This window comes from Dermacentor silvarum, chromosome 8 (genome assembly GCF_013339745.2).
Source record: "Dermacentor silvarum isolate Dsil-2018 chromosome 8, BIME_Dsil_1.4, whole genome shotgun sequence".
NCBI lineage: Eukaryota > Metazoa > Arthropoda > Arachnida > Ixodida > Ixodidae > Dermacentor > Dermacentor silvarum.
In genome coordinates this window covers 73,702,022-73,846,200 of record NC_051161.1, presented here as the reverse complement: position 1 = coordinate 73,846,200, position 144,179 = coordinate 73,702,022, and the positions used below count along the sequence as shown (strand labels likewise).

Sequence of the window (144,179 nt, the reverse complement as noted above, 5' to 3'; positions counted from 1 at the left end):
CAGCGTCTCTCTCTCTAAGCCCATATGTGGAAGGACTTTCCTAATTAACCAAAACGTGATTCTTCTGTTCGTGGGTCATCTTCATTTAATTAGCGTGCTGATCCACGACAGCCGCGAGGCAAATAAACAAGCTAACACTGGAACAATTTACTTTTCCTTACACGAGCACACAGTGGCAAGGCCTGTGTGCTGCTGTAGCCCCGAACCGCTCGGTTTGTTGGGCTCTGTAATTACTCACGGTGCAATATCTTGGCGTAACTGTTTACCCGCAGTTCTGATTCGCTGCACGAACTAAAGCACTAATAAGGTCTTCCTATTCAAGTTGTTGGGCCGAGTGCATGCCTCAGCAGAGCAAACGGTTTGCAGTTGATGTCACATACGATATACGAGACATGTGACCAAGCTGTGGTATTTTCTGCTGTTCCACAAAAGCCTCCGTCCTATATAATAATTTCTTTAGCATTCGTAGGCTGCAAGGTTATTTGTTGCCTTAATATCAGCCCTTATCCTCCTACAGAGTTTCACATTAAACCTATTGGTAAGGAGCTACGTTTGCTTCTGTTTGTTCCGACTCGGGAATTCTTTTTTCCTGAATAATTCTTGTTGTTTATTAGATTTTAATTCGATGCTCAGAGTTTTCAGCGATATTGTAGTTCGGTGTGTATTGGTAAGTAAGATAACAGAATAAAGCTGATCACCGGTGCGTTCTTCATTGCCTTTTCACTTGGGTCGTTTCGGGCTGTACGTTTACAAGCATGAGTTGACAAGGTTGTTTTATTGCCAGTGTGTAAGCGGTGGCCTCTGTGTGCCACAAACATGCCACGGCTCTTTTAAAATAGTAATTTTAAACATGTAACAAATATATGCCTCATTTACGAAGAGAACCTCAGTTCTCTTCATAAACGAGGCAATCATTTGTTAGAGGTACAATATTCTGTCATTAGAAGAAGACCAACATTAAGCAAAAACACAATTTTAAAACTAAGCACGTGTACTGTGAAGGCGTACAGGGAGCGCCACTCAATTTCTCTGCAAGCCCTGTCCGTGCGCAAAGCGCGACGCTCATGTACCAATAGAGCTTCCTAAAATAATTACTAGAGGAAATTCTCGCGCTGCGATTGTTCGTCTGTTACGAGAAGGAGCCCTAGAGCTTGTGATATAAAGCGTTCTCGTGACGCTGGTTATTATGCTTTATCTTACTAAATGTTTAAGCACTCGTAGTTTTCTTAACAAAGAGAGGTTACTTGTCACTACGCGCGCGCGTAATAATTACGAACTGTTGTAGTTGTGTGTTCTTGGAAATGATAAACTTGCTAAATCACAAAGCCGTTCAAAACCATAAGGACAACGTTTAGACAAATTTACGTACCACCCGTAATTCTCATGCCAGCTGACTCCCCCCCGCACTTCTTTCGCAGACACCATAGTGACAGAGTTCCCTGTATTAATTTTTCTTGGAAGCTCTGAAACTCCATCATGCCCTCCGAGATCGAACAGCGCGATTTCGGGGGCCATGATTATACCCAGTTAGGCGGCACCCATTTTAAGACGACCTATAGAAACCGAGGGTTCTCAGTCACCTGCGGATCATTCCATACGAGCGTCCGTGCGTGTGGCCGGTCTGCAGTTAGTACAATTCATGTCAGAAAAGCTATTCACATTCTTTATTCAGAGAAAAGCTGTCGCTTCGGTCTCGAACAGAGAAGCAAAGTCTCAAAAACGGGAACATCTGATCATGCGCTTGAACTTCTACCACGAGTTCTTTTCACTCTGAAGCCGTACAGTCACTAAACCGCAGCCCCGACGCTTGTGCGCGTATTGAGCACGATGAAATGCAGTGGGACTCCAAATGAACTGCGTCTTGGCCTTGTTTGTATTTGCTGAAATTAATATTTGGCCCGCAGAGGACACAGCCGCTCGTGTCGTCGTCAGTGTGTCTTTACTTCTGTGTTTGTCCTCTTTGGGACAAATATGTCTTTAAGCAGTGGGACTGCTTTAGCTTTGCAGTAAGTTCACTGTTCTCAGTAATGTTAGTTAAGGGCCTCTCACCTTAACTGAGAACGTGTTAAACCAGAATCTACTGAGTGACAAAAAAAAAGATGTAGGTACTCGCCCATAGTCCGCCATTTGTTTTGGAAAGGTCGGCGCCACTTTCCTTCCAGTGTTTCCTTACGTGTCATCAAAAAACAGCAACCCGGACGGATATGAACACCGTTTGTGAACGCCCCTTTTCCAAGTGTCGAGGTGCTTGAACAGTGGTTTACCTGATCCGAAGCGCCTACTTAACCATCTTAGATTTCATCTTTCTTTGCACCACAGATTGGCAACCACCAAGAGAATAATCCGTATCCGCTTGTACTACATCGAACATTATAATTATCATCCACAGCTGCGAGCTATGCTCCCCTGCACGCCATCTTGTCATTGAAAAAGACAGGAGCAGGAGCTTGATGTGGGCGAGTTGGTGCAACATCCTTGAAGAAAAAAACAGAGCGAGAAGGCAAATATATGCAGGAAGGAAGGTCAAACCACATACGCACGACCGCTGGTCTGCCATATACACACAGGGGAAATGGGTTAAAGGATAAAAAGGAAGAAAGGAGAGAAAACATTGCGTGTTCATCCCGAATGTACGGGTATTTCGGAACGCTTGGAATGCCTCATCTGCACGTGCACGTCGAAACTCTGAAGTCTTTTACTGAAACCTGACGACTTCATGAACTGCACTAATGAACGTTTCGCTTTCTGTGGTTGCGACGCATTTGGTTTGAGTAAGGACGTCCATATGCTGTGTTTCAAGTTATCTGCGTCCGAGAAAGAATTAACATCAAGCAGCATAAATTCTGTCCACAGCCACGTTTGGAAATATCTCTACCTATTAGGGAAGCTGGCACAAGGTGCATAATCTGCCACTGAACCAACCATCGCTGGGGCCCGAAAGAAAACTCCGCATATACAGCCCACATGCTGGAATCTGAGAAGCGAAGTTCTCGTGAAGCGGTTAAATAAATCCCGTGCCACTGATTATATTATGCACAGCAATCATAGCGATTACCTGCCTGCCAGTGAATTAAGCGAGACGCGTTAACCTCCTTTCACGTGACCCACGTGACCACGCATTATGCTGTCTCAAGGATTGGCCCCAGTTTCAGTGACACTGTATCCGGGGTCGGCACGCCCACTAGAGCCGGCCAATCCTGGAGATAGTGCAACAGTAAACTGCACTTTACTCGGCCAAAGACCGACCAAGCAAAGGCGCCATGCAACCTCAAATCCTACAAAAGTAGGGGTAGAAAGGTCTGCTTTGTGAAAGTGATTGTGCTCTTGGTGACATATATATGTTGAGATAGAATATTTAGGCGTCATTGCTTCTATCACGACGTAATTCCGTGGAAAACAAGGCCAGCAGCCAGGACACCTGTAAAGGTAGTAAACACGGTAGGGCTTTCCTGCATGTGAGCTGTTGGGGACAGTGCTGCCAACCCTAGTGATAATTGACTAGGTCTAGTAATTTAGGCCTTGTTTATGAAAACCTTTTTTATCTAGGGAAAATTTGTTAAGGAAATAAAAACTGTTGTACTGCAAAAACTTGCATTGAAACATGACATAAGCTTGAGCGCATCGACTTCATTAGTGAAATTTATAAAAACAAGCATGGCAATAAATTTAAACTACACTTTAGCAGTCTATCGGCATAACAAACAAGTTTATCTCTGTGAAAATATATTCGAAAAGTAAGACACCGTAGCCTAAAGAAGCAGAGAAATCTAGGGAATATTTTTATCCAATTTAGGGGAGACCTGGCGTCAGAGGTTGACAGCACTGATTCGGGAAGACATAGGGGACATAAGGTTTGTGCTGGGCAATAGAAATAAAATAAAATAATGAAAGTAACAAACTAAGCCCTGCCAGCTGCACCTAAGTATTGGAGGCAGCATGCCTAATCGGAAAAATAAATAAAAATGACCGTAGTCAAAAAATTACACCATCTTCCCGTAGGGGAACCCTGAGTAGTATGCGAAGCAGCCATGGGGTCGCCTCAAGGCAGTTTTATCAGCTGTATAAACTTGGACATGCAGCAGCACCAGCAACGCGCAGAACTGTTGTCGACGCCGTCGGCGTTTTGCCCGCGTTCGCACCGGACGCGTGCGGCGTTGGTGACTGTTGCCGGTGCCTCTGGGGCGCCTACCGTCGCGCCTCTAACCTAAGCTGCTTCGCATTATCGCGTGCGGAGCCGCAGGTGTTGCCATTCGTTGCGCAATCCGGAGAGGAGAGGAGCGTCGAAGAGGAGAGGAGGAATGCTGAGAGGAGAGGAGGGAGAGGAGAATGCGCATGCGCAGTAGGGGTGTGGACGCACGGCGGTTGGATGGATGGAGGGAGGTAGGGAGGGAGGGAGTGACATAGCCCCGAGCATAAGATGCTTCGCATCTAATAATTTTGTATGTTGCAAAAAAGGGGGGTTGGGAGAACCATCATCGGCGAAACCAAAGCCGGGAGAACAGGTGGCTGCGGGATTTATTGAAGGATTATATATAAAAATTAGAATATTACATAATATGACGATGCTGTCTTGACGTACAGGTTTTGGTCTCTTAGTTTCATAGAAAGATATACAATGGCTGTGGTGTTAAATTCTAACTTTTCTTGACGTACATTATCTTCGGTTTTGCTGTTGACGTCTTCTGCTATCTTGTCTTTGGTCTTCTGATGTCTCTGTCTTGTGCTGTTGTCTTCTGCTGTGCGTGGTGATGCCTTCTTTCTTCGAGAATATGCAATTCTATATTTTTTTTTTTTTTATTTATTTTTTTTTGCTTGGGGAAGACAGCAGCACCCAGCCGCTGTCAGGAAAGCCCGCCAGAGATCGCAATGAAAGCTTCGCTTTCAAAACAACAAACGAAACGAAGGTGGCATCCAACAAGGATTTGTATGGGGAATGACGTGTCTATTTCTCGGGGCCAGTTTACAAGGCTTATGAAATACCTTATTGGAGACGTTAGGGTGTCTGTTGACGTAGTAAGACTTCGTCAACTCTCACACATGTCGGATCATTTTTTGCGAGCAAACGTGAGCCCGTCAGCGAGTGGTAGCAGGCACACGTCTATCCGCTCGTCCTGGTGCAGTTTCTTGTTAAACGCCCGCAGTGACGTCACTTCCGTTGAATTGTCGTTAGCGTCGTACACCAGGCCGCGCCACAGCACCTATCAAAATGCAGATGACCACTGTTCAAACACACCGGTTTTTCGCAGGCGCCGGCTAACCGGACGCAAGAACACATACGCAATGACGAGGCTGATAACCACAGTAATCGCGTGGTTTCAGCGACATCGTACATCATAAGCAAACATGTTTTAAATGCGACGTATTCTTTGCGAACTTCATGTACAGTCAACCACAAAAGTTTACGGACCACGGGATCTCAGAAAACGTTCAATTTCCGAGCAGCCTGTAACAGTAGTCAGTAAAATCGAACGTCGCAATGTTGACCACATATACTGGTGGAGGCTGTAAATGAGAATATAAATGAGAATATAATGAGAATATAATACTAGGCTGTGTTGTGAGGCTGCGCAGATATTCAGCTGTTTCTCAAATCTCGTGTTCCGTACAATTTAGTGGTTGACTGTACCTTGAGTGTATATATATATATATATATATATATATATCCTCCTACGCCGCAAGGCTGGCGGTGCCTACCCAGCTGGGTGGCTGGGTACATGCTTGTGGTCGCGTAGCCGGCGTGGTCGCGGCATAGTCGCCATTCGAGCTCCAACATCCGGCAGCGATTCAAGCCCAAGTTTCCCACGCCGTGCACGCTAACCGGCTGCTGACGTTCCCAAAGAAGCTCTGGGAAAAACGCAACTTCGTCGAGAGTTGCTGTCACCTCGTACATCTTTCTGGCCCTCAGCATGTCTGCACAATGAGCACCTGCTCGAAGTCATCGAGACAGTCAAAGAGCCGGTCGAGGCACGCCGCGTAAGGGTCGACGTCACGGCCAACTACGTGCGAAATGCTTCGCATAACTTTGATTCCCACAGTACGTGGGGTCTGCGTAATTTTTATTTTATACGATCCAACAAAAACCTGATTTTGGCACGTCATCTCATTCGATACAGGAGTTATAGGGCAGCTTAGGCGCGTAAAATATTCCTTCATTAGTTCCGGTTTAAAAGGTCGATTGTCGCTCGTAAAAATAAAGATTTTACTTTGAATTTCGCGGTAACCCAAGCGCCGTTTTGCCAGTGCTTACGTCACGAATTTCAAAGTATATTTGTCGTGTTTCAGCCATTTTTGGCCAGGAAAAACTTCTCGAGACCTGACGAATTGAGTGTATAGTTTCTTTATAACGCAGTGTAGTCCTCCGTTGCCGATAATCAACTAGACGCGAGAAGGCGCTGTCAAAATCCAGGACGTCACGATGAACTGTCGCTGAAATTGCGGGGCATCGTCGTCACCCGTCTTCCGTATTTGCCTCCTTTTCTGTCTTAGCAAACCTTCTCTGGCAGAACGAGTGGCCGTTTTTCTATTGAAGAAGAGCAATTTAGTATATAATACATCCTAACTAAAAATATTATTCCCAATTGGTGTCCCTTTAATGAATAACTTATCTCGTTCTGGTCCCTGTATTCTTGTCGGAGACTGCAGCTTGATTCTCCGTTATCGCTGCTTAAAAAGCGGCCTTTCTCAGTTTTCTTCGAAACAATAAGCGGCGCATCATTGCTTGTTGTCCCCTTTAACAATTACTACGTGAACGCGAGGTCCACAGATTTAATGGAGAGACGTTCGATAATCTAGACTGAAGTCTTTTTACTCCAACAGCAGCGTTGAAACGAACAAAGCAAACGTGAGAAACAAAAAGCTTCAAGCCGTTTCATGACGTCATGTGTTTCATGACGTCAGTAACGAACCTGAGCCGAAAGCACAGCGTGCTGCCCTGTCGCGGGGTCCCTGCCACGTGACCGTGTGAAAGTTTTTATCACTCAACTTTTTTTCTTGCTGAAATGAAAATAAAAGATTTGGTCACCTTATAACAGTGATGGCTACTTCTGGTCACTTATTACTAGTCAAAATATTATAATAAACCTCGCAACGTCATAAGAACAAGGGCACAGAAAGTCAAGGACTTTCAAACGAGGTCCCGACATAGAATAGACCTAGTCGCTGTCGTGATATGTTGTCTATATATCACGGCATCGTGTGCCTGTCACTCACCCATTTCCTTCGTAAGATTAACTGCACACACTTCGCAATTACCCACCGGCAATAGTTGTCGACGTATTAGTACAGGCAATATTAGTGTTCGTTCAAGTGTAATTGAAAAGAAAAAATTTATCTTTTCTAACCTGTCCCCATGATTCCTCTTATCTAAGCTTCATACTTTGGTGCTCTGTGTGATTTGGGTAGCTTCATGAGCGACGTTCTCAAAGTACAAAGTATAGATATGCGTGAGGGATCCACGCGACCCTAGAATTGCCGCTAGTAGACTCCTTTCTCGACACTTCGTGCGCCCTTCTTGCCCATATTTAGTTCCTGGGTATAAATGTGACATAAGCCTCTCCCCTACCTGCCGACCCAGATTTGGGTATTAAAAGCCAATAAAGTTCATCACAACCCCTCTCTTTCTCTCTCTCGTCCATTCATGGCTATTCACTTGCGTTTCAGGGGGGAATCATTCTAATTAAAAGGGAAAAAAAAGAAACTAATTCCCTGGACTCAGTATTGTTTTCAGTGACGTGATCGCGCGCTGTACCGAAATTTCCGGTGACAGAACTTCTCGTGGTAGTTTGCAATCCTCGGTATGGCGAATGCTTCCCTGTATTGTTAGGGGTACTACTATAAGCCGGTGGACTCACATTGTCGATGGCGATGAGACCGTTCTTCCTGACCAGCTGCAGGGACCTCTCGTAGTAGTTGTCGTAGTTTTCCTTGTCAGCGTCGATGAACACGAAGTCGAACGTTCCCGCCTGGCCCTCACGCAGCAGGGCGTCTGTAGCGTCACGAAATGGGTGGCGGGAAAATCACCAGACGTTATCAATTCGTTGCGCTTTAAAACTCGTTCGCTGCCACAGCGAACTTCCACGATTCATCACAACTCCCACAGTTTTGTGCAAAGCTCCTGCAATCTGGTCTCAAGTCCTGTAACTGTAAGTAATGACGAGATAGCGACGGCGGCGATCACGTGACGACGGGGACGGCACCTCATTGGTTGAAATCTGCAATTCGCTGTTTTGCTAGAGGGATACTGAGCACCAAAGCACCGAAGATTACCTGAAATGTTTTGCAATATGAATGCTCACTCTTGAACTGTTGCCTTGGTAACGTGTTTCATTTCGTCGAAGAGCCAAACGTTAACGAGAAAACGAACATGGAGTTGTTCATACAGAAGCGCTACGCATGTCTGTCTTCTGCGTTTACAATATTATGCGTACTGCCGTACAAAACAAAGTATGACAAACGAACTTACTGCTTTTTGATTATGTACCGGTTTATTGAGTTCTGTGGTATTCTAAGCTGGTTTTTCGTGTTTTATCTTTTAAGATACTTAAACGTCAATGTATACCGTGCTCCGCTGAGAGACCTGTGAGATATCAGGAAGCTGTTATACTTTTAGCCACTCGATCTATAGAAGCTCTGTGACGAAATTTGGCGTCTCGGATAACTATGTGTGAGCCTTAGCGCTAAATTTCTTTTTTTTAACCACTAAGGAAATAGCGGGAGGGAGAGTGTAGAAGGACTGACGATAAGGGCGTCAGTGAACACACACCGTTGACTCGTCACAGCAACAGCTGTCGCCAGCATGTGGGCACTGCACCTGCTGTACCTACCGCGATTGCAGAGTTTCCTAGAAATTACTAGAAAACAACCTTGTACTGCAATGATTCAACTCGCAGGGGGGCATTGTGACTGTACTTTTTTATGACTTGGCGCTTGGTTTTGTTGATTACTCATACTGTTGCTAGGGCGATGGACCCCTGGCAGCCTAGCCCCGGGCACCAACAGCCATAACCGTTGGACAAATAAAGTTTATTCCTATCCTATCCATACTGTTGTTGTTCTCTAAAATCCAGGCGTATCCCCCTGCTTGCCTTGCATGGTACGTTCACAGAGGTCGCGTGCCAAGCCTCTCACATCTACTAAAGAAATGTGTGCAATAATTTTGAGTGCATGAATAAATAAAGACCATTTATTAATCTGTTGCCGCTAAAGCTAGATCTTATTCGGGTAGCGCTTTCAGGAACTAGGACAACAGGAGACGCCCCTTCTACGCACGTCTCTGGTTAATGTCAGAAGCGCCTCTCTCAGAAACTTACCTAAGGATTCAACTGCGGGCCCAAACCTCAGCTCAATCTTGTTCTCCACACCGGCCTGGGGAAAATAAATAAAAGTGCCACCGCGTGAGGCACTGCTGGTAAATACATCAGGGGTCCCTTTAGGAACAGCATGGCGCGAAGATGAACTGCCTATCATCAAGCGGTTTGTGTGCATGAAAGTAATACATTACATCAATAATCAATTTACTCGTCGAGTATTTAGGGTGAAACTGTGACATTTTTTTAGCTATTAAACGAATGTTCGCTGCAATCTATAAGCCTAGAGAACTACGAACCTTACTTCCTGCAACTGACTAATATTTTTCTATCGCTATCAATACTTCGCCTTTCGGGAGAAGCCGTAACATTTTATTATTATTATTATTATTATTATTATTATTATTATTATTATTATTATTATTATTATTATTATTATTATTATTATTATTATTATTATTATTATTATTATTATTATTATTATTATTGACATGGTAGAAGGATATATTGGCACACAGATATGGGCGCCGGCTACTCCTAGGCTCTTGAACAGATGTTGTGCTTACACATGTCGATTTGTACACTTATGCACATAGTTCGTGTAGAAGATGAGTATATAAGAACATTTAAAGCACAAAGAACGACATTCCGACTTGACAGTCAAACCAACACAGAGTCATTCGAAAAAAAAATTCCAAAGCAACAATGCAAACAAAAACGACAATATTCGATAACGAACAGAGCCACCGTGCCTCCATAACATTTAAAAATATTTCTGGAGGTCTGTGTCATTTTTTGGTGTCATTAATGAACGTAGAAGGCGTTTGTTCATAAGAGTACCCGTTATTTGTCCGTCTGCCCGTAACAGCAGCCAGTTCAAAAAGAGCGCTGCGCCGGTGCCTACGATGCACAGGTGGCCACTGCTGATACAGAGTACCGAATTGTAGATTGCTTGCACATTCCTAGCTCATATTATTAATTCGTCCGCCGGTCCGGCTAACCTACGCCAACACAACCGCACAAAAGTATCAAAACTGAGCCACATATCCTGAATGGCAGTGATTTTCGCCAGACTCTGCTGGCATGTCAGTTTTATTCGAGTGGTTGGAGGATTAATTGGTTCCGGCCTTTCATATAAATAATTCCCAACTCGGCGAACGCCGACACCGGATGTGTATCGCATCGTTGAATTTCACGTACGCCAGCAGTAAAAGTTACGAACTTGACACGTTACGAAACGAACAGCTCAATAGAGCGAGGCCCACATACAAAAGTTTACGTCTAAATTGCGAAGGGGCACTGAGATGCAGTTTGTACAGAGTAAACAGCGGTTTCGTGGTAGTCACTCTTGTAAGTAGCACCCCGTTTTCAGTTGCACTGTAGCGCAGAACACTCAGAAGTTGGTAAACGTGGGGTCGCCTTACGAGGGATGCCTTTGAATCAAGTAAACGGACACAAAAGAAAAAAATTATGTGATCTGTATTAATAAGTTAGCCGTTTACAATACTGAAAAATCCACTCTTACAGTGACAAGAGGCTTGATAAACCAGAAATGAAACAATAAATAAAGACCAGTTGCGACAGCGCCTTGAAATTCCCAAACCAGCTCCCGTGACGTCCCGAATTCGGCGGCGTCTGCTCAATCGTAGTTCTTTTTTTTTTCTTTATCCGAATAGCTCCCTTGCGTTGTATTGCAAAAGTTCCAAAGACTGAAATTAGCTAGTTTAAAGAACCTTTACTGGTCTACACTAAAAACACTTTGAAATTCATATCGTCGCACTGACACACCCGCGCCGGTGTTTCGGCGCGCACTTCGACGAATCGGTCTTTGACGGTCATTATCACTTCCAGCAATCAACCTACTACCGCGAAATTTACGAAAATGAAGCTTTGAAACAATACTTTATCTGTCGAAACTCATTTACTGTTTTTGTCGTGCGCCCCTTTATTACTCGTGGTACCACCATTGTCGACTTGTTCAAGTTCATTTTTAATACGACAGCATTAGAAGCTTAAATGGGCATTAAACAGAAACACTAAATCCGTTTAGACTAATGAAGTGTTGTTTCGAACCCCAATTTCCTTTAAATAAGCGGTAATACGGTGCTTATTACAAAAGAACGTGAAGGTAAAAATTTGATTTTTTTTTATTATTTCGCACCGGAACCCTGGTGCCGGCACGTCAGTGTGACGTCACAGATTCCAAGGTATTCTTCTCGTATTGTGCCGTTGGGGCTCCGTGGAAATTTTTGGAACTTGCTAAAATCAGCCGTTGGCTCGTTTAGAATACAATGCAGCTCTTCTCAACCAATAAAAACTTAGCTATAGGCCGGAGAAGGCGTCGTCAAAATCTACGACATCACGGCGACCAAGTTCTCAAATTTCCATGCGGCGTCGCCACTGGTCTTTAGTTTTTGCGGTTTCTCTTGCTTATATATCGAGCCTTTCCTCATGGTAAGAGCGACATGTTTTGGTTTTACAGAGGGTTAGTTTACTAGTACAACAGAAAATACATCTCTCTTTAGGGTTGCGTTAAAATCTCAAAACTACATGGGGTGTGTGCGTCGTTTCCGTTACGTCATCGTCATTACCGTGTCGTCATACCAACGTGTCATCCTCAGCTTCATCCTCACCGTATGGCGAATGAAAAAGAATAAAGCTTTAACCATGAACGCGCCTCGAACTCATGCCTGTGCGGAAATGTGTATCTGGCAACCCTGCGGCATGCAGGCCAACACTTTTCTGTTGTTTGCTGGTATCTGCTACAATTAGGAAAAATTGTGTGCGTACAAGAACTATATACAGTATCACGAGCACCAGATGGTCAGATCACATGAATAGAAAGCGAGTAGTGCAGCGCGTAGACAAATAACATACAAAGGAACCATTCGTAGCACTAGAAGCTATGGAAAGGAGGGAAAGATAAACATCTAATCAAAAGTGGATAGTGATCCGGCTTACTAGAATCGTGATCATCTCTTTTATTTCGCGTACTTAAAAGGTCCTTTTAAGGCAATGCATAGAGGGTTGAAAAAAAAGGCAATGACTAACATTATACGTAGCGCCGCAAGTAAAAAGAAAGAAAACATTCCCTCAAAACACATGTGCTGATAAAATAGAAGAACATAGCCGGACAAGAAAAATTGAGTACAGTAAAAAATGCATTTTTAACGTGAAATAGGTGATAAAAAATACACATCCTCATAACCATATTAGGTATCAGTGTGCATACAACACTTCAATTTATCAACCAAAATGCCGTGATTGATCTCGGATGTGGTTTCAGCTCACAGTTTATTCAAATGGTAGAATGAAAGCCATAGTGGTGACTGATGCATAACTTTAGTACAGACGAACTTTGGCTGTACATTAAAGGGGTGATCTAATCACTGCAGGAAAAGAGGCGAAATGCAGGTTTGATATGGGCTTCTGTGAATGTCGAAGAATCGTGAAGAAATCGTTGAGAGTGAGATAGCAGTGTCACAAGCCTTCGTTTTTCGAGCGAGCATAAATTTAGAGATAAATTATTGTCAAAAATTTGACCTAAATGTCTTTCAGATGCCTAATCACCTAACTGAAATGTACCTCCGGGGAAATTATCGTTTCTGCATTTCGGTCTCGTTTACGAGCTTTCCACAAGGTATGTAGCTCTATAGGTGAAGCCATATCAAATGGTACGTCATCACACGGTGCAAATACAGCACGTCGAATGTTGCGAAAATTGAAATAAATTCTTCGGCGATGTTAGCCAGAGAAATATGCGCTGTCGCGAAGCTTCGGAGCTTGGTATGTGCTTTCCCCATTTGGGCAAACGCGAAACTGCCGCCAGCGGCAATCACCCTGCTTTACCCCCCCCCCTCCTCCCTGGTATCGTGTTACAATAAGCCGAAAGTACTGTCAAACCCTACGAACTATTTGACACAGTGCCCCATATGCAGCAGCTCCACCCCTGTTTAGCTTCCGCTTCAATGCCACAAAAAGTTGTATGACAGCATTCTAATTTCACGGAAGTGCCTTTGTCGTTGCCACTGGCCTATAAGATCAGCGCGACAGCGTCACACAAACATGGTAGCGTTACGGCGCTAATCAAAACGCTTTCAGCATGGCAACACGTATCCACTCAAAGGTAAACACACATACTTCCTTCCAATGTGGCCTGCCAACGTTGACCAGGCCCTCGTGTAGGTCCAGCGCCACCACCTTTCCATCCGGAGGCAGCGCCAGCGCGGCGGCCACGGCGCTGCATCCCGTGAATGTGCCTGCACAGAACGAACACATGCGCGCTCGAAGTTTGTAGCAGTTTCCAACAATAATTACTTGGCACTACGATTGTTCAGCTGCCATGCTAGTGATGTATATAGTACATGGATTTGTCTATTCTTCGTGCTTTTGGCTTCAGACGCATGTCCTCGTATCGCTATTTATTACCCTTTATTTTTTTTCTAAATTTCCAAGCACTCGTGGTCTCTCTGCACACGTGCGTAATTAATGCAGATTGTTGCGCTTATAACGCCACGTTTTGTTGGAAGTGATCGACTTGCGAAGTCACAAAACCGTTTGAAAATCAAAAGGACGAAGGACAGACGGCAGCAAGCCGTGTAAGCATTTAAAAATGCAGGACAACGTTAACGACTTCGAAAACCAATGTCGGCGAACTAATGCATTAATTTACAGTATACCGGACAAAGAACAAAATGAATCGTGGGAAGCTTCCGAAAGACTTGCAGTAAATGTTTGTACTAACCACCTGGAAGGATCAGTTTTCTGTGTTTTCAGGGCACATCGGAAGGCTCATTTTGCACCGGAAAAAGTGATGATGTCCACAATAGCTAAATATTTCAATGACGAAGAAGTAGAATCCATGCCATCGTTTTAAATAAAAAAAAACAGAAATGTTGGCTTCTTGAGTGATTACTGGGAAGCAGTACGGCATAAACGCCGAAAGCTGTGGCAGTTTTCGAAAACGACAAATAAAAATATTGAGCGTGTTTGCCCAGTTTTACAGCGAAGCTGTTAAAGGCTAGGTTCCCCAGGATCGTGTCCGCGTGTAGAAAAAAACTGTCATCGTCAGCATTGGCTTTGGCTCCATGTGCGTGGAGCTCTGGCTCCATGTGCAGGGTGATTTTCAGCCAGTTGTGCCTTAGCACACGTGTCCAAATGGATGATGGAAGGCCCATTGTTATACCTCTCGCCACCACCGATGCCTCTTTCACAAGTGTCGCGATACTCGGCGGCGGCACGTCCCACCAATCGTTGTGCCCCTTTGTCTCGTGACGTAGAGATCGCGCTATCGCTGTTATCGGCACTTGCCCTTTGGACTCGCTATGGGACGGGCGCTCGTTTAACGAAATCCTCCAAGATCCTGACGTCAGGATCCTGAAGAAGCCGTGCAGTGTGCCACGGCTACGAACCCTGTGGCTCATACGCTAACCTATGACGATGGGGTGGACTTGGTGCAGCAAAAGCACTGTTTGCCCATCGCGGTGGGCGTAAACAAAACGCCGGTGTCTTTGCTCTTTCACGAAAATGCCGAAGACGCTCAATATAGTCAATAATGATGATATATAATTTCACTATAATAATATTCACTACAGCAGACCCATCATAGTCACAGCTTCGCTGACTTGCTTCTTCATTATAGTGGAATGGCTCTGAATTTTTTAACAAGCTCTTAGTCAAGGGCGACAAACATCTTTGGGACACCGAAGCAAACTGTGCAGTGGGGCATAAATATATTTAGGCCCCACTGCACAGTTTGCTTCCACTGCCTACATCGCTGCCAGAATAAAGGTTATGTCAGGTTGAGAATAGAGCCCCGTTCTCAACCTGACATAACCCTTATTCTGGCAGCGATGTAGTTACTGAGTTACAGTTTGCACAGTGCCTAAATGACGCCTTTTGTTCAGTTTTCCGCGCGAAGACGTCATTACATGCCCTAACTTACCCACGCGATCCGACATCAGCAAGTCTGAAATTGTTATTAGTCAGTCGAGAATTCCTTCCTTGCTAAACAGACTAAAAATTTCATGTGCATTGGATCCCAAAGAATTTAATAAGCTATTCAAGAATATGTCACAGAATATGTCAAATTGATTACTGTCAGCAACATTTATGCAATCACTATCCACTGGTTGCATTTCATTGTTTAAATCCGTCGAAGGTTCCTCGCCGCCTAACTACCGACCACTGTCATTAACCAGCCCCATTTGAAACTTGCTGAACACATTATTCATTCGCAAGCCACTAACTATCTCGAAGATCATATTTCATTATTTAAATAACAGCACGGCTATAGAAAGGGCTACTCCTGTCGCACACAGCTCGCTGGATTTGTTAATAATTTGTACACATCTATTGACGCTAAATTCCTAGACTTCTCCAATGCTTCCGATCGTGTGCCTCATTACAGATGCCTGGCCAAACTTTCAGACCTTAAGATGCACGTGTTTTAGGTTAGATGACTGATTTATTGGCATCTAGATAGCAGTACACCTCTGCTAAGAACTCGAACTCTCACTTTAGTCACGTCTCCTCCGGTATACCTCAGGGGAGGGTGCTTTTGCGGTTACTTTTCCTTGTATGACTAACTTAACTGTGTTTCGACCCGCATTAGGATTTTTGCCGATCATTGCGCACTTTATCCTCAACATTTCTTGCGGGGAGAATCATGTAGCTCTCCAAAATAATTTAGACCCAGTTAACACATGATGGAAGTCCCTCAAACTCATTAAAACTAAATTTATGTCTTTTACCAAACCAGCCACCCGAGTCTTCCTTTCGTATCATTTAGAAAGTAATAGTGTGGAACTCGTCGCAACCGTTTGGAATCTAGGCGTTCATTTTCCTTACGCCTTCACGTGGAACTGTCAAATTTTCTCCACCCTTTCAGCTGCTAATAGTTCCCTTGGCATCATGAAACCTAACCTAAAGCTGGTACCTGTTAGCATACATAAACTTGCTGATGTATGCATAAACACTGATCCGCTCGAAGCATCAATAAGTATTGGCAATTTGGAATCCAGGTCAGCCATATAACATCGACGACATTGAATCAGCGCCAAACCAGGTAGCTTGCTTCATATTTTCCAATTAATCATCTTGTACCAGTGCTTCATCATTAAAATCACGTGCCGATTAACAAGCGCTATCCCTTCGCCACAAATCAGCACGTATTTGCCTGCTTCACAAACTATCATGATACTTATCTTCATGACAATTTCTTTCAGTCACCGCCTGCCGCCTTTCCACACCATCCTAATGCCAAGCGCATACCGGGCCACAAGTTACAATATGCACGATCGCTTATACCGAGCAATATATCCCTGAGTGGAACAGCTTGCCGTCTGATATTGTCACTGAACTTGACCATATAAAAATTCACATGTTAAATAGTTTCACTAGTTATTGATTTGTTTGTTGTCAGTTGTTAATAAACACTTCAATCAATACCGTAGTTAATGTGAACTTCAATATTTTCGCGATGCGATTGGACTCGGCGTGTTCCTCTTTTTGTTTCTTACAAGCTGAAACCCTGTTGGCATACTTTTGTACCGTACTTCGTCCTGTTGTTTCCCACAACTAGTTTGTAAGCACTTTAGTATTTGTATTGGCCACTTTATGCAATACCGGCCCTCAACTGCATGATGACCTTTGAAAGGACTGTGAATAAAATTTGAAAATATTTTTTTTGTTTCCCTTTCTTTCATAATTTGTTGCTCATGTTGCTCATTTTTCTGGTTTATGTTATCAAAATATGTTATAAATGTATTTATTTTTATTTCCTGTGTCTTTGTAGCCTGTATGTCGTATTTCCAGCTGTTTATCCACCCTGCACAGTTCTCAGCGACAAGATCGCAATATTCATAGGGGGAAAAAAATCGGCCGAGGACACCTGAGACACAGCTAAGACTGGGCGCGTAGTCGCTAAGCGAAAATCATTCAAACATACGCCTAAGATTTTCCTGCGGAAGATTGATTTTCACGCCACCTCGTTCCTGTCTCGTGGTATCGCAAATATTGCGGAATGACCAACACATCGCGACAAGAGTCGTTAAACTGCTGCATTCTTCTCTCACTGCGAACAAATGCTTTCTTTATATTGAGCCTAAAACCCAAAGCGGCTACAAACAGCCCCCCCCACCCTGCCCACCCCCGCATGGTGCCTTGAGCGCGATCGAAGACGGCACTCTTTATCTCTTTACGAGATCGAGCCACTGTCCTCGGCTCACCCTCGCCCGCTTTCACTCGCGGCCACAGCATACTGTGCGTGGCCGTGATATTATCACGCTTCTACTGTATACGGAATATCACGGTGACGACGACGACGACGACGACGACGGACATGCGCCTGTAGTGTGCATATGATTGCTATCACAATAAAATGGCACATAGCACGTAAACTGCCGCTTGGTACGTGACTCACCTATTTCGAGGTACTTTTTAGCCGACATTGTTTTGAGCAGGATCTGGAAGAACTGCAGCTGGCAGCTGTCCCCCAACATGGAGCCGTACACGTGACTTTTGGTGATCTGCAACAAGCGACGCGCCGCAGGACGCTGTAAGTTGTGGGCCTATAGTTTTCCTTGACTAGTGAGTAAAAATATCATTACGCAGGAAAGAAAACGTACAGTCAAAGGAAAACTAAATAAATTCTACATAACAACTGTACACCAAGTACTATTATGTTCACGAAGAAGTAAAAAGGTCAATCGTACTCACTATAATGCCCATTATTGTTAAATTGGAGGGATGTGGTGGTTTGATGTGGGGGTGCTTACATATGTATGTAGATGTATGCGCCAGTGCATCTGTATAAGTTTTTCAGACTTGAGTGAAACTGTCTTGGACATTTCGTCGTAATATGGAATAAGCATTGCGAATGCTTGATATAAACCTTCCCCAAGACAGCAAATGGCTGTCGCACTCAGCTGCGCATGTTGTGCGTACTATGGGGATGTGCATATCACATTTGCAATTAGCACTTTCAGAAGCTTTAATTGCATACTAAGCTGGCAGGCATGCCAAAGCAGCTGACGGAATTCAGCACAGATCGCTGGCTCCAAAAACAGAGCCTCGTTGCCTTCCAGTATGGTGACGCCATCTGCCCGCAAAGCGACGAATATACCGAACGCCAAAGGCCTTCGAATGGTGGCAATGATCGCGGGCGCGTGTTTCGAGCATTTGCTTCAAGTGGTCGTCCTTATTGTACTTCTTAGATAAAGCAGAATCAGTGAAGAAAGCCACTGTGTTGGTACACATATAAGGATCACGTTAAACAAAACACAACGTAACCGGCAAGCGCGCCTACCTGTTGCGCAACGATATATACTGCTTTGTACGTTAGTGAAATTAATCTGCGGGTGCGCGCACACTGACTCTTCTCCTTCCTCCTGATCTTTCCTTCCCCCTTCTCCTATCCCCTTTCCCGTTGTAAGGTTGCCAACTGGGCTAAATGTTACCTTGGACGAAATTTTTTTTTTTCGAGCAAGCTGAAAGCTACACCGGCATTTGAAATAACTGAAAATCATCAAATAATAAAAGTAAAATAGTAATATGGATAGTGAGAGTTACAGCACAGCGTCGACGACGGCGAAAACGCACCTCGGATGTCCTTATAATTGCTGTCGCAATATAATGAGAAATGAACATGCGTATGTGCAGTGCCACAGCGCGTGAAATCTTTGCTGAGCTTACCATAAACGCCACTCTCGTCTGAAGTGGTATATTATTAACCAATACAGAATTTCCTTATCATACCTACTGATGGTTATATGTCTGATATATCTCACCTCCATGAGTTTCTTTTGTACTGGATGCAGCCGTAACGTATGGTCTTCGGCATACTTGGCAGCCTCTGGGCACACCAGGTCTTTCTTTGATGGAACCCTCAGCTCTTCCTGAAAAGTCCCAAGCAGAAATTATATATATATATATATATATATATATATATATATATATATATATATATATATATATATATATATGATAGAAGTGTGATATATATATGATAGATATAATGATAGAAGTGTGAGCACTTCTATCATTATATCATTATATATATATAATGATTATCTGTTGGCTTTATGTGGTTATGATTAACAAAATCGAGCTCCTCGGTTCCCTTTCTTCTTTCGTTTATATATATCATGGCATCTGTAATGATACGGCTTCAGGGCTGCCATATATATATATAATGAAGCCGAGGAATGCATCGGGGTAATTAAGTGTGGTTGAGATTGGAATGAAGAAAATAATGAAGAAAAGGGAAATGAAAGTGCACGAACGTGCCGATAACTTGCCGCCGGCGGGAGCCGAACCCGCAACCTTTGCGTTTCGCGTGCGTTGCACTACCAGTTGTGCTACGGCGACGGCCATCAATCCTTGCACTAACTTGGGTATTTATGTTTTACTAGATCTAGCCCTAGGTGTGTTAGCCAGTGCCACTCAGAACCATGGTGGGTGGATGTGGAACATCCTTTTTAGCCCGATCGTAAAATTCTGTAAGAGCAGGCAGGTGGCTAATAAGCCCTCTCATGCTACCTAATGACATCAAGGCTGCCAGATTCGAGACCCTCGCAATGAATAAACGAAAGAAGAAAGGGAACCGAGGGGCTCGATTTTGTTAATCACAACCACAGTGAAGCCAAGGAAAGCATCGGGGAATATAAGTGTGGTTGAAATTGGAATGTAGAAAATAATGAACAAAAGGAAAATGAAAGTGCACGAAAAGATAACTTGGCGCCGGCGGCATCCGCACCCGCAACCTCTGTATTGCGTGTGCGTTGCACTCCAGCCACGCCCCGGCAAGTGTGGAGGCGCAGTTTGGCCGTAACGTCACCGGGGAGATAAAGGTCGGAGCCACCGCGACGGCGGTAGAACTCTCGTTTACTCTGTGGCAAGTACATGCACCCTTGACATGGGACGACCAAAGAAGATCCGGACACCGGAAGAAGAATCCGCTCATCTTGAAGCGCGTCGCGCGGCCAAGCGAGAATCTGCGCGTCGGCGGCGAGCCGATTCGGAATACCGTGCCTAGCAGCACTTAGCATTTCCTAGCAAAACTTAGCCAAGCCTAGTAAAACCTGGAAGAAGCTCGGTCGATCACTAGCTCTGCTGCTTAGTCCAGCCTTGCACCACTAGTTCAAACTGTCCAAATTTTTTTCACGTACTCTGATAACAAAAAATAAAGGAATATATCTAGCAACACGCTTTGAAACTGGCCTCTTTCTTCGGTAGCACCTACGTCTCTGAGCAGTCGCTCTTTCTTGTGTTCCTGAAAAAGACCCTTTTTCTGTCTTCGATGACCGAAGTGACATAACAAAACGCGCTGAGCACAGAAACGAGTGCGATCACTCCATACATAAACTGCCTTTCCGAAAACAAAATGTGCAACATTTTTTTTTTTCTTTACGTTCGGCCCGTATGTCTCCCAAAATAAGTTGGCTTAGGCGCTCCGTAGTTTTGAGCTGTGCAGCCGTAGCCTAAGCATTACTGTTTTAAACCACTTTCCGGTGATTCTGCCTACAGCTACGTTTAACATGAAACCAAATGTTTTTTACACTATTTCACCGTCCGATGATCGGAATTCAGGTGAAGGGAGTACGTCGTCTCCCACGCACTTCTGTCATAGAAACAATATTTCCATGTGATGTACTTAAGGCAAAATTCTGTGAGAATGGTAACATACGAACTCTAAGACTGTAGCCCCTATGTTCGTGAGACAGCAAATCGCTATGGTCTCAAGTTGGTGGATATGGTAAACTTACATTCATCATCATCATGAGCCTATATTTATGTCCACTGCAGGACGAAGGCCTCTCCCTGCGATCTCCAATTACCCCTGTCTTGCGCTAGCTGATTCCAACGTGCGTCTCCAAATTTCCTAACTTCATCACCCACCTAGTTTTCTGTCGTCCTCGACTGCGCTTCCCTTCTCTTGGTATCCATTCTGTAAGTCTAATGGTCCACCGGTTATATATCCTGCGCATTAGGATGGATAACCGGTGGACCATTAGACTTACATTACTGGAGCCTATATTTAGACACCCCGCGATAGTCCATGTGCACGCCGAAATACATGATAATCTTAAATAGTTAGTGCTGCCGACTATGTTTCAGTACAAATGAACAAAACAGTTTCAAATCTCGTTCTGTGGAAAATTCCATGCAAGACAGCAAATTCATTTAGCATGCAAGAAATTGTGAGCGGCCTTCATAAGTACACGCAATATAAAAAATAATGTGACCAAATAGGCAGGAATCAAACTACTGGCCAAACCGCTTTGCCTAACCTGCACAGCAAGTGAAAATTGATGCAGCACCCCTGGCTTAGGAGCCGTGGCTTACTGCAGGAAATGCGTAGAGCGCGCGACGGGTTGTTTTACTGACCGGATCTCATTGGCTAGTTTAAAAAAATAACGTGCACCCGCAGCCGTTTATCGTACCCAAAGGTAATGCCAGTGTCACTACGTATACGCAGAGATCCCAATCTGCTTTGCTTTTTTTTTTTTTTACTATTATAACGCCAGAGCATGGTGCGGGAAGGCTTTCAGGTCACCAGAGCTAATCTGTCGCCGAAAAGCTTTATCTGACCCCGCGATGAGCGGAAAAAATGTGGGAACGCACACCGGAATGCTCGAGAGGGGAGATTGTGAGGATACATAGTGAGGAAGAGATTATGATGATGATTTCTCCAGGCATACTCCTAGAAACGGGGCGGCGACGAATAGTCACCTAGCATGCTTGGGCTAATCGAGTTTCGTTTACTCTATTGCATTGTGTCTATCTCTCCTTTATCTTATCTCTCTTCGTTAAAGCCTTTAGCTCTATATTGTACAGTCACCTATGTCTATAACAATCCCGGTTCTTATGATCTCTTCCCTATACCTTTCTTCCACCAGCACTCTAAATGTCTCATGCTTATCTCGACCTCCTGACCAGTTAATGCTTCCACCCGCGATGAATCCCAGCACTTCTATAGAAGCTTCCCTAAGGTAAAATTTAGCCGGTATTGATACCCTAGCCTACATACTTAAATATGAGCGAATACATAAGATTGGTACTGAAAGTACGTCTCTGAAATGTCGCATTTATCTTGTCACTGGCCTACGACGAGGAGTACCTCGTCCGTCAGCTGCGCGTATCCGCATACACAGCGAGTTGACAGCACTTTCTAGACTGTATAGCCTCAGTGATCTGGTAGAGCATTCTTAGAGCTGCTCTCTCAGTTTCAGCGCCGCCTTACCATTTCGGAACGTTGAGTGGTGAAACGCGCTGCTTTGAAGTTCTAGATGCAGCAGATTCCAGAGTTCACTCCACTAGCTCTCCTGTTCCTCGCGCGCTTCTGTCCCGAGTTTGTTTTATTGTGCCAGGTGCTCTCTGCCAGCTTCATGTATCCATTTTTTTTTTTACCCCTCAACCAATCCACCTGCTCGGTGCCGTTCCCTTTCCAGAGCACGTCAAACAACAGAGTTGCGCCGAACGGGAGGACAAAACGGAAGGGCTGTGCGCGTTTCCAGATAAAGCCATCAGACACGTGCGCGAATTTGCTTTATATGTAATTTGATTTCCGTATTCATTGCTCTCGCTTCCATGCAAAAATGTTTTAGGCAGAGCAATTCTATGTTGTTCGCGTGCACCCATCGATTGATTAACGGATGCTCGGAGAAGATCATCATCATCAGCAGCCAATATTTATGTTCACTGCAGGACGAAGGCCTCTCCCTGCGATCTCCAATTACATCTGTCTTGCGCTAGCTGATTCCAACTTGCGCCTGCAGATTTCCTAGCTTCATCACCCCACCTAGTTTTCTGCCGTCCTCGACTGCGCTTCCCTTTGTTGTTAACCTCCAAGTTTCTATCCCATATGTTAGCACCGGTAGAATGTAATGATTGTACACTTTCTTTCAACGTCAGTGGTGAGCTCCTAGTCAGGATTTCACTTAGAACGACAGAAAGCTGTGCTAGTTGGTAAGGATTCATATTGCAGAAAAGGTGAGGTGTGCAGACACGGACACCAGAGAAGAGAAGTGGACAACACGAACGCCGACTATCAACGGAAGAAAGCACTGAGGCGAAAAAAGAAAGAAGACACAAAACTAATCTGCGCATGCTCTGGAATGGTAGCACCACGTGTCAATCGGGTACACGTGCCGGTACATGTGAGATATAACTGTTGAGGCATTTGATCTCCTCCTTATGTAAGGTAATCGAAGGCTTCAAGGCCGACACCTTCAAGGCCTGCGCCCAAAAATTTGACGTCACACTGCCAACGCCGGCGTTGGTAGTGCTTTGCCGGCGGCTGCGATCTAAACATAGCTGTCGCGGTCAACGCAATCGTTTGCCATCGCGGTTTGTGCGCGTTTTATTCGTTATTGTATCTGTGAACAATGGTAGCACGTTTTTGTGGACGTTAAATTGTTCTGCCGTCCCTGTGCGTGTTCCCGAACACATGAAGATTGCTGTCTTCAACGACGTCACGTGCTGTTCATCGATGGTCGTCAGGGACGAGGATTCCACTGAAGGACCAGCCACTTGCCCTTACGAGCAGAAATATCTACGCATGGTCAGCAAGTCTTTGTCTTCACGTGAACGGGACACTTTAGTACAATTGATAGCCCAGTATGCTTCCGTGTTCGACTTCTCTGAAGATGAGCACAGTACAACTATCCCATCCTCGCGTGCTCGTCATCGCAGTGACACAGGATCGGCACATCCTCTTCGGCAAAAGCCCTACCGAGTGTCTTGATCAGAGCGCAAGATTATTGCGGACCAGGTACAAGAGATGCTGAGGAAAAATGTCATTCAAGAATCATCAAGCCCGTGGGCCGCACCTGTCATCCTGTAAAGAAAAAAGATGGCTCGTGGAGATTTTGTGTTGATTATAGGCGAATAAATGCAATTACCAAGAAGGATGTGTACCCACTCCCGCGAATTGACGACGTAATAGACTTCCTACATTCTGCCTCCTACTTTTCGTCCCTCGATCTGCGTTCAGGCTATTGGCAGATACCTGTGGATCCCGTCGACAAATAGAAGACCGCCTTTGTTACGCCGGACAGTTTATTCGAATTTAACGTTATGCCGTTCGGGCTCTGCAATGCGCCCGCAACGTTCGAGAGATTCATGGACACAATTCTCCGGGGTCTAAAGTGGGAAATATGTCTTTGCTACCTGGATGATGTTGTTATTTTCGGCCGCACTTTTGAGGAGCATAACGAGCGCCTTAGCCTGGTTCTGAAATGCATGGAGAAAGCAGATTTGATTCCGTAGTGCTGTGCTACATGCCATGCATGATGATCCAACATCAGGTCATCTTGGATTCGCCCGTACGCTACAGCGTGTGCAAGAGCGATTTTACTGGCCTCGCATGCGTCAAACAACAAAGCAATATGTGGCTAGTTGTGACCAATGCCAACGGCGGAAACGACCTTCAACCGCCCCACCAGGTCTTCTGCAGCCGTTGATTCCCCCTCACGCACCTTTTGAGCAAGTTGGCGTGGACCTCCTGGGCCCATTCCCACGGTCATCGAATAACAATCGATGGATCGTCCTTTGTGTAGACCACCTTACACGCTACACAGAGACCGCAGCAGTGCCGTCATCTACCGCTGTTTGCGTCGCTGCTTTCTTGTTGCATTATGTTGTCCTACGCTATGGCCCACCTCGCGTGATCATAAGTGATCGCGGCCGTCAATTCGTGGCCGACGCTGTTGAAGAGCTGCTTCGGCTATGTGGAACACAATTTCGTCACTCAACACCGTACCGTCCGCAAACCAACGGTCTTGTTGAACGCACGAATCGAACTTTGACGAACATGCTATCCATGTATGCGTCCTCTAACCACAAGAACTGGGATGATGTGTTGCCATTCATAACATACGCCTACAACAATGAGAAGCATGAGACAACGAATTACAGCCCTTTCTATCTGCTTTATGCTCCATCGCCGCGGAGCTTCCTCGACACGATTCTGCCGTTTTCTCTGGACGCTGAGGATTCCGTCGCCAAAACACTTTGCCTCGCCGAGGAAGCCCGCCGAATAGCCCGCGTCCGCACATTGGCATCGCAAAACCGCTCGAAGGATCGGTACGACAGATCCCATCAAGCCATTTATTTTGAAAAAAAAAGTGGCCTAGTGCTGCTATGGACCCCACAACGCAAGCGTGGCTTGTGTAGCAAGTTCTTGTCACATTATGTGGGCCCGTTCGTTGTTTTAGATCGCCTGAGCTACCTTACTTAAGTAGTTGCACAGGATTTGTCTACAGATAGGCGTTCCAAGAAAACCCAGCTAGCTCATGTTGCACGCCTTAAGCGCTACTACCCCGCCGAAGAACAGTGACTCTCCCAGTGGGCTTCGTCTGCGAAAGGGGGATTGTAACGTGGCAAAGAGGAGATAGAAGAGGAGGAGAACGAAGAACTCAGCAGCAGCGGCCACGGCTATATTTCGGTGGCGACATCGTGGCGACCTCTCATCCATCCTGGTCTTCATCTGTGAATAAACATCGATCATCCGTAACAATATTTGCATGCCTCGACCATGACAAACCGCGGTCAATGATAATGCCTAAGAATCTGTGGTGGGATACGTAAGGTATTATAACGCCATTAATGGAGATCGGATATCGGCAGACGGATTTGCGCGTGAATGCAACCACGGCACATTTTTCAGCAGCTAAGAACAAACCCTGACGCCGTATGTATCGTGAAGTAGATGACACAGCACGTTGGAATCTCGCACGTAGTTGTGGGCGTGTTGTACCAGAAGCTCAGATGCAGATGTCATCTGCATATGCACCAATGTGGACAGGCGCGGATCCAGGGGGGATGTCCGGATGTCGTGACCCCCCTCAGATTTCTGCATCGCCCCCTCGCTGACAGGGGGATGGCCCTGTCGCAAAAAAAAATATGGCCACCAGCATTCTTCAAAAGTATTTTTCGCGAGTACCAGTGGTATCAGCATGTAGAAGTAAAGCTAGCTCGCTCACAAGCTTAGTTGTATTCCGTAGGAGTGTGGTGTCGCGAAGTTGCCGTAGTTATTTTTTCTCATGAACACCTCGGACCTCCTTACGCCTGCCGTGCCTTACTCGTCCCGTCGGTGGCGTCGAATGAACGAGGGGACATCCCTTTTGCCAGACACGCCGAGGTCCGCTCGAGCGCCTTCGTGCCTGATTAACTTAGTTTCCCCTTGGGGTGTCAACGGTTGCCTCATTGGCTGTCATCGGTTCCGCGACCAACCTGCTTAATGAAAGAGATCTCTTGCTGAAGTGTTCATATATAAATAATAACAACTAACAGCTAAACTAAGGACTACGCATAGGCAACTTTTTTTTACTGTAGCACTCATTGTGATCACAGTTACACGTTGACAATATCCAGTACGAGCACAGTACCGTTCGTACGCTACAAGTTTTTCATTGTAACTTCGCAGTTTTATTGTCGTACATTAAGCATAGGAGGCTCGAGCCCACCGGATCCGTTTACCTGAGTCGGCGTTCTCGCGGAGCGGGGCGAAGCCTCGAGCCGCGGCTGCGAAGTGGGGGAGCATGACGTCAGCGGCCAACGCCAGCGCGTGGGCCTAGGATGGCGTCGCGTGGTTAGAGAAACGGGAGCAGATGCGCGCCTTGTGTAAAAGGATGACGTCGCGTGGGAAACAAAACATGAAGACGCTGGCTCACGCTGTCGCCTACTACGCCACATCGTTATTCTTGTAGGTGGCGTCGTGAGTCTTCATACGCGGTGATTCGCATATCGTAAACAACCAGCGCAGTGGTTGCTGCGTTAGAGCGGACCGTTACGCCCGTATTCAAGAACGTCCCTCTAGTCAACACACCACCACGACTCAAGAGAGATGGCACCGCCATCCCTCCACAGAAGTGGTCACTGAGCTTCATGATCATTCACGGGAATTCATGAGAATTGTCGCGTCTTTATTCTCGATTATTCTGCGCAATACGACAATTGAAATTTGGAGTCTGATATGACACACTAGAATAATTCTTCCGACTGATACTGTGTAGAAACTCGACTGTCTCTAAGTTTTCAATACAAACATACCCACTTACTGCAGTCAACAAAAAATAATTGTTCAATTTTAGTTAATTGGACTGCTCACACCGATAATTATCATCTCACTTTGTGCCCCCTTAGCCACATAACTTATTTGCACAGGTGGTCTTCGCATGCCTCCCAGTGCCTAACTTTAAGAAAACCATAAAGCTTAGTTTTGAACACCCTGTATTATCAGGCGCAGCCGCCAAGCACATGGCTGTATTGGGTAACGTCCTTTTCCTATAATCTCGGAGAAACCGATACCTGGCTTCGCTACAGGTCTTCTTCCTCTTTCTGGGGTTTTACGTGCCAAAACCAGTTCTGATTATGAGGCACGCCGTAGTGGAAGGCTCCGGATTAATTTTGACCACCTGGGGTTCTTTAACCTGCACTACAACGCAAGAACACGGGCGTTTTTGCATTTCGCCTCCATCGAAATGCGGCCGCCGCGGCCGGTATTTGATCCCGTGATCTCGTGCTCAACGCCTGAGCTGACTGAGCCACCACGGAGGGCTACAGGTGTTGCTTTAAACGCGGTTTTATCGTGAGGAAAAACGGTAAATTTCGGTAAATAAGAAATACTACTATCATCATCATCATCATCATCATCATCATCATCATCATCATCATCATCATCATCATCATTGACAGAAGCTGACCCCCCCCCCCTCAGAAAAAACCTGGATCCGCCCCTGAATGTGGATGTGAGCTGGAAGTTCGCTCACCAGGCCAATCAGTGCCACATTAACTATAATAATACGAATCGAATGCCAAAGACTCTTCAATTTGTATCCTAAAGCTAAATAATTCACCCAGTATGCCCCGGCCCATTCTCTCCGAAATAAATAGCTTTGCTCATAATTTCATTCGCCTAGCAACGCGGCCACAGACAGGCTTCTGAACCCATTAATCTGGCTCCAGCAAGCCCCACTACAGTACAGTTTCCGGAGTCTGGAGGTTCCCGGGTATAGGGCCAATGGCACGTGTACGACCCATTCTCCCGTCGACAGGATGTTGCAGCCTATAGCACGGGCCCGCGAGTCTGGAATAACAGCAACTTCCTGCCGCCGTAGGGTGACTACTTTCAAAAGTGGAAGCAGAAATTGTTATTTTCGACTGACTGCATTCATCATGAAAAGCTGTCACAGAGAGAGAAGAGCGAGAGAGAGAAAGAGAGTGCACGTCGTGGCACCCAAGAACAAGATCGTTACTGTATAAATGATAAATGGGCAGTGATCATTCACTACTGGAGACGCGTCTTGGATTTCTGATGTGCTGCGGTGACTACTCTGCCTATTCTTGAACTACCGCGCATTCAAGGCTAGGTCGTCAACAACATGCTCTATTCTCGTCCGGTTAGGCAAAGTTTGACTGAGAACTGGAAGTTTAAAACATTGCACGTTACAGTAAGCATATAAAAGCGGGGCCAAAGCTCACGGTACGCGTGATCTGAGAAGACGCAGAATATTTTCTGAGATGACACCCTGGATTTCGAATGAGCTACCTGTACGAGTGTACATGCGACAAACATAGCGCTGTAAGTACTGTTTCCAGTTCATTTCATTTCATTCGGACATTTTAAGAAATCTCCACCAATAGAGAGCAGGCTATATGCGTCCTAACGGGGACAAGGGCTGCAAATTACAAGATGAAGCAAAACAACATTCGACGTACAGAGAAGATTAGGTACGTCAGTAGAAGAAACACGCGCAGAGAGACGCGCAATTATTCTTTAGTCAGACCTTTTTCTATGCGTCATGTGCGTCAAACAATGGGTAACACATGTACATAAGAGCAAGCAATCAGTAAAATATGACAAAATAGTCGCGAATTTGGCCACGGGAATTTGTATTATTATAATATATCTACAAAGATTCCACAGCTACCTTGCTTCTCCACAAGAAAAGTTTAAAATCGGTTATCAAGAAAGGAGTCACGCAATGGGACACAATCTCTCCAATGCTACTCAATGCAGGCTCAGATGGAGTATTCAAACTATTATACCGGGAAGGCCTAGGAGTGAAGATGAACGGCGAATATCTCGACAACCTTCGGTTTGCAGATGACATTGTCCTCTTCAGCAACACTGGGGATGAATTGCAACACATGATTGATGACCTTAACCCAGAAAATGTAACAGTGGGGCTGAAGATTATTATGCAGAAGACTAAGATAATGTTAAATAGCCTCACAAATGAACGATAATTCGTGGTCGCCAGTCAGCCAATAGAGTCCGTACAGGAGTCATTTATCTAGGTCAATTACTCACAGTGGACCTGATCATGCGAAGAAATTTTACAGAAGAGCCGGTAGTTTAGCCCGAAAGCGAAGCATCGATTGCGATAGCAAATTAGTAGACAGCTATACGAAGCAAGGATAGTAGTTTCATCGGCCCTATAAACTTGGAAATATTCGCTTGCAAACTAAGTTAACAAGCATGGCGTCAACGCGCACAGGGAAACATGGACACATCAGCACTCGATCACCCCGGACACTCGCTGTCAAAACGCTGGCGTCAGGAAGCGCGGCGGCCGCAGCGAGCGAAGTGACCTTCCTGCTGTGTATTGCTTCAGCGCAAACTGAGCGACGAGAACACCGCACGTATAAAGGTATGAGCCGCTTGCAGACTGCTTTCAAGATAGGCGCGCGACCGCACGCGGCCGTCCTTGCAAAGTACGCACTTGGCATCGTCCCTCCCTCCAGCGCTGCCTCCCCCCCCCCCCCCTTGCGCGCGCGAGATGGAGCCGCGATCGGCGATTCCGCATGCGCGCGGTCGCGAAATGCGCAGTTGCTGTCGGATAACAACAACGCCCCCTCCCTCCCATCACCCCACGGACTTTCGCACGACGGAAGACGGGGCGTTTCCTCTCATCTTCCCTCTTGCGTGGTCGAGATTGGGCCGCGATCGCCGGCTCACCCTCGCACGTTTTGAATCGCGCATACAGCATACGGCGCGCGGCGGCGATTTTATCGCCATTCGACCTTATGCGAAACCTCACGGCGACGCCGACGGCAGAAATGGGCCTTGTTGTGTCCATATAATTGCTATCGAAATAATAAAAATGAGTACGAGTGCATAGAGCAAGCCTTACCAAATCATGACTGGGAGCAATTACCATTGTGGTTGAATAGGATTAGGCAAAAACACTTAAGAGTGCTTACATGTGGGAATGCGAAAAGACTATACCGTTTGTAGTCATCGGAACGTCATGAACGCACTCATTTTATACACTCATGACGTGGCGCCACCTCCTCCCCAGTGTCTCCTCCATCACATGTCCAAAGACGCACACACTAGGGCCGGTATTTTGTAGCGATGCCTTATGACTTATTCTATACTAGTCTTATCATCCACCGCTCACGGCCGGCTGATCCCGTTGATAACGCGAGCGGACCGTCGCTCTGACCACATGACAAAGCGCGATAAGCGCGAAAAGGCATTAGCACCGGAAAGGCATCGCTACAAAATACCGGCCTAGGCCACACCTTTAGTGTCAGCCCGATGGCTGTGACGTGATGTGTGCGATCACGCACGCACTAGGCACACCTATAGTAAGCCTCAACCATGGAGCCGCCGTTGCGTCGGGGAAGTGTGCTCGTCTCGCACCCCGGAGACCTGGGTTCGATTGCCGCCCAGACCGAAATGTACAAAGTTTTCTTTTTCAAAGCCATTAATTTACTTTGTTTACAAGAACCTCCCTGAGAAAGCATACGTCAATCGGAGCACTTTTTGGCGTGTTTTTACTCGTTGCATGCGACTTCGGCCATTTCTGGTACCATCTTTAGGTCACGCCGACGGATTTTCGAATAATGGGACATATAACGCTTTCGCATTAAAGGTGTACAATCATTACATTAAACCGGTGCTAACATATGGGGCAGAAACTTCGAGGTTAACAAAGAAGATCGAGAACAAGTTAAGGGCCGTGCAAAGAGCGACGGAAAGAAAAATGCCAGGCGTAATGTTAAGAGACAGGATGAGAGCTGTGTGGATCAGAGAAGAAACGGGGATAGCCGATATTATAGTTGACAATAAGAGAGAAAAATTATACGGATCCCACGCATTGTGGAAATCGATGTAAGCGAAACTTGCTGTGCTGCTTGATTTGATTGACGACAATTAGCGGTGATGTTGACGGGGAATGTTTCATTTCTTCAACATTTAGTCCAACGCGAGAGTGTTGAGTTGATGTTAAACGTTACCTTGCGTGCACCACTGCTGTTTGCGTGCAATGCCTCGAGCCTCGAGCAATGCCGTAGCCGCAACGCTACCGCGGTGGGCACAGAAGTGTTGATTTGACGTGCGACCACTTCAGTAGTGTGGCCTATACCCTACGGCGCGCTTTAATGCGGCTTTGCTTCTGCACGCCCTGCGTAAGTTGTCCGCTTGACAAATTTGCATGGTGCTTATATTTTTCAGAAATAGTAGAAACGTACCGTACCGCGTACCTTGAACTTGAATTTATACAGTTTGCCCGCAACCGCTATCGTGTCTATAGTAGTAGCGTTTCCTTGTCTTCTAACGTCACGTCGTCGTGGTAGTTGGTGTCTTAAGTCAGTGAAAATGGAGGCCGAACTCAGGCTTTCGGGATAGCCCGGGCCCGTACAATGCTTTAAGACAGGCAGCCTCCAATCCACTTGACCATCTTGTTTCTGACATAGGCTTCACTGTCAGGTTGCTCGTGTAGAGTATTCCACCGATCAGCATGCCGAATTGTCGATGAACATGCAGATTTCCAGCTTCGTCGTCTGATTCTCGTCATACCGCCGTCGTCATACAGTCGTCGTCACGCTGTCATCGCTATATTATCGTCATCACTTTAGAATTGTCATCCCATTGTTGTCATGCCGTCGTAGTCATACCACCTTCGTCGTTCCATCTACGTCACTCCTTCTTCGTAATCCCATCGTCGTCACTGCATGCGCCGTCGGCATACAGTCGTCGCCTTGCCGTCATAGTCATAAACTACCCTGGTGAGCGAAGGTCATAGCAAAGCAGGCCGATCAAGGAGATAGTGTATGTCGCATACAGCCGAAGCACTTGAAATAAATCAGAAAGACCTACACACTCTAAATGTAGGCACCTTCGGTAATACGGTGGGTCGCTACGTGGTCGCTACATTGCTTGAATGCTTGTCGCATTAACTTTGATAGTCGTTTAAAGATGAGTTATGCCGGAATTCTTTAACCATCGCGACACTAAAAAAAAAAAAAAAAACTCTGGTCAACATTGTCTGCATCACGCGATGTACGCTGATGACATCACGCTCTGGACCAGAGCTGAGAACACTGGAAGGCAAGAAAGCGCCCTACAAGAAGCCGTAAACACCATCGAAAGCTATTTCCAAAACTGTGGCCTCCGCTGCGCCCCCGAGAAATCTGAGCATCTCGTCCTGAAAGCAAGAACGAGAGGCAGGCCAACCAGCTACGGAGAGCCCGACCCCTGCGTCACCCTCAATGGGATCACAATCTCGAAAGTCGATACGCTACGAATACTGGGACTCCTTAATCACAAGGACGGATCCGGAGCGGCCAGCCTACCAAGACTACAACGCACCCTTTCGCAACTCACGCACCTCGTCAAGAGGATCTCAAGCCAACGTGGCCTCAAGGAACAAGACACTCTAAGAATAATACAAGCACTGCTCACCAGCCGCATCACATACGGCATGCCGTACCTGGCTTTAAAGAACGCAGAGATAGAAAAGATCAACATCATTATAAGGAAGGCAATCAAAGTCGCCCTGGGACTCCCCCCCATGGCTTCTACTACACGTCTGCTTAAGATGGGCGTCCACAACACGTGGTAAGAGCTCGCTGAAGCACACAAGAACAGCCAACTGGAACGACTCAAGCTTACACCCAGCGGGAGATCAGTACTCCGACACCTGAGCTACAGCGAGACGTACGTCGCAGACACGGACAAGAAAGAACGAATCCCATCGGACGTTCGAGAGTCCCTCTGCATTGCACCCATCCCGCGCAACATGCATCCCATATACCACAAGAGTAGAAGGCAAGCTAGAGCCAACGCCATCAAACGAAGATTCAAGCAAGACCCAGACGCCCGCTACACCGACGCGGCGAAGTATCCGCATCGAAACGCGTACGCTCTCAGCGCCGTAGACTCCCGAGGCCGCGAGTTAGCATCGGCAACCGTCACGGCACGCAACCCGGAAACGGCGGAAGAAGCGGCAATCGCTCTCGCCACCACCACATGCACAGACGCAGAAGTCATTTTGGCCGACTCTCAGGCCGCCTGTAGAAATTTCTCGAGGGGCCGCATCTCGGCTGATGCACTCAAGGTACTACAACGACGTAGCACTCTGCTCCCGTACACCTGCGTAACGTGGGTACCGGGACACGAGGGACTAGAGGGGAACGAAGCGGCCCACACCGCTGCCCGCGAGCACGTCAGCCGGGCTCCCCTCGCCCACACGCCTTCCGACACACGGCAGAAGAGGTGGAAGCCGTACCCAACAACTATTCGGCGGTATTGCAACACTACAGGCTCGAGCGCCGCGTGTACCCTCCACCACACCCAAACCTCGGCAAAAAAGAAAGCGTGGTCCTCAGACGCCTACAAAGCAATACTTACACTCACGGAACTATAATGCACCGCCTCTACCCGACACTCCACAGCTACCTCTGCCCACTCTGCAACGTTCCCGACACCCTAGCGCACTTGCTCTTGGCATGCCCGTGGCATGAAGACAGCGAAATGCAGCCGGAAATGGACGCTAACCGAGCACCACAAGCAAACGAAGACTACCTATTCGAAACGTGGGAGGCCAAGCTCGCCCTCGGGGACCTGGAAGACCAACGACAACTCGTCGCCAGGGCCAAGAGGGCAGCCGAAGCCAGAGGGTTCCTGGATTAAGGAACCTTCCCACCTCAGGGTGATACCGCGCCTCGCTCGGGACACTGTTTCAACAATGAACGTTTCTTTCTCTCTCTCTCTCTCTCTCTCTCTCAACATTGTTGTCGGGTTATTAAGACCTCGGATTCCTAGAGGTGATCCTGTTCAGGCGAGAGACGGACGACCCAGCGTTCAAGTGGAGGTGGGGCTGTGAGTTTGACAGCGGCCCCGTTTTTCAAAAAGGAGAAGCGCATTATAGGGGTTGGGAGTGGCGGCGAAGGACGAATTTCAATAGTGGCGAGGCATCACACAGATCAAAAATGACGAAGATTTAGAAAAATATTTGCATTGCAATGCCGATTAAGAGATTGAAAACTGTTTGAATGGTGCAAGATTCGCTGGAAACTGAAAATTTTCTAGACTCTCTTTATTTGCCTAAAGTAACTTTCGTATAGTAGCCACAAGAGCAATCAATGAAAGGAGTTTCGGGAAAACTGGTGAAATTTGTCATAAGCCGAAGACATTCCCAAAGGCAGAGACGTTTACGATATTTTGTTGGTGCACAAAAATATGTAGAATTTCGGCACCAGTCATTGATGGGCTGCTTTGCACTGCCTCGCGCGTGATCATTTGAATGAAAAAATCAAAAGCAAAAATGAAATAAATCTTAAACAAGTTCCTAGAGTATTGAAACAAAGAGGTAGCAAATTAATTCTAGAATATTCATTCACAAATTTCTGTGTAAGGCGTAGAGCCAACTCGTTACTGGTTTCTCTTATTTTTCTTCACTATTTTTTCAAGCGAGTTGACAATTCTGCGGTAGTTTATTGTATAATTCGTCCAACTAATTTACGCGTTCAAGCGCCCATTGTTCTTAGATAAACACATTAAGCTTACGCGGCTACTGCAAAATTTTGCAACATTGGTAAAAGAGATTTCTAAAAGAATGCAGAACGCCGAGAACTTAATTATTTCAGTGTGCGTTTTTGTAATGATATTTTCAGACGTTAAATGGTACAACCCTCTTGTTCCCAGCCTTGTATGTGTTTTCCTAGTACTAAGTGGGTTCCCTGCGAATTAGCGTGAACGAACAAGCATATCCTAATAAAATTTCACGAGGGAAAAAAACTACGTTTTCTACGCTGTACATGCACTGTGCTTTTTAACACCCTACGTGATGTAACAATGGTAGACAGAGTCTAAATTTGCCTATACTTTGAAGCAAGGATACCGATATTGTCGAATAAAATATTGACCACATTAAAATACCACTGAATACAGCAAAATAAAATGGCATGTTCCATGTGACAATATGATGGCACATGAGCGTTACCCTTGCGGGTCAGCAATTTCTATGCATAAATAGACGGTCATTAGCGGTAGGTACCGCTAGTTACCGTGTATCATGGTATTCCCGAAAGCCAATAGACCAGAGTATATATATTTTCATTCGCGCCAAGTTTACTGACTCGAGTTTCCTTACTGTACATCGCAATGATAATATGATATTTAAAAGTCAGATGAAATGGCTAGCCGTGTGTGCGATGATGTTCACCTATGCCTTCGCTGCACAACTATTTGGAAAGTGTGGTAGGGTACTTCAAATCCCACTTCAACGCACGACCATGGTGAACAAAAGATGTACTCTCTTTATTTCTTTTTTTTTTTAGCGGCAGCTCTAGCGGAAAGCCTGACCGACTGATATTTGCCTCTTGCAAATAATCTTAAACTTCTTTTTCTATATCCTCCTTCCTAAAGGTGCCCGTTGATGACTTGACAGTATCGTCACTATAACCGAAAACCCGACCATGCTTCGTATACATATGCTCAACGGCTAATGGGTCCAACCAAACCGAGCTGGGTCGGGCAGGCTGGGCCAGGAAGGACAGAGGAAGGAGTGTAAGGGAGGCAGAAACGAAGGTCGGGCATGATTGTGGGGTTGTTATTTTTTAATTGAAATGATAAATAGGAGAGGTTGGCGCCTTTACGGCGGCACCAGCTACTCCTTGTCACTTTGCCAAGGAAACATATATGCGCGACAAGAGAGAATAATGTAAAAAATATGGCACTCAGTAGAACACCAGATGTGCGCGTATAAATACAATGCAGTCCAACAGTACGTGAATTACAAATTTTTGTGCATGAGTTCAGTACACATGTGCATATGTAAAGTCAAATATTTTGAATGGCCAAAACACAGAACACCAGTAATTACAAATAGCGTAAAAAACACGATCACAACATACATCAGTTTTGAACACAGAACATTTATATCACTCATTTAGCTTATTAGGCTAAACTGAAAATTAATATTTCCCAAAAATTTTTGTGTCTTCGAAAAACTTTGCAAAGCAAGAAGTGCCCTTTTCTGTAGTCCTACTGTTGGCCATGGACCAAGTATTTTCTTTTTTTTTTTTTTTTTGAAGTGAATGGTCTTCTATCCTAAATGCAACAAATTTGCCTGCAATACCCGTCGTGGTAAATCATATTTTGTGCACTCGAGGAGGAGATGGTGTACATCTTCGTCTGGATGACCACCAAAACACTGCGAACTAGAGGCACGTTTTATCCTGTATAAAAAGTGTTACGTAAATGCAGTACCAAGTGGCAGGCGGTGCACTAATGTTTCGAATTTTCTGTTTTCCCTCAGATTTGACGGACTTGATACATTTGTGCAAGGGTCTATGAGGTAAAAGTCCGAGTTCTTAGATTGGAGATCAAACCAGGTAGTTTGGCTGAGACGACAGGATATCTGTGTCAGGAGCAGACGGATTTCACTGCGCGAAAGAGGAAGATTGATCGCCTCTGCAGGTAATGGGCGCCCGATTCGCAACTGCATCCGCTGCAGTGTTCACGATGTGTACTGGGTGACGTTTCGCCGATGCCGGCTGCATGTTTGCTTTATCACAAAAACTGCAGTACGTCGAGCCAGAAAGGTGCCTTACATATTCCACCTGCAAGGCCGCACGCAGAGCAGGACACAAGTGTTTCGTTGCGGCAAAGGATGTGTGGATGAATAGAACCTCTATTTGTAAAAAGGGACAAGGTCTGATTAGAGTACGGCTCCGGTTGGGCGACGTAGGCGAAGGTTGCGGGGTTAATGGATGCGGTTGTACTATAGTTACTCAGGTGCCTTCAGAAAAATCCGAGGACGTCGGTCTCTGTGCAAAACTCCTATAGTGATAGTAGGCGACGTTTCTGTGCCACCACATGGGTCGTTGTGGGTCGATCCACCCCTCGTATCTTGTATCACCATTCACTCTCTGGTATCTTGCTTCCTTTGCGGGCCGAGCACTGGGCTATACATTGGAGTTATTGGAGTGTACAAATTAGCGCGCCTCTCGGAGATGTATGCGTAGACCCTCCCCCACCGATGTCGCTGACAGGTATCCACTTTAGTTTACAAAGTTTACTGAGATTCCAGCATACGAAGTGGTTACCCATTTTGGGTTCCAGCTGTCTTTTATCAACCATTACGGGTACTTTGGACAGGAGGTTTCGAACATGCCTGCGCCCAGAGCTGTCTTCGACCAGACAACTAATGATTTTGGATGTTCGTTTGCGTGGTCCGCAGCGTGCTTATTGTTTCTGAAGCACTTCGCCACCTCCTCTACATAGCTGTCATGGTCACGCCATCCTCATTACTCCAGCTTCGTCATCCGACGCTCGTGTAGCTTCGTCATTGCGCCATTGTCATCACGCACTTGTCGTCACCCCGTTGTCCTCATACAGCTGTCATGCCATCGGCGTCATTGAGTCATCGTAAGACAATCGCTATAATGCATTCTTCTGTTTCGACGTTATCTAGTGGCGTGACCTGCAGTGACCGGCCCTACTGTGTGTGACCTGTACGGTGTGTGTTCTGCTTAATTCTTAGAAATTCGTCCTCTTTCCCTTTCTTTCCTTTTCCTTCCCTTTCTTCCTATCTGCCATTTCAATGTTGCTGTCTCTTCCTTTCTGAAGAGTAGGCAGGCGTTGCGCCCCTTCCACTGGAAGTGGCCAGCCTGCTCCTCGCTTTCCCTTTCCTGTCTAGTCTATCATCATCATCATCATCATCATCATCATCAGCCTATATTTATGTCCACTACAGGACGAATGCCTCTCCTTGCGATCTCCAAGTACCCTGTCTTGCACTAGCTAATTCCAATTTCCACCCGCAAATTTCCTAATTTAATCACCCCATCTAGTTTTCTGCCATCCTCAACTGCGCTTCCCTTCTCTTGGCACCCATTTTGTAACTCTAATGGTACACCGGTTATCTACCCTACGCATTACATGGCTTGCCCAGGTCCATTTCTTTCTCTTATTGCCAACTAGAATATCCGCAATCCCGGTTTGCTCACTGATCCACACTGCTCTCTTCCTGTCTCTTAACGTTAGGCCTAACATTTTTCGTTCCATCGCTCTTTGTGCGCTCCTTAACTTCGTCTCGCGATGCTTTGGTAACCTCCAATTTTGTGCCCCATATGTTAGCACCAGTAGAATGCAATGATTGTACACTTTTCTTTTCAACGACAGTGGTAAGCTCCCAGTCAGTATTTGGTAATGCCTGCCGTATGCACTCCAACCCATTTTTATTCTTCGGTAAGTTTCCTTTTCGTGATCAGGGTCCCCTGTGAGTAATTGACCAAGATAAACGTCCTCCCGTACAGACTCTAGTGTATATATGTTTTCAAAACAAACACTGTCCTCATGTCGTAGTCGTCACGCTGTTGTCATTATACCTTGGCCATCAGACAAGAATCATCGCCTCGTTGCCATTGCCATTGTCATCATACCGCCTTTGTCGTTCCTTCGACGTCATTACATCGCCGTCATAGCCTCGACGTCGTACAGTCGTCGTCAGGCCACCATGCTCATGGGCGACCTTTGCAAGCTAGTGCCGTAGCAAAGTTGGATGAGACCGGAGTTTATCACATATAGCCGAAGCAACGAAAGTCTGAGGATGACCACTAGAGACGTTAAATAAACTTGACTTCAGAAATAGGTCGCGACTTTGCTCGAATACTAATCGCATTACCATCGACCGTCATCGTGCGTTGAGTTCCGCTATAATTTTTTATCTATCTGTGGTCTCTGTTTTCCCGGCTACCTGGGTCACTGGGTACTTGGTCGAATGGTGAGGGAACAGGGCTCCAAATTAACCGTCGGACCAACTTGGGTCACTGAGTATGTGGCAATGAGTACATATGTGCAGCTCTTCTACGAGCCTCTTTCACGCCGACATGGGTTACTGTAGGCAGGGACTGGGTCGGTACCGCTGTTCAAGTAAACTGTTTTGACGCCGACAAGGAGCACTGGGTATCTGCTTATGGGTCTGGGCTAGTCTTCAATGAACCTCACTGATGCCACCTTGAGACTAGGTATGTCTTTGATCCAAACTTGGGTAACTAGGTGTGTTCCAATGTGAATGTGCCACTCTAATTTTATCCGATTCTGGGCTGACCCTAACCCACATAACAACGGTTCCTGAAGGACAGCAACCCGGCGCTTTAGCAGGCTGCGCAACAAATGTACGGGGTACGTGCCGCTTTTCAATGAACATCTTTCACTGTAAAAATGGGGCATTCATTCATAAATGTATAAATTTGGAAAGGGTCAAACAGGAGTGCAAGGAACATTTATGGCTAAACTGGAAAGTGGCAAGGGAGCAGACACTCCTTGGCTTTGTATGCCTGTGGGCAAGAGAAAATGCCAAAGAAGAAAACAACAAAATGGTAGAATGCATAGCATGTGCCATTAATGAGATAGAAGGAGGTTGCGCTATAATTATACTAGGAGACATGAATGCGCTCATAGAAGATATGGACAGGTACACAAACTCAACAGGCAACATGCTGCTGGATTTGTGTGAAAGGCATGACTTAGTTGTATGTAACAGTACTGAGAAGTGTGAATGGATTGCATCGTTAGGGTTCTGAAAAGTTTTTGGAGCTATCACTTTAGGGCGATCCACAAGATTCCACACAAAGCCTGTGTGACTCATGGATTTACGCGCGAAGAACCGACGCTGTTGTACCGCGTCAGAACCGACTCTGCGTACACCCCAGCTTGGTTATTCAAGACTGGGCGCTGCGCTTCCCCGCTCTGTGCCTTCTGTGGTGACATTGGCGACATCGAACATTTCATTTGGATATGATCGCGGTTTGACACAGAAAGAAAAGCGATGGTCGACAGCCTGCAAAACAGCGGTCTTACGCACAGAACCTTTGAAGACTTCGTTTTCCCCGGTGGGCCCGAAGCAATTAGGAAGAGAGTGCAACTACTGCTGATTCCCTTCCTGCGAGACACGGGGCTCATCGACACCTGGTGATACACCCCTCATCTCAACTGAAAGGAGGATCAGGCGGAACAATTGCGGCTGTGTATGCCAGGCTAACCCCGCCTGCTTCAACATCATCCCCACCACCACCACCCCCATCAAAGTGTGAATAGCACATAAAATGTGAGGTATGGAGCCTGCAGTCGACGATAGATTATGCACTTATGTCACATAGGATGTATGATAGGCTAGAAGTAACGAACAGAGATGAATATGGCTCCAGAAGTCTAGGTAGTGATTACAAACGTATCAAGCGGAGTTTTAGAAGAGAAACGAAAGTAGGAAGGAGGCAACATGAAAAGCCAGATGGGATTTTTTACTCGGAAAAGCAACTGTAAATAGCAACCAAACAAATTGAGGAAGTAATTTACGAGGATACTAAAACAGAGGGGACATGCAAAAATTTAACAAGACTATTTGAGCTAGAGCTTGCTAAGGTACGAGTCAGGCCCAATTGGAAAATAAGACGCAAACCCAAGAGCTGGTGGGATGAAGAGGTAAAGAAGATCATAGAAAAACGTCAGGAAGCCTCCATGGAACACAGATATTCTGAACAGAGGGGTGAACCAGAAGCTGGTGAGACAGAAAATAGAATAACTTCTTAACTCTAGATGGGAATCATCCCATTTGATCAATGAGAAGATTAGAATAAAGGGGACCCAATGGATGTCAGAAATAAACAAATAGGATAGAAAAGCAGCAAAGAAATTTTGGAAACATCTGATCTCCTTGTGTAATAAGACTAGCCTAGAGCAGAAGTTTATAGTTACAGCTCAAGGTATTTGACTAGAAGGGTACGAGGCAATGGAGCATATAAGAACTATGATGACAGAAAAGTTTGAAGAACAAAAAAGTTGCATGTACTTTGTCAAACGAGGATAGACCGGTTAGTGCAGTGGCTCCACTTGAACAACGAGAGTGGGAAAGGGCAGAGAAGAGGGTTCCTAGTAGCACGGCAACAGGCCCAGATAGCATCTCAATTAGGTTAATTAAGACATTGGGCCCAACATGTAAGGAAATATTAACAGAGGTAGTGAGCAAAACGATAATTGACGGTAACGCTCGGGATGGGTAGATAGTAAGCAGGATGAGCATGATATATAAAGGAAAGGGGGACAAAGCTGACCTAAACAACTACTGTGCCAGAACAGTGACGTCAGTGGTTTACAGGGTGAGAGGCAGATAATAAAGGACAGACTCATCGAAGAATCATCGGTTAAGCAAAAGTCACAGGCCTGCGCGGCGCACGCAGCACAGTCACAGCATAAGCTGGAGGAGCGGCTCAATAGTAGCTCCAATTTGGGCACCACGCACAACAGGGTCTTCGCGGCAGTCTGTTCGCCTCGTTTTGACGAGAACGATCTGAACTGTCCGCCCGGCGTCGACGACGAGCTGCGTCTTGTAATGCTCTCTGCACAGCAGTATGCTGAGCCCGATCAAGCCTTACAACTGCAACTTACATTTCGGGCACACGTTGCACTGTTGGGCTTCTTGGTATAACATGATGGAGGCAAAAGGCGTAGCGCATCAGAAACAGGACACAAGAGGAAGAACCCAGACAACACACACGTTTGGCGCTAAGAACACAGACAACACACGCGTTTGGCGCTAAACGTGTGTGTTGTCTGTGTTCTTCCTCTTGTGTTCTGTTTCTGATGCGCTATGCCTTTTGCCTCCATCATGTCGGGCACGCTGCGTTTGCAGGCATCTTCACTAGATGGCGCTACCATACTGGCGGAGTCTGGGGATCGTGCTTTATTTTTAATTGCACGCCTCGTCTTGAATGGCATCGCGTCGTCTGCGCCTGCGCACGATGCGTTTGCAGGCGCCTTAACTAGATGGCGCCACCATACTGGCGGAGGCTCGAATCGTCTGCACCTGCTTTAAAGGGCATATTTCCGGCGCCCCATAGCAAGCGCTTGCGTGGCTCAGTAGTAGAGTATCTGGCGCCCACGCAACGCGCGCGGGTTCGATCCCGGCGGGAACCGGGTACTTTTTTTGCATTTCCAGCCATAGCGGTTACGTTCGCCGGACGCCGTCGGCGGCGGCAGCAGCGGCGACCATCGCGAACCGAAATGGCTATTGGAATTAGCCCATAACAGCTTACGCTGTAAAAAAGGTTAAAGAAACAGAGCGGGGTCTGTGGAAAATAGGGATGCAGACGAAATCAGCACTGGAAACATAGACAACTTTGAAAACAAGTAAGTGCCAAATAAAATATCTACAAACTCTAGGGGAAGCTTTTTCGTGTTTAAAGCGAGGAGGGAGTATTGCGGACTAAGACATATCGAGTGAAGTACCAGGGGATAGAAACATTATGCGGTGCGTGTGGAAAGGAAGAGGAAATTGCTGAACACCTGGTATTTTTTCTGTAAAGGGCTTCGCCCTGCAGTTCAAAGCAACGTGGTCGGCTTTTTTCAGAGAATTGGGATTTAGGGACAGTGGAGGCAAAATAGACTTTAAGCGGGTAGAAATAACAAAATGGGGGTTATCAGATTGGGGGCTAAAATCAAGGCAAGAGTGAAATTTCACCCTCGAATGTGTACAAAATATATTACTAGTCACGGCTAGGTAGCATGAGCTGCTGCCAGATTTAAAGGATCCAGCCTTATCCATCCATCCATCCGAAGCGCAATAGTCCGGTTGCCAGATGACGCGTTTCTCGGCGTTCGGTGGCCACGCGCAGGCTTCGCGGTGGTGCCACTAGACGGGGCCGGGTATTCTTAGGGTACAAGGTAGAAGCTTTAAGGAAGAGAAACGAAATTAAGAAGGGAAAGAAATATTAGAGAGATTTATACAAAATGCTAGAATGAAATGCATATATAGCATACCTGATTAAACCGAGCAGGCTAGGTCACTATGCGTCACCGCCCCGTTTCAAAGGGAACGCCAATAAATCAAAACCATCATCATCATCGAAGCGCGAAAGAGGAGTCCCGCTGCAATACACGATTCATACATATATCTTTTCGACAGTGAGGATAGATTGTGTCTCTATGTTAATTCAATGGTAAACGCCTTACCACCGACCGTCATCGTAAAATGGGTGCTACCGATTTTTTTTTTTTTTTTTTTGCTATTTAGGGACACCAACATGGCAAAGAACACGATGGTCTAGAATGCGCACAGGCGGGAGCTTTACAAGCATTGAGGTCCCATATTACCCGATTTAAAGCGCAGATAACCATTTCACAGGTAATCTACCCTCGCTCCCCACATCGGTAACAACAAAGACGGTAGGCATGGATGAAACATTTTCATCATCTTCCTCAGCTTCGAATTTATGTGCTAGGACAAAATGGAGAGAGAACAACAGGAGGGTTCACTATATACGCACGATCATATGCAGGGGATCAGATATAAAAAGAAAGTAGTGAGAAAATTGAGGGTTCATCGCGCATGTTTCGGAACACTTCGGATGCTCATCCGCAGCTGCACTTCGTAACTGTAAAACCAGGTTCTGACGCTTCTCGACTTTAGGAACTGCATGTATCGTTCGCTTGCGACGCATGTAGTAGCAGTAGGAACGTGTCTTAAGTTCTCTACATCGGGATGAGCATCAAACTATCTCAGCGCAATCCACAGTTATGTTTGGAAATATCTCAACCAATTAGAAATGCCAACACGAGGAATATAATCTGCCATTGAACCAATCATCTCTACGGTCAGAAAAAAAGCCGCAGTATGACCCGAAAGGCGAAGCATCGATTACGATAGCAAATTAGTAGGCAGCTATACAAAGTAGCGATAGAATTTTATCTACGTATAAGCTCGTAATTACACGTTCGCTTACTAACTAAATTAACAAGCACGGTGTCACGCTCGCGCAGAAAAACATAAACACGTCTCAATCGATGAGTGCGGACACCCGCTGTCGAAACGCTGGCGTGAGCAAGAGCGGCAGCCACAGCGAGCGAACTGACCTTCGTGCTGCCTGTCTATTCAACGCGAGCTGAGCGGCGAGACCACCGTGCATTTGAAGCTAACAGCCCACGGCGCACCTAGACTCTGTATTCATCACAGATCGCTTTCTAGATAGGGACCTCGCGGCCCCGCTCACCCACTCTATACGCAGCCGCCGCAGGAGTATAACGCCCCCTCCCGGTGTTTTGCGCGCGGGGGAAGACGGCGTGCTTCTACCGCACCTTCCTCCCTTGGGCGCGAAATCAAGCCACCATATTCCGCTGATCCTTACACGCTTTCACTCGCACCTACAGCACAAGGCGCGCGGCCACGGTGTTATTACACTTGCGCTTTATACAGAATATCACGGCGACGGCGACACCGGAAATGCGTCTGGAGTGTCCATATAGTCGGTATCGCAATAAAAAAAAAGTCAGGAGAAAACAAGTTGGAAACGCACGGGGACTTGCATAGTGAATGATGTGTCTATTTTTTTAGGGGAAAGTTCACTACGCCAATATAATATTTTATTGAAAGCGTTCAGCTATGTGTCTGTTGACTTCAGACTCTGTAACACTGGAGCATGTTCCATCATCTCTGTCGGGCAAACGTGAGCCCGTCAGCGATGGGCAGCAGGCAGACGTCAATCCGCTGGTCCTCGTGCAGTTTCTTGTTGAAGGGCCGCAGTGCCGTCCCTTCTGATGAATTGTTGTCGGTGTCGTAGACCAGGCCGCGCACAGCAGCTGCCAAAATGATGGCCACTGGTCATACACACCTACGTTTCGCAGGTACCAGCTAAAAACAGATGTGCAGGAAACATCAGCAATGATTGTTCAGTGCAAGCAAATAGCTCGAACGAACGACCGGACGAGAGCGAGAGCGCGAGCAAGAAGGCTAGCGAGAGAGAAAGAGAGAGGCGAGGGAACGAACATTTTGCTATATTCCAGAAGCGTAATTTATAATATTACGTACAGCCTAACTTAATTATTATTCCCCATTGGCGTCCCTTTAATGAATAGTTAACCTCGTTGTAGCCCCTGTATTCTTGTCGGATAATTCAGCTTGCGGTGCTCCAACTGGCGCTTAAGTAAATGACGAATGCAGAGTGCACAATTCAATACGTACAGTGTGTGTCGCTAAGTAGGGCTAGTTTTTATAGCGAAGCTGTATACCTCTCGTTGGTCGGAAATCGTGGCGTAAACACAAAACGCCAGGGGAACAATTGAAGGCAAACGGCATATCTGTCTTTACAATCAGGCATACATCATATATATATATATATATATATATATATATATATATATATATATATACGACACACTTAGTGACGCGTCACCACGTTTTCATATATAACAGGGAGACCCGTCTAGCAACTCATTCACTTCATTCTGTTCAAGCTGCCATGGGTAGACCACAGAATTTAAAGACACCAGAAGAACAGCGTGAATACAATGCTCGACCATGTGTGGTGTTTGATACAGCTTCGCTGGACATTCACGTTCGCAGGGCGGGATGGCGGTCAATTTTTTTTTTTTATGTAAACGAACATTCGAGTGTTTCGAATACATTATAGAACCGAATACGAATAGGATACGAAGGACTCTTCAAGTTGTATTCGAAATCTAAATAATTCGCCCAGTACTTTTTTTATCAACGCCGCATTATTATAACCAGTTAGTTAGGCCACGACCCATTTTCTCCTAAAGAAAGCTGTTTGTTCATTGTTTAATTCTCATAGCAACGCGGCCACCAACAGGCTTCTGGGCCCATTAATCTCGCTCCAGCTGGCGCCGCTACAGTACAGTTTCCGGAGTCTGGAGGTTCCAGGGTCTAGTACATATGACACGTGTACGAGCCCATTCTCCCGTCGACAGGATGTTGCAGCCTATAGCACGGGCCCGCGAGTCTGGAATAACAGCAACGTCCTGCCGCCGTAGGGTGACTACTTTCAAAAGTGGGAGCAGAAATTGTTATTTTCGACGGACTGCCTTCACACGAACTGCTGTCACAGAGAGAGAGAGAGAAAGAGAGAAGAGAGAGCCCATCATGGCGCGCACGAACGAGATCATTGTTGTATAAATGATAAATGGGGCAGTGATACTTCACTACCAGACCCACATCTCTCATTACCGGTGTACTACGTTGAATAATCTGCCTATTCTCGGACTACCGCACATTCAAGGCTAGGTCGCCACGCGCTCTATTCTCGTCCGGGTAGGCAAAGTTTGACTGAGAACTGGAAATTTAAAACATTGCACGTTACAGTAGTATATACAGGCGGGGTCCTGGGAGCTCACGGTATGCGCGAGTGAGATGGCAGCCTAGACTTCGAATTAGCTACGTGTACGACTGTATACGCCACCAACATAGCGTTCTACGTGCTGCTTTCATTTCATTTCGAAAATTCGGACATTCTGAGAAATGCCCATTAAAATAAAGTAGGATATCTGTCTTCTGACTGGGACAAGTGCCACAAATATGAACATGAACCATAACAACATAGTATATACAGAGGAGATTAGGTACAGCACGCGCCACGTGAAGGTCTCGCCCGCATTATCTGGGCATGCCCCGTATCACCACACACCATCAAACACAGCACAAATCCTAGATTCATAATCACCACGCCCCAGCAGTGGGAGGCCAGGAGGACCAACTCTGAGTAGTCCGGCTGGCCGATGACGCCGCCAAGACTCAAGGTCTGGCCGCCGCCTGAGGAAGGGGGGTTCCGGTAGCGCTAGGTCCCGCCCCCCCCCCCCCCCCTTTCCCGTTGACCACAGCAAGGACTTCCAATTAAGTTTTCTCTTTCTCTCTCTCTCTGTATCTCTCAGTAGAAGAAACACACACACACAGACAGGGGCAATTTCTTTTTTTACGTCAGGCTTCTTACTATACCTCATGTGCGTTAAACCATGAATCACGAATGTACACGTTTACACATTACCCCTGTCTTGCACTAGCTGATTCCAGCTTAGGCCAGCAAATTTCCTAACTTCATCACCCCACCTAGTCTTCTGCCGTCCTCGACTGCGCTTCCCTTCTCTTGACACTCATTCTGTAACTCTAATAGCCCACCGGTTATCTACCCTGCGCATTACACGGCCTGTCCAGCTCCATTTATTTCTCTTAATGTCAATTAGAATATCGGTTATCCCCGTTTGTTCTTTGATCCACACCGCTCTCTTTCGGTCTCTTAACATTAGGCCTAACATTTTCCGTTCTGTCGCTCTTTGTGCGGTCCTTAACTTGGTATGAGCTTCTTTGTTAACCTCCAAGTTTCTGCCCCATATGTTAGCACCGGTAGAATGCAACCATTGTACACTTTTCTTTTCAACGACAGTGGTAAGCTCTCAGTCAAGATTTGGCAATGCCTGCCGTATGCACTCCAACCCAATTTTCTTCTTCTGTAAATTTTTGTGTCATGACCACGGTCCCCTGTGAGTAATTGAACTAGATAAACGTACTCCTTTACAGACTCTAGAGGCTGACTGGCGATCCTGAATTCTTGTTTCCTTGCCAGGCTATTGAGCATTATCTTTGTCTTCTGTATGTTAATATTCAACCCCACTCTTACACTTTCTCGGTTAAGGTCCTCAATCATTTGCTGTTTTTCGTCCCCATAGTTGCTGAATAGGACAATGTCATCCGCAAACCGAAGGTTGCTGAGATATTCGCCGTTGATTCTCACTCCTAAGCCTTCCCAGTCTAAGAGCTTGAATACTTCTAAGCATGGAGTGAATAGCATAGGAGAGATTGTGTCTCCTTGCCTGACCCCTTTCTTGATAGGGAACTATCTACTTTTCTTGTGGAGAACCAATGTAGCTGCGGAACCTTTGTAGATATTTCCCAATATAGTCACGTATGCCTCCTGAACTTCTTGATTACGCAATGCCTCTGTGACTGCTTGTATCTCTACTGAATCAAATGCCTTTTCATAATCTATGAAAGCCACATACAGAGGTTTATTGTACTCCGCATATTTTTCGATTACCTCATTGATGGCATGGATGTGATCCATTGTAAATATCCCGTCCTGAAGCCAGCCTGTTCTCTTGGTTGATTGAAGTGGTGTTGCCCTGATTTTATTGCAAATTATCTTGGTGAATATTTTATACAGTACTGAAATCAAGCTAATGGGCCTATAATTTTTCGATGCTCTAACGTCTCCCTTCTTATGGAATAATTTTGGCATTCTTACAGATCTCTGATACACTTGAAGTCATGAGGCATTGCGTGTAAAGGACCGCAAACTTTTGAAGCATGATATCTCCTCCACCTTTTATTAAATCGATTCTTATTCCATCCTCTCCAGCAGCATTTCCCCGGGTCATGTCTACCAAGGCCCTTCTAACTTCATCGCTAATTATAGAACGAGCGTCTGTATCCTGTTCATCACTGCTTAGAATGAAAGTATAGCTTGGATGCTCTCGGTACTGTACAGGTCAGTATAAAATTCTGCCTCTGCTTTTATTATGTCATCAATATTGCTAATGATATTACCCTGCTTATCTTGCCTTGGCTTATGCCAAGTTTTCTTCTCACTGATTTAATGCTGCGTCCATATTTTACGGCTTCCTGAATATTTCCCACGTTATAATTTCGAATATCCCTTACTTTCTTCTTATTGATCAGTTTTGACAATTCAGCGAATTCTATCTGACAGTTTGACACTGTCATGCTTTGCCCTTTCTTTCTTAGGTCTTTTGTTACTTGTGAGAGCTTACACACTGGTTGCCTTGGTGCCTTACCTCCTTGACCAGCCCAAATACCCGAAAAACAAAAGGGGCAGCAGAGCGGAAATACAGTTTTCCTAATTGCTTACATTTCAGGCATTATAACATACCATCCGTAAACATAACCGATGAGAAAAACAAAAAGGCATAAAAATAGAAAAACAAAAAAGCACGATATCTCAATGCACTTCCTAACCTTAGATAATAACATACAACTCAGATACGGAAGAAAAAAAGCAAGAATATAAGGAGGAGAACAAGGCGCAACATCAATTTCATTAACAACCACATCATTTAGTAACCGAGGTAGCCTGGAGCGGAACATTTGCGATTTGTATTTAGTTCGCGATTTTGGTGCGCGCCAGTACTCTGGCTTTCTTGTATTGTAGGGAGCTTTGTCTGGCTTCAAGTTAGCCGGCCATGTAGTTAATGTAGTTCAAACTTATTTTCTTCTGATTTTTATACGCAAGTATTAAACGATACTTTAAAAGGATCTTTAGTTTCGGTGTCTTAAGTTGATGAAACAAAGATGCTGAAGGTAAATCATATGGTTTGTTAGAAATATCGCCGAGAGGCCTTCTTTTGCAGAATGTACAATCTGTTTATATTAGTTTCAGAAGTCTTACCCAAGACAAGACAACAATAGTTTAAAGGGCTCAAAAATGAATTATGTATAAATTATTTATTAAAACGAGGAAGGTAGTTTAAATAATAAAGGATTCCAGGGATTTGTGGGAGATCACGACCAAGAACGGCTATGTGGCTATGCCAGGTCATGGTATGGTCAAAAAATACTCCTAAAATCTTACCTCATTTACAAGTTCAATTTTAGCGTTGTTCATTATTAAATCTTGCTCGAAAGTAATTTGCATGTTCTTAGTGCTAAATACCACAGCTTTAGTCTTCTCCGAATCAATAGTCTAACAGTTACCAAGTGACCATTTGTGCAGTTTATTCAAAACTGCATTAGCTCTTGTAATCAATTCGGTAGAGCGGGTAGATGAAAAAAAAATGACGTGGTGTCATCGGCATAGAGAACATAGTGCGTATCAATATTAATGTTTACTTGATCGTTAACAATAATATTTAAAAGCTGTGGCCCGAGAATACTGCCCTGGGGTACACCTACATGGACCGACCAAACTGGAGTCTTAAAACTATTTATTTGTACAAACTGCTGTCTATGACCTAAGTATGACCTAATCAGGTCAAGTGCGATGCCGCGTATACCATAGTGGTGCAACTTATTAAGCAAGATATCATGATTTATAGAATCAAATGCTTTTGAGAAGTCGACATATACTCCCAGTGTTAGAAAATGTTGCTCAAAATTGTTTAGAATAAGTTCTTTTTGTTCAAGCAAAGCAAGCTGCGTTGACGTATTTTTTGCGGAAAACGTACTGTTGTTTAGTTATCAAATAGCGCTTGTCCAGAAAGTCAGATATTCTGCAAAATATAATCTTTTTCAAACCTTTCGAAAATATAGGCACAATAGACACTGGTCTATAATTATATAGTGCAGTTTCGCGATCTTTTGTAAACAGTACAACCACTTTCGCCATCTGCATTCTATGCGGAAACATACCTGTGGAAAGGTAGACATTGTTAATTTGGTTAAGTACTGGAGCTATTATGTCTATTACAAACTTTACAGGCTTGATTTTGACACTCCTAAGTCACCAGGATCCCGGGATGTGATGAATTTATTGAATAAATTTTCTTTCCTTTGTTTTCATAAACAATTCAGTTGTTACCCAGGGGTTGCGTATCCTTGATGGAGTGGATACTTTAGGACAGGAAGGGAAATGTTTACCATAATAAGGAATGAACGTTTCCATAAAAGCATCGTAAGCACGATCAGCACTTGTAGAAGAAATACCACTATCCCAAACCACATGACGTAAGTCATCGCGAAAATGTACAAGCCGATCTTCTGTAATTTGTAAGAAACAAACTCGTTCTGGTGCCCTATTAACTTTCCGTTTAACAGTGAAGAAAGCAGGAATGTGATCGCTCTAGCTGTATATGAAATAGTACCCCATTTAACACTATTTGATCCGTAGTTAGTAATAAACAAGTAAAGGCAAGTGGACCTATCGCAGCTAATTCTGGTAGGAATATGGACAACATTGAAACACCCATAAGATTTTAACAGCAATTCATAATCACGTGTCAGATTGCAGTCAATCAGCATTTCTATATTGAAATCGCCACCATAAATCAATTTATACTGAGATTCGACTATTCAATTTAAATATTTCTAAAAAAAACTGAAAAGAGTTCTGCAGATTACATCACTGTGGTCTGTAGACAAGAGCATAAACAGTGCGCGCATGTAAAACAGACAATACCTCGTAGTCTTCATGAACACAAGAAAACTCTTGAAAACAGTATGCATTAAATGAATCGCACACAAGTAAGCTAACCCCGCCACCGCGCGAATTCTTTCTTGATTGTGTAAAGCACTCGTACTTTGGCAGACGCCAGGGGATCGTACAATCATTGTACCGCATTTCAGAAAGCATTATGTAATGAAAATCAAAGTTTAGGCTGCTGAAAAAGATGTCCAGCTCATCCTATTTTATTTTTTACAGACTGGCAGTTGATGTGTGTGCAACTACTCGATCCGCTATTCTGTGAGTGGACATTAGAGAGTTTTAGAATAGGGGCCCCAAACGTTTTGGGGCCCCAAAGAAATAGCGTCGACACCACTGCACTTGCGTGAGACGCTAACTGCGTTTGGGTTTTGCGTTGGGCACGCTATTTCGCCGATTTAGCGGGAGCCCCAAAAGCAGCCCCAAAAGTTTTGCGTCAACAAACATGGCGGCACCCATCGAAGCGGCGGCTCTCCGAGTACCAAACTCGGCTTGATTTGTGGTAACGCGTGAAGTTAGTAAGCTAGGAGAAGTGACTGCGGTTATCGCTTTCTCTCAACTAACGTGTGTAATGAAGATTGATTCATTAGACGCCGCTGATTCTGAATTCGATTGTCGATTTCATGGCTCGTAGGCCTAACGTGGATTAGCTTGGCTGGTGAAGGCACGTCAAGTTGGTTACTCAAAATTAGGCGCAATAAATCGCTTGCTGCTAATAGAATAACACCTTAATTGCAATTAAACGCAAAACCACGAAAGTCAAAATTACTCTTCCTATCATAAATTGGTATAGTTTATTTTAATATTTATAATAGCTTTTCTTTGGCACCCTAGTGGCGCTGCAAGCGCAAGACGGTATTCGCAAACGCAAAGCCCTATTCTAAAACTCATCGCTCTTGCATGCCACAACGCTAACACCCGCAAAGCTCTTTGGGGCCCCAAACTTTTGGGGCCCCTTTTCTAAAACTCTCTATTATCACGAACATCCGACGAAAACATTGAATTTGACGGTAGCAACGTTGTCGTGTTAACTACAAAGTTACATTCGGCCCACCTACTCAAGAAGCGATCGTAGTCAGATCAGCAGCAAACTTTATCAAGTGTGCACGATCGCTCTCATCCTTTCTTACAAACGCTTTCGAGCGCGCTGCCATGCGAAGCGGAAATTGTTAACGCGGGCCCACTTTTTCGCAGCCCTTAGGAGCATTCGATTCTGCGCAGTCAAGTTTTCAGTCACGAACAGTCCATGCCGAGCGATTGACAAAACCTTTTTAAAACGAAGCTTTCTATGTCTCACTGATTCGTCCTTGAGCGCCGAAAACTCACTGCAGGAAAGCCAACTTACACAATGGAACTATCTGCGAATCTGCGCAAACAATAGAACGGCGCACGACATCGGTATCGTAGAACACTACAGTTTGCATTCGTAGTTGTACCGATAAGAACAATTGGAACTGCAGCGCCACGCTATCCAGACGAACTGTATATATCTGCATTGCATTACGCGCGTCACGCAATGCATTCGCGGCCGCCACCATGGGTATAGCCGTGGATGTAGCTCAAGGCAGAAGAAGAGGCTGTCGAACGCGAACGTAAGCGCGAGTGCGATCGTGCCCGTAAGGTCGATCTCGTGTATCGGCAACGGCATACAGTCCGTGAAAGTGCGTGAGTGCGTATAATCAATGGTTACATGTTCAATAAAGGCTATGTAATTTACTGAAATGTGTCTTCATTCAACTTCAACGTTCAAAAAATAGAATCCAAAACAAGCAATCAAATCACATATGCATCGCATCGGGTCGCTCAGCATTTCTTGGGTTCGTTGCGTGGTCATTGGCTTTGGACTTTGATTGAGTTTGCATGGGAGACAGCTTCGCGTTCAACCATCTTTCTTTAAGAAAGGCGCTTTGATTTTTTCTTGAGCCATTCGTCCCTTGTTGACTGGTTCGAAAAGCTCATAATAATGCCAGGCGGCCTGTCACTTCAAGACTGAAGCCGGTGAATCTGCAGGCGGCAGTTTGTTCACCGTCATCCATAGAAAGGGGCAAGTTGCAGTTCGGACGCAATGGCGTTTATTTTTACAGCGAAGCTGCATACCTTTACCAGCCAAAGAAATGTTCGTGTCGTTGGCGTAAGCAAAAAAATCACAGCATATCCACGGGGTGAATGATGATGAGTGGGCGAAGCTCCGGAGGGAATCATCGGATCTCCCGCATAAGGGGACGCTAGCACAAACGCGTTAGAAACGTGCAGTACTCTCTAGTAAGGAGGAGCGGCCACAGCGTCTTACGCAGCCATTTACACATGCCGGAACGTGCACCGCGTTTGCCGACGCCATCACATGACTGCTGAGAGAGTATACCCCCCGTATTCATAAACGCTCCTCGACTTGAACTTGACTTGCCACCGCTTTGGGCAGCGCGTTCGAAACGCGTTGAAGGTAAGGCGGAGAGGCCACAGTGTCTTACACCAGCTTCTTACACGAGCCGTAACGCGCTAGCACAAACGAGTTAGAAACGCGCTAGAAACGCGGCCTTTCGTTAATGTTGGGTATTTATTGCCATCGTGGTGCGTGTGTCCATGTCCGCTTCGTGGCGTAGTGGGCTAACGCCGCGCGCTCGGAAGCGAGGGGTCCCTGGTTCGATTGCGCGCTACGGACACAACTTCGGAATTTTTTTCTCATTTTTCTCAGACTGGTTACACACTACTGGTTACACACTACTACTACGACGATGGGGACGGAACGGGTGCCGCAATAAGGGGCTTCGCCCCTAAAAACGCCAGGCTAACAATTGAATAGAAAGAGAAAATGAGAGCGAGAGAGAGTACCCGCGTCGCGCGCTATGCTCGGGAGAGAGAAAGAGAAAATGAGAGCGAGGGAGAGTACCCGCGTCGCGCGCTATGCTCGGGAGAGAGAAAGAGAAAATGAGACCGAGAGAGAGTACCCGCGTCGCGCGCTATGCTCGGGAGAGAGAAAGAGAAAATGAGAGCGCGAGAAAGAGAAACAAATTGTAGCAGCACTATAGTGCCTAGTATATTCTAGGCACTATAGCAGCACCAACGAGGCAACGCGTAGAGGTGCTGCCGACGCAAACCGCGCTTCTCCGCGCATTAGCGCCTAACGCTCGCGGTGTCCGTGACTGCAGCATGCGCCTCCGACGGCGGCTCGGCCGAGCTCCCACCAGCTGCGCGCTACTGCGCATGCGCCGTGACGTCATCCCGGCGTTCTGTCTGGCCCTCCGTACACTGTCCATAGCTTTCGCCCCACTTCCCCTACATGTGCACAGACTGCAAGTGCTTCGCGAGGCGTTCCCCGATGCCACGGACCACAAGGAAATGCTTATACACTTCGTATAGCCATGACCAGCTGGGAACCGATCAGCTCCGCAGTGTCTTTAGCCATGCGCCACTAGTGCAAGCATATGTCCTTTGAAATCAGGCATAGAGCATACAGCTCAGCACTCGTATTTAAAAGAAAAACCACAGAACAAGCATCAAAACCACATGATGGATGATAAGGCGTGTGTGAACAATGGGAACACCCTCCGACGCGTTCCGGTAAAGATTAGGTTTGCAGCTTCTTCGAAAGGGGTTGAAGTCATTCAAAACCCTCGCGTGAAGTGCAAGCCGTATACCCAGACAGTACGGCTAGGGTGCCTCACCCAGAGAGTACGGCTGCTTGCGTCACGCGCGCGTTCTACGTACTGGATTCGGCAATCCGCGTCCCCGCGCGTTGCACTTGTTGAGCGAGACGCGAAACAGTCTTTACCCTTGCGGGTCACCAGTTTCTATGCAATGAAAAAAGCTTCTACTTACTGTGTATCATGGTATTCCGGGAAGGCAATCGACCAGAGCATTTATATTTACATTTGGAACAAGTTTACTTGCTCTATTTTCATCACCATACATCGCAATGATAATATGATATTCACATGTGAGATGAAATGGCTAGCTTTGTGTGCGAGTGTGTTCACCGAAGCCTTCGCTGCACAACTATTTGGAAAGTGTAGTACGGTACTTCATATCACATCTCAATGCACGAGCTTGGTGATCAAAAGATGTACTCTCGGTCTTTCTTTCTTTCTTTCTTTCTTTCTTTCTTTCCTTCTTTCTCCTGGAACTTTAGAGAAAGCCTGCCCCCCATGAGATCTGCCTCTTTCAAACCATTTTTTCTACTACATCCTCCTTTCTAAAGAGTAAGAATGCGTTGTGCCACTTTCGGTGGCAATTGGCAGACTGCTCCTTGCCTATTTTCCGCTCTGTCCATTGTATGTATGTGTTTTCACATAGAATATCCGAATAATAATCTGTGCGTTTTCGACTAGTAATGAAATTAGATGAAATGTTTATTTCTCCCGCAGGTACAGAGTAGACAGGAAGAGGGAACGCCGGGCAAGAGGCTGCTTGATGCAGCTTGAAGACCGCCCGGCACCCGTTTATCGCATGACGGTATGTTCACTATAAGCGAAAACTCGACCACGCTTCGTATAGACTCAAAGGCTGATGGGTCGAACCGAGCCGGACCGGGCCGGGCCAAGCCAGGCTCTTTCGGGCCCGGGCCGGATACGGGCCAGGTTTGAAATCACTACGTTGGGCTCCAGCGGGCCAACGCATGTCACTTTCGGGCTCGGGCCGAGCCCGGGCTTGAAAAAAAATGGCCGTGTTGTGATCTAGGGAGTTTCCTATCACCCTAAAACAGTGATACTTGGGCGGTATCGGGTCAGAAATGACGCTGAAGAACATCATAGCCGGTATTTTGTAGCGAAGCCGTTCCGATGCTAATGCCTTTTCGCGCTTTTCGCGCTTGGTCGGTGTAAAGTCCCTATATAAGAAAAGTACCGCCATCTACTCTTTCCTCCGCCGCCTCCTCTCCTAAAGCGCTTGCTTTTTCTTTAGTTTTTGCTTGCGAAAGCTAAGTCGACGGTGGCGTACCTAGAAAGTCCACGTTGAAGCTTTCAGGCCGGGCGCGCGCCGCCGCCGCCGGCGGCGACTACGGCTGCGCAGAGGACTTTCAACATGGCTCTGAGGCGGAAAAAAGGAAAATATAAAGAAGTGAAAAGCGCGCGCTATCATTGTCCAATAGGAGATACAGGATAACACAGGAGAGAGCGAAGCGGCATTTGTCAAAGGATGGCGGTACTTTTCTTATATAGGGACTTTAGGTCGGTGGTCAGAGCAACGGTCCGCTCACGTTATCAACGGGATCAGGCGGCCGTGAGTGGTGGATGATAAGACTAGTATAGAATAAGGCATAAGGCATCGCTACAAAATACCGGCCCTGAAATGACGCTGTCGTGGTCTGAAGAGTGCGTAGGCAAGCAAAAGTCGAAACAAGGCACACACTTTCATAGCTACCCACGTACACAATGAACCTTACGACAATCACCGTCTGTGCAAACATGCAGCGGAAGGGAAACACATGTTCGAGGCACTTGTGCAATGTTCGCGTACTTGCTGATGTACAGAAAAAAAAAAGAATGGGGGGAATAGAGGGAGGGGAGGAAGGAGTGTAAGGGAGGCAGCAACGAAGGTCGGACATGATTAGAGTTCACGATCTATACCAACTTTTCGCCGATACAAGATACATGCTTGTTTTATCACAAAACCTGCAGTACGTCGGGCCAGACATTCGCCTTAGATAATACACTTGCAGGGCCTCACGCGGATCAGGACACAATCGGTTCATTGCGGCAAAGAATGAGTAGATGAATAAAACCTCTATATCTAAAACGGGACATGGCCTCGTGAGAAGTATGGGGGCTGTTGGGCGAGTTAGGGGAGGGCTGGGCGGGTTAATGGATGAGGTTGTACTATTGGTACTGAGGTGCAGTCAGAACAATCCTAGGACGTCGGTCTCTGTGCGAAATTCCTATAGTGTATCAGGCGACTTTTCTGTGTTACCAAATAGATTTTGCTTACTTTGCAGACGTGAACACGCCTATATACGTTGGAATTAACTTTGCGTACCTCATGGTGCGCTAAGTCACAAACATAATTGTCGTGCCAACGTCGTCATCTGACTGTCCTCATGTTGTCGTCACACGTTGCCATGATTATAATATCTTCATCATTTCAGAATCTTCATACAATTGTCAAGCCATCGTCGTCAATGTGCCTTCGGCTGCGCCAGTGTAAGCGTAGAAAGCCGCCAAGCGCTCGAGCACCGGCGAGCAGCCCTCTAGTTTAAACCGAAGGGTAAAAAATATCCTTTAGACCAAAATTTTATGCAAGAAGAAGCCGGACCTTCTAGCCCTCAAACGATTCGGTGAGCTCGAGATTGGGAGCGAAACGTCTTTATGGTGGCTCAATAATAGTTCTTGAATGTTGCCAAGTTCAATATTTGGCTATTTTCGATTAGAATGTAGTGCATACTTACCGATAAAAATTTACCTGTGCTCAAACAGGTACCAAGGTCGATCCACATAGGTCGCGAAGCTTCGGGCGAAAAGCGGTTCAGAACGAATTGTTACCGACATCAGCAAGGGTGGTTATGGGAGCATCGATTGAAGCGCGACTATGTTTGGAGGGAACAAACATTGCGAAAGAAAAAAGCGCTTTTTAAAGAAAAAGATACACAGATTCATTCAATGAAAATAAAGTTCCTAATCAATTTTATATACGCATGGCGAGAAAAGAAGAAACAACTCTATTTCATTATCAATAAATACCTTCTTTCAGCGTCCACCGTAAGAGCGCCCATCGATAGCGGCGGGCGTTGACGCCGCTATCACTTGCAATGCAATGCAGCTCTTAAAGTGGGCAGAAAGGCGCGCTCGTAAAGTTCACCTGTTAGAATACCTCACATGTTTTGTTGTTTTGCTTGTCGACGTTTGTACAAATTTGGTGATGCGGGTAGTTGCGTTGTTTCTTAACCTGTTCAGTCAAAAGCAGTGAGTTGCGACCGCCAGATAATTGTTTATTTAGTTGTTTTCCTGAGACAGCGCTGATGGGGCTTCAGCCCCTCCCCCCCCCCCCCCCCCCCCCCGAAGTTCTTTCGTACTGCCATGCATCGCCAACCAAAACAACCACCGGCGCCGGGAATCATTCTGGATTTTGTCCACAACGTCTTTTTGACGCTCGAAAAGACATTTCGGCACGAAAATTGCGAACTCGGGCTGGATTTCGTGGCAACACCCTTGCACCTGGAGTCACATAACGTAAGGAGCCCCAGCCGAGCACAAAGTTTCAAGGGCTTTTCGATAGCGAGCGGGCGCGTCGCGGCTTCTCGCAGCGGCCCCGGAATCTTCGGAGCGCATGGATTTCAATTCCGAAACTTTATGGGTATCGGCGTCTTGCACTGGAGTTTGAGGTATAGTAGCGGCGCCTGGTGGCGGTGAAAAACGTCATCTGGGTAGTACCAGCTTGAATAGTATTGAGCCCTAGCTGTGGCGAAGCACGTTTCTAGCCCGCGTTTTGCGTCGATTCGCACTTTTTTCTGCCCTGTTTCGAGTGCGAAAAGGCTCGTCACTTCTCACAGACCATGGCGACCAGGCTGCGAGCTGGCCGCAGCCTATAGTTATACAAAAACGGACTCTCCGTGTGCCGTGGGACGTAATGCTGGAAGCAGAAGACATAGGCGACGCCGATCCGGAGAGACCTAGCTCAGCCTCGAAAAAGCGTAACCGTCGTTACTGCTGCGTCGTGGGCTGCCATGAACAAGAAGGCCGGAATCCCAACATCAGATTCTACCGTTTTCCTTCAAGGCCTCACGAAGTGGAGCGTCGGGCGCGCTGGATAACTGCAGTTCGTCGCGCTGGGTAAGCGAAATGGAAGACCGACATAGCAGCAGGCATGGCTGGTGATTCACGATTCGAGACCCGGCCACAGCGACAATTGGCAATTCGACCGGTGCGAAGTGGTAAAGTGACCAGGTGTGTGCAAATGACCACAAATGGTCGGGCTGATTCGGTGACAATTCACTACCCCACTACGAGCAGCTCAGGTTAGAGAGCTGAATGTGCTCATCCTTGACCTCAAGCCAGCACGTTGAGGCAGCACAGCAACGTAGTATTGATTACAGCACATCGATGTTCGAGCGCTGTCATTAGAAGCTACATCAAGCGAGCAGCGCACGAGCACCGCGCTGCAGCGCGATTCGCACGGACGTACGTTACTGCGAGCTTATATGCATTGCATCAGTTATTTATCCATTGCTAAAGGGACAGATGGCCGCTACTACAGCGCAGGCATAATTAATTGTCTAGCGGCATGCAGTCAACAAAGATTGCAGGAGACCCGCCGTTTCGCGGCATGTCTAAAGACCGCTGCCGTCGCGGCGCGTACGATCGTGCGCTCGAGCAGTTCGTACACCGCGGCATGCTGAAAGACCACTGCCGTCGCGGCGCGTACCGTCGTGCGCTCGAGCAGTTCCGTACACATGTCTGCTTATCGTTGCTGTGAATTCATTTATAGAAAGCATTTCCTCGCGTTTGTGCGCCTGAATCTAGCAGCGTGCAAACCTTACCTGAAGTTCAACTTCGCACGTGCGTGACTCGGTTCACTTGCGATTGACACCGCGCTAAAACTTCACCGCTTATTTATTGAACGGCGTACACGTATTCGGCGTTGCATAATTTCTTGCCTTTACTCAGCATGCCACCCATGGAAAAATCTTCGGCGCCCGATATTCGCTGCAAGCCGTGGTACAACACAACCGAAAGTGGCGGGTCCATCTTGTAAACGTGCTTCCCGAAGCAGACGACCGAGCTTGGTACTACCCAGTTTCGGATTGAAGGCGCTTTTTAGCACCATTTTTGCAGCGCCCTCTGGGCAACGCAAGAGCCCCATAAAGTTCTCATAAACTTTTGACGCGAAAGGTGCACGGACATTTCCAAAGGCGTGCTTCCGATTATTAATTCTGGAACTTTATGGGTTTAATGTTCTTATAAACTTGGGCCAACGTGCGCGCACTCGAACCCGCGTGTTCAAGCCGTTCCAGAAGTGTAAGCACGCGCTCGCAATCTTCCACACACACGAAAATATTAAATATCACCGTGACTGTCAGCTGGCATCTGATAATTTTCTCCAAACATTTTCAGGGAACGCGCCCAATGTGATCGATCAGCTCGACCAGGGCAGGCAAAGTAAAATAAGATAAAACAGAAGAAAGTTAATGGCCTATTAAATTTGAGACAGTTCTTTTTTGCGGGCGGTATGGTCTGGCTCTCCGTGGCGATAGGGACACTGGTCCTATGGATTTAAGCAAAGCCCCCGCTGAAAATACTGGTATTTCCAGTGCGCTTCTTCGCATGCGAGCTGATTGTGGAGATACATATCTGAAGAACCATTTGGAAAGTTGCCCCAGTAATGCCTCGTATTTAAACCTGATGTACAAAAACAAATTATATAAATTTGTGGTGAAATTATCAAAGAAACCCTAGATGCAAAAGTGAGTGCTGCAGGCTGCTTCTCCGTACTTGCTGACGAAACGACGGATATTGCTGGAATCGAAGAGCTTACTGTTTGTGCAAGGTACCTAAACAAGGATGTCAACGATATCGAAGAAGTGTTTGTAGGTTTTAGCACAGGAATAGATGCCCTCTCTCATTGAGACTGCAGGTTATATGAACATGTGTACAAACTGCTGCGGATTCTAGTCACCTTTCCAGTGCCACTGCCAGCGCAGAGGATTTTCAAACATGAGATTAATAAAAAAACTACTTGCGCTCTACAATGTCTGAGGAACGCATGGTTATGCTGGCGCTTCCCCTATATGCCCACAGAGACGTCACCATCAACGTGTGCGAAGTTATTGAACGCTTCGCTAAACTTCCCCGCCGAGTGAAGCTTATCGTTTAGATAGCGAAGCAGCAAAAATCAATGCATGTAAAAATATCTGTTTCTTCACGTTCCTATATAAGCTCGTAATTATGAAAACGTATGACTGTTCATTAGCTTTTCAAACCACAGAAATTTTCGCCGTTTATTGTAACAGTTAGCATCATGATCAAAATTATCATGCGAATACAAAAATTACGAGGCCATCAATAACCAATTTTGACCGACATTGCTCATTGAAAGCCCGGCCCACGCGGCGTTTCCCAAAAACGCACTCGGATGTTGGGTAAATCAACTTGCCGCATCATCTGTGGCTTTCGTTTGTCCTTTTCTTTCCTTTTTAGCTACATATTTTTACTTCTTTTTTGAAGCGAAGCAATACCCTTCTTTAATTTTGGGTGCAGAATAATTGTTGCCGCTGTGCAGGCAATTGAAATACGCATTTTCGTATTGATTTCTGCATTATTTTTCTATATTCTAGCCCCATGGTGCTGTCGCGACCGCAGCATGGCCCAATGCATATCACGATTTCTGCGATCATAGTTTTGTTTTTGCCTGGATCGTCTGTCTTTATACTCGTATGTGTGAAGTTTACTATCTGTGACTGCGCAACATGCTTATTTGTCTTGTTTGAGGCATTATATACAGTGGCCTTTGCTTAGATACGTAGATTTATTGTAGACTTATACGTATATTTAAATATCTTGTTGCGAGGTTTTGTGTATATACAAGCAGTGAACTTGGTTTCCAGCGACACTTTCTTGCCGTTTATCTTCGCATTTGTATATTCCATTCTATCTTCGCATTTCTAATGTATATGTTGCGGAACTTCTGCTTTTTATATGTACTCATTGTTGCGAGTAGAATTTCGGTGCAATTACAATATACGACCGGTAACAGCTGCTCCTGCGCAATCGATTGCAACGAAGGACAGCGTCATTGAGGTTTTTCCCTGGCCGTTGCATATGCACAAAAATGTAAACAAGGTTGCGGAATGACAAAGATTCATTAAAATATTTGTCCTCAACTTGTTCATTTTATGGCCTTTACGTTTTTCATATCAGCTGCATGCACTGCTTTGCTGGTTTCGAACTGATATATTTCTAAAATTCGCGTGATATATTGTTTACTTATCAAATAGACAAAAGAAAACGCGGAAGCAATGATATCAGTTATTTCTGCCACAATTTTTGGGACATACGAATATATTCTTTTATGAAAAAATACATATTCTACCTGTCTTGACAGTGCGTAGCATTCAATGATTCGTGTGCAGCATCTAATATACAATGGCATTGGCAATGGCAATGCAGCTATTATTCATGTATTTGATCCCTCGACATCTCCTATAACGAGGAGGCCGCGCTACAACTTGAGCCCCCCCCCCCCCCCCGAACAAAATTGCTGGCTACGCCACTGGCTCGGGCCACTAGGTAGGTGTTCGTGCTCGCCATGCCACCGTGGTCATTGCATCGGCGTCATTCCAGCTTTGTCATTCGACTGTCACAATGCCATGGCCATCGCGCGGTCGTCGTCATACATGCGCTGCCACATCTCCGTCGTCTTTGTCATTCCATCTGCGCTACGCCATCGTCGCAATCCAGGCTTCCTGATGCAGTCGTCGTCACCCCATTAGCACCACGCACTCACTGTCATCCCGTTGTCCTCGTATCGTCATACAGTCATCATGGATGCGTTGTCATGCCGTCCAAAAATGCGTAATTTGCAAAGATAGGACATTTAACTGTCATGTACTGAAGGCACTCGCCATGGTGCTGGTGAAGGTCAAAGGCAAGCCGCGCTTGCTCACCCGCTTCGCTATAGCTGCCACTGATTTGTTTACGTCCCACCGCTGCAAGGCTAGATCAAGTGCTGCTAGGCAAACACCCCGATTGCATATGGTGGATGTGTTTCAAGACGGCGGTCCAACTCAAATTTTGGGGTGGACCAACATAAAATTTGGGGTTGGGCCAACTGAAATTAAGGGGTGGGCCAACCTAAGTTTCAAGGTGGGCCAACTGAAATTTGGGGGTGTTCCCACTTGAAATTTGGGGGCGGGCAAACTTAAATTGGGGGGTGGATCAACTGAAATTGGCGGTTATGCTTACGCCATACTTGGAAAACTCCAGTACTCCACTGGAATTGTCAATTCTTTTTGTCTATTTAGGACAACAAAATCGCAAACAGGACGGTCGAGAGTGCGCACAGACGCACGGTTTACAAGCGCTGAGGTCCCATTTTACCTGACTCAAAGTGCAGACTTAACCATTTCCAAGTTCATCTTCCCGTGGTCCCCAGATCGGTAACAACCAAGAGGGCATGCATAGGTGAAACATTTTCATGATCTTCCCAAGATGGAGGGAGAACAGGAAAGTGCACCATATCCTCCTAAGACCCCTTGTGCAATACATTGCACGTTGCCTGCAACGTTCCTTTTTTTTTTTTTGAATATTTGCTCAGAAGCGATTACGCAATATATTCATTATGGGTATGAAGTACGGTGGATGTGTAACTGTAAATAAAGTGGTTTACTCGTATTCTTGTCATCCGCTTTCGAGAAATTTGACACTAAATTGATCTAGACATCTGTGTCGTCCCAGACCGCCGAAAGCAGCCTTGAGGTGTGTTTTTCGAAATCACTGAGACTGCGTGAAAATACCCGATGCGACAGCAACATGACAATGTACTACACGTAGTTCCATCTTTATATCTGCGTTTAAGCAATGAAATGCAGTTTTTACCCCAGCAAACATGAGGAGATGACGTAGACACCACCTACATGGAGACGAAGCTTTTGGCATCAAACAGTGGTATTTAAAATTTAAAAATTGTTTTTCAAGTTCATAACATAACAGTAGACAATAAAAACACTCTGAAGAGTGATTGTGTCCCATAGTTGGATTGGGGTCTCAGAAGGATATACGCACGCAGGGGATAAGGGATAAATAGAATGAAGAGAGAACATTGAGGGTTCATCCCCGCATTTTCGGAACACTTTGTATGCTAATTCGCAGGTGCGCTTTGTAACTGTAAAGCCACGTTCTCACACTTGCTGACTCTAGGAACTGCACATATCGCTTAATTTCTACGCTTGCGAAGCATTTGGTTCGAGTAGGAGCATGCCTTAAATTCTTTACATCAGGATTAGCATCAAACTATCTAAGCGCAACCCACAGTTATGTTTGGAAATATCTCAACCGATTAGAAAAGGCAACACGAGGCGTATAATATGCATGCCACTAAACCAACCATCACTGCAATCAGAAAAAAAGTCGCAGTTTCGTCCGTAACCCGAAGCATCGATTGCAATAGTAATTTATTAGATAGCTATACGAAGTAAGGATAGTAGTTATATCGGCGTATAAGCTCATAAACATTCGCTTACTAACAAAATTAGCAAGCATAGTGTCGCGCGCGCACAGACGAACATACGCACATCTCACTCGATGAGTGCGGACACTTGCTGTCTAAACGCTGCCGTGAGGAAGAGCTGCAGCAACAGCAAGTGAACTGACCTTCGTGCTGCCTCTTGCTTCAACACGAACTAAGCGGCGAGAGCACAGCGCCCTCGAAGCTATCAGCATTTGACACACCTGGATTCTGTACTCATCGCAGATCGCTGTCAAGATAGGGCGCGCGCCGCGCCGCTCAGCCGCTCCATTTGCAGCCACCGCCACAGTAGAACGCCCCCCCCCCCCCCCCCCCGTCTCTCTTGCTGCCTTGCTCGAGGTGGAAGACGGCCCATGCTTCCACTCCATTTTCCTCCCTGGCATGCGCGAGCTTCAGCAACCATTATCTGCTCACCCTTACACGCTTTCACTTGAACCTAAAGCATACCGCGCGCGGCCACGCTGCTATCGCACTTGGACTTTAAGCAGAACATCACGGCGACGGCTGAAATGCGCCTGGAGTGCCCATATAATTATTATCGCAATAAAAAATAAAGCCAAGAGGAAACAAGTTGGAAACCAACGGGGATTTGCACGGTGAATGATGTGTCTATTCTTTCCGGGGATAGTTCACAACGCTAATGTAATATTTTATTGATAGCGTTCAGCTATGTGTCTGTTGACTTCAGACTCTGTAACACTGGTGCATGTTCCATCATCTCTTTCGGGCAAACGTGAGCCCGTCAGCGATGGGCAGCAGGCAGACGTCAATCCGCTGGTCCTCATGCAGTTTCTTGTTGAAGGGCCGCAGTGCCGTCCCTTCTGATGAATTGTTGTCGGTGTCGTAGACCATGCCGCGCCACAGCACCTGTCAAAATGCAGATGGCCACTGGTCATACACACCTACTTTTCGCAGGCACCAGCTCAAAGAAAGATTGCGCAGAAACCATCAGCGATGATTGTCAATGTATGCAAATAGTTGGAACGATCGAGAGAGTGAGCGCCCGAAGGATAGCGAGCGAGCGAGCGAGAAGGCAAGAGAAACAGAGGGATACAGAGCGAGAGAGAGAAAACGAACGTTTTCCGTGTAGAGTCCCACCATCGACCAACCACCAAAGCGGCCGAAAGAGCCAAAAAAAATTATTCCCTTTAATAGATCCCAAAGAACATGCGCATTTGAGAGTTCTAGTTTGTCCTTAAACTTCTTACCGGGTTACTGGAGCCATGGACTGCATTAGCAAAGTTGGTAGTGGCATCTTGTGACACTTTGTTCAACTACAATGCGTTCAAAACATTTTTTGTGTTGCGTGACTGTCCTTTATCCTTGTCGAAGGGAAATCATAAAAGAACTTGGCCGTTTTGCTATTCGCTAACGTGGTCGTTTTGCTGATTCCAGAAGCGTAATTTACTATGATGCGTACAGCTTGACTTAATTATTATTCCCCATCGGCGTACCTTCATTGAATAGTTTACCTCGTCGTGGCCCCTGTATTCTTGTCGGAGAATCCGGCTTGATTCTCCCTTATTGCTGCTTACGAGTTGTTTTTCCCTATATTCTCCGAAACAAAAATTGGCATATTATCGCTTTTTGTCTCCTTTAACGGTGACTATCTGCTACCGCGGTCCACCAAATCATTGGAGCCACGTGAAAAAGTTTAGGTTCAAGTTTGTCACTCTGACAAGCACCGTTGTTACAACAAAAAAAATGTTGCAGTTTCGCCCGAAAGGCAAAGCATCGATTCCGATAGCAAATTAGTAGAGAGCTATATGAAGCCAAAATGGTAGTTTAATGAGCCGTATAAAGTTGTAAACATTTGTTTACTAACTAAACAGACAAGCACGGTGTCACGCGCACACAGGTAAACTTGAACGCATGTCGCTCGATGACCGGGGAAACTCGCTGTGAAAACGCCGGAGTGAGAAAGCGCGCCAGCAGCAGCGGGCAAATTGACCTTCGCGCTGTCTCTCGTCTCGCTTCAACGCGAACTAAACGTCGAAAGCACAGCGCATACGAAGCTACCGGAACTCGGCGCATGCACTTCGCGCACATCGTAGATCACTTTGAAGATGAGGCCCGCGCGGGCGCACACTTCGGCCACATTGCAGATCGCTTTCAAGCTACGGCGCCCGCGCGGCCGCGCTATGAGCCGCAGCTGACAGAGCAGAACGCACCCCCCCTCTCTCCCTCCCTCTCCGTCGCCTCGCCCCCGTGTCTCGCGCGCGGAAGAAGACCGCGCGCTTCCGGCCTGCCTTCCGCCCTCGCGTGCGCTACATTGAACCGCGATTGCCGGCTTACCCTCGTACGCTTTCACTCGCACACACAGTGTACGGCGCGCGGCGACGATTTTATCGTCGCCGCGGAGAGAGACATGGAGAGAGACACAGAGACAGCAGCCGTTCCTGGGCCGGCTGTTGTCTCTGTGTCTCTCTCCATTACAATGGCGCAGCCGGCGAAAGCCTCGTCTTAAGGCGCTCCAGCCTTCAGCACCGTGCTGCGGAGGCCTTTCGTCCTCCGGCATCTCGCCGTCCAGGGTCCGTCTGGCGAGGGAACGCCGTCAACGCTTCCCTTGTCATGGATGCCACACCTGGGACTACCTGGATCTCCAAGGCCCTAAGGCATACCGTTATATATATATATATATATATATATATATATATATATATATATAAGCATTTACTGCGGGCGGACTCAGAATTGTTTCCAGCCACAGGATCACGTGCCGTTGTGATTTCCGATTGCGAAACTTCGCGCGGTAGTTCGCGTATCCTCGAAGGCGTGAAGGCAGCCCTGTAGGACTAATGGAATACAGAAATACTATCTACTTTTATACCACTACCACGACCGCTCGATAAAAAGAAGAAAAATTTGTCGGCCCTTCCCCTACCGGGAACAGGGGGGCACGCTAATTATCGTCAAAGCAAACAGCATACAAAGCTTCGCTTACATCGATTCCCACAGTGTCTGGGATTCACATTATTCTTTTTTTTTTCAGCGGCCGTGTCACTATATTCCAGCGGACTCACGTTGTCGATGGCGATGAGCCCGTTCTTCCTGACCAGCTGCAGGGACTTCTCGTAGTAGCTGTCATAGTTCTCCTTGTCTGCGTCGATGAATACGAAGTCGAACGTGCCTGCCTGACCTTCGCGCAGTAGGGCGTCTGTAACGTCACGACGTCGGTAGGAACGAAATCAGCACACGTTGTCAATTCCTCGAGCTTTGAAACGCATTCGCTTCGACACCTTACTTCCGTAATTTATCACAACGCTCCCTGCTTTGTGCAAAACTCTTGCAATCAGGCCTAAAATCAGCCAACTATAGCGAATAGCGAAGGTGGCAACAACATGATCACGGTGACGGCACGATAGCGACGACATGATGACACCTCATTGATTGGCATCTACGATTATCTGTCTTTGCTAGAGGAACACTGACCACGACTGCTACGCTGAAAAACGTACTGCGTGCTGCTGTTACATCGTGCACCGCCTATGTTGCGTGAACGCATTGCCTACATTTGCTTCCAAAATGCCTGCGCAGGCAGCAGCACTCCCAAAGCCGGCGTCACGTAATCTATAGTGTGTGGTAACGCCGCACACTATATTGCCTTCGTAACGTGTGTCATCCCGGCGAAGAGCCAAAAGTAAGGGAAACGAGCATGAAAGTGTACATGGAAGTGCTGCGCCATGTGTGTCTTCTTCGTTTACAACATCTTGCGCGCTGCCGTATATGAAATGCAGTGTGACCAACAAACTTAATACATTTTGACCCTGTCCCAATTTGTTGAGTTCCGTTGTGCTCTAAGCTGCTGCGTGGTGATTTAAAATTTAGCATGCTGAAATTTCAATAATAATAATAATAATAATAATAATAATAATAATAATAATAATAATAATAATAATAATAATAATAATAATAATACTTTATGGACATTTGGTACAGAAACAAATACAAAATTGGCCTGCCAAAGCCTCATTGGGCTTGAAGGGCAGAGCCGACAGACAGCAGACAACAGGACTTCATTTACCTAGGACCACTCCCCCCCTAGTGCAGATACCTTTTTTTTTCCTTTCGCGCATACATGCAAACACTAGACGCGCGTGTACAGCAGTGCATGAAGAAGAAAAAAAAACTGATGGTAATACATATAACGTCACCCAGCCCTACATGAGTTGACCATTCGTACATGCAATGGCAAAAATACAATAATGGATCACCATCATGTTTTCGAGGAAAAGAAAAAATTTCTAATGCCTTTAATACATCAACAGCTATGCGCAGCCTGAAATACATGGTTACCTTAAGGTTTTTGATACCGCAGCGGCATTTAACGAAGGAAAAGTACAGATATCACAGAAGAGTTAGAGATGAATGCGACGAAGCAGTTGCTTCAGCTTGAATTTTGTTTTTGTACGAAAGACACTCGGGGGTAGTTGATTAAAGCAAGACGGTATAAAGTAGCTACGAGTGCGCTGACCATATCTGGTGGAGCAGCGAATCACCCGAAAACGGTTTTTAGGTCGAAGGCAGCGTGCAGGGACGTAAGGAACTTTAGACTTGTTAGACCAAAAATGCCTCAGGACAGCCGTCTCAGTCAGAAGAGGCGTCAAAGTTAGAGCATCGTAATGATTTAAAGAGGTCTGTGCCTGAGGGCAGTCTTAAATCATAACTAATCACTTTCAAAATAGAGAGAAGGATAGAGTTTATTCTATTTTTCCAACGATTCGCGCAGTGACCGAACGTCGTAATACCATACCGAAGAACACTATAACCTAAGGCTTGCAGTATCATTTTGCGAACTGATAGTGGCGTATAGTATCTGATAGTATATAATGTACGAGACACTGCCCGGAGCCTTGAACAAACATACGCCAGGTGAGAATTCCAGGTGAAGTCACTGTCAAGAAGTACACCAAGGTATTTAACAGATGAAACATATGGAACAGGTGTACAAGAACACGGAGAACAAGATGAACAGTGAGCCAGCAATGGGACGCTTAAACTAACTTTTTTTAGTGGATTATGGAAACAAATGAGCTGTGTTTTAGAGAAGTTTACATTAATCACATTATTGGCGAACCAGTTCATCAAATTTATCGTAGAATCTTGCAGAAGGGAAACTGCTTCTGGGAAACGGGAATGCCGAGACAAAATGTATATCGTTTTCCACCAACAGACCTGTGGGGTCTCAGAATGATGTTGTGGTTTTAAGATCGATATAAGAAACTCTCTTGAAACATTTTGTCATTGGTAATCTATTCTTCTTTTAGCATGAGATGACTGTCCGGGCTTTAATGTTCAATTTTCTTTTCGTTTTTCTTGCTGTTTTTTTTTTTTTTACTTTAAGAAAAATAGCGGTCAGGATAGTGTCAGTGAACATCCACCGTCGACACGTCAACGCAATCTAAGGTTTCACAGTTGTCACCTGCTTGTACACCACTGCACGTGCAGTGTCGACCCGCAACTGCAGAGTTTCATTTAGAAATGAATGAAAAGCAACCTGGTGTTATGATAATTCAACCAGCACGAGCATTGTGCTTGTATACTTTTTTGGTGTATACTTTTGGAAATTTGCAGGCGCAAGTTGGAATACGCTAGCGCAAGACAGGGGTAATTGGAGATCGCAGGGACAGGCCTTCGTCCTGCAGTGGACATAAAATATAGGCTGATGATGATGATGATGACATTTGGTGACTTTGCGCGGTATCGTTCGATACCGATACTGCGGCTGTTCCTTGAAATACAGACGTGTCTTGTGCTTGCCTCGCATGGTACGTTTACTGCAGTCACGTGCTGAGGCTCTCACAGGTAAATATTTTTTTCGGTGTATTTAGAGCACATGAATAAGTAAAGAGAGTCAAGTGATGCGTGGCCGCTGAAGCTAAATATTCTTTAGGCAGTGCTTTCAGATACTAGGAAAACAGCGAGCGCTCGCTGGTCAGTACAAAAAAAAAAAAGCATCTCTCAGGAACTCACCTAAGGAGTCAACTGCCGGTCCAAGCCTCAGCTCAATCTTGTCCTCCACACCAGCCTGGAGTAAAGAAAGAAACAAAAGCGTCGCCGCGTCATGCAGTGCACGTAAGTACAAGAGTGTGGTGACATTAGGGATGGTACGGTGCGAAAAACTGGATAATAACCCAGCCGTTTGTGCACATGAAAGTAATAAATTACATGGATTGAATCTGCTCGTGGACTGTTTGATGTAATAAAGGAGACATTAAAAAGCGACACTAAAACAGTTTTGACTGGTAAGGTGTTATTAAGTCGAAGCCTTCTTTGCCTCTTCCCCGGAGCTTGGCGTTTGCCATCGTTTTCATGCATCATAATTTTTTCGATATATACGAGTATATATATACAACTTGGGCCGTTGGGCCCGTGATCGCTGCTGTCTTGCCGTGTAGACCACTTGGGTCACTGGACCTGTGCCACTGAGTACGCACCCGAACAGACAACTGCGGAATTGGGCATGTGCCGCTGGGTATGGGCGCATTCTTTGCCAATCCCCAACAATGGATGTGCCAGAGGCACACAAAGAGTATGAAGCATTCATCGTGAAGCCGTGGCAGATATCGCATAGACTCGTGTAAAGGCCGCACTTTTCTTTTTCACAATTTTGACGAGGTGCGACCCTTACCCCGGATGTGCCATTGTAGAAGAGGTCAACGCGCAGCGCACGAAAATTCGCCGATGCGCGCGCATCGTACTTTTCGGTGTCATACACTTTGCACCAACATTCTTGCATCATACGTCGTCTTCGTGACATAGACACTGGGACGAGGCTGTGCTCGTGTCACGCGCTATTGCTGCTATCCATTAACTCAGGCAATCTTCGCGTCATTTAGATTCCAACAATGCGTAGGATCTGTGTATATTTAAGGCGAAAGCCTTAGGTGTTGATGTTGGCGTTGCCCTTGGTGTGCCCTTGGCGGTGACGTTGGTGAAACTGCGCCGTGACGCAATTAGGGCGACGCCGAAAAATGCTCGGATTGACGTCACATTTCTCCGGAGGTTCCTGTAAACAAAGTAAATTCGTGGCTTTGATAAGAAGATTTGGTGCGTTTCGGTCTGGGTGGGAATCGAGCCCGGACCTCCGGGGGTGCGAGACGAGCACGGTTCCCTGAAGCCATTGCTGCTCCACGGTTCTGGCTTACTAAAGGTATGCCTGGTGCGTGCGCGACTGCACACGTCACGCTGCAGCCATCTCGCTGACTAAAGTAGTGGCCCAGTGCGAGCACCAACATGCTGCATTTTATGTACTACATTCAGTGTTCTTATGTGGCGTTCAGGAGGTCACCTTAGAGCTACACGTGTACTTCCCATTGCGGCTCGTTGTGTCTTGCAAGATGTCTAGCCCCGATTGTATAACTTCATGTATTACCAAATGTGCAGCAGGCTTTCGCCTTCTTGTGTTACAAGAGTGTAACACAAGCCGAACTTTTTTTAAAAGCAAAGTCATCTTTTCCTACTCTCCCGGGTTCGGAGTGGCTGTTGTCTGCTGCTGGGTCGGCCAGTAAATAAAAGCAGAACTTTGGTTGTCATATGTCCAGCGGTCATAACTTAATCACACAGGAGGTTCGTTGTTAAACCTTGCCCTACGGCACAAGGCATCTGCGACTAAAATGCTGGCAGGCAACTTTCTGTGCCAATGAAGGAAAAGCTTATTACCGAGGCGGGGCGTGCGCAAGAGCATTCCTGAAAAAAAGAAGTCTCATATTCGCGTTAAAGCTAGCTTAAGCAGGAGAAGACAGAACATAAGCATGTCATTTACGAGAGCAAAATAAGACAAAATGGACCACTTGATGTTAAATTTGACTTATTTTTCTGCTTTTCACTTCCGCGTTTGGGCAAACACGAAACTATTGCCCGTAGAAGCTACGCTGGTTCAGTATTTGTTCCCAGAAGCCGAAAACGCTTCAAACGCTGCCGGACTATGTACTTGACGCAGTAACCCATTTGCAGAACCTGCGCCTCCGTTACTCTCCCTTCAATACCGCACAAAGTTGACCGCAAGCATTATAATTTCACGGAAGTGTCTTTGTCGTTGCCACTGACCTACAAGATCAGCGCGACAGCGTCACACAAACACGGCAGCGTTACAGCGATAATCAAAATGTTTTGGCATTGCCACACGAATCCACTGAACAGTAAAGCACGTACTTCCTTCCAGTACGGCCTGCCAACATTGACCAGGTCCTCGTACAGGTCCAGCGCCACCACCTTTCCATCCGGAGGCAGCGCCAGCGCGGCGGCCACGGCGCTGCATCCCGTGAAGGTGCCTGCACAGAACAACGCACGCACGCATGTTCGACGTTTATATAGCAGTTTCCTAGAAAAATTATCAGAGGGAACGCTGGCGCGGCGATCCCTCAGCTGTCACGAGCAGCGGCCGTGCCACGAGTATGGTGTATAATACATGAATTTGTCTAATATTATTCGCGTTTGAGGCTTCAGACGTCGATGTGAAGCTATTTATTACGCTATACCTCTCTTAATTTCCAGGTTTCTAAACACAGAAACGCAATTAGTCTCTGCGCACATGCAAAATTCTTGGAAGTTCTTGTTTGCTTAAGGTGTTCAATCTGCAAAGTCATAAAGCCGTTTGAAGCTGTAAGGACGAAGTTTAGGCAAATTCATAGAGTAACCATCATTCCTACGCTGTCTGAACCGCAATGCTCGTCATCTCCTGTAGACACGAGCGTCAGAGTTCCCTCTAGTAATCGTTCTAGGAACCGTAATAGTTCTAGGAGATACCGCAAAGGCTTGCTACCCGGGCAGGTCTTACATAGAGACGCGCGATGACCCCCGTACGAAAAGTACTTCCAGTTGAGCGCCCGTCTCCTCAAGCCCGACCGTCGCTGCGCATGGTTGTCGGCGCGGCTGAGCGCATGCGCGGCACTTGTAGAAACTGGAGGTAATCCGCGGCGGGTGCAGTGTTTGGACGAGCTGAGGTGCCTGGTAGCTTGAGGTACGCTGTCTTCCCGCGTGCCTAGTGCTGGAGGTCGCGTAGTCTCAAGTTTCGGAAACGCGTTATAGAGAGATGCAGCACGAACCGTTCGCGATAACCGCCCTGCGCTCTTCATCACGTCAGCGTTGTGACAGCGAGTGTTCGGGTCATCGAGCGAGACCTGTTCGTGTTTGCCTGTGCGCGTGTGACACCATGCCTGTTAATTTAATTATAGTAAGAGAATGTGTACTTTGACTTACGCTGCGGATAAAACTACAAACCTTACTTTGTGTAGCTGTGTAATACTGCACTATCGCTATCAATGCTTCCGCATTCGGGCGAAACTGTGATTTGTTCTGAGGGCACAGGCTCGATACGATAGAGTACGATGCAGAAGTGAAACACAGGTGCCGACGCCTTCATCAACGGCCCAAAGTATAGCTAGATCGCTACATGTCCTGAACGACCGGCCAAAGCTAGTTAGTTGCTCCTACTAAAAAAAATACACGTCATCCTTATACAATGAAATGAACATGTGAAGACTCGTGCAAGGAGGAATTCGATCCTTCATGAGTGCTGAAGATGTTTGCCTTGCTATATGCCTGACATACTACACCATATGAGGCTGGTGATGCACGAAATGACCCACTCATACACAGTACCCCGTCGTAAGCAACATGCACAACTAAGAAGCACATGCATGCACATTAACAAGCATCTAGAGTGTCTGGTTCAAGAAAGTACCCCGCCTATGGTGTAGCTTCAATAATCTGCCACCCCACAGGAGCGGCCATGAATTTGCTTTAAAGTTGAACGTTCATGTAATTCTTGAGTCTCTCACACGCATAAATACTGAAAGGCTCTTTCAGCTTGGTCATGTCGCCTCTAAGCGGCCCACTGGGACGTCCATCAACTTCAACTCTCCCAGTCGCCCACGTGAAGTCTGAGCCGACGTTGACCCCGTTTATCGAACGTAGGCCTAGTGAAGTCGTGAGTTCTTGCACCCGCAGCCGGCAGACCTCAACTGCCTGAATCAAAATTTTGTTGAGGCGAAGGAAAACGGCTTTTACAGTTCAGTTCTGGCCTTGGTGGTTTGAAATCAACCATTCTTTACCTCGTATGGCACGCACACAATAAGCGGGAAGCCGCGACAAGGCGCGGTGCCAGCATCGGCACGTCACCGTTCCCGAAAGCTGCCTGTCGTGCACTCGCCTGTACGTTCCCGAAGTGAAATGCGACTGCGCAGATGGGCGGGTCTGTACCTATTGATATGCCGACGCATTTTTCTTAATTCCAGAAATACACTGTTTACCTCATACGTCAAACGTGAATCAAGTGACGGTAGCATCGGTGCAGCAGCCTAAGAGACCACCTCTCTCATTTGCCAATGCTGTCAGCATTGGCATCCGTGTTTTCACGAGACACCTACACGCTCTATAAATGAGCGCCTATGCGCACAGAGTTTCCTCTACACTACTTTACGGTACGTGCATACTGCAAATATATATGATTTAGTTAATGAAAAGCGAGAGCCAGCTAGAATGCCACATAGCTGCTTGTGAGTGTGTGTGTGTCCTCAGAAAAATTGCACGTAGCACCGCGTGAATTGCCGCTTCTCGCGCGACTCACCTATTTCGAGGTACTTTTTAGCTGACATTGTTTTGAGCAGAATCTGGAAGAACTGCAACTGGCAGCTGTCCCCCAACATGGAGCCGAACACGTGATTTTTGGTGATCTGCAACAAGCGACGCGCCACAGGCATGAGTAAGTGGTGTGCGTCGTTTTCCTGTACATAAAAAGACAGTTACGCAAAAAAAAAACGTACAGTCGCAGGAAAACTTATTAAATTATGCACAAGACCTGTGCATAAAATACTATTACGTCTAAGAAGAGGTAAATAGGTCAAACGTAAGCAGTCTAATGATCATTAATGTAAAATAGCTGGGATATCTCTTTTATGGGTGGTTATTGTGGAAGGGGAAGGCCTGCTTACATATGTACGCGTATGTAAGTAGATTTGAGCGAAACTAACTTCGCCATTCATTCGTAATATTGAATAAGCACTGAAAATGCTTGAAATAAATCTCCCTCATGGCAGCCATTGCTCTCGCACTCGTCTTTTGCATATTATGCATATAACGGGCTGTAAATATCACAAGTGCTATTAGCGCGTGCTGACAGGCACGCCAATGCAGTCGACGGAATTCAGCACACGCCACTGGCTGCAAAGAGAGAGACGCGTTTGTCTTTCCGTATGGTGACGACATCTGCCTGTACAGCATCGAACAGACCGAACACCAAGGGTCTACAAATGATGGGCAATTATCACGGGCGCCTGTTTCTAGAGTTTCTTTCAAGTGGGCGTGCTCTTTGTAACCTGTCATTCTAGCTAAAGCGGAGAGCAGTGAAAAAATCCACCGTGTTCGTTCAGACAACGTAACATGCAAGCTCGCGAGTCAACTTTTCGGCCAACAAAATGTGAGTGAACATACATCCGTGGGTGTGCGCACACCGACACTCCTTCTTTCCCCATTCCCTTCCAACCATTAAAAGGAAAAGTTGATGCCTGAAAGCGAAAGGCTGAATAGCGAACCCGGAGCGACCATGGTTAATCTCCCTAGCTTTATTTCTCTATCTCTCTCTCTCTCTCTTTATCAACAGCGCTGATTGCAACGCCTGTGGTCGCGTAGAAAGTAGTGAACACCTACTATTTGTTTGCCAAGCTTCCTTTGAAGATGAACGACTTTCTACCTTCCACATCCCCGCTATAGCGAGCCATGTGAAATAATTAACTTTCATTGAGATCAAGATCTTGGCTCATGATTTCACACGTAGCAACGGCAGAAAGCAACAATATCACCATTTGTGACGTCAAACAGATTGAGTGACCGTCCGAGATAGTGATGAACATTCCACTGCGTCTACGTCTTCAGCGCGCCTTACCTATGTCCTCTCTCCTTGTCTATACTTTTCTCTGTCCCACTATTCCGCTGTAGGGTAGTCAGGCAGGCTCACTACATTGGTTAACCTTTTTACATTTCCTTGATTTCGTCGGCTATGCGTGGACGGATTATTGCTAAAGCCAGGCGTGCAATAACCAAACTTTCTGTTGTGATTTTCATTTAGTGTTCCAGCTTTCTGTTGCTCAATTCGTGTTGCATAAAAGTTTTTTGGGGGGATAGGGGTGGGGGGAAGCCTAAAATAAAGCCCACAAAACACAATAACATGCCGTGCAACTAATGGCGCAGCCCTTTTTGTGTTTTGCGGGCTTTCTTTCAGACTCAGCTTTTTTGATGCGAAAGCGTAAATGGCCCACTGAGCGAAAAAGCCGGCGTCTGTCGTCTGCAGGAGCGAAACGGCACCTAAACTCGCATTACCATCGGCTGCGACGCCACGTGACCAGCGCGCCTCGATGGAGTTCCCATTAGCTGCGACGCCACGTCACAAGCTGTGTCTCGAGGGAGTGGAGCGGGCGAAAGGGGAGACCAGGGCCGCGATTTTCTAGCGATGCCTTATGACTTATTCTATACTAGTCTTGTCACCCACCGCTCACGGCCGGCTGATCCCGTTGATAACGCGAGCGGACCGTCGCTCTGACCACTGACAAAGCGCGAAAAGCGCGAAAAGGCATTATTACCGGAAAGGCATCGCTACAAAATACCTGCCCAGATGCCGCACTATCGCGCCAGGTGTTGCGTGACGGGAGAGGGCATCGCCGCGACGCCACGTCACGCGCGCTCTCGGCACGAGCATTCCTCGATGGAACAGAGCAAACGCCTCCTAAATAGTAGGCCTTTACGCACTGCTTTATGACGTCAGGCTACTTGGACCAAAATTTGCACTCTCAAACCCGGCGTGACAAAAGCGGTGACGTCAAAATCACTGCGGCTTACTCGGGAGAATCCCAATTAGATTCTGGGGCAGTCGGGCAAGGTAGCATGACGTCATGGTTCGAAGTGGACAGGTCTTGTGCTATCTAGGAGGCGTTGGCAGAGAGGGCGAAAGGGCACACCTGCTGGCACACTAGTGCGCCAGGTGTTGCCTGAGGGGAGAGGGCATCGCCGCGTCGGTGGCATGCGGCGTGGACGCCGCAGGCTGCTGCTTGCTGGCTCTGGCAGCATGTACTGCTATGGTACATTATTCGCAGGCCAAAAATCGAAGGAGTGCTCGCCGCTCAATTGGACATTGATGCTTTCGCATTCACAACTCATAGGTACTTAGGTGTCCTCGGATCTTTTCAGGGTGGTTTGCAGTTTTCGAAGTGCCACTTTTGCTCTGAACATAATTATTGGAGAAGGTGATTAATTAATAATAACTAATTATGAAATTACGCGAAATACAAAAAAATTGTTTAACTTGCTCTAAGGGACGGCAAACAACATTACCTTCGTTCTGTCCAGCTACGTGCAACGTACATAATTTTAAATCTTGGCACAAGTTACGTGAGAGACATCGTTGTGTCTCATATATCTGACCTCCACGAGTTTCTTCTGTGCTGGATGCAGCCTTAGCGTGTGGTCTTCAGCATACTTGGCGGCCTTTGGACACACCAGGTCTTTCTTCGGAGGAAGCCCGTGAGGATCCTGAAAAGACACGAGCAGGAATGCAAAAAAAAAATTAAAAAAAGCAAAGTCGTTAGGCTTCAACAAATCACTTGTCAAGCACTTGTCAGTTGAGCCGCGATCGGCGGTTCCCCATGCGCACGGTAGCGAAATGAGCAGAACAACGCCGCCCCCCCTCCCTCCCTCCCATCCCCCCACGGCTCTTCGCACGACGGAAGACGGCGCGTTTCCTGTCAGCTTCCCTCGCCTGCGCGCGCCAGATTGAGTCGCGGTTGCCGGCTCCCCTCGCGCGATTTCACTCGCACTTAGCATACGGCGCATGGCGACGGTGTTATCGCCCTTGGACTTTATACGGAACATCGCGGCGACGGCGACGGCAGAAATGCGCTTGGAGTGTCCATATAATTGCTATTGCAATAAAATGCACAAGTTTCGCCCGAAAGGCATAACTGGCACATACACAGCAATAGCAACGTTTAGCTCTGGGCCTGAACTCCTCGGGCGGTGTTCTAAATATAGGCCCGACGCAGCACGCAAGAACACCTGCTGGGAAGAAGGAACATCGCCCTGGCAGCTACCATGTGTCTCACAACGCTGTCGTGAGGAGCAGCGCCGTCAATGGCGGCGGAGGCGTCGCATCTCCATGGCACACCAGATGAGACCAACGGGAAACATTCAGCGTTACTCAACGCCCAATGAAATATTAGATAAGGCCAGACCCCACGTACAATTTCCTTAAGATCTGATACTATAGTGCAACTGATATTAACAGCGCAGCTGTTTAAGCCGACCGTCAGTCCGTGGAGCGTGTACAAAAAACCTCGCTGAACGATGACGTCACCGCGCGTTGCCTAGCAACCACCTCGCGGAGCGGCGTGTGCTTCGCTTCCTCTCCGTGCCGTGCCCATGTTTCCGTGACATGGGACGTTAAGGAGAGGGAAGGAGAGCATGGGCGCGGCGCGCGCTATGCTCGGGAGAGAGAAAGAGAAAATGAGAGCGAGCGAGAGAGAAAGAAATTGTAGCCGCACCAACGAGGCAACGCGCAGAGCTGCTGCCGACGCCGTCGGCGTTTCCCCATTTCCCCGCGTTCGCGCCGAACGCGCGCACTGTCCGTGACTGCAGCCGGCGCCTCTGGTGGCGGCTCGGCAGGTTTTCACCAGCCCCGCCCCGGCAAGTGTGGAGGCGCAGCTTGGCCGTGACGTCACCGGGGAGATAGAGCTCGGAGCCACCGCGACGGAGGCAGTACTCTCGTTTACTCTGTGGCGAGTACATGTAGCCTTCACATGGGACGGCCAAAGAAGATCCGGACACCCAAAGAACAAGCCGCTGATCTTGAAGCACGTCGCGCGGCCGAGCGAGAATCTGCGCTTCAGCGGCGAGCCGATTCGCATTACCGTGCCTAGCAGCACTTAGCATTTCCTATCAAAACTTAGCCAAGCCTAGTAAAACCTAGAAGAAGCTAGGTCGATCACCTGCTCCGCTGTTTACTCCAGCCTTGCACCACTAGTGCAAGCTGTCCACGTTTTTTTTTTTTTTTTTTTTAACGCGCCACGTAAGCCTAGTGTGCGCAGAAATACATGACACATTTAATCTCTGCAGGGGCTGCCAATTTTGCGTTACAGTACATATTGTGGAGATTGCCGAGATCGCGTCAATGTTTCGCCGCAACAATCAATGCACAACACCGCACTACATTACGCTACAACCGTTACGGTGACAAACTGGACTGCGTATTCTGGACATTCTCAAATAGTCCGCGCCATATTGTCGAATTCAGTATTGACAGCGTTTTGAGCTAATCACAGGGGTCCAGAGGGCTGCTACGCTCTTTCTGATTGGTTCAACATGCCGCCATTACAAATTTTGACAATATGCCGGAAATTGTCAACGTTTAGAATACTAGCACCCGTGGTCACGTAGTGCTCGGAACGCCTTTTCTGTTACCTATGCCTGTGTGTGTTTTTTTTTCGCTCTCTCTCTCTCTCTCTCTTTGCACTCTTTCCAACCCCTATATCCCCCACCCCAGTGTAGGGTAGCAAACCGGAAACTCGCTTCTGGTTAACCTCCCTGCCTTTCCTCTCTCGCTCTCTCTCCCCCTCTCTTTCTCTTGGGGAAGTACTTTAGATGAGCTAATTTCTGATGTCGCGCAGTTTGTCTTCTTGTAAAGGTTGAATTATCAAATAACATTCATTTTTTTTCCTCCGACGGCTCCCGCTAGTGGCTGCTCTTGGTGGGAACTACTCGCGAGCGCAACCAAAAAGCAAAGTCGCTTCAAAACGAACAAAGCAGTTTAGAATCTAAATCTGTCATAAATTACATGCAGGGCAGCGCACTTTTTTTTTGTCTTTTGAACGTGCAAGAAATCATGACCTGGGTTCATGAGCGTCTGCAAGTAGTCAGAATAAGAAGCGTGAGTAGGCAAGAAGCAAACGGTTCTGGCCACGCTGCTTTGCCTATAGCTGAACAGCAAGTGATAAATGATGGAGTACCCCAGACGTCGCAGCAGTGGCTGCCTACAAGAAATACAGAGGGCGATTACAACATCGCCACGTTCGCTACACTTCAGACGGATTGTTTCTATAGCCGGATGTCATTAGCAAGATTCAAGAATGCCGAGCCCGTCTAAGTGGGTTAGCGTACCCAAAGATATAATGTCAGTAGCACTACGTATGTGCTGAAACCAAGCTCCATCTGTGTTATATTGTGCTCCCTTAGTGTGAAAGCATTGCGCTGCAAGGAAGCGCTGGTCAGCGAAATGATTCTGTCGCCGAAGAACTTTCCCTAACCCTGCGGAGAGTGGAAAGGGGGTGTGAGCACGCGCAACGGCACTCGCTGGTCTTCTGAGGAGAAGAGATGGTGAGGCTGCATAGTGATGAGGAGGTGATGATTGTGATGATGATGAATTATATTGGTGTCCCCTTCGAAATGGGGCAGCGGTAGACTAATCAGCTGGTTTTACTACATCTATTGCAGTCTGTATTTCCCCAATTTCGGATAATATGTGACGTAAGGCGGACTTGAGACTGTGAAGAGGTATACTTTAGAGTCACAAAATATGGCCCATTTCTGTACCGGTTCATTGGTGACGTAGTTCATAGCGGCACGGAGGGCTGCAAGTTCTGCCGCCGTAGGTGATACTTTGAATTTAACTGTAATCTGCACCCGCCGTGGTTGCTTAGCGGCTATATGGTGTTGGGCTGCTAAGCACGAGGTCGCAGGATCGAACCCCTGGCAACGGCAGCTGCATTTCGATGAGGGCGAAATACGAAAGCACCCGCGTACTTAGATTTAGGTGCACGTTAAAGGATCCCAGGTGGTCCAAATTATTCCGGAGTCCCCCACTACGACGTGCCTCATAATCAGTACGTGGTTTTGGCACGTAAAGCCCCATAATTTCTTAACTGTAATCTGTTTCACTGGAATAACGAAAGCGGCAGCTATGCTGGTAAGTGACGTCGAACCGCCGGTATATATGTATGCTGTCATGATATGTCTGGTGCAGTAATAGCAGTGTCAGTGGCTTCAGACCCAGGGACGGATTATTGGCCTTCATTGCGATTCCGCGAATAACAATGTTCACTTGAGGATGTCACAGGCACAACAGGGCAGATGAAGGGCTTGGTTTCAGGTGTATAAGCTGACAGTATCACTTTTGATGAGCGCTAATCACTCGTGAAAAGGTCGCTTGAGGTCTCTCGGCCGGTAGGGATGCTAAGTGATGGTCAGGGATCCTAGGTAAATACATCATCTTGCTCTGGAAACAGGGCACAACATAATCTTTCAGTGGAATCCTGCTCACTGTGGCATCGCCGACAACGACTTTGCCTATAGGGCTGCCCGGTCGGCCCATGAAGACACCCAGACGTGTCCAGTACCTTTGGCGAGGACGGACGCTGCCAGGGAACTTGGTCTGCTTGCACGCAAAAAGACACAAGTATTCTCGAGTTCTCCAAGTGCCTTCAATTGCAGACTGCATAAACTGGACCCCTTGCAACGGCTACAACTGCCATCTAGCCTTTCCCGCGGCGAAGCAACGTTGCTGTGCCGCTTGTTTCTGGGAGTGGCGTTTACTAACGCTTGCTCCTATCGTACGGGAATGGCCGAGAGCCCGATGTGCGACTCCTGTAGGTGCAAGGAAACCATCGAGCACCTTTTGTGTATCTGTCCTCGCTACGATGTACAACTGCTCTCTCTGCGGACAGCCTTGAACTGACTGGACTCGAGACCGTTCTCCTAGTCAAAGATACTCGGACCATGGCCACATCCGTCACTGGCACAAAAGGGGATTCGTGCACTATAGTACAGTACCATAAGTGCACCGGTTTAAGACACCGCTTATAATGTCGTGTGCATCATCCCACGTACACTCAGTACTCACTCTCTTCCTCTTTTCCTCTATTTCCCCTTTCGCTTACCCCCAGTGTAGGGTAGCAAACCGGACGCTCATCTGCCCCCTCCCCTGCCTTTACACTCCTTTATTTCTCGTTCTCTATATTGCAGTCTAGCAGTTTGCCTATCTCTGTTTGATCTTTTCTCTCTTCATTAAAACCTATTTCTCTATATTGTGTGCGTGTAACGACTCCGGTGTTATCAATCTCTTCGCTGCTTTCTTTTTTCGCCAGTACTCTAAACGTACGCATACTGCTTATTTCTCACTGCTGACCTGTTAATACTTTCATCCACCTTGAATCTGAAAGGAGGCATTCCCTACGGGTCTTGCTGGGTGAATATATTGGCATTCCATTACAATGTGGTGAGTCGTTTCCGGGATAATGCTTCAGCAGACACATGCCATCATCCTGTTGTGAATATTGGGTCCGGTATGTTTTTGATCTCAAGCAGCAGCTCGGGTCTCATAAAGCAAGGAACTTCCCCTGTTATTGTACAGATTTTCCCTCCAATTTTTTTTTTCTTGCCGCACTCGCAAATCTCCCAGCTGCTCGGAGGACAACACCATCTGGTGGTATTCGAGAGACCCAAAGTTTGTGTCATGCGACCGAACTCGTTTGTATCACTGGTGGAAGTGCACCAATGAAGGTTGGAATATATTTGGAGGAATTCGCCCAGACCGTCATTTCCTCGAATGTGCCACTTATATTTTCGCACAACGCGTGCAAAAATAATTGTCACATGAAGGTTTCTATCTATTGGCATGTGGCTGACGGCGCCAGGATTCAATCATGTCACCGTTACGCTCAGCAGCGCAACACCAACGCCTCTGCACCCCCCCCCCCCCCCCCCTCCCCAGGCGCGTTCTTTCTCCCTCAGTTCAGTGTATCCGCAATCACGGAGGGTTCGCAACACTTCCTAAGCTGTATAGCCTCACCCAACTGGTAGAGCTTTTTGCGTAGTTTCCACGACGCCTTACCATTTCGGAACGTTGAACGGAGAACCGTAGTGCTCTGGAGTTCTCGATACAGCGGATGCCAGGACTCACTCCTCCAGCTATCAACGCCCGTTCCTCGCGCACTTCTGTCCCGATTTTTTTTTTTTTTCGCGCCAGCGTGCTCTATGCACTCTTTGTGTATTTATTTCGGTTTCGCTTATTCATCCCTCAACCAAACCACCTGTTCGGTGCCGTTTCCTTTCCGGCGCACGTAAGCCAACCACATGATCTATGTTAAAAACGCGAGGTCAAAAAAACAGGGCTGCTCTCGCTTCTGCAAATAAAACCGGCAAACAGGTGTGCGAACTTTTGCTTCGTGTGTAGTTTTATTCCATTATTTGTTTATCTCAACCGGCGATCAACGACGATATGCGAAGCGATTCGCCGGCTATTCGTGTGCAGCCATTGGGAACAGATTAACGGATGTGCGGAGAAGGTACAACACTGGAAGTTCTCCCGGGAAATGCCCGTGCAACCTAAACTGTCCCTCTTTCCCTGTTCCCTCTAAAGGCCAACTGCAAGACGTCCACGGCATCGCGGGCTGGAGTCCCGACCGCGGCGGCCGCATTTTAATGGGAGCGAAATGCAGGAACGCTCGCGTACTAGTTTTAGGAGCCCGTTAAAGAACACCAGGTGGTCAAAATTAATCCCGAGTCCGCCACTACGGCGTGCCTTATAATCATATCGTGTTTTCTATTTTTTTCTTTAACGTAAAATCGTAACGTAAATTTAAAAGGCCAATTGCAACGCAGTTTCGGACAGCGCAAAAGCCTAGTTCATTGTATTTTATATATATACATATAGAGCAGCATCCATGAGAAATTTGACAATCGAAACAGGAGTGGACGCGCAACGAAAATCTCGCGACAATAGCCGTCTTAAAGCGGTAGCTTTTCTTCGCTTGTTCCTCACTTTCGTGTCGGCACCAACGCAGCGCAGGCCTCGGCAGCGCGCCAGAAGGGGTTTCCATAGGTGGAAGCATCATCATTGGTGCGCTTCCAACAATAATGGAAAAGAGTTCGGACGCGAACCTCGCGTGACGCAAACCACCAGATGGCGTTGCCCGTCGAGCATCGCGGATGAAAATTAGGATCGAGATCAAATAGGTAAAATACTAGACAGCGATAGATATAATTAAAACCTGATTAAATCGGGCAGGTTAGGTGACTATTTGTCCCCGCCCCGTTTCAAAGAGTATTCCAATAAACATCATCGTCATCACGCATATTTACAAATACGGCAAGAAAGAAATCGGGAGGGAAAATCTGTACCATATAACACAAAGGAAAGTGTCACTTGCTATTCGAGGCTCAAGCTGGATACCTGAAGACAAAAGCACGGCGTAGCAAATATTCGCGACAGGGTCAAGCATGTGTCTGCTGCAGCAAAAGTCCGGAAACCACTCGGCACATGGCAATGGATGTCAAGACATTAATCCAGCGAGACTCGTAGGAAACGTCCGCCTTCCAGAAGTTCTGGGATTCAAGGCGGAAGCATTAAGTGGGCGACAGTCGAGATAAGCAAGAGACGTTTAGAGTTTTGGTGCAAAAAAGCAGGGGATATATTGATGTAACCAGAGTCGTTGCAGGCATGAGTAACTATACAATACAATTGATCGAAGTTTTAATAAAAAAAAGAAAAAGATGTAGCAGAGATAGACAAAATGCTAGACTGAGGTAGGTGTAGTAAAACCTGGTTAGATCAAGCAGGCTAGGTGACTGTCGCCGCCCCGTTTTAAAGAGGATTCCAACATGCCAACAAAAATCATCATCATCACCACAGGTGGCGGAGCCCTGCCGGTTGCGCCCGCAGTATCGTAGATGTTCTGCCGCGGCGCAGTCACGCCTCGCATTTCCCTTCGCAAGTCGGTGGCGGCGCGGGCGTTTTCCGTTGCGTCGTGTTTAACCAGGTGGTGTTTACTAAAGCACCAGCGGCGGTGGCGCTCCACACACGGCTCTAACAGGATATCAGGTTATCAGGTTACCAGGCTCTGATAGGGGCGGCTCCAACAAGTCATCTTTTCCTCCACTTTCAGTTCCCTTTTCTTTATTACTTTCCATATTACAATTTCAAGCTCAGCAAATTTTCCCGATGCTTTCCTTGGCTTTATTGACTGCAAGCTTGATCACGATTAACAAAATCGAGCCCCTCGGTTTCCCTTCTTCGCTCGTTTCATATATATATATATATATATATATATATATATTGTGGAGATGGGTTTGCACAAGGCTTACCCTACGAGCGACGGTCAGGAAAGGGCACGACGCTCCTCCACTCCGCAACGCACAAAGGCGCTACGGCAGGGTTCGTCGACTCTCCGACACGGCGCAGAGAAGGCTCCGGAGTCAGATCGCCAAGGTACAGCTCAGTGCTACAGTCACGGCGCTTACGGGCCAAGGCTCGCCGCAAGACCGATCGAGTACGCGCGCCCGCTGCGCTAGGGCTAACCGGGTAGCGGTCCGCCAAGCGCGATAACGAGGAGTCGCGAGAACAAAGGTCTCATGTAACCACCTCGTTGCGAGCCTGAGAGCCTCTGCCGGCGAGGAAGCGCTCAGCGGACGAGAGCTCGGGTGGAGAGGGTGCCCGGGGGCCGCCACGCGGGAGGCCAATCAGGGCGCGTCCCGGTGACGTGTCTCGCGGGGCAAGTCCAATCCCGGGGGGGGAGAAGCACGGTTTGCGCGGGAAAGTAAGTCCGGCGCGCTATCCATGTCCGCCATGTTGCCGTTACGGCGGCGGTTCCCGGGGATCGAGCTAAGCGCCACGCGCGAGCTGGGGGACGAGGCGCGGGAAGGCACCTCGATCCCCACATTCCCCCCTCCTAAAGACCGAGGCCAGCCTCCAAAGTGGCTGACCGAGGCCAAGTGGCAAGGTTGACTCAGCCAAAGAGGGCTAAGCCAACGGGGCAAAGTCCAAGAGGGTGTCGTCGTCTTCCTCAGGACCAGGACAGGGAGAAGGGGCCACAGCAGTCCAAAAAGGTGAAGACGTCGCTTCTCTCGACACAGAGCCAGGGGTTTGCCTTGGCCACCAAAGTTCCGCACACTGGAAGGACCCCCTGCCAGGTAGAAGAGTCGGCAGCCCAGGAAGGACGGGGCAGGGCAGCACCATGGTTCAGCCAGCAACACTCGAGGTCCACCGGACGGGAGCAGCCAGGAACGCGCGAGGCGTGGCTGCCATTTTGGCGCAGCAGCCACCACAGAAGTCACTGGGCTCCCCGAATTGCACGCTAGCAGGAACAGCCGGCCGGGATGACCGGCAGCCAGGTCAGCAGCAGAAGCCGGAGTGACCATCCTCGGCCAGAGGCCAGCGCCTGAGCGGCACAACTTTTGGAAAGTCTTATTAAGGCCACTCGCATGTCCGGCCACCCGCGAGTCGTGGAAATAGCTCAGGGTGGCTTTCCTTAGACTGCGGGGTATCACCACCTTGAAAAACTCCTGAGGAGCCTCTTCAGATGGGATATAGCGCAGGAGAGCTTTATCGGCGTCAAGCAGATACGTATCCAACGTGCCCGCAGCAATACTAGCTGTCCGGGTACGCCCGGCGGCTTTGCCGCCCCACTCCTCTTGGGAGCTCGGCTCTTGGAGCCTGTCAACGATTTCTATTTACAAAACGGGTCGTTCTGCTTAAGCAGATACGGATCCCACGTGCCCGCAACAATACAAGCTGCGTGGCACTCGGCGCCAACAGCAATACAAGCTGTCCGGGTGCGCCCAGCGGCTTTGCCGCCCCGCTCCTCATGGGAGCTCGGCTCTTTGAGCCTGTCAACGATTGCTATTTACAAAATGGATCGCTCTGCTGAGCCTTTAGCAGCTCTTGCCTGCTGAAGACGATACCCGATGAGGTAACGGGATCCACCAGGTAAACGTCCTCTCCCGGGGCTGGCAATCCGAGGATCGCTTCGCCGTCGGGGGTCGCGCCTTTCGAGCCATTGGAGACACAGGCTCCGGTCTCTACTAAGTGGATGAGGTTCGCGCCTTTCGAGCCATTGGAGACTGGGGCTCCGGCTTCTACTTGGTGCGAATGCTCACGGGAGTGGCGGACCAAAGGATCAAACGCCGAAACGGGGGCTCGCGACAAGGCGTCGGCCACCACGTTTGAACTCCCTTTCCGGTAGCGCAGAACAAGGTACCACTGCCATGTCAACGCCCAGCGCGCGAGGCGGCCCGATGGCTCGCACAAGCGCTTAAGCCGGATTGTACGTCTCCACAGCAAACAGCACGTACGCTAACGCCAACTTCCGGAGAGCAAAAAGGACCAACGGACAGGTGGTCCGCTCAATGCACGACCGACCCAATGGGGCCAGTAAACGGCAAAGAGAAGAGCTGGGCTGCCGCTCCGACAGGCGCATGAGGCCTCACATGACCGGCAGACGGATCGACAGCGGAGCGGGGTGACTCACGCACGTCGAAAATGTCGCTCGGATGCGCGTGAGACAAGCGGTAGGCGGAAAACGCGGCGACTTTGTCGGCTGAGCGGGGAGGCTCGCGCTCGACATTGCTTCCCAGCTGCGCTCGGGACAAGGAGAGGCCAGCGAGCAATTTGCACCAACAGCGAGGCAGGGAGGCTCAGCTGCGGCGCACGGGCCACCGAACTGCGCTCGGGACAAAGGAAGGCCAGCGAGCGAGCTCGCGCCTACGGCGTAGCGGGAAGGCTGCACCGCGGCGTATTCGTCCGAGAAAGGTGCTCGGGACAAAGGTGGGCCAGCGAGCGTATGCGTGCGCGCACCTAAGCAGGGTGGCTCCGATGCGGCACATGGCGCCGCGAACGACGCTCGGTACAAAGGGAGGCCGGCGAGCGTATTCGTGCGAGCATCTAAGCGGGGTGGCTCCGATGCGGCACATGGCGCGGCGAACGACGCTCGGGACAAAGGGACGCCGGCGAGCGTATTCGTACCGGCATCTAAGCAGGGTGGCTCCGATGCGGCACATGGCGCGGCGAACGACGCTCGGGACAAAGGGAGGCCGGCGAGCGTATTCGTGCGAGCATCTAAGCGGGGTGGCTCCGATGCGGCACATGGCGCGGCGAACGGCGCTCGGGACAAAGGGACGCCGGCGAGCGTATTCGTACCGGCATCTAAGCAGGGTGGCTCCGATGCGGCACATGGCGCGGCGAACGACGCTCGGGACAAAGGGAGGCCGGCGAGCGTATTCGTGCGAGCATCTAAGCGGGGTGGCTCCGATGCGGCACGTTGGGCGCAACTGAGCTCGGGACAAAGGCCAGCGAGCGGAGACAGCACGCCGGAGGGGCTAGTAGGCACCTGCTCCCCGCGCGTCTCAAACAGTTGATAAAACCCGTAACTGGCGTGGCTATATAGGACTAGCGTACACATCTGAGCTGTCGACATCACCTAGGGCGCTCCAAGGAAGGGATCGCACCCGGTGGCCGAAAGCAGAGGGTCGCGAAGGCGAACCTACCTCGTGCTATCGGTGTCGTTCGCTCCGAAGGACGATAAGTCCGCAGCCAGGGGGTGAGGCAGGAACGAGGGCCGTGAAGGGGCCTGCTCTGATGCCATGCCGAAACCACGTTGGGCGCCAGTTATGTGGAGATGGGTTTGCACAAGGCTTACCCTACGAGCGACGGTCAGGAAAGGGCACGACGCTCCTCCACTCCGCAACGCACAAAGGCGCTACGGCAGGGTTCGTCGACTCTCCGACACGGCGCAGAGAAGGCTCCGGAGTCAGATCGCCAACAAACACGGGTTTATTCACCCAAGGTACAGCTCAGTGCTACAGTCACGGCGCTTACGGGCCAAGGCTCGCCGCAAGACCGATCGAGTACGCGCGCCCGCTGCGCTAGGGCTAACCGGGTAGCGGACCGCCAAGCGCGATAACGAGGAGTCGCGAGAACAAAGGTCTCATGTAACCACCTCGTTTCGAGCCTGTGAGCCTCTCTCGCGGCGAGGAAGCGCTCAGCGGACCAGAGCTCGGGTGGAGAGGGTGCCCGGGGGCCGCCACGCGGGAGGCCAATCAGGGCGCGTCCCGGTGACGTGTCTCGCGGGGCAAGTCCAATCCCGGGGGGGAGAAGCACGGTTTGCGCGGGAAAGTAAGTCCGGCGCGCTATCCATGTCCGCCATGTTGCCGTTACGGCGGCGGTTCCCGGGGATCGAGCTAAGCGCCACGCGCGAGCTGGGGGACGAGGCGCGGGAAGGCACCTCGATCCCCACAATATATATATATATCTGATGTCAAGCTTCCTACGAACTCAACTAGCACTTGTTTATTTTATTCTGCGGTGCCCCCACAATTTGTCTTTTTGTTCTAGTAGTGTTAAATTGTGACGTGCTACGAGCCAACATAAACGTGGGCTAGAGGAGCTGCCAGTGTGAGGGCTACCTGATTAGTTCAGAAGGGAGATGAGGTAGAGGCAGGGTCCAAAGTTTAAGGATGAGGGTTCCGCGAAAAACTGAAATGTTAGCTCAGTTCTAGCCTGCAGAATTTAAAGCCGTACAACTCTACGTTGATTGCATACACTAGTGTACGTAGCACATTTGAAATTCAGGCTGCATTCCTGGCTCTGGAAATATGCCGCTTTTTCTAAGATCATGCGTCCTGTCAACTTATAACCCTGTACTTACGTTTTACTTTCAAATTTCAATCAGAATTTGCCTCCGTGGACGACAATACAAGTGTGCGGCGACCTTGCGTGTGCGGTAGTTCGGAAACAGGCAGATTAACTGCCGCAACGCATTATATGTCAATCAAATCAATCAAGTCATTTTTTTTTCAAAATACACATTGGCAATGGATGCTAGGGCAAAAAAAAAGTGGTTTAAACAACATGTCAAATTACGTGCATGCGTCGTTAACAAAGGAACGTAAAAGCATATTATAAAGGATAACAAAAAAGTTGAATATTTTACAAAGTATTATAGTAATTACACAATAGTGAACATATGTCGGTAAAGCAGACAACGCTGACGAAGCTATCAGTAAAATGCAATAAAATTCAGAACAAAACCATAAGAAAGGATATGTTTTTACAAGGTACTGTCAATACACAATAGTGAAGTTACACAATAATATAAGTAAAGCAAACAAGGATAACAAAAAATGTGGTTGATCCCTCTTATATAGGAATCGGTATAGAACACGAAAGTGAAACGTGTCTTCACAGAACTAGTGTAATGTTTATTGCACATTGATATATAATGTCTATTGGTGTTTTGTGGCTAAAGCGCCCTTGGCGTTGATGCACCCACGCTGACGCCTGGTGGCACGTCTCCTCCATCACGACTACCAACGTCGATGACCATGAGCAACCGTCGTGCATATGGAAGCTGCACTACGCTGCACACGCTAGCACAACGCGAAAGACGAAGCACGTAACTGACACACTAATACAACGTGCAAGACAAAGCACGTAACTGAATCGTCACCGAGTCAAATCAGCGCGTACAGCGCGTCGTAATTGCAGCCTCCGCGATCAACTTCAGAAACATTTTCAGAGCTAATTGCGGAGGCCAGGCTCCGATGTGCTGAGTGCGGTGAACGCCACCTAGGTGGCGTTGGTAGTGCTTCTTGATGCCAGCGTCCCTTCGAATGCTGGCATCGAGGCGTCGTAGCGCTGAGACCACCGAAGCGTTCACTGTCGGTGCGCGTTAGTGTCATAATGCAGTACTTCTCTTTTCTGCTCGTAGGCGGCGGCACCGCCCCGAGCAAGAGCGCGGGTACACGGAGGAGTGTTAGATATATAAGGCGCGTCTGTGTAGCTCTCTGCAAATGCGTTTCTGGCGCAATGGGTTAAACGCTCGGCGATCTATCGTCGCGGACCGAGAGGTCGTGGGTTCGATTTCCAAATTTTGCATATTTGTGGAACTTTTTCTTCTGGTATCTTTCTCTGTATTATGTTCTATGACGTATTTCCGTGACGGAAATACGTCAGTGAAGTCTTGGTGGACCCCGGCATAAAACACTTTCGTGTTAATAACATTCAGATTATACCAAGAATACTAGTAGTTGAAACACAAAGAAAAAATTTTGTCAGAAGAAATGCGTATCAATAAAATGTTATCTTAGTTGGCTTAAAGTGTAATGGTGAATGTCAGTATACTTATTTAATATAAAGGGTAAGTTGTGTTATAACATCTGCAATTTATAATTTGTGCGGAACCTTGGGAGCAACCATGTAGGATCACTCCTAGTGTTAACACGTTTATTGTGAAATTGTAATGATGCGAGTCTTAAGAGATTCCCGAAATGCAGTAGATGAGAGGCGGAAGGAACGTAAAGTGCGTAATTCATACACACATGACAGGAACATATTTTTCTATAGTCGTGATTTATGTTTAATGTCCGTTTATTATTTATACAGCAACAATCTTGTTCGTGCAGGCTACCATGTGCATTCTTTCTCTCCGTGATAGCTTTTCGTGTGAGTGTATAGTCCGTCGAAACTAGCAATTACTGCGTCCGCTTTAAAATGTCGTCGCCCTATACTGAGGCAGGATATTGCAGTTTAATTACCGACTCGCAGACCCGTGCTATAGGCTACAACATCCTGTCGACGGCAGAATGGCTCGTACATGAGCCATATGTGCTAGACCCGGGAATCTCCATGCTCCGGAAACTGTGCTGTAGTGGCGCTTGCTGGAGCGAGGTTAATGGAGCGAGGCCTGTCGGTGACCACGTTGCTAGGTGAATGCAATAATGAGCAAAGCTCTTTATTTCGGAGAGAATGGCTCGTGGCCTAACTAAGTGGCTATAATAAATCGCTGTTGGTAAAAATAAGTGGTGGGTGAATATTTCAGATTTTGAATCAAAATAAGCGAGGCCTCAGTGTTCTATTCGCATTTGATTTAAACATATTCGCTCGTGGCCGAAAACTAGCCATACATAGCGACACGCGCTCATCTGGAAATACTCAGTAAATCATCCATACGTTCTTTAAGCTGCTGGTACTACACTTCTGTTTTTATTTGCTCTATCGTTTAGCGAGCAGATCTGTCCACGCTCGATTTAGGTTGTTTGAATTAATTTCTTCGTCGACGTGGTCCTTGCCGGAAAGACCTAAATTACCCGGCAGCCACTGAAACACTATGTTGTGTCCTTTCGCGATCATGTGTTGGTGCGTTTCTCGTATCTCTGGCATGAGTTGTTCACAGCACCCGCATAGCTGACAAAATACACCATAGGGCTGCTCACAAGCTACGCCGAAATGCAAACACCAAATTAGAAGGATGCATCGTGTCAGATGTCTACGCAGCGATGTATCATGCTTGTTGAGGGGAAGAAAGGTGATGACAGGTGAATAAAAAGAGAAGTTCTACACATATGCACATCTACATTTAAGAATTCTGTATCTCTTGTGAATGCTTGTGTTTGCTTTTATTGCGATAGCAATTATATGGACACTCCAAAGTGGATTTCTGCCGTCGGCGTCGCCGTCGCCGTGAGGTTCCGTATGACGTCAACGGCAACGAAATCATCGCCGCGCTCCGGACGCTGGATGTGCGAGTGAAAGGGCGCGAGGGACGCGCGCTTTCACGTGTAGCGAACGCCCGTCGGAGAGCAAACGCGCGTTCTGCGCCACGCTCCCTAAAGGAATGCAGAATTAAGCGTCTCTTTCCTCCTTTACAATCGCCATATATAGAGAGCAAACGCGACTTTTCCCGTCTCGCGAAAGGCCTTGGGGGGACGGGAGGGAGGGAGGGAGGGGAGGCGACGTTTAGCTGCGGCACCAAATGCGTATTTATATAAAAATTATGTCGCAGTTTCACCCCAAAAGGCGAAGCATCAATTGCGATAGCAACTTAGTAGAGAGCTATACGGAGTAAGGATAGTAGTTTGATCAGGTTATAAACTTGGGCATGCAGCAGGACGAGCAACACGCAGAACTGTTGTCGACGCCGTCGGCGTTTTTCCCGCGCTCGCACCGAACGCGCGCGGCGTTGGTGACATTTGCCAAGGCCTCTGGGAGCGGCTCGGATGTTTTTGACTAGATCAGAACGGGAAACTCGTCGAGCAGCGTGGCAAGTTTTATTGCGATAGTTCAACGAGATTTCTGCCGTCGGCGTCGCCGTCGCCGTGAGGTTCCGTATAGAACCCAAGGGCGATAAAATCATCGCCGCGTGCTGTATGCGCGAGTAAAAGCGCGCGGGGGACCCGCGCTATCACGGAGAGCCAACGCACGGCAGAAAGCAAACGCCATTGTCGCCCAAAATGCTGTGGGGGTATGGGGGGAAGGGAGGCGGGGTGACGCTGTGCTACGGCACCAAATGCTTATCTTGCAACCCAGCGCAAGGAGAACTGGCAACGCAATATCCCACGCGAAAGAAAAAAAAAAGCGGGGAGGCAGCGCGGGAGGGACGGGGGGAGCAGCTTCTACTCTGCCAACAAATACGCTTGCACTGGCTGTGGTGGCCGTCGCCCGCACCGTCTCTTTATCTCCAACACGGCCGGGCTCGACTGGCGCGCGCACTCGCTTCTTAAGAAGCGAGCGAGCGCGCGCGCCAGTCGAGCCCGGCCGTGTCTCCACACGGCTCTGACCTTTATGCGCTGTCCATTCGCCGCTCAGTTTCCGTTGAAACGACAGACCGCACGATTCTTCGCCCGCTGCAGCGACCGCGCCAGCGTTTTCACAGTCGTTGTCTGCGGTCATTCAGTGCAATCTATTCATGTTTGCTTGTGCGCGATGACACCACGCTTGTCAATTCAGTTAGAAAGCGAATGTGTCCAAGTTTCTGCGGCCGATAAAACTACTCTACTATCCCTACTCCGAATTGCTCTCTACCAATTTGCTATCGCAATTGATGCTTCGCCTTTTGGGGCGAAACTGCGACATTTTTTACCACCTTCTCGCTTCGCAACGTTTTTATATAAATACGCATTTGGTGCCGGAGCTAAACGTCGCCTCCCCTCCCTCCCTCCCGTCCCCCCACGGCCTTTCGCGTGACGGGAAAAGTCGCGTTTGCTCTCTACATATGGCGATTATAAAGGAGGAAAGAGACGCTTAATTCTCCATCCCTTAAGGGAGCACGGCGCAGAACACGCGTTTGCTCTCCGACGCACGTTCGCTCCCCGTGAAAGCGCGCGTCCCTCGCCCCCTTTCACTCGCACCAATGCCTCGATCCTTTACTAGTAAAGGCGGCATTGATCGCACATACAGCGTCCGGAGCGCGGCGACGTTTTCATCGCCGTTGATGTCATACGGAACCTCATGGCGACGGCGACGCCGACGGCAGAAATCCGCATGGAGTGTCCATATAATTGCTATCGCAATAAAACGTTGCGAGGCGAGAAGGTGGGTAAGATTTCCGACGCAGCTCGACGAGTGTCCCATACTGATCTCGTCGAAAACCTCCGAGCCGCCCCCAGAGGCACCGGCAACAGTCACCAACGCCACGCGCGTTCGGTGCGAGCGCGGTCAAAACGCCGACGGCGTCGACAACAGTTCTGCGCATTGCTGATGCTGCTGCACGCCCAAGTTTATACAGCTGATAAAACTACTATTCTTACTCCGTGTAGCTCTCTACTAAGTTGCTATCGCAATTGATGCTTCGCCTTTCGGGTGAAACTGCGACAATTTTTTTCATTCTCTCTTCTTATACGCCCCCCCCCCTTCCCACACACACACACTGAGGCCACAGTGCCACCTTTTTCAATATGAGCAATCATTCAATTAATCGATAGATCAATCAATCAATGAACGAATGAACAAAATGAATGCATAGATGTATGAGTGAGTGAATGGATCAAACAAGCAATCAATCAATCACATGTATTTTCTGTTGAATAAATCTCAAGTTGTTCGTATGAATGTTTGAAATATTTTCGGTTTGGCGAAATTCTTGGTTAAGGAAATTATTGATTAACGAAGTCCCATTGACCTCGGTAAATTCATTTATAACTTCACCTAACATGTCTTTATTGTCTTTACGTATAAAGCACTCAATGCTGCCCCTCATCCAGGTGGCAACGTGAACGACCTCTAGCGAAAAGGATGCTCTTGGAGATTTATGTATTTCGCAATAATTTTAAGACTGTTTATCCTTCTTATGTCCCGTGTCTTGCGCTTTTTCTCGTTTTTTTTTTTTCAAATGGTTGCGACGCTGACAAGGAAGGATTTGGAGTGCGCGCTCGCTCTAAAACACACATATGCGCGCGCGCGCTATAAGGCAACTAAACTCAAAAAAGGTTGCCCAAAACTGTGCATAAAAAAACCTAGAATACGCTTCTTTTTCAGATGCAACAGAAATCTGCCAACTGAATGCACGTAGGGTTAAGAAGCAGCAATTATTGGATGCTGCTAGTGTGTAGTACTCGAACAGCAATCAATCAATCAATCAACCAGTGGAACTTTATTTTAAACAACAACAAAAAATCCGTCGAAGATTACGATGCTCCCTAATGCAAAATGAGCGCAGCTGTATACGTGTTTTCATTTCGCGATGAATCGGCTGGCACGAACAATCTGTCTCGTGCGGCACGTTGCAAACGGGGCGAAGTGTCGCACGACTGCCTCGCTAATCGCGAGATCGCGAGAGGCAGCGCGTGGGTGACGCGTGGGCGCGATTTACAGCAGACGCCGCAGACAAACCTCCACTCATGCAGTGCTTTGTTTCCATATATGGTATCGGTGGACGCGCTCGCAGCCTGCCTTTTCGATGGCGTAATCGGTCAACAGACGACGCGCGCTACACTGGCGACATCTTGTCGCCATCGTCGTCGTAGAGCCCGTCTTGCGCAGCACTACGCTTTTATTGCGATAGCCATTATACTGACACTCCAAGCGGATTTCTGCCGTCGGCGTCGCAGCTCCGCTGTGTCTTTAGCCTTGCGCCACTAGTGCAAGCTTATGTCCTTTGAAATCAGGCATAGAGCATACAGCTCAGCACTCGTATTTAAAAGAAAAACCACAGAACAAGCATCAAAGCCACATGATGGATGATAAGGCGTGTGTGAACAATGGGAACACCCTCCGACGCGTTCCGGTAAAGATTAGGTTTGCAGCTTCTTCGAAAGGGGTTGAAGTCATTCAAAACCCTCGTGTGAAGTGCAAGCCGTATACTCAGACAGTACGGCTAGGGTGCCTCACTCAGAGAGTACGGCTGCTTGCGTCACGCGCGCGTTCTACGTACTGGATTCGGCAATCCGCGTCCTCGCGCGTTGCACTTGTTGAGCGAGACGCGAAACAGTCTTTACCCTTGCGGGTCACCAGTTTCTATGCAATGAAAAAAGCTTCTACTTACTGTGTATCATGGTATTCCGGGAAGGCAATCGACCAGAGCATTTATATTTACATTTGGAACAAGTTTACTTGCTCTATTTTCATAACCATACATCGCAATGATAATATGATATTCACATGTGAGATGAAATGGCTAGCTTTGTGTGCGAGTGTGTTCACCGAAGCCTTCGCTGCACAACTATTTGGAAAGAGTAGTACGGTACTTCATACCACATCTCAATGCACGAGCATGGTGATCAAAAGATGTACTCTCGGTCTTTCTTTCTTTCTCCTGGAACTTTAGAGAAAGCCTGCCCCCCATGAGATCTGCCTCTTTCAAACCATTTTTTCTACTACATCCTCCTTTCTAAAGAGTAAGAATGCGTTGTGCCAGCAATTGGCAGACTGCTCCCTCCCTATTTTCCACTCTGTCCATTGTATGTATGTGTTTTCACATAGAATATCCGAATAATAATCTGTGCGTTTTCGACTAGTAATGAAATTAGATGAAATGTTTATTTCTCCCGCAGGTACAGAGTAGCCAGGAAGAGGGGACGCCGGGCAAGAGGCTGCTTGATGCAGCTTGAAGACCGCCCGGCGCCCGTTTATCGCATGACAGTATATTCACTATAAGCGAAAACTCGACCACGCTTCGTATAGGCTCAAATGCTGATGGGTCGAACCGAGCCGGACCGGGCCGGGCCAAGCCAGGCTCTTTCGGGCCCGGGCCGGATACAGGCCAGGTTTGAAATCACTACGTTGGGCTCCAGCGGGCCAACGCATGTCACTTTCGCGCTCGGGCCGAGCCCGTGCTTGAAAAAAATGGTCTGTGTTGTGATCTAGGGAGTTTCCTATCACCCTAAAACAGTGATGCGGGGTATCGGGTAGAAATGACGCTGAAGAACATCATAGCCGGTATTTTGTAGCGAAGCCGTTCCGATGCTAATGCCTTTTCGCGCTTTTCGCGCTTGGTCGGTGGTCAGAGCGACGGTCCGCTCACGTTATCAACGGGATCAGGCGCCCGTGAGTGGTGGATGATAAGACTAGTATAGAATAAGGCATAAGGCATCGCTACAAAATACCGGCCCTGAAATGACGCTGTCGTGGTCTGAAGAGTGCGTAGGCAAGCAAAAGTCGAAACAAGGCACACGCTTTCATAGCTACCCACGTATACAATGAACCTTACGACTATCACCGTCGGTGGAAACATGCAGCGCAAGGGAAACACATGTTCGAGGCACTTGTGCAATGTTCGAGTACTTGCTGATGTACAGGAAAAAAAAGAATGGGGGGAATAGAGGGAGGGGAGGAAGGAGTGTAAGGGAGGCAGCAAAGAAGGTCGGACATGATTAGAGTTCACGATCTATACCAACTTTTCGCCGATACAAGATACATGCTTGTTTTATCACAAAACGTGCAGTACGTCGGGCCAGACATTCGCCTTAGATAATACACTTGCAGGGCCTCACGCGGATCAGGACACAATCGGCTCATTGCGGCAAAGAATGAGTGGATGAATAAAACCTCTATATCTAAAACGGGACATGGCCTCGTTAGAAGTATGGGGGCTGTTGGGCGAGCTAGGGGAGGGTTGGGCGGTTAATGGATGAGGTTGTACTATTGGTACTGAGGTGCTGAACAATCCTAGGACGTCGGTCTCTGTGCGAAATTCCTATAGTGTAGCAGGCGACTTTTCTGTGTTACCAAATAGATTTTGTGGGTCGATCTACCCCTCTTAGCTTGTGGCACCATTCACTCTCTATAATTTTGCTTACTTTGCGGACGTGCACACGCCTATATACGTTGGAATTAACTTTGCGTACCTCATGGTGCGCTAAGTCACAAGCATAATTGTCGTGCCAACGTCGTCATCTGACTGTCCTCATGTTGTCGTCGCACGTTGCCAAAATTATAATAACTTCATCATTTCAGAATCTTCATACAATTGTCAAGCCACCGTCGTCAATGTGCCTTCGGCTGCGCCAGTGCAAGCGTAGAAAACCGCCGAGCGCTCGAGCACCGGCGAGCAGCCCTGTAGTTTAAACCGATGGGTAAAAAATATCCTTTAGACCAAAATTTTATGCAAGAAGAAGCCGGACCTTCTAACCCTCAAGCGATTCGGTCAGCTCGAGATTGGGAGCGAAACGTCTTTATGGCGGCTCAATAATAGTTCTTGAATGTTGCCAAGTTCAATATTTGGCTATTTTCGATTAGAATGTAGTGCATACTTACCGATGAAAATTTACCTGTGCTCAAACAGGTACTGTCAATATCTGTGACGTCATGGCGATCTGGTGCTGAAAGTTATAGGTGGCGTCGCCACTGCAGTCTTTCATTTTTGCGCCTTTCTGGCTTTCTGGCTTTCGCAGTAAGAGTGGCGTTTCTGGTTTTACTAATGCACCTCAGAATATCATAGCGATTAGCATCCTTAATTTGTATAATTCAATCATTTTGAGCTTATCGATCTATCTCTATCTAGCATCTTACGCAGACCCAGAGGCCCAAGTTGTCTGATCGCTTGGGCCACTATAGGTAGGTGTTCGTGCTCGCCATGCCTCTGTGGTCATTGCATCGGCGTCATTCCAACTTTGTCATGCGATCGACTGTCACGATGCCACGGCCATCGCGCGGTCTTCGTCATACATGCGCTGCCACATCTCCGTCGTCTTTGTCATTCCATCTGCGCTACGCCATCGTCGCAATCCAGGCTTCCTGATACAGTCGTCGTCACCCCATTAGCACCATGCACTCACTGTCATCCCGTTGTCCTCGTATCGTCATACAGTCATCATGGATTCGTTGTCATGCCGTCCAAAAATGCGTAATTTGCAAAGATAGGACATTTAACTGTCATGTACTGAAGGCCCTCGCCATGGTGCTGGTGAAGGTCAAAGGCAAGCCGCGCTTGCTCACCCGCTTCGCTATAGCTGCCACTGATTTGTTTACGTCCTACCGCTGCAAGGCTAGATGAAGTGCTGCTAGGCAAACACCCCGATTGCATATGGTGGGTGTGTTTCAAGACGGCGGTCCAACTGAAACTTGGGGGTAGACCAACATAAAATTTGGGGTTGGGCCAACTTGAAATTTGGCAGCGGGCCAACTGAAATTCAGGGGTGGGCCAACTTCAGTTTCAAGGTGGGCCAACTGAAATTTGGGGGTGTTCCCACTTGAAATTTGGGGGCGGGCAAACTTAAATTGGGGGGGGGGGGGGGGGTGGATCAACTGAAATAGGAGGTTATGCTTACGCCATACTTAGGCAACTCCAGTACTCCACTGGAATTGTCAATTCTTTTTGTCTATTTAGGACAACAAAATCGCAAACAGGACGGTCGAGAGTGCGCACAGAAGCAGGCTTTACAAGCGCCGAGGCCCCATTTTACCTGACTCAAAGTGCAGACTTAACCATTTCCAAGTTCATCTTCCCGTGTTCCCCAGATCGGTAACAACCAAGAGGGCATGCATAGGTGAAACATTTTCATGATCTTCCCAAGATGGAGGGAGAACAGGAAAGTGCACCATATCCTCCTAAGACCCCTTGTGCAATACATTGCACGTTGCCTTCAACGTTCATTTTAATTTTCATTTCATTTCATTTATTTACCCTAAGGGCCCAGAATCGGGCATTACATAGGGGGGGGATAACAACAAGAAACTTCAAAAGTTTCTGGGTTATAAGCATGAACAACAAAACGCAAATTAAGAACACAAATGATCACAACATTAAGGAGATACAGTGCATCTAGTAGTGGCATGAAGTAATTGTTATATAATGCAATAATACAAGATAGAGCTACAACACTTTTAGAATAATACAGCAAATGTAGGACAGAGTTCAAAGGTAGTAAGGCGTGCAAGCAGGATAATATGGATGTGTAGAAATGATCAGCTGGTATGCCAGGTTTTCTCATTAAGGTAGGTTAGTAAAGCCGATTGAAAAAAAGATGATTCCTTAATGTTGGCGCTGGATTGCGGAAGGGCGTTCCAGTCATTTATTGATAAAACTAGAGGTGAGTGTAAATGTTTCTTAGTCCGAGAAAATGGTGGGTAGACCTTGAGGTCGTGGTCAATACGCGCGGAGATGTGGGCTGCTGGATGAATGAATTTGCGTGAAAAGGCACTGTCACTGTGATAAAAACTATGAAAAAATGATAATCTCGAATACTTTCTCTGTATCACGAGCGGTAAAATGCCAAGTGTTCTTTTTATGGATGACACACTGTGATAACTAGAATACGAGGACGAGATGAATCTAGCGGATTTACTTTGAATGGATTCCAGCATGTCGGTAAGGTAAGCTTGATGGAGATGCCATATGTTGGACGCGTACTCTAATGATGGTTTAATTAGCGAATTAAATGCCTGAAGTTTAGTGCCTGAATTAGCAAGGCGTAGGCGACGTTTTATAACGCCAAGCTTTCTAAATGCTTTGCTAGTGATTAATTCTACATGATCATTCCATTTTAGATTGTAATTGAACAGGACTCCTAAGTATTTAATCGATGAAATTGATTCTACTGCAGAATTTTTAATTAGGTATTCGTTAGGCAATAAATTGAGACTGGGACCAAATTTAACGTGTTTAGTTTTCTCAATGTTTATTTTCATCTGCCATTTACTGCACCATTCTGAAAGAGTCGTTAAGTCAGATTGCAGGGTCAATGTGTCATTCTGGTTTGTTATTTCTTTATATATTACGCAGCCGTCTGCAAAAAGATGTATGGAACACTGCATGTTGGTCGCTATATCATTTATGTAGATTAAAAATAATAACGGTCCCAAAACTGATCCTTGTGGGACTCCCGACTTGACATGCGTGTGGTTAGATACATACTCATCGATTTTAACACTCTGAAGTCTGTTACTAAGAAAACGCTTAATCCACATAAAGGTTTTGTCATCTAGCTGTAGGCTACGTAGTTTTGTGAGTAGACGTTGGTGAGGGACGCGATCGAATGCTTTAGAGAAGTCAATAAAAATTGCATCGATGAAAAATGAACTATTGATGGAGTTGTGTAAATCGGTTACTAGCTCAAACAACTGGGTGTTACAGGATCTGTTTTTTTGAAAGCCGTGTTGGTTTTCAAAAAGTAATTTATTAGATTCAATGTGAGACATTATGTGACTGTAAATGATATGTTCAAGAAGTTTGCAGCAAATAGACGTAAGAGAAATAGGACGGTAATTGTTAGCTAAGTGCTTGTCTCCAGATTTAAAGCAAGGAATGACATGCGCAATCTTCCACTCATCAGGAAGACACCAAGTGTCCAGTGACTGCTGGAATATTAGTGATAAAATGTACGATGAGTTATCTGATGTTAGCTTCAAAAGTTTTGCAGTGATACCATCCGGTCCAGGGCACGTTTTGCATGGTAGCCTCTCTATTGCACGTGCAACGTCTGTTTCTGTTATCGAGATAGTTGCAAACTCGTGCGAAATTGCTTGCACTTGAAGCATCGTAGTTTGTAGCGGCAGTTCTTCTGAGAAAACTGAAGCAAAATGCTGATTAAAATTTTCGGCAGATTCTTCTGTCCGACAGCAGGTCACCATTTTCACATTTGAGTTGTACCCTGGATTGCTTTTCTTTCGGGTTTACTACTCGCCAAAATACTACTCGCCTAATTCCTTCTTTTTTTTCGAAAATTTACTCAGAAGCGATTACGCAATATATTCATTCTAGGTATGAAGTACGGTGGATGTGTAACTGTAAACAAAGTGGTTTACTCGTATTCTTGTCATCCGCTTTCGAGAAATTTGACACTAAATTGATCTAGACATCTGTGTCGTCCCAGACCGCCGAAAGCAGCCTTGAGCTGTGTTTCGACTGAGATCGCGTGAAAATACCCGATGCGACAGCAACATGACAATGTACTACACGTAGTTCCATCTTCATATCTGCGTTTAAGCAATGAAATGCAGTTTTTACCCTAGAAAACATGAGGAGATGACGTAGACACCACCTACATGGATACGAAGCTTTTGGCATCTAACAGTGGTATTTAAAATTTAAAAATTGCTTTTCAAGTTCATAACATAACAGTAGACAATAAAACCACCTTGAAGAGCGATTGTGTCCCATAGTTGGATTGGGGTCTCGGAAGGATATACGCGCGCAGGGGATAAGGGATAAAGAGAATGAAGAGAGAACATTGAGGGTTCATCCCGCATGTTTCAGAACACTTTGTATGCTAATTCGCAGGTGCGCTTTGTAACTGTAAAGCCACGTTCTCACACTTGCTGACTCTAGGAACTGCACATATCGCTTAATTTTGACGCTTGCGAAGCATTTGGTTCGAGTAGGAACATGTCCTAGGTTCTTTACATCAGGATTAGCATCAAACTATCTAAGCGCAACCCACAGTTATGTTTGGAAATATCTCAACCGATTAGAAAAGGCCAACACGAGGCGTATAATCTGCCACTAAACCAACCATCACTGAAATCAGAAAAGAAGTCGCAGTTTCGCCCATAACACGAAGCATCGATTGCGATAGTAATTTATTAGATAGCTATACGAAGTAAGGATAGTAGTTATATCGGCGTATAAGCTCAGAAACATTCGCTTACTAACAAAATTAGCAAGCATGGTGTCGCGCACGCACAGACGAACATAAGCACATCTCACTCGATGAGTGCGGACACTTGCTGTCTAAACGCTGCCGTGAGGAAGAGCGGCAGCAGCAGCAAGTGAACTGACCTTCGTGCTGCCTCTCGCTTCAACACGAACTAAGCGGCGAGAACACAGCCCCCTCGAAGCTATCAGCCCTTGACCCACCTGGACTTTGTACTCTTCGTAGATCGCCTTCAAGATAGGGCGCGTGCCGCCCCGCTCAGCCGCTCCATTTGCAGCCACCGCCACAGTAGAATGCCCCACCCCTCTTGCTGCCTTGCTCGAGGTGGAAGTCGGCATGCTTCCACTCCATTTTCCGCCCTGGCACGCGCGAGCTTAAGCAACCATTATCTGCTCACCCTTACACGCTTTCACTTGAACCTAAAGCATACGGCGCGCGGCCACGCTGCTATCGCACTTGGACTTTATGCAGAACATCACGGCGACGGCTGAAATGCGCCTGGACTGCCCATATAATTATTATCGCAATAAAAATAAAGCCACGAAGAAACAAGTTGGAAACCAACGCGGATTTGCATGGTGAATGATGTGTCTATTCTTTCCAGGGATAGTTCACAACGCTAATGTAATATTTTATTGAAAGCGTTCAGCTATGTGTCTGTTGACTTCAGACTCTGTAACACTGGTGCATGTTCCATCATCTCTTTCGGGCAAACGTGAGCCCGTCAGCGATGGGCAGCAGGCAGACGTCAATCCGCTGGTCATCATGCAGTTTTTTGTTGAAGGGCCGCAGTGCCATTATTTGCGATGAATTGTCGTCGGTGTCGTAGACCATGCCGCGCCACAGCACCTGTCAAAATGCAGATGGCCACTGGTCATACACACCTACTTTTTGCAGGCACCAGCTAAAAGAAAGATTGCGCAGAAACCATCAGCGATGATTGTCAATGTATGCAAATAGTTGGAACGATCTGAGCGAGTGAGCGAGCGAGCGAGCGAGAAGGCAAGAGAAACAGAGGGATACAGAGCGAGAGAGAGAAAACGAACGTTTTCAGTGTAGAGTCCCACCATCGACCAACCACCAAAGCGGCCGAAAGAGCCAAAGAAATGTATTCCCTTTAATAGATCCCAAAGAACATGCGCATTTGACAGTTCTAGTTTGTCCTTAAACTTCTTACCGGGTTACCGGAGCCATGGACTGCATTAGCAAAAGTTGGTAGTGGCATCTTGTGACACTTTGTTCAACTACAATGCGTTCAAAACATTTTTTGTGTTGCGTGACTGTCCTTTACCCTTGTCGAAGGGAAATCATAAAAGAACTTGGCCGTTTTGCTATTCGCTAACGTGGCCGTTTTGCTATTCCAGAAGCGTAATTTACTATAATGCGTACAGCTTGACCTAATTATTATCGGTGTACCATCGGCGTACCTTTCATGAATAGTTTACCTCGTCGTGGCCCCTCTATTCTTGTCGGACAATCCGGCTTGATTCTCCCTTATTGCTGCTTACGAGTTGTTTTTCCCTATATTCTCCGAAACAAAATTGGCATATTATCGCTTTTTGTCTCCTTTAACGGTGACTATCTGCTACCGCGGTCCACCAAATCATTGGATCCACGTGAAAAAAAAATTATGTTCAATTTTGTCACTCTGACAAGCACCGTTGTTACAACAAAAAAACGTTGCAGTTTCGCCCGAAAGGCAAAGCATCGATTCCGATAGCAAATTAGTAGAGAGCTATATGAAGCAAGAATAGTAGTTTAATGAGCCGTATAAAGTTGTAAACATTTGTTTACTAACTAAACAGACAAGCACGGTGTCACGGCCACACAGGTAAACTTGAACGCATGTCGCTCGATGACCGCGGAAACTCACTGTGAAAACGCCGGATTGAGAAAGCGCGCCAGCAGCAGTAGGCAAATTGACCTTCGCGCTGTCTCTCGTCTCGCTTCAACGCGACCTAATGTCGAATGTCGAAAGCACAGCGCATACGAAGCTACCGGCACTCGGCGCATGCACTTCGTGCACATTGTAGATCACTTTGAAGATGAGGCCCGCGCGGGGGCACACTTCGGCCACATTGCAGATCGCTTTCAAGCTACGGCGACCGCGCGGCCGCGCTATGAGCCGACGCTGACAGAGCAGAACGCACCCCTCTCCCTCCCTCTCCGTCGCCTCGCCCCCGTGCCTCGCGCGCGAAAGAAGACCGCGCGCTTCCGGCCTGCCTTCCGCCCTCGCGTGCGCTACATTAAACCGCGATTGCCGGTTTACCCTCGTACGCTTTCACTCGCACACACAGCGTACGGCGCGCTGCGACGATTTTATCGCCGTTGGACTTTGTACGGAACCTCACGGCGACAACGACGGCGACGGCAGAAATGCGCTTGGAGTGTCTATATATTTGCTACCACAATAAAAAACACAGCCTGAGAAACAAGAAGTTTTAAGCGGTTTCCTGACGCCATGAGTCATCGTCTGTCTCAGAACATCATGTGACGAGCTTGCCCTGAAAGTACAGCGTGCTGCAATGTTGCGGGGCCGTGACACGTTTTAATCACTCACAATTATTTTTGTCGCAATGAAAATAGAAGAAAAAGTGTATATGCAACCTAGCCATCCTATTAACGGTGACGGCAGCTCTTATTCCCATAGGAGCAATTTTTTAAAATTCGTCGGTCCTCCCACTCCATGAAGATGGATGATAAGCGAAGCTTGACCCTTTCTTCACCTAACCGTTCCCTTTGCCATCAACTTTATGTTTACTGGAATGTGCCCTTGTTCTTCATCCTGCTTTAGAATCTCTTCATTCATTCATACTTGTGTCACTGTTCGCCGGAGCGGATCACACTGACACGGCCACTGGATAAAAAAAAAACCTTTTTTTTTATCCAGCGGCCGTGACACTGATGAGGGACAAGTTGTTGTCGAACCACAAACGCTTGCGTTCGATGTATCGACTTTGCTGGGCGGCGGAGTTGGCAGCATCCGCCCGCCATTGCCGCTTGGGATTCCTCAAAGTTAAATTGCTTCAAAATTAAATCTGTCCGTCACGTAAGCCAACGAATGGCTCATACCCCCTTAAGCAATGGTTCATACCCCAGTAAACACAGCCTCTCCATTGCGACGACAGAAGAGAAGTGAAATTCCACGCTCGAATGATGAGCAGCAACGGAGCTATCTGTGGAAGAAGAGGACGACGACGTACGCGGGAGCAATGGCACGAGCGCGTTCGCGCAGTTGTTTCGTTGGTTGCGCCGGGGGGGGGGGGGGGGGGGGGGGGGGGGGGGGGCGCCAACGTGCCAGATGTGAAAGAAGGCGACGATGCTTGAACCATTTCTGATGATGATAGCTTTTTGCCTACACCTTCTTTCATATTCTGATATCCTGCAACATATTCGGCTGCGTAGCTGCGCTCTACCCCTCCTGATCCCAAATTAGACAAGGCATCGCAGGTAGGTAGCATAGCGATGATTACAAACATTGTCCTTGCCGAATCCTTAAGTCTTGTATAAGATCGATCCTACTGCGTACAATACGCTAATGTAAATTCTGTCCCCAGAAGGCCACGTTTATACCAGATGGTCTGGGCGTGCCAACAGAATTCGAAAATATCGACCAAGCAATGTATAATCCGACGATAGCCAAGTGGGAGGCGACCCTGTCCAGCTCGGACCCGGAACAGCAACAAGCCCAGGTAAACCGAGCCCGTACGGCGGCAAACGCCAATGGTCTTCCGGACTAAGAGGTCCGACCACAAAAACGACTTCATTTTTCACTAATAAATGTTTTATTCTCTCTCTCTCTGTCTATATATATATATATATATATAGAGAGAGAGAGAGAGAGAGAGAGAGAGAATAAAACATTTATTAGTGTGAAATGAAGTCGTTTTTGTGGTGCATATATATATTGTGTGGTCTATATACGTTTTTGTATGGTATATATATGGGTGTGTGAACGAGAAGTAAGGGAACCGAGGGGCCCGATTTTTATTAATCATATCATAATAAGCCAACAAACAGTGACACCAAGGACAACATAGGGGAATTTACTTGTACTTACTAATTGAATTAAAGAAATGATTAATTAATGGAAATGAAAATGGATGAATAAACAACTGTCCGCAGGTGGGGAACGAACCGACGTCTTCGCATAACGCGTGCGATGCTCTCACCATTGAGTTACCGCGGAACCGTTTTGCCATCCACTGTCTGGGGTATTTATGTTTTACAACTAGAACTAACCCTGGGAGTGTTAGCCAGCGCCACCACTCACAAACCTTAGGGCGCATGTATAACATCCTTTCTGCCGCAGGCGTCACGAGCACGTGATATTTTTTTTATTTTTTTCTGGGGGGGGGGGGGGGGTGTTGGCAACTGGTCAATAAACCCACGTATGCTACCTGAAGGCATCAATGTTGCCGGATTCGAGCCCTCGTTGTGTAATGAACGAGAAGTAAGGGAACCGAGGGGCCCGATTTTTATTAATCATAGCATAAGAAGCCAACAAACAGTGACACCAAGGACAACATAAGGGAAATTGCTTGTACTTAGTAATTGAAATGATAAATTAATGGAACTGAAAATGGATGAAAAAACAACTGTCCGCAGGTGGGGAACGAACCCACGATACTCTTATGGGGTGTCCCAAATGCTCGATATAAGCATTTACTGCGAGCGGACTCAGAATTAGTTTCCACCGCAGGATCACGTGCCGTTGTGAATTCCGATTACGAAACTTCGCGTGGTAGTTGGCGTATCCTCGAAAGCATGAAGGCAGTCCTGTAGCACTAATGGAACACAGAAATACTATCTACTTTTACACCACTACCACGACCGCTCGACAAAAAGTAGAAAAATTTGTCGGCCCTTCCCCTACCGGGAAAAGGGGGGCACGCTTATTATCGTCAAAGCAAACAGCATACAAACCTTCGCTTACATCGATTCCCACAGTGTGTGGGATCCACATTATTTTTTTTTCAGCGGCCGTGCCACTATATTCCAGCGGACTCACGTTGTCGATGGCGATGAGTCCGTTCTTCCTGACCAGCTGCAGGGACTTCTCGTAGTAGTTGTCATAGTTCTCCTTGTCTGCGTCGATGAATACGAAGTCGAACGTACCTGCCTGACCTTCGCGCAGTAGGGCGTCTGTAACGTCACGACGTCGGTAGGAACGAAATCAGCACACGTTGTCAATTCCTCGATCTTTGAAACGCATTCGCTTCGACACCTTACCTCCGTAATTTATCACAACGCTCCCTGCTTTGTGCAAAACTCTTGCAATCAGGCCTAAAATCAGCCAACTATAGCGAATAGCGAAGGCGGCAACAACATGATCACGGTGACGGCATGATAGCGACGACGTGATGACACCTCATTGATTGGCATCTACGATTATCTGTCTTTGCTATAGAGGAACACTGACCACGACTGCTACGCTGAAAAACGTACTGCGTGCTGCTGTTACATCGTGCACCGGCTATGTTGCGTGAACGCATTGCCTACATTTGCTTCCAAAATGCATGCGCAGGCAGCAGCACTCCCAAAGCCGGCGTCACGTAATCTATAGTGTGTGGTAACGCCACACACTATATTGCCTTCGTAACGTGTGTCATCCCGGCGAAGAGCCAAAAGTAAGGGAAACGAGCATGAAAGTGTACATGGAAGTGCTGCGCCATGTGTGTATTCTTCGTTTACAACATCTTGCGCGCTGCCGTAGATGAAATGCAGTGTGACCAACAAACTTAATGCATTTTGACCATGCCCCAATTTGTTGAGTTCCGTTGTGCTCTAAGCTGCTGCGTGGTGATTTAAAATTTAGCATGCTGAAATTTCAATGTATATCGTTTCTACCAACAGACCTGTGGGGTCTCAGAATGATGTTGTGCTTTTAAGATCGACATAAGAAACTCTCTTAGAACATTTTGTCATTGGTAATCTCTTTTTTCTTTTAGCATGAGATGACTGTCCGGGCTTTAATGTTAAATATTTTTTTTTCGTTTTCGTGCTGTTTTTTTTTTTTTTACTTTAAGAAAATAGCGGGCAGGATAGTGTCAGTGAACATCCACCGTCGACACGTCAACGCAATCTAAGGCTTCACAGTTGTCACCTGCTTGTCACCACTGCACGTGCAGTGTCAACCCGCAACTGCAGAGTTTCATATAGAAATGAATGAAAAGCAACCTGGTGTTGTGATAATTCAACCAGCACGAGCATTGTGCTTGAATACTTTTTGGTGTATACTTTTGGAAATTTGCAGGCGCAAGTTGGAATACGCTAGCGCAAGACAGGGAGATCGCAGGGACAGGCCTTCGTCCTGCAGTGGACATAAAATATAGGCTGAAGATGATGATGATGATGATTATGATGATGATGATGATGACTTTTCGTGACTTGGCGCGGTATCGTTCGATACCGATACTGTGGCTGTTCCTTGAAATCCAGACGTGTCTTGTGCTTGCCTCGCATGGTACGTTTACTGCAGTCACGTGCTCAGGCTCTCACAGGTAAATAATTTTTTCGGTGTATTTAGAGCGCATGAATAAGTAAAGAGAGCCAAGTGATGCGTGGCCGCTGAAGCTAAATATTCTTTAGGCAGTGCTTTCAGATACTAGGAAAACAGCGGGCGCTCGCTGGTCAGTACAAAACAAAAAAAAAGCATCTCTCAGGAACTCACCTAAGGAGTCAACTGCCGGTCCAAGCCTCAGCTCAATCTTGTCCTCCACACCAGCCTGGAGTAAAGAAAGAAACAAAAGCATCGCCGCGTCATGCAGTGCACGTAAGTACAAGAGTGTGGTGACCTTAGGGATGGTACGGTGCGAAAAACTGGATAATAACCCAGCCGTTTGTGCACATGAAAGTAATAAATTACATGGGTTGACTCTGCTCGTGGACTGTTTGATGTAATAAAGGAGACATTAAAAAGCGACACTAAAACAGTTTTGACTGGTAAGGTGTTATTAGGTCGAAGCCTTCTTTGCCTCTTCCCCGGAGCTTGGCGTTTGCCATCGTTTTCATGCATCATAATTTTTTCGATATATACGAGTATATATATACAACTTGGGCCGTTGGGCCCGTGATCGCTGCTGTCTTGCCGTGTAGACAACTTGGGTCTGGACCTGTGCCACTGAGTACGCACCCGAACAGACAACTGCGGAATTGGGCATGTGCCGCTGGGTATGGGCGCATTCTTTGCCAATCCCCAACAATGGATGTGCCAGAGGCACACAAAGAGTATGAAGCATTCATCGTGAAGCCGTGGCAGATATCGCATAGACTCGTGTAAAGGCCGCACTTTTCTTTTTCACAATTTTGACGAGGTGCGACCCTTACCCCGAATGTACCATTGTAGAAGAGGTCAACGCGCAGCGCACTGAAATTCGCCGATGCGCGCGCATCGTACTTTTCAGTGTCATACACTTCGCACCAACATTCTTGCATCATACGTCGTCTTCGTGACATAGACACTGGGACGAGGCTGTGCTCGTGTCACGCGCTATTGCTGCTACCCTATTAATCCAGGCAATCTTCGCGTCATTTAGATTCCAACAATGCGTAGGATCTGTGTATATTTAAGGCGAAAGCCTTAGGTGTTGATGTTGGCGTTGCCCTTGGTGTGCCCTTGGCGGTGACGTTGGTGAAACTGCGCCGTGACGCAATTAGGGCGACGCCGAAAAATGCTCGGATTGACGTCACATTTCTCCGGAGGTTACTGTAAACAAAGTAAATTCGTGGCTTTGATAAGAAGATTTGGTGCGTCTCGGTCTGGGTGGGAATCGAGCCCGGACCTCCGGGGTGCGAGACGAGCACGGTTCCCTGAAGCCATTGCTGCTCCACGGTTCTGGCTTACTAAAGGTATGCCTTGTGCGTGCGCGACTGCACACGTCACGCCGCAGCCATCTCGCTGACTAAAGTAGTGGCCCAGTGCGTGCACTAACATGCTGCATTTTATGTACTACATTCAGTGTTCTTATGTGGCGTTCAGAAGGTCACCTTAGAGCTACACGTGTACTTCCCATTGCGGCTCGTTGTGTCTTGCAAGATGTCTAGCCCCGATTGTATAACTTCATGTATTACCAAATGTGCAGCAGGCTTTCGCCTTCTTGTGTTACAAGAGTGTAACACAAGCCGAACTTTTTTTAAAAGCAAAGTCATGTTTTCCTACTCTCCCGGGTTCGGAGTGACTGTTGTCTGCTGCTGGGTCGGCCAGTAAATAAAAGCAGAACCTTGGTTGTCATATATCCAGCTTGTCATAACTTAATCACACAGGAGGTTCGTTGTTAAACGTTGCGCTACGGCACAAGGCATCTGCGACTAAAATGCTGGCAGGCAACTTTCTGTGCCAATGAAGGAAAAGCTTATTACAGAGGCGAGGCGTGCGCAAGAGCATTTCCGAAAAAAGCAGTCTCATATTCGCGTTAATGCTAGTTTAAGCTGGAGAAGGCAGAACATAAGCATGTCATTTACGAGAGCAAAATAAGACAAAATGGACCACTTGATGTTAAATCTGACTGATTTTTTCTGCTTTTCACTTCCGCGTTTGGGCAAACACGAAACTATTGCCCGTAGAAGCTACGCTGGTTCAGTATTTGTTCCCAGAAGCCGAAAACGCTTCAAACGCTGCCGGACTATGTACTTGACGCAGTAACCCATTTGCAGAACCTGCGCATCCGTAACTCTCCCTTCAATACCACACAAAGTTGACCGCAAGCATTATAATTTCACGGAAGTGTCTTTGTCGTTGCCACTGACCTACAAGGTCAGTGCGACAGCGTCACACAAACACGGTAGCGTTACAGCGATAACCAAAATGTTTTGGCATTGCCACACGAATCCAACGAACAGTAAAGGCACGTACTTCCTTCCAGTACGGCCTGCCAACGTTGACCAGGTCCTCGTGTAGGTCCAGCGCCACCACCTTTCCATCCGGAGGCAGCGCCAGCGCGGCGGCTACGGCGCTGCATCCCGTGAAGGTGCCTGCACAGAACAACGCACGCACGCATGTTCGACGTTTATATAGTGGTTTCCTAGAAAAATATTTAGAGGGAACGCTGGCGCGGCGATCCCTCAGCTGTCACGAGCAGCGGCCGTGCCACGAGTATGGTGTATAATACATGAATTTGTCTAATATTATTCGCGTTTGAGGCTTCAGACGTCGATGTGAAGCTATTTATTACGCTATGCCTTTCTTCATTTCCAGGTTTCTAAACACAGAAACGCAATTAGTCTCTGCGCACATGCAAAATTCTTGGAAGTTCTTGTTTGCTTAAGGTGTTCAATCTGCAAAGTCAAAAAGCCGTTTGAAGCTATAAGGACGAAGTTTAGGCAAATTCATAGAGTAACCATCATTCCTACGCTGTCTGAACCGCAATGCTCGTCATCTCCTGTAGACACGAGCGTCAGAGTTCCCTCTAGTAATCGTTCTAGGAACCGTAATAGTTCTAGGAGATACCGCAAAGGCTTGCTACCCGGGCAGGTCTTACATAGAGACGCGCGATGACCCCCGTACGAAAAGTACTTCCAGTTGAGCGCCCGTCTCCTCAAGCCCGACCGTCGCTGCGCATGGTTGTCGGCGCGGCTGAGCGCATGCGCGGCACTTGTAGAAACTGGAGGTAATCCGCGGCGGGTGCAGTGTTTGGACGAGCTGAGGTGCCTGGTAGCTTGAGGTACGCTGTCTTCCCGCGTGCCTAGTGCTGGAGGTCGCGTAGTCTCAAGTTTCGGAAACGCGTTATAGAGAGATGCAGCACGAACCGTTCGCCATAACCGCCCTGCGCTCTTCATCACGTCAGCGTTGTGACAGCGAGTGTTCAGGTCATCGAGCGAGACCTGTTCGTGTTTGCCTGTGCGCGTGTGACACCATGCCTGTTAATTTAATTATAGTAAGAGAATGTGTACTATGACTTACGCTGCGGATAAAACTACAAACCTTACTTTGTGTAGCTGTGGAATACTGTACTATCGCTATCAATGCTTCCGCATTCGGACGAAACTGATTTGTTCTGAGGGCACAGGCTCGATACGATAGAGTACGATGCAGAAGTAAAACACAGGTACCGACGCCTTCATCAACAGCCCAAAGTCTAGCTAGATCGCTACATGTTCTGACCGACCGGCCAAAGCTAGTTAATTGCTCCTACTAAAAATATACACGTCATCCTTAAATACAATGAAATGAACATGTGAAGACTCGTGCAGGGAGGAATTCGATCCTTAATGAGTGCTGAAGATGTTTGCCTTGCTATATGCCTGACATACTACACCAGATGAGGCTGGTGATGCACGAAATGACCCACTCATACACAGTATCCCGTCATAAGCAACATGCACAAGTAAGAAGCACATGCATGCACGTTAACAAACATCTAGAGTGTCTGGTTCAAGACAGTACCCCGCCTATGGTGTAGCTTCAATAATCTGCCATGCCACAGGAGCGGCCATGAAATTTGCTTTAAAATTGAACGTTCATGTAATTCTTGAGTCTCTCACACGCATAAATACTGAAAGGCTCTTTCAGCTTGGTCATGTCGCCTCTAAGTGGCCCACTGCGACGTCCATCAACTTCAACTCTCCCAAGTCGCCCACGTGAAATCTGTGCTGATTCTGACCCCGTTGATCGAACGTAGGCCTAGTGAAGTCGCGAGTTCTTGCACCCGCAGCCGGCAGACCTCAACTGCCTGAATTAAAATTTTGTTAAGGCGAAGGAAACGGCTTTAACAGTTCAGTTCTGGCCTTGGTGGTTTGAAATCAACCATTCTTTACTTCGTATGGCACGCACACAATAAGCGGGAAGCCGCGACAAGGCGTGGTGCCAGCATCGGCACGTCACCGTTCCCGAAAGCTGCCTGTCGTGCACTCGCCTGTACGTTCCCGGAGTGAAATGCGAGTGCGCAGATGGGCGGGTCTGTACGTATTGATATGCCGACACATTTTTCTTAATTCCAGAAATACACTGTTTACCTCATACGTCAAACGTGAATCAAGTGATGGTAGCTTTGGTGCAGCAGCCTAAGCGACCACCTCTCTCATTTGCCAATGCTGTCAGCATTGGCATCCGTGTTTTCACGAGACACCTACACGCTCTATAAATGAGCGCCTTTCCTCTACACTACTTTACTGTAGGTGCAAATTGCAAATATATATGATTTAGTTAATGAAAAGCGAGAACCAGCTAGAATGCCACAAGCTGCTTGTGAGTGTGTGTGTGTCCTCAGAAAAATTGCACGTAGCACCACGTGAACTGCCGCTTCTCGCGCGACTCACCTATTTCGAGGTACTTTTTAGCTGACATTGTTTTGAGCAGAATCTGGAAGAACTGCAACTGGCAGCTGTCCCCCAACATGGAGCCGAACACGTGATTTTTGGTGATCTGCAACAAGCGACGCGCCACAGGCATGAGTAAGTGGTGTGCGTCGTTTTCCTGTACATAAAAAGACAATTACGCAAAAAAAAAAAACACAGTCGCAGGAAAACTTATTAAATTATGCACAAGAACTGTGCATAAAATACTATTACGTCTAAGAAGAGGTAAATAGGTCAAACGTAAGCAGTCTAATGATCATTAATGTAATATAGGTGGGATATCTGTTTTATGGGTGGTTATTGTGGAAGGGGAAGGCCTGCTTACATATGTACGCGTATGTAAGCAGATTTGAGCGAAACTAACTTCGCCATTCATTCACAATACCGAATAAGCACTGAAAATGCTTGAAATAAATCTCCCTCAAGGCAGCCATTGCTCTCGCACTCGTCTTTTGCATATTATGCATATAACGGGCTGTAAATATCACAAGTGCTATTAGCGCGTGCTGACAGGCACGCCAATGCAGTCGACGGAATTCAGCACACGCCACTGGCTGCAAAGACAGAGACACGCTTGTCTTTCCGTATGGTGACGCCATCTGCCTGTACAGCATCGAACAGACCGAACACCAAGGGTCTACAAATGATGGACAATTATCGCGGGCGCGTGTTTCGAGGGTTTCTTTCAAGTGGGCGTGCTCTTTGTACCCTGTCATTCTAGCTAAAGTGGAGAGCAGTGAAGAAATCCACCGTGTTCGTTCAGACAAAGTACCATGCTAGCTTGCGAGTCAACTTTTCGGCAAACAAAATGTGAGTGAACATTCATCCGTGGGTGTGCGCACACCGACACTCCTTCTTTCCCCATTCCCTTCCAACCATTAAAAGTAAAAGTTGATGCCTGAAAGCGAAAGGCTGAAGAGCGAACCCGGAGCGACCATGGTTATTCTCCCTACCTTTATTTCTCTCTCTCTCTCTCTCTCTCTCTCTCTTTATCAACACCGCTGATTGCAACGCCTGTGGTCGCGTAGAAAGTAGTGAACACCTACTATTTGTTTGCCAACTTCCTTTGAAGATGAACGACTTTCCCTCTTCCACATCCCCGCTATAGCGAGCCATGTGAAATAATTAACTTTCATTAAGATCAAGATCTTGGCTCATGACTTCACACGTAGCAACGGCAGAAAGCAACAATATCACCATTTGCGACGTCAAACAGACTGAGTGACCGTCCGAGATAATGATGAACATTCCACTCCGTCTACGTCTTCAGCGCGCCTTACCTATGTCCTCTCTCCTTGTCTATACTTTTCTCTGTCCCACTATTCCGCTGTAGGGTAGTCAGGCAGGCTCCGTACATTGGTTAACCTTTTTACATTTCCTTGATTTCGTCGTCTATGCGCGGACGGATTATTGCTAAATCCAGGCGTGGAATAACCAAACTTTCTGTTGGGATTTTTATTGCGTGATCCAACTTTCTGTTGCTCAATTCGTGTTGCATAATTTTTTTTTTTTTTTTTGGGGGGGGGGGGGGGGGGGGGATAGGGGTGGTCAAATAAAGCCCGCAAAACACAATAACATGCCGTGCAACTAATGGCGCAGCCCTTTTTAACACGAAAGTGTTTTATGCCGGGGTCCACCAAGACTTCAGTGACGTATTTCCGTCACGGAAATACGTCAGCTTACAATGTACACGAACATAATACAAAGAAAGAAACCAGAAGAAAAAGTTCCACAAACATGCAAAATTTGGATATCGAACCCACGACCTCTCGGTCCGCGACGATAGATCGCCGAGCGTTTAACCCATTGCGCCACAAACGCATTAGCAGAGAGCTACACAGACGCGCCTTATATATCTAACACTCCTCCGTGTACCCGCGCTCTTGCTCGGGGCGGTGCCGCCGCCTACGAGCAGAAAAGAGAAGTACTGCATTATGACACTAACGCGCACCGACAGTGAACGCTTCGGTGGTCTCAGCTCTATGACGCCTCGATGCCAGCATTCGAAGGGACGCTGGCATCAAGAAGCACTACCAACGCCACCTAGGTGGCGTTCACCGTACTCAGCACAGCGGAGCGTGGCCTCCGCAATTAGCTCTGAAAATGTTTCTGAAGTTGATCGCGGAGGCTGCAATTACGACGCGCTGTACGCGCTGATTTGACTCGGTGACGATTCAGTTACGTGCTTTGTCTTGCGCGTTGTATTAGTGTGTGAGTTACGTGCTTCGTCTTTCGCGTTGTGCTAGCGTGTGCAGCGTAGTGCAGCTTCCATGTGCACGACGGTTGCTCATTGTCATCGACGTTGGTAGTCGTGATGGAGGAGACGTGCCACCAGGCGTCAGCGTGGGTGCATCAACGCCTAAGGGCGCTTTAGCCACAAAACACCAATAGACATTATATATCAATGTGCAATAAACATTACACTACTTCTGTGAAGACACGTTTCACTTTCGTGTTCTATACCGATTCCTATATAAGAGGGATCAACCACATTTTTTGTGTTTTGCGGGCTTTTTTTTTTTTTTGCATTCCTACTCGTGTCTTTTCAGGATCCTCAGCTTTTTTTGATGCGAAAGCGTAAATGGCCCACTGAGCGAAAAAGCCGGCGTCTGTCGTCTGCAGGAGCGAAACGGCACCTAAACTCGCATTGCCATCAGCTGCGACGCCACGTGACCAGCGCGCCTCGATGGAGTTCCCATTAGCTGTGACGCCACGTCAGAAGCTGTGTCTCGAAGGAGTGGAGCAGGCGAAAGGGGACACCAGGGCCGCGATTTTCTAGCGATGCCTTATGACTTTTTCTATACTAGTCTTGTCATCCACCGCTCACGGCCGGCTGATCCCGTTGATAACGCGAGCGGACCGTCGCTCTGACCACTGACAAAGCGCGAAAAGCGCGAAAAGGCATTATTACCGGAAAGGCATCGCTACAAAATACCTGCCCTGGTGCCGCATTATCGCGCCAGGTGTTGCGTGACGCCACGTCACGCTCGCTCTCGGCACGAGCATTCCTCGATGGAACAGAGCAAACGCCTCCTAAATAGTAGGCCTGTACACACTGCTTTATGACGTCAGGTTACTTGGACCAAAATTTGCACTCTCAAACCCGGCGTGACAAAAGCGGTGACGTCAAAATCACTGCGGCTTACTCGGGAGAATCCCAATTAGATTCTAAGGCAGTCGGGCAAGGTAGCATGACGTCATGGATCGAAGTGGACAGGCCTTGTGCTATCTAGGAGGCGTTGGCAGAGAGGGAGAAAGGGCACACCTGCTGGCACACTAGCGCGCCAGGTGTTGCCTGAGGGGAGAGGGCATCGCCGCGTCGGTGGCATGCGGCGTGGACGCCGCAGGCTGCTGCTTGCTGGCTCTGGCAGCATGTACTGCTATGGTACATTATTCGCAGGCCAAAAATCGAAGGAGTGCTCGCCGCTCAATTGGACATTGATGCTTTCGCATTCACAACTCATAGGTACTTAGGTGTCCTCGGATCTTTTCAGGGTGGTTTGCAGTTTTCGAAGTGCCACTTTTGCTCTGAACATAATATTGGAGGAGGTGATTAATTAATAATAACTAATTATTAAATTAGGCAATATACAAAAAAATAGTTTAACTTGCTCTAAGAGACGGCAAACAACATTACCTTCGTTCAGTCCAGCTAGGAGCAACGTACATATTTTTAAATATTGGCACAAGTTACGTGAGAGACATGGTTGTGTCTCATATATCTGACCTCCATAAGTTTCTTCTGTGCTGAATGCAGCCTTAGCGTGTGGTCTTCAGCATACTTGGCGGCCTTTGGACACACCAGGTCTTTCTTCGGAGTAAGCCCGTGACGATCCTGAAAAGACACGAGTAGGAATGCAAAAAAAAAGAAAAAAAAACAAAGTCATTAGGCTTCAACAAATCACTTGTCAAGCACTTGTCAGTTGAGCCGCGATCGGCGGTTCCCCATGCGCACGGTTGCGAAATGAGCAGAACAACGCCGCCCCCCCCCCCCCCCCCCCCCGGCTCTTCGCAAGACGGAAGACGGCGCGTTTCCTGTCAGCTTCCCTCGCCTGCGTGCGCCAGATTGAGACGCGGTTGCCGGCTCCCCTCACGCGATTTCACTCGCACATACAGCATACGGCGCATGGCGACGGTGTTTTCACCCTTGGACTTTATACGGAACATCGCAGCGACGGCGACGGCAGAAATGCGCTTGGAGTGTCCATATAATTGCTATTGCAATAAAATGCACAAGTTTCGCCCGAAAGGCATAACTGGCACATGCACAGCAATAGCAACGTTTAGCTCTGGGCCTGAACTCCTCGGGCGGTGTTCTAAATATAGGCCCGACGCTGCACGCAAGAACACCTGCTGGGAAGAAGGAACATCGCTCTGGCAGCTACCATGTGTCTCACAACGCTGTCGTGAGGAGCAGCGCCGTCAATGGCGGCGGAGGCGTCGCATCCCCATGGCACACGAGATGAGACCGACGGGAAACATTCATCGTTACTCAACGCCCAATGAAATATTAGATAAGGCCAGACCCCACGTACGCTTTCCTCAAGATCTGATACTATAGTGCAACTGATATTAACAGCGGAGCTGTTTCAGCCGACTGTCAGTCCGTGGAGCGTGTACAAAAAACCTCGCTGAACGATGACGTCACCGCGCGTTGCCTAGCAACCACCTCGCAGAACGGCGTGTGCTTCGCCTCCTCTCCGTGCCGTGCCCATGTTTCCGTGACATGGGACGTTAAGGAGAGGGAAGGAGAGCATGCGCGCTGCGTGCGCTAAGCTCGGGAGAGAGAAAGAGAAAATGAGAGCGAGCGAGAGAGAAAGAAATTGTAGCAGCACCAACGAGACAACGCGCAGAGCTGCTGCCGACGCCGTCAACGTTTTCCCATGTCCCCGCGTTCGCGCCTAACGCGCGCACTCTCCGTGATAGAGTGCCTCGATGCAGCGGCGCTGGCATCGAGGCACCCTAGGCCGTGACTGCAGCCGGCGCCTCTGGTGGCGGCTCGGCCGGTTTTGACCAGCCACGCCCCGGCAAGTGTGGAAGCACAGCTTGGCCGTGACGTCACCGGGGAGATAGCGCTCGGAGCCACAGCGACGAAGGCGAGTACTCTGGTTGACTCTGTGGCAAGTACATGTAGCATTCACATGGGACGACCAAAGAAGATGCGGACACCCGAAGAACAAGCCGCTGATCTTGAAGCACGTCGCGCGGCCGAGCGAGAATCTGCGCTTCAGCGGCGAGCCGATTCGCATTACCGTGCCTAGCAGCACTTAGCATTTCCTAGCAAAACTTAGCCAAGCCTAGTAAAACCTAGAAGAAGCTGCTCCGCTGTTTACTCCAGCCTTGCACCACTAGTGCAGGCTGTCCACGTTTTTTCTTTTTTTTTTTAACGCGCCACGTAAGCCTAGTGTGCGCAGAAATACATGACACATTTATTCTCTGCAGGGGCTGCCAATTTTCCGTTACAGTGCATACTGTGGAGATTGCCGAGATCGTGTCAATGTTTCGCCGCAACAATCGATGCACAACACCGCACTACATTACGTTACAACCGTTACGGTGACAAACTGGACTGCGTATTCTGGACATTCTCAAATTGTCCGCGCCATATTGTCGAATTCAGTATTGACAGCGTTTTGAGCCCATCACAGGGGTCCAGAGGGCTGCTACGCTCTTTCTGATTGGTTCAACATGCCGCCATTACAAATTTTGACAATATGCCGGAAATTGTCAATGTTTAGAATACCAGCACCCGTGGTCACGTAGTGCTCCGCGCACCTTGGAGCACTCTAGCGAAGGCTTGATACGTCGATGGCACTTACGATCACGGGGACTCGGCTTCGGGACAGCGTGAAGCATGCCAGTGCTATGCGCCCGGCCGGGCCCAAAGTTAACCGTCCAGTGCTGGACTGTGTGTGCGGACTGGCCTGGGTGAACGTCTGTGATCGGAACGCCTTTTCTGTTACCTATGCCTGTGTGTGTGTGTTTTTTTCCGCTCTCTCTCTCTCTCTCTTTGCAATCTTTCCAATCCCTATATGCCCTGTCCAGTGTAGGGTAGCAAACCGAAAACTCGCTTCTGGTTAACCTCCCTGCCTTTCCTCTCTCGCTCTCTCTCTCTCCCTCTATCTCTCTCTCTTTCTCTTGCGGAAATACTTTAGATGAGCTAATTTCTGATGTCGCGCAGTTTGTCTTGTTGTAAAGGTTGAAGTATCAAATAACATGGATTATTTTCGTCCGACGGCTCCCGCTAGTGGCTGCTCTTGGTGGGAATTACTCGTGAGCGCAACCAAAAAGCAAAGTCGCTTCAAAACGAACAAAACAGTTTAAAATCTAAATCTGTCATAAATTGCATGCTGGGCCACGGACTTTCCTTTTTTTTTTTTAACGTGCAAGAAATCATTACCTGGGTTCATGAGCGCCTGCAAGTAGTCAGAATAAGAAGCCTGAGTAGGCAAGAAGCAAACGGTTCTGGCCACGCTGCTTTGCCTATAGCTGAACAGCGAGTGATAAATGATGGAGTACCCCAGACGTCGCAGCAGTGGCTGCCTACAGGAAATGCAGAGGGCGATGTGTCTACAGCCTCGCCACGTTCGCTACACTTCAGACGGATTGTTTCTATAGCCGGATGTCATTAGCAAGATCCAAGAATGCCGTGCCCGTCTAAGTGGGTTAGCGTACCCAAATATATAATAGACAGTTTTAGTTTAACGTTAGCGTAATAGCGGGGTTAAGGGAAATATCGTTACCGTTCCGCAAACGAACTTTGCAAAAAGAGAGTTTTAGCGTAGCTTTAGCGTGATAGCGTAGTTTACGTGCGGGACGCTATTCGATTAGGCTTTGAATTTCGCATACATAGGGCACCTAAGATATGTGTGTGTGCGTCAGGAAAGTGCGAGAGGCAGCGCAATGGAAGCCAGGGGTGCGTTGTATTTTTACTTGCCATGTCCGCCGATCTGCAGCGAAACAGACAGTACAAGCTGTCTACCAAAGCCTCCGAAATGTTCCGATCTCAGAGGTCATATGCCGTCGCCACGCCTATCTCCCGACTTTACCAACAGGTGACGCTCACATCTAGGAGAAAATTTCTTTCGTTAGGCTTAGGCGCGATCGAAACGAGAAGCGATCTCGAGAGAGAGAGAGAGAGAGAGAGAAACAACTTTATTTATCCCATCTTAAAGGGAAAGGGGCTGCGAGAAAAAGGCGAGAGAGGTTGTCCTACTCGCGGTAGGAGCGATCTCGAAAACTCCTCAAGATTAGCCATAACACTCTCTCGTCGAAGCGGCATGAGACTACGCAAAAGCCGTTTACGCAGTCATTTGCTACGAACGAAGTGAATTCTACAAAAACAGCGCCAAATTTACTTCGAAACGGGCGACCGGGACCGCCGCCATGTTTTACGTGAACTACGCAAACACGCTAACACGGTAACGTTAACTCTGAGAAATAGCGTGCGCACGGTAAACGGTGTGGGTCGTTTAGCGTTCTGTGCATGCGCATTTCGATCCCGCTATTCCGGTACGCCCGCTATTCCGGTAACCACGCTAAACTAAAACTGTCTAATGTCAGTAGCACTACGTAAGTGCTGAACCCAAGCTCCATCTGTGTTATTTTGTGCTCCTTTAGTGTGAAAGCATTGCCGAGCAAGGAAGCGCTGGTCAGCGAAATGATTCTGTCGCCGAAGAACTTTCCCTAACCCTGCGGTGAGTGGAAAGGGGGTGCGAGCACGCGCAACGGCACTCGCTGGACTTCCGAGGAGAAGAGATGGTGAGGCTGCATAATGAGGAGGTGGTGATGATTATGATGACGATGAATTATATTGGTGTCCCCTTCGAAATGGGGCAGCGGTAGACTAATCAGCTGGTTTTGCTACATCTATTGCAGTCTGTATTTTCCCAATTTCGGATAATATGTGACGTAAGGCGGACTTGAGACTGTGAAGAGTCACCTTAGAGTCACAAAATATGGCCCATTTCTGTACCGGTTCATTGGTGACGTAGTTCATAGCGGCACGGAGGGCTGCAAGTTCTGCCGCCGTAGGTGATACTTTGAATTTAACTGTAATCTGCACCCGCCGTGGTTGCTTAGTGGCTATATGGTGTTGGGCTGCTAAGCACGAGGTCGCAGGATCGAACCCCGGCAACGGCAGCTGCATTTCGATGAGGGCGAAATACGAAAACACCCGCGTACTTCGATTTAGGTGCACGTTAAAGGATCCCAGGTGGTCCAAATTATTCCCGAGTCCCCCACTACGACGTGCCTCATAATCAGATCGTGGTTTTGGCACGTAAAGCCCCATAATTTCTTAACTGTAATCTGCTTCACTGGAATAACGAAAGCGGCAGCTATGCTGGTAAGTGAGGTCGAACCGTCGGTATATATGTATGCTGTCATGATATGTCTGGTGCAGTAATAGCAGTGTCAGTGGCTTAAGACCCAGGGACGGATTATTGGCCTTCATTGCGATTCCGGGAATAACAATGTTCACTTGACGATGTCGCAGGCACAACAGGGGAGATGAAGGGCTTGGTTTCAGGTGTATAAGCTGACAGTATCACTTTTGATGAGCGCTAATCACTCGTGAAAAGGTCGCTTGAGGTCTCTCGGCCGGTAGGGAAGCTAAGTGATGGTCAGGGATCCTAGGTAAATACACCATCTTGCTCTGGAAACAGTGCACAACATAATCTTTCACTTCCTCTGTTCCTCTATTTCCCCTTTCGCTTACCGCCAGTGTAGGGTAGCAAACCGGACGCTCATCTGCCCCCCTCCCCTGCCTTTCCACTCCTTTATTTCTCGTTCTCTATATTGCAGTCTAGCAGTTTGCCTATTTCTGTTTGATCTTTTCTCTCTTCATTAAAACCTATTTCTCTATATTGTGTGCGTGTAACGACTCCGGTGTTATCCATCTCTTCGCTGCTTTCTTTTTTCTCCAGTACTCTAAACGTACGCATACTGCTTATTTCTCAATGCCGACCTGTTAATACTTTCATCCGCCTTGAATCTGAAGGGAGGCATTCCCTACGGGTCTTGCTCGGTGAATATATTGGCATTCCATTACAATGTGATGAGTCGTTTCCGGGATAATGCCTCAGCAGACACATGCCTCATCCTGTTGTGAATATTGGGTCCGGTATGTTTTTGTTCTCAAGCAGCAGCTCGGGTCTCAAAAAGCAAGGAACTTCCCCTGTTATTGTACAGATTTTCCCTCCAATTTTTTTTTTTTCTTGCCGTTCTCGCAAATCTCCCAGCTGCTCGGAGGACAACACCATCTGGCGGTATTCGAGAGACCCAAAGTTTGTGTCATGCCACCGAACTCGTTTGTATCACTGGTGGAAGTGCACCAATGAAGGTTGCAATATATTTGGAGGAATTTGCCCAGACCGTCATTTCCTCGAATGTGCCACTTATATTTTCGCATTATTGGCATGTGGCTGACGGCGCCAGGATTCAATCATGTCACTGTTACGCTCAGCAGCACAACACCAAAGCCCCAGGCGCGTTCTTTCTCCCTCAGTTGAGTGTATCCGCAATCACGGAGGGTTCGCAACACTTTCTAAGCTGTATAGCCTCATCCAACTGGTAGAGCTTTTCGCGTAGTTTCCACGACGCCTTACCATTTCGGAACGTTGAACGGAGAACCGTAGTGCTCTGGAGTTCTCGATACAGCGGATGCCAGGACTCACTCCTCCAGCTATCAACGCCCGTTCCTCGCGCACTTCTGTCCCGAGTTATTTTTTTTTTTTTTTCGCGCCAGCGTGCTCTCTGCACTCTTTGTGTATTTAATTCGGTTTCGCTTACTGATCCCTCAACCAAACCACCTGTTCGTTGCCGTTTCCTTTCCGGCGCACGTAAGCCAACCACATGATCTATGTTAAAAACGCGAGGTCAAAAAAACAGGGCCGCTCTCGCTTCTGCAAATAAAACCGGTAAACAGGTGTGCGAACTTTTGCTTCGTCTGTAGTTTTATTCCATTGTTTGTTTATCTCAACCCGCGATCAACGACGATATGCGAAGCGATTCGCCGGCTATTCGTGTGCAGCCATTGGGAACGGATTAACGGATGTGCGGAGAAGGTACACAACACTGGAAGTTCTCCCGGGAAATGCCTGTGCAACCTAAACTGTCCCTCTTTCCCCGCTTCCTCTAAAGGCCTACTGCAAGACGTGCACGGCATCGCGGGCTGGAGTCCCGACCACGGCGGCCGCATTTTCATGGGAGCGAAATGCAGGAACGCTCGTGTACTAGTTTTAGGAGCCCGTCAAAGAACACCAGGTGGTCAAAATTAATCCCGAGTCCGCCGCTACGGCGTGCCTTATAATCATATCGTGTTTTCTTTTTTTTTTCTTTAACGTAAAACCGTAACTTAAATTTAAAAGGCCAATTGCAACGCAATTTCGGACAGCGCAAAAGCCTAGTTCATTGTATTTTATATATATACATATAGAGCAGCATCCATGAGAAATTTGACAATCGGAACAGGAGTGGACGCGTAACAAAAATCTCGCGACGATAGACGTCTTAAGGCGGTAGCTTTTCTTCGCTTGTTCCTCAGTTTCGTGTCGGCACCAACGCAGCGCGGGCCTCGGCAGCGCGCCAGAAGGGGCTTCCATAGGTGGAAGCATCATCATTGGTGCGCTTCCAACAATAATAGAAAAGAGTTCGGACGCGAACCTCACGTGACGCAAACCACCAGATGGCGTTGCCCGTCGAGCATCACGGATGAAAATTAGGATCGAGATCAAATAGGTAAAATACTAGACAGCGATAGATATAATTAAAACCTGATTAAATCGGGCAGGTTAGGTGACTATTTGTCCCCGCCCCGTTTCAAAGAGTATTCCAATAAACATCATCGTCATCACGCATATTTACAAATACGGCAAGAAAGAAATCGGGAGCGAAAATCTGTACCATATAACACAAAGGAAAGCGTCACTTGCTATTCGAGGCTCAAGCTGGATACCTGAAGACAAAAGCACGGCGTAGCAAATATTCGTGACAGGGTCAAGCATGTGTCTGCTGCAGCAAAAGTCCGGAAACCACTCGGCACATGGCAATGGATGTCAAGACATTCATCCAGCGAGACTCGTAGGAAACGTCCGCCTTCCAGAAGTTCTGGGATTCAAGGCGGAAGCATTAAGTGGGCGACAGTCGAGATAAGCAAGAGACGTTTAGAGTTTTGGTGCAAAAAAGCAGGGGATATATTGATGTAACCAGAGTCGTTGCAGGCATGAGTAACTATACAATACAATTGATCGAAGTTTTAATAAAATAAAAGAAAAAGATGTAGGAGAGATCGACAAAATGCTAGACCGAGGTAGGTGTAGTAAAACCTGGTTAGATCAAGCAGGCTAGGTGACTGTCGCCGCCCCGTTTTAAAGAGGATTCCAACATGCCAACAAAAATCATCATCATCATCATCACCACAGGTGGCGGAGCCCTGCCGGTTGCGCCCGCAGTATCGTAGGTGTTCTGCCGCGGCGCAGTCACGCCTCGCATTTCCCTTCGCAAGTCGGTGGCGGCGCGGGCGTTTTCCGTTGCGTCGTATTTAACCAGGTGGTGTTTACTAAAGCACCAGCGGCGGTGGCGCTCCACACACGGCTCTAACAGGATATCAGGTTATCAGGTTACCAGGCTCTGACAGGGGCGGCTCTAACAAGTCATCTTTTCCTCCACTTTCAGTTGCCTTTTCTTTATTACTTTCCATATTACAATTTTAACAAAATCGAGCCCCTCGGTTTCCCTTCTTCGCTCGTTTCATATATATATATATATATATATATATATATATATATCTGATTATGTCAAGCTTCCTACGAACTCAACTATAGTACTTGTTTATTTTATTCTGCGGTACCCCCACAATTTGTCTTCTTGTTCTAGTAGTGTTAAATTGTGACGTGTTACGAGCCAACATAGACGTGGGCTAGAGGAGCTGCCAGTGTGAGGGCTACCTGATTAGTTCAGAAGGGAGATGAGGTAGAGGTAGGGTCCAAAGTTTAAGGATGAGGGTTCCGCGAAAAACTGAAATGTTAGCTCAGTTCTAGCCTGCAGAATTCACAGAATTTAAAGCCGTACAACTCTACGTTGATTGCATAGACTAGTATACGTAGCACATTTGAAATTCAGGCTGCATTCCTGGCTCTGGAAATATGCCGCTTTTTCTAAGATCATGCGTCCTGTCAACTTATGACCCTGTACTTACGTTTTACTTTCAAATTTCAATCAGAATTTGCCTCCGTGGACGACAATAGAAGTGTGCGGCGACCTTGCGTGTGCGGTAGTTGGGAAACAGGCAGATTAACTGCCACTACGCATTATATGTCAATCAAATCAATCAAGTCATTTTTTTTTCAAAATACACATTGGCAATGGATGCTAGGGAAAAAAAAGTGGTTTAAACAACTTGACTAGGCCCTAGCAACCGTGATGTGGTAGTAGTTTCAACATGTCACATGTCGTGCATGCGTCGTTAACAAAGGAACGTAAAAGCATATTATAAAGCATAACAAAAAAGTTGAATATTTTACAAAGTATTATAGTAATTACACAATAGTGAACATATGTCGGTAAAGCAGACAACGCTGACAAAGCTATCAATAAAATGCAGAACAAAACGATAAGAAAGGATATGTTTTTACAAGGTACTGTCAATACACAATAGTGAAGTTACACAATAATATAAGTAAAGCAAACAAGGATAACAAATAGCATTCAGATTATACCAAGAATACTAGTAGTTGAAACACAGAGAAAAAATTTTGTCAGAAGAAATGCGTATCAATAAAATGTTATCTTAGTTGGCTTAAAGTGTAATGATGAATGTCAGTATACTTATTTAATATAAAGGGTAAGTTGTGTTCTAACATCTGCAATTTATCATTTGTGCGGAACCTTGGGAGGAACCATGTAGGATCACTCCTAGTGTTAACACGTTTATTGTGAAATTGTAATGATGCGAGTCTTAAGAGATTCCCGAAATGCAGTAGATGAGAGGCGGAAGGAACGTAAAATGCGTAATTCATACATACACGTGACAGGAACATATTTTCTATAGTCGTGAATTATGTTTAATGTCCGTTTATTATTTATACAGCAACAATCTTGTTCGTGCAGGCTACCATGTGCATTCTTTCTCTCCGTGATAGCTTTTCGTGTGAGTGTATAGTCCGTCGAAACTAGCAATTACTGCGTCCGCTTTAAAATGTCGTCGCCCTATACTGAGGCAGGATATTGCAGTTTAATTACCGACTCGCAGACCCGTGCTATAGGCTGCAACATCCTGTCGACGGCAGAATGGCTCGTACATGAGCCATATGTGCTAGACCCGGGAATCTCCAGGCTCCGGAAACTGTGCTGTAGTGGCGCTTGCTGGAGCGAGGTTAATGGAGCGAGGCCTGTCGGTGGCCACGTTGCTAGGTGAATGCAATAATGAGCAAAGCTCTTTATTTCGGAGAGAATGGCTCGTGGCCTAACTAACTGGTTATAATGATTCGATGTTGGTAAAAATAAGTGGTGGGTGAATATTTCAGATTTTGAATCAAAATAGGCGAGGCCTCAGTCTTCGATTCGCATTTGATTTCAACATATTCGCTCGTGGCCGAAAACTAGCCATACATAGCGGCACGCGCTCATCTGTAAACACTCAGTAAATCATCCATACATTCTTTAAGCTGCTGGTACTACACTTCTGTTTTCATTTGCTCTATCGTTTAGCGAGCATGCAGATCTGTCCACGCTTGATTTAGGTCGTTTGAATTAATTTCTTCGTCGGCATGGTCGTTGCCGGAAAGACCTAAATTACCCAGCAGCCCTGAAACACTATGTTGTGTCCTTTCGCGATCGTGTGTTGGTGCGTTTCTCGTAGCTCTGGCATGAGTTGTTCACAGCACCCGCATAGCTGACAAAATACACCGTAGGGCTGCTCACAAGCTATGCCGAAATGCAAACACCAAATTAGAAGGACGCCCCGTGTCAGATGTCGACGCAGCGATGTATCATGCTTGATGAGAGGAAGAGCCGTGCTCCCTCAAGGGCTGCAGAAGATAGCGTCAACTTTCCCTTTCCCTCAAGAACCACTTATCATCATCCCGTCGCTGAGCCGTGCTCCCTCAAGGGCTGCAGAAGATAGCGCCAACCTTTCCCTTTCCCTCAAGAACCACTTATCGCGGCGGAGAGCAAACGCGCGTTCTGCGCCGTGCTCCCTAAAGGGCTGCAGAATTAAGCGTCTCTTTCCTCCTTTACAATCGCCATATATAGAGAGCAAACGCGACTTTTCCCGTCACGCGAAAGGCCTTGGGGGGACGGGAGGGAGGGAGGGAGGGGAGGCGACGTTTAGCTGCGGCACCAAATGCGTATTTATATAAAAAATGTCGCAGTTTCACCCGATAGGCGAAGCATCAATTGCGATAGCAACTTAGTAGAGAGCTATACGGAGTAAGGATAGTAGTTTGATCAGGTGTATAAACTTGGGCATGCAGCAGGACGAGCAACACGCAGAACTGTTGTCGACGCCGTCGGCGTTTTTCCCGCGCTGCCACCGAACGCGCGCGGCGTTGGTGACTGTTGCCAAGGCCTCTGGGAGCGGCTCGGATGTTTTCGACTAGATAAGAACGGGAAACTCGTCGAGCAGCGTGGCAAGTTTTATTGCGATAGCAATTATATGGACACTTCAACGGGATTTCTGCCGTCGGCGTCGCCATCGCCGTCGCCGTGAGGTTCCGTATAGATTCCAAGGGCGATAAAATCGTCGCCGCGCGCTGTATGCGCGAGTAAAAGCGCGCGGGGGACGCGCGCTATCACGGAGAGCCAACGCACGGCGGAAAGCAAACGCGATTGTCGCCCAAAAGGCCGTGGGGGTATGGGGGGGAGGGAGGTGGGGCGACGCTGTGCTACGGCACCAAATGCTTATCTTGCAACCCAGCGCAAGGAGAACTGGCAACGCAATCTCCCACGCGAAAGAAAAAAAAATGTCACAGTTTCGCCCTAAGGGCGAAGCAATGAATGCGATAGCAACACAGGAATGTCATACGAAGTAAGGTGAGCGGCTTTGGTAGCAATATGAATTGTAGTAAACATGAGCTGATTAAGTAAGCAGGTGTGCTGCGGCGTAAGTAGACCGACATGAAGAGAGACTCGATGACCACGAGAAGGCGCGTGTGAAACGGTGGTGATGATGAGAAGCGCTTCCCGTGGGCAGCGCGCGTGCGAAGGGACACACCTGTAGCGCTGCACTGCCGATCCGGGCAGCATTACATGTGTAGCGTGCGTTGGAAAATGTGGCCCGACTATCACTAACTGAATGAACAAGCGTGGTGTGAGCGCCCACAAACAAACATGAATAGATCACACTGAATGACTGCAGACGACTGACAAAACGCTGGCAGCAAGCCCGTACGCTGCAGCTGGCGAAGGTACGTGCGGTCTATCGCTTCAACAGAAACTGAGCGGCGAATGCACAGTGCATAAAGGCCAGAGCCGTGTGGAGATAAGAGACGGTGCGGCGAGCGGCGAGCGCGGTTGTTGGCAGAGTATAAGTGCCCCCCCCCCCCCCCCCCCGCTCCCTCCGGCGCTGGCTTCCTGCTTCCTTGCTTGCGCGTGGGAGAGATAAGAGACGGCGCGGTCGAGCGACGAGCGCGTTTGTTGGCAGAGTAGAAATGCCCCCCTCCCCCCCCCCCCCCCCGCTCCCTCCGGCGCTGGCTTCCCGCTTCGTTGCTTGCGCGAGGGAGATTGAGTGCGTTCGCTCTCCGTGATAGCGCGCGTCCCCGCACGCTTCCCGGAAGCTCGGGCATACGGCGCGCGGTGAAGATTTTATCTATACGGAACCTCACGGCGACGGCGTCGGCAGAAATCCGGTTGAAGTGTCCATATAATTGCTATCGCAATAAAAGCGGGGAGGCAGCGCGGGAGGGACGGGGGGAGCAGCTTCTACTCTGCCAACAAATACGCTTGCACTGGCTGTGGTGGCCGTCGCCCGCACCGTCTCTTTATCTCCAACACGGCCGGGCTCGACTGGCGCGCGCACTCGCTTCTTAAGAAGCGAGCGAGCGCGCGCGCCAGTCGAGCCCGGCCGTGTCTCCACACGGCTCTGACCTTTATGCGCTGTCCATTCGCCGCTCAGTTTCCGTTGAAGCGATAGACCGCACGATTCTTCGCCCGCTGCAGCGACCGCGCCAGCGTTTTCACAGTCGTTGTCTGCGGTCATTCAGTGTAATCTATTCATGTTTGCTTGTGCGCGATGACACCACGCTTGTCAATTCAGTTAGAAAGCGAATGTGTCCAAGTTTCTGCGGCCGATAAAACTACTCTACTATCCCTACTCCGAATAGCTCTCTACCAATTTGCTATCGCAATTGATGCTTCGCCTTTCGGGCGAAACTGCGACATTTTTACCACCTTCTCGCTTCGCGACGTTTTTATATAAATGCGCATTTGGTGCCGGAGCAAAACGTCGCCTCCCCTCCCTCCCTCCCGTCCCCCCACGGTTTTTCGCGTGACAGGAAAAGTCGCGTTTGCTCTCTATATATATGGCGATTATAAAAGAGGAAAGAGACGCTTAATTCTGCAGCCCTTTAGGGAGCACGGCGCAGAACGCGCGTTTTCTCCGACGCACGTTCGCTCCCCGTGAAAGCGCGCGTCCCTCACTCCCTTTCACTCGCACCAATGCCTCCTTTGCTCCCTCAAGGGCTGCAGAAGATAGCGCCAACCTTTCCCTTTCCCTCAAGAACCACTTATCATATACTAGTAAAGGAGGCATTGCTCGCACATACAGTGTCCGGAGCGCGGCGACGATTTCATCGCCGTTGATGTCATACGGAACCTCATGGCGACGGCGACGCCGACGGCAGAAATCCGCATGGAGTGTCCATATAATTGCTATCGCAATAAAACGTTGCGAGGCGAGAAGGGGGGTAAGATTTCCGACGCAGCTCGACGAGTGTCCCATACTGATCTCGTCGAAAACCTCCGAGCCGCCCCCAGAGGCACCGGCAACAGTCACCAACGCCACGCGCGTTCGGTGCGAGCGCGGTCAAAACGCCGACGGCGTCGACAACAGTTCTGCGCATTGCTGATGCTGCTGCACGCCCAAGTTTATACAGCTGATAAAACTACTATCCTTACTCCGTGTAGCTCTCTACTAAGTTGCTATCGCAATTGATGCTTCGCCTTTCGGGTGAAACTGCGACAATTTTTTTTCATTCTCTCTTCTTATACGCCCCCCCCCCTTCCCACACACACACACTGAGGCCACAGTGCCACCTTTTTCAATATGAGCAATCATCAATTAATCGATAGATCAATCAATCAATGAACGAATGAACAAAATGAATGCATGGATGTATGAGTGAGTAAATGGATCAAACAAGCAATCAATCAATCACATGTATTTTCTGTTGAATAAATCTCAAGTTGTTCGTATAAATGTTTGAAATATTTTCGGTTTGGCGAAATTCTTGGTTAAGGAAATTATTGATTAACGAAGTCCCATTGACCTCGGTAAATTCATTTATAACTTCACCTAACATGTCTTTATTGTCTTTACGTATAAAGCACTCAATGCTGTCCCTCATCCAGGTGGCAACGTGAACGACCTCTAGCGAAAAGGATGCTCTTGGAGATTTATGTATTTCGCAATAATTTTAAGACTGTTTATCCTTCTTATGTCCCGTGTCTTGCGATTTTTCTCGTTTTTTTCAAATGGTTGCGACGCTGACAAGGAAGGACTTGGAGTGCGCGCTCGCTCTAAAACACACACATGCGCGCGCGCGCGCGCGCGCGCTATAAGGCAACAAAACTCAAAAAAGGTTGCCCAAAACTGTGCATAAAAAAGCCTAGAATACGCTTCTTTTTCAGATACAACAGAAATCTGCCAACTTAATGTACATAGGGTTAACAAGCAGCAATTATTGGATGCTGCTAGTGTGTAGTACTCGAACAGCAATCAATCAATCAATCAGTGGAACTTTATTTTAAACAACAACAAAAATTCGTCGACGATTACGATGCTCCCTAATGCAAAATGAGCGCAGCTGTATACGTGTTTTCATTTCGCGATGAATTGGCTGGAGCGAACAATCTGTCTCGTGCGGCACGTTGCAAACGGAGCGAGTGTCGCACGACTGCCTCGCTAATCGCGAGAGGCAGCGCCTGGGTGGCGCGTGGGCGCGATTTACAGCAGACGCCGCAGACAAACCTCCACTCATGCAGTGCTTTGTTTCCATATATGGTATCGGTGGACGCGCTCGCAGCCTGCCTTTTCGCTGGCGTAATCGGTCAACAGGCAACGCGCGCTACACTGGCGACATCTTGTAGCCATCGTCGTCGTAGAGCCCGTCTTGCGCAGCACTACGCTTTTATTGCGATAGCCATTATATTGACACTCCAAGCGGATTTCTGCCGTCGGCGTCGCAGTCGCCGTGAGGTTCTCTATGAAGTCCAACGGCGATGAAATCGTCGCCGCGCGCCGTGAAAGCGCGCGAGGGACGCGCGCTTTCACGGGCAGCGAACGCACGGCGGAGAGCAAACGCGACTTCTTCCGTCGCGCGAAAGGCCGTTGGGGGACGGGAGGGAGGAAGGGGAGGCGACGTGTAGCTGCGGCACCAAATGCGTATTTATATAAAAACGTTGCGAGGCGAGAAGGTGGTAAAGACTTCCGATGCTGCTCGACGAGTGTCCCCGTTCTGAGCTCGTTGAAAACCTCTGAGCCGCCGCCAGAGGCACCGGCAACAGTCACCAACGCCGCGCGCGTTCGGTGCGAACGCGAACAAAACGCCGACGGCGTCGACGACCGTTCTTCGCGTTGCTAGGTGCTCCTACGTGTCCAAGATTATACAGCTGATAAAACTGCCATCCTTACTCCGTATAGCTCTCTACTAATTTGCTATCGCAATTGATGCTTCGCCTTTCGGGTGAAACTGCGACGTTTTTCTTAGGCTTTCGCCGTACGCTCCTCCTCCGCTTTCCGCCTCAAGGTCTCGCTGCACCCTCCGCCTCCACTTTCCTCGCGCTCTCTTCGCTATCGCTGTCTTTCATTCCCCGCTGCACTCCGCGTACGCTCTTTCATCCTTCGCTGTGCTCGTTAGCTCGGTCACGCCGAGGGACGCCAATAGACGCCGACGCTCGCCGGGCGCCAAAGAGCTGCGTGCTAAAAAGTGTATACAAAAATTACGTAGAGTCTGCTCAGGGAGTTATCTGAATAATGTGTAAGCATTTCGTAGTAACGACGTGGTGTTAACACTGCTGGTAATCCTAGCACTGCTCGGCGGCTGCGGTTGTCTTGGCGCCATTACGGTAAATGCGACCGCACTGCGGCGACACGAACCGCTGCGGAAGGCGGCGCAACGTGAACTGATGAGGCAAGCAAACTTCTGCAGGTGGCGGCGCCAGGTGCACTGATGACGTTCCGATCCGAAGCCACGGCTACTCCACAGTTCTGGCTTATGCGCCTAGTGCGTGCCTGATTGCTCGCGTCACGTAGTCACAGAGACGTGCTCGTGCCACTGCTCACGCGTTCGTCGTCGTCTTCTTCCACAGCTGGCGAACTTGAAAGCGGTCGTCTTACGCGAAGCACGGATGGACGCTCGGACAGTTTTCTCGGTGGGTAACCATAGAAAGCTTACGAATTTAAAATATTTGCACTGATAGCCTAAATTGTCCAGTGGCAGTCCAATACAATATACAACAAAATATGCGCAGGTCATCTAAGAGGTTAAAAAAACACACACAAAAGAAAACACATATACAGGCATTTTTATACGCATATACACTTATAATACATACCCACATATACAGGGTGTTTCAGCGAACACTTTAAAAGATTTTTAAAGGTTGCCTGTGCACCTTACCGTGTGTGTGTGGGGGGGGGGGGGGGGGGGAGTATATACAGGGTGTTTCAGCGAACACTATCAAAAATTCTTAAAGGTTGCCTGTGGCAGATAGCCCAAATCTAGTTAATGAGCTGGTCTACTCGAAAAGGCGGACATTATTTGCATAAAACATTCTGCCTAAGGTCCCCGCCTAAGGTCCCCGCAGAAGATTATCTCGAACCCTCCGAACGGTTCCGTCATCTTCAAAGCCCTGATATCTCTCAAGCGCATGTCCACTTGTCTGAGAAGGTCCGACGACAGCATGCTCACCTCATCCACAATGATGCACTTCACGTCGCGAAACAGCATCCGAAATGTATTCAAATCACTCCATGAAAGTCCCCAGTCCTCTCTCCTGTTGGTCATAACGATCTTGAATGCCGAATGCACGGTTACGCCGTTCAATGCAACGGCTGCTTTACTAGTTGTTGCACAGGCCACTTACGCATTCATCGCACTGTTTTCCTGGCCATCCCCATACAAGATGGTACGGTTACGACAGTAACGGTTGTAAACGTCCATGATGAGGCGCAACCTGAAGGTCTTACCACATCCAGTAGGCCCGGTAAAGAAGATCGGCAGCGGTTTAGCCGTCTGGTCAGTCACGCGATGTATCACTTTCCGTATCAACGATGCCTGCCGTTAGTTAAGCAGTTTCATGCGCGCGTAGAAATCGCTTAACGGCATAACGTCAGTCTCGACGGCGGACTCCAGGGCACGTGGCTGCAACCACCTTCTGTTGCGTCTTCGTCGTCACTTCGTCGGGGACCAAGTAGGAATTATCGTCCATGTCCACCAAGGTCGGCACCGCAGACGGCCTCTCTTCAGGCTGTTCAACTTGTTCTGTTTGACTTGCTTCCGAACGGCCAACCACCTCGCAAGCCGAAATCAACTCCGACACGGTTACACCAGCAGAGTACCTCTGCTTGATTTCCAAAATGGCTTGTTTGTTATCGTCAAATATTTTCTCAAAGGCATTGCCATCCAGAATGTCGAATTCCTTGCGAAACGGCACGTACAGCACGACATGTTCCCTCTTATAGTTTACCACATCGTCAATGCTGTAGTTTCGGCACATAAGCACGGCTGGCTTCTGACGCTTCTTCAAGCTACTCGGATTGTACTCGACCACAAATTCGGCGAACATCACCCCCTCCATTTCGGCTGGACGGTCTTCGTACCGCTCAACCGGTGTCTTGTGCCAAATGTCACAGCTCGTGGGCAACACTCCCTGTTCCTCCAACTCAGCCTTCGTCTTGCGGCTCCAATGGCGCTCCTCTGGCCAATGGGTGTTAACGTAAATTGCGTCTCGGCTAGTGGTACACACGTCAAACCACAGGAGAAACCAGGCAGCCTCTTGGGCCGACATCTCAAATGCATTCAGCATCTTCATCCCTAGCTGTCGCATAGCGTTTTCAAACGACAGCTGGGCTGATGGGTCCTCTTCGATAAAAGCTTTAATGGTTCTGCCCAAGTTTGAGACGCCACGGTTAGCCTTATTCACGTATTCTACCACGTAAGGCGCACATGCGTAAACGTCAAGAATTACTTGGAGGTCCATGTTAGACTTCAGCACTGAGGCTATCCAAAGGTTAGCGTCACGTCGAATACGCGATCACTCATTTGCTGCCGCGTAAAGATGTGTTTCATACAAAGTGCGGACCCATAAATCACAGTTGAGTATGCATGCGTATTTCGCAGAGCGACCGCATCCGTCCTGCGATAACCGAAATTAACATACATTAATTGCGTTACAGCATCGGATGTACATTATAGAAGTTTAACGTGCAGGTTTTAACTAGCAAGTACTAACATGTGTGTCATACAAATCATTCACAAAATATTTTGCATGACCGCCATTCCGTTTCTCGCCGGCGGTTGCTGTATATTTACACCGACCATTTTTGCCAGTTGCGCCGACGTGCTCAGTACGTATGAAAGCCTACACGCACGTATCACCGTGCTACACCCCTCCTTTATATAGCGTTTAACCATAAACAGAAGACGGCTGTCAAGTAAAGGATCGAAGGTGTGCCGATAAGACGGTTGAAAGCCACAATGCTTCGATGGTGGCGGTAATAGTCGCAGTGTTATTGCAATAGCAATTATATGGACACTCTAGGCGCATTTCTGCCATCGGCGTGGCCGTGATGTTCCGTTTAAAGTCCAAGGGCGATAAAATCGTCGCCGCGCGCCGTATGCTGTATGTACGAGTGAAAGCGTGCGAGGGTGAGCCGACGACGATGATGGCTCACCCTTGCACGCAGGGAGACTTTGCTCCTGCTGCGCCTGAAGGTCGGCTGCTGCTGGACAGGGGCACGTCGTTACCGGCTTGGGCTCGCCGCTTCACCGGCCTGCGGCTCCTGTGGGGAGCCTGAAATACTGGGACACCTCCTCCTGGCCTGCCCGGCGTACCTCCAACATCGATGCCGGCTCCTTCAGGTGTTTCACCGTCTGGGAGTTCCTGCCGCCAGAGAGGAGGACATCATTTTCCACTCCCACCGCAACCAGCTTGCGACACTGCTCAGCGTCGTTGAATTCCTCGACTAGATGGGGCTCTCGACGTGACTGTAGCGACCGCGCACTTCCCAGGTCTGCCAAACTATGCGGTCCTCCCTTGGCTGCCCATGACTCAAATGTCACCGGCTGACAAGGCCTCCAACCACGGTCGGCCCTACTGAGCTCCTGCCTTTCGCGGTTTGCTTCGGCCCGCCATGGCGACATCTTCACCCTCTCCTCTCCTATCTTATTTTCCCCCACTCTCCCCCTCTCCGTTGGCGCTGAGCCGTGCTCCCTCAAGGGCAGCAGAAGATAGCCCCCGGCCCCCTACCATACCCTTCATAAAGAACTTCTAGCTCTCTCGCGCGCAAATGAGAAAAGCGGGGAGGAAGCACGCCTTCCGCCGCGCACAGGGCACTGGGGGGAGGGGAGCGTTCTACTTTGGCGGCGGCTACTATGGCCACCTATGGCGCGGCGGCGAGGCCTACGATGGGGACAGAGTGCGCCAAGTTAGTGTGCCCTACTGTAGCCGCGTGCTGATTAGAGTGTAATGGAATACGGTTGAGTGGGACGAGCGGCTGTGGCGGCTCATGCTTTGCAGTGAGGCTCCCGACGTGGAAAAATACTGTGGCGGCGCTGCGATCGAACTGGATTGAGCTGCATCGAGGTCGCTCCGTTGGAAACTGCTGGCGATACTGCTCGGCAGGGTCATTCGTACTACTTCGCGCGCTGATATTTGCGTTCAGACCGCTCAAATGATGTTCATAATTACATATGACATGTATTTATGCCTTAAGAATAAATTCCTTTGTTTCTCTTTATTCTATTTTTTAATGCCGCTCGGTGATTGCGTGTGCATTGCGGCCGCAGTGTCGGCTTTCATTCTACTATGTTATTGTACGGTTCCCTTTGGAGAACAAATATTTTTCTCGTTACTCAAGCAGCATGTATCTCTCGTGTGTATTGCTGTGCATATTATTAGTTTTCCATCAGTAGGTCTTGCGAAACGCAGACGAAGAAACATATTGTCACGTACGTACGCGTTTGTACCGCTGTGGACCAAAGGGCGTTGGTTGGTGAAGAGGCTGAAGTGTCTCGGAGCCCGAAGTGGGTACGAGCCATGTGCTGAGGACATCATCATCATCATCATCATCATCATCTCGGTTGATGGTGTACCCTGGACACAGAGCTACAACCTTCTAACTGTATATATTGTAAATACATATATTTTCTCTCCGTAACATTTTGGTGGAAGTGCGGGGTAATCTCGCCACAAGCCGGCCCTGGATCTTCGCAGCGGGCGTCACATCGGTTCCGCTGTAATGGCTACTGACGCTGCCTCCGACGCTGACGCTGCCTCCGCCGCTCAGACACGAGCGGAAGTGGTACTAACCCAGCTACGTCACCCGGGAATCTTCACTGGCACTGGCAAGGTCGACGTCGAAGACTGGCTGACGTTGTATGAGCGCGTCGGTAAGCACACCAAGTGTAATGCCACATTTTTGCTGGCCAACGTGATCTTTTACTTGGGAGGAACCGCGAAGGTATGGTTCGAGACGCACGAAATTACAAGCTTTTCCTGCAAGGGAAAGCTACGCGATCTTTTCGGAATACCTGTGGGACGTCAAATGGAGGCCAAGCAAGAGCTAGCGTCTCGTGTCCAGACAACAACCGAATCGTACGTCGCGTACATTCAAGACGTTCCGGCTCTCTGCCGTAAAGCGGACGCGGACATGCTGGAGGCCGATAGGATTGGACACATCTTGAAGGGAATCGCGGACGATGCGTTCAACCTTCTGCTGTGCTCAACTGTTGAATCCATCATAAAGGAATGCCGGAATTTTGAGCAAGCGAAGAGCAAACGCATCGTACAACGCTTCGACCGACTTCCGAATACGGCTGCCACTTCCTCCTGCAACGACCCTTTGGCATCACATCCGCCTGCCATGCCAAGCTGGACACAGGTCATCCGTCGCGAACTGGCTCCAAGTTCTCACTGTCCCTATATACGCATCGACAGCATGACCATCTCGTTCATTCAAGCTGTTGTCCGCCAAGAAATTGCGAACATGGACATCCAGTCTGCCGTCCGCCCACGTCCCACCCCTATACCACTCCTGTCATTGTCTCTGCTGCACCTCACCAGTCGTTCCCGAATCGATATCGGAACCCCTCTGAGTGGCGAACACCGGATGACAGGCCGATTTGCTTTGCTTGCTCACGGGTCGGTCACGTCTCCCGCCACTGTGGCACTGCCGTAGTAGCCGCTGGTACTCCTCGCCTCGACCATACGCTGATCGCCGCTTCGACCGAGACCCTCGGTCGCTGTCGCCCCTTTCTGAACCATACCATGCCGGCCTTCCCTCTCGGGGAAACACCACTAGCCGATCGCCCACGCCGCAACGCCGTCAGTCCCGTTCGCCCACACTTCGCCGTCCCTCGTCCCCGTCCTACGCGGGCCGCTTCTCGGGAAACAGCAATGCAGCCCCCGGAGGTGAGGCTGCGTTGACGACTCGGACTGCAAAACCTCTGCTGACCCCTGCTGCTCGACCGAACCTCGTTGACATTTTTGTCGATGATGTACCCGTTCAAGCCCTCATCGATACTGGCGCTCAGGTGTCGGTTATGCGATCCGATCTTCGTAGCCGTCTCCGTAAAGTCCTGACACCTGCCGAATCGCCTGCCGTCCGAGTAGCTAATGGCAGTACCACAGCCGTGATGGGAATGTGCGCCGCCCGTGTTACCATTGCCGGCCGTCCAGTGTTAGTCCTGTTCACTGTACTGGCCGAGTTTCCCCACGAAGTGATTCTTGGAATCGACTTCCTGACTGCTCATTCAGCACTTATTGACTGTGCAACCGGCACCCTTCACCTTGAACTGCCCCATTACATTGCCGACCCGACCGACGACCACAAGTCCCGACTTCGTTCTGCTGAGTTTGTTCGACTGCAACCTAATGCTGCGACCTACGTCCTCATGTCGCCTTCTCCTCCACTTCGCGATGGTCCCTACGTGGTGTCCCCACTTTGCGACGTTCTGCTGGCACGTCAATTAGCACCACCCAGCTCAATTGTAACTCTTGTCAACAATCGAGCGTGGCTTCCCCTTCTGAACTTTGGTTCGTGTCTGCAAGTGCTTCCTGAGGTAGTATCTCTCGCTGTGCTGTCCCCTTTGGAAGACTGTGGAGTAGCTGCTCTTACGCCCGAACCACGATCCGATACTGCTGTAGCTTCTGACCCTCCTACTTCACGCAACGACAAGTTTACGCCAATGATAGCGACTGACCTACGACCTGCTTACGCCGACGCCCTTCGCCGCATTCTGATGTCCTATGAAGACATCTTTCATTTTGGAAATCGCCCGCTAGGTCGTGCACCCGTGTCGTCACCAATCCCATCCACACTGGTGACGCTCCTCCTATTGACCCTTTTCGCGGAGCAGTTTGTTTTAGAGAAACGAGATGGCGCTCACGGCGGCGCGCCATACCTCTCCTCAGCGACCGCGCACGAATACTTAACCATTACCGCTTCTACCTTGCTTCTGTGCGATCAATTATCGGAAATGCAAATGAGTTTTCGCTAACACACTGTGTTCCAATAATGCTAGATTGAATCATGTGGATTGAAGAACTGTGCAGTAGTTGGCTGCAAAAATAGTGACTGGCATGTTAAAGAATGGAATGAATCTGTGTGGTCAAGTTCGCGGACCGCTGCTGCAACTGTCCGAACGTGTTACCGGCACTTCGTTATGTAGGGCTTTCCTCGAGGATACAGAAATTTGCTCATCCGCCAGCCTTGTATCGCTAACCTTCAAAGAAAGGGCTTCATCCCCAGAACGTTGGCAAGAGTGAGTACCACTCGTTAAACAATGACAAAGGGAGTAGCGCCGCTTCCTGTCATAGTAAGTTTCGCGCACATTATCTATACACATCTGTCCCAAGTGGGAGGAAAACTTACAGCCCACTTTATCGCCGACGTATGAAGAATAAGTGAATGGGCGCACACTTGAATATATGCACAGAATACGCACATTAAATGACGGACTACACATATGGCTCACGAACGGTCGAAACCGAATGTTTCGTGACGGTCCACAAGAGTAAGCGAGTTACTAGCTGTAATATATGTATATTTGCTACAAGGTATTACAATTTGTACAAAACAGCTACATTTCAAGCCTTGTGCGCAGCAAGAACAAATCTATCGGAACTGAGCACACCCGCGAGCAATTAGGCAGAAAATAATCAGATAGTGGCCGCAGAGAGGAACTTCACTCAGTCAGAAACTGACAAGCCACTGCTTCAAAATATTTGCCGAATAAAGAACAAAGCAAGACACACTAATCCTGACTGAATTCATAATCGGAAAGCTTGGATAGCTTGGAATACATATTTAGCCCCACTCTTTAGAACAAGCACCATGTACGCTGCTTGCGCCGTTTGGACATAGCTTAATCAGCTCCAAAAGCGCTTTTGCATGTTCTCTGAAGCTGTGATCAAAGCTTCGTGTCGTCCACCTAGTCACCGTCTATGATATCTCCGTAAACAGAGGTTTTCTAAGCCGCGCCGGCGTCATACACTTCCATTGTAAACAAGGAGGCAACGGAGGCAATTGAGGCAAGCAATGGACGCGTCACCACGTGATCAAACATGGCAGCGCCCACGGGATCGCCGCGAAAAGGGTCAATACACCGGAGGCCCTACCGTGTGTCAGCGGCTGAACGCCAGGTGATCCAAACGGAGGTGGACAAAATGCTCTCCAAAGATATTATCGAGCCTTCCTGCAGTCCGTGGGCGTCACCTGTCGTTTTGGTTAAAAAGAAGGACAATACCTGGAGATTTTGTATCGATTACCGTCACCTGAATAAGATTACCAAAAAGGACGTGTATCCGCTTCCGCGTATTGATGACGCGCTGGACTGCTTACACGGTGCCAGTTATTTTTCATCGATTGATTTGCGCTCTGGCTACTGGCAAATCGCAGTGGATGAACGAGATCGCGAAAAGACCGCCTTCGTCACCCCAAATGGTCTCTACCAATTTAAAGTGATGCCTTCCGGACTGTGTAATGCCCCTGCTACCTTCGAGCGCATGATGGACTCTCTTCTGCGCGGATTCAAATGGACCACATGCCTCTGCTACCTTGATGACGTCATTGTTTTTTCACCAACGTTTGAGAGCCACCTCCACCGACTCTCAGCTATCCTTGATGTTTTTCGACGTGCCGGCCTACAACTCAATTCTGCAAAATGCCATTTCGGCAGCCGCCAAATACGAGTACTTGGTCACTTGGTTGACGCTTCTGGCGTCCAGCCTGATCCTGACGAAGTTCGTGCCGTTGGTGAGTTTCCACTTCCGCGTTCTTCTACCGATGTCCGCAGTTTTCTAGGGCTGTGTTCCTATTTTCGACGATTTATTCAGAACTTTGCCGAAATCGCTCGTCCTCTCACAGACCTCCTGGAAAAAGACACCACTTTTCGTGGGGGACCCGACCAGTCTAAAGGATTTTCAACGCTTATCAGACGCCTTACCAATCCACCTGTGTTGGGTCATTTTGATCCGCATGCCTACACAGAAATTCGCACTGATGCAAGCGGCCATGGCATTGGCGCTATCTTGTCCCAACGACAGCGGGACACCAATCGCGTGATTGCGTATGCTAGCCGTCTTCTTTCAGTACCAGAGCAAAACTACTCCATAACAGAACGTGAATGCTTGGCCCTTGTTTGGTCCATTGCTAAGTTCCGCCCTTACCTGTTCGGTCGACATTTCACCGTCGTGACCGATCACCATGCCTTATGTTGGCTATCCTCACTTAGAGACCCGACAGGCCGTCTTGGCCGCTGGGCTTTACGCCTGCAAGAGTACACGTTTTCCGTGTCCTACAAATCTGGGCGGCTACATAAAGACGCCGACTGCCTCTCCCGCTACCCTGAGGACCCACCCGATAGCACTGAAACCAATACAGATACTTGCGTTTTGTCGATCTCCGACTTCTCACGCATCGCCGAAGAGCAGCGTCGTGACCCATATTCGCGATCCATCATCAAACGCCTTACCTCGGAGCAACAGGACGCTTCTCTCCGTATGTTTGCTCTCCAGGACGGTACCTTATACCGACGCAATATGAATCAACGTGGTGCTGAACTGCTTCTCGTCGTTCCCCAGCATCTGCGCTCGACCATTCTCTTGCAGTTACACGATGCGCCCACCGCTGGTCATTTGGGTGTCTCCCGTACATACGACCGTGTGCGCAGACGATTTTTCTGGCCTGGGCTATATCGCTCTGTTCGAAGCTACGTCGCTGCCTGCGAACTTTGCCAACGCCGCAAGAAGCCTCCATTGTCTCCCGCTGGGCACCTTCAGCCTATAGATATCCCCAGTGAGCCATTTTTCCGCGTCGGCCTGGACCTCCTTGGCCCATTTCCAACCTCATCCTCGGGCAACAAGTGGGTGGCCGTTGCGACGGACTATACCACACGTTATGCCACAACGCGGGCCCTTCCTACAAGCTGCGCAACTGCCAACTGATATGGCTGACTTTCTCCTCCATGATGTGATCCTACATTATGGTGCCCCACGTCAGCTACTCACTGATAGAGGCCGCTGTTTCCTTTCTAAGGTTGTCAACGACCTTCTTCGCTCTTGCTCAACGTCCCACAAGTTCACGACAGCTTACCACCCACAGACAAACGGACTTACCAAGCGTCTGAACCGCATACTCACGGACATGCTCTCCATGTACGTGTCTCATGATCACCGGGATTGGGACTGCACCTTACCTTTCGTGACGTTTGCATACAATTCGTCGCGTCACGACATTACTGGTTATTCCCCGTTATATCTACTATATGGCCGTCACCCTCTCCTGCCTCTTGACTCACTGCTCCCTTCTGATGCCACCACTACCACGTTCTATGCTCACGACGCCACTGTTCGCGCGGCCACAGCACGTCGTATTGCCCGTGACCGTCTTCTGGCATCTCAGACTATCCAGAAGCACCATTATGACAGTCGTCGTCGGGACGCTCATTTCAGCCCTGGGCCCCTTGTCCTGCTTTGGTTACCCTCCCGTCGCGTCAGCCTTTGCGAAAAACTGATGCCGCGATACGTCGGGCCATACCGAGTTCTTCGCCAAGTCACCAGCCTCACATATGAAATATCACCTCTGACTTCGAAGTCTTCTACCCCACCAGG

At 47.8% G+C, this 144,179-nt stretch overlaps 2 protein-coding genes across 4 annotated transcripts; both read right to left on the bottom strand.

The window, feature by feature from the left end:
* Positions 1–4,474: 4,474 nt before the first annotated feature.
* LOC119462707 (probable caffeoyl-CoA O-methyltransferase 1) lies at positions 4,475–22,660 on the bottom strand. Its single transcript, XM_037724003.2, has 7 exons — positions 22,549–22,660; positions 19,094–19,201; positions 17,728–17,833; positions 13,446–13,564; positions 9,309–9,363; positions 7,851–7,984; positions 4,475–5,198 (listed from the first exon to the last, which is right to left on the bottom strand). Exons 1-7 carry the CDS (start codon positions 22,549–22,551, stop codon positions 5,046–5,048), a joined length of 678 nt encoding a protein of 225 aa, XP_037579931.1. The 5' UTR covers positions 22,552–22,660; the 3' UTR covers positions 4,475–5,045.
* A 42,627-nt stretch (positions 22,661–65,287) lies between these two features.
* LOC119462706 (probable caffeoyl-CoA O-methyltransferase 1) lies at positions 65,288–124,346 on the bottom strand. Of its 3 annotated transcripts, none has more exons than XM_049672662.1 (7): positions 124,235–124,346; positions 78,129–78,236; positions 75,283–75,388; positions 72,867–72,985; positions 70,686–70,740; positions 67,736–67,869; positions 65,288–65,579 (listed from the first exon to the last, which is right to left on the bottom strand). In XM_049672662.1, exons 1-7 carry the CDS (start codon positions 124,235–124,237, stop codon positions 65,427–65,429), a joined length of 678 nt encoding a protein of 225 aa, XP_049528619.1. In that variant the 5' UTR covers positions 124,238–124,346; the 3' UTR covers positions 65,288–65,426. The 3 variants fall into 3 exon arrangements, with proteins under 3 accessions (XP_049528619.1, XP_037579930.1, XP_037579929.1); XM_037724002.2 differs by lacking the exon at positions 124,235–124,346 and adding an exon at positions 83,584–83,722; XM_037724001.2 differs by lacking the exons at positions 65,288–65,579; positions 67,736–67,869; positions 70,686–70,740; ... (1 more) ...; positions 75,283–75,388; positions 78,129–78,236 and adding exons at positions 103,692–104,180; positions 108,343–108,476; positions 110,005–110,059; ... (1 more) ...; positions 114,588–114,693; positions 118,354–118,461 and having other exon boundaries at positions 124,235–124,342.
* Positions 124,347–144,179: the final 19,833 nt, after the last annotated feature.

Coding starts and splice junctions, on each gene's coding strand:
- LOC119462707 (XM_037724003.2), bottom strand. Junction 17,834..19,093: donor TACAAAAGAAACTCATGGAG/GTGAGATATATC, acceptor CGCTTGTTGCAG/ATCACCAAAAGTCACGTGTA. Junction 9,364..13,445: donor GCAGGCCACATTGGAAGGAA/GTATGTGTGTTT, acceptor TATTTTCCCCAG/GCCGGTGTGGAGAACAAGAT.
- LOC119462706 (XM_049672662.1), bottom strand. Junction 75,389..78,128: donor CACAGAAGAAACTCGTGGAG/GTCAGATATATG, acceptor CGCTTGTTGCAG/ATCACCAAAAATCACGTGTT. Junction 65,580..67,735: donor GGCTCATCGCCATCGACAAC/GTGAGTCCGCTG, acceptor GCATTTTGACAG/GTGCTGTGGCGCGGCATGGT.